A 135487-nucleotide genomic window follows, 5' to 3' on the forward strand; every position below is an offset into this window, starting at 1 on the left:
TTTTGCAAGTTCCAGTCTTTATTTAAACAATTAGAGACTCTACCACCATCCAGTGTGTTCGCCACAAGGTCCGGAGTCCAATTGACCTAGTACACAGTACTGCCACCAGAGGGCGCAGTCCTCTGTTCCGTGACATAATCCAAGATGGCGGTCATGACGTCAGCTGATGATGCAAGTACCGTTATCAAAGATGGAGGGAAACAGTGTGTTTGCCACAACGTCTGGGCCTAGTACATAGTACCACCATCAGAGAGCAATGTCGTCCATTCCGTGATGTAGTCCAAGACGGTGGGGGAAAATGGTGAGAAACTGTGTGGTCAGCACAAGGTATGAACCTAGTACACGCTACTATCACCAGAGGGCACTGTCATCCATTAGATGACATAACCCAAGACGACTGTCTGGAGGGGAAAATGACTCAGCCTGTGCTGGCCTGCTGGAGAGAGGAAGCAGTGTACTTTATTTATTTTGGAACAATTTATATAGGGATGGATTTGAGATAGTATATTTATCACACTGATTCAAAACACACACACAGACATGCTTGGGGTCACGCCACACAGCCCGCAGACATGTAAACTACTCCTAAGCAACATTCTGCAGACACGCAAACAGCTCCTAAATTACCGAAAAAATTTCAGTACAGACATGCAAACTGCTCCTAAATAATGCAGTGCACTGATGTGCAGACACGAAATCAACTCGTGAACTGTCCAAACAACGCATCGCACAGACTATGACCTGCTCGCAAAATAATGCAACAGACACTCGCAGACAACGCGTGCCACTCCTGTCCACTGGACCGCACAGGAGGCTAGTGACAGCCCCCGTGAAGTGACGTGACGTCAGCTGTCAAGCCACCCACAGGTGCCCGTTCGGGTCCCTCAAGCATGAGGCGGCGGCATCCCTTTCATACTTGACACCTGAGAAATTCCTATCCAAATACTTGATCACATAGGCGCCATTGCTGACGTGACCTCACACGAGTGAAGATCCATTTGCAGAGTGCAGACACTCCAAGGGCGTGTGTGCGTTGACTCCATCTGGAAGGCTCCCCAAACACGCTTGCTAATTGTCAACTTTCGAAATCATGCATTGCACACCCAGTCACAAAATAATACAACAAACACCAAAACAACGACTAAATCCTCAAACCATATTGCATGTCTAACGTTCACAGTGCTTAAACAGCAGGGAAAAAATCCAGTGCACAAACACTCAGCGCATGTAAAAAACGCTTCCGAACTATCATCAACTGCAGCTATCAGAGCGAGCCACCTCGAGCCAGTGCAGATGTTACATGTCTGTCTATCTAATATGCACCAAGTGATCCTTGGTACTGCACGCACATGTGAACCTCCTCTCTACCTGCGGTCCAGGGAAAACCTAATTGCCTAGCGACTGCCCCTTGCAGACACTGCAGAAATCTGTACCAGAATATCACAGGGTCATTTGTTCCTCATGTTTCTAATGGAACATGTGAGCTGTGTCTAGCCATGCATGCATACCCAGCATGACTCACGCTTCACAGTGGAATGTTCCTCCTGGTGTCAATGTATCACTCAGAAACGTTAAACGTTCACACAGCTAAAAGCCTGTGCACGCTTGCGAAAATATCCTTAATCATAAAAGCATTCTCCTTGTTTAGAAATAGATCACTGTCTAAGTATATAAAGGGGCGATTCAGAACAATTACACAAACAGAATTCGAAGCACTGTCATACAGAAGAGAAAAACGTCATGAATTTTCGACATCCTACAGCTACAGGTGTGGAGATGTCCTAATGCAGCAGTGGCGGATGAGGGCGTCATCCCCGCCGAAGATGGATAGTATGCTTCAACATGAATTTGAACACTTGCTTTCTCCGAACGTTCCGCACATACCTTGCCTTCATCTTGTTCAAATCAGTTTACAGACGCTCCTACGTCCCAGCATAAAGGATGTCTTGTGAATGAATCTAGCATTATGATTGGCTCTTACCGAATTTAGCCACAGAATTACTGATGCCGCCGGTGTGGAAGCACCGTCCGCCTTGTTTCTTCCTTCTGCAGACGAGACTTTCAGTGGCAAAAAAACTATTTTACACAGATTGCCTCGACAGTTAAATCTTGCTTGATAGACTATCATATCAGTTTCGCGGTACTTCTCGATATCAAACACATATCAATATCGCTTGCATAGCAGTACTGCTCGCGCAGTATAATTCCGAAGATATAGACTGGAAATTATTTCTCTAGAAACCCGAAACTTCAGCTAGGTGGAGCATGCTGTAAACCACTGACTAACTAGAAACTTGTCACGTCTGTGAAGACATTTACTCGGAAACTCGGAAAGAAATAGAGAAACTGATATTTCCACTCATGAATACCGATGTTGGTGATGTAGCCGATCCCAAATCACGCCAATAATTTACAAAGTCAACTAAGGTGTTTCTCAGGTCTAGAGAATCGGCAAACGTTCCAGCGCAAACGCACCTTCATATTCAAACTACTCAAATTTCCACGCGATTACGAAAGGTATTGTAACACCCCAAGAAACCCGAAAACCCAAATAAGAATGTCATGATAATTTAAAGTAGGGAACAGTGTTATACTGACAGGTACAATAACTTTGACAATAATATAACACTTCAAAGTTTTGATGAACACCAATTTCATTAATTACTGAGTATGTCATGATATAAAGGTAGAAAGAAAGAAAGGTTATTTTTAATTAGCTATCAAACATCTCAGTAATAACTGCAAATCAGTAAGACAAAGTTAAGTCCAAACTAATATGTCGGTCAGAGATAACATTTATTGTGAAAAAGAAATGTAAACACGGCGAAAAGGAAATTCAATTGGTCTACAATGCTCCATCATGGAAATGTTAGTCTCTTGCTAGCTTGCTTGCTATCAAGTCGTGACTGAGCACCGTTTGTTATAGTACTACAAACGGAACGCTACGAGATTGTTTCTATTAAAAAAAAGTACTATTGCGTGAGAGAGATGCGCGGACTTTGTTCTGAGTTATTCTGACTTGAGAACTTGAGCTGAAGTGATAATCTGATAGTGTACACGAGTTAATGAACTTTAATTATTGGAGATATTATTGTTGGACTCAACCTTCATCAAAGTGAACAGTTGCAACGAAGAATGGACACAGTATCGAAGACTGCAATACCTGATTAACCTTGAGCAGGAAACATTAATACGACCACACGAAGATAATACAAATACGTCGATCGTAAAAGTTGTCGTAATTGTCACGATCACCGAACTGAAAAGAATCGTAATTGATCTGATCCAGCCGGCCGGTGTGGCCAAGCGGTTCTAGGCGTGTCAGTTTGGAACCGCGAGACCGCTACGGTCGCAGGTTCGAATCCTGTCTCGGGCATGGATGTGTGTGATGTCCTTAGGTTAGTTAGGTTTAAGTAGTTCTAAGTTCTAGGGGACTGATGACCTCAGATGTTAAGTCCCATAGTGCTCAGAGCCATTTGAACCATTTTTGATCTGATCCATCGGTGTGTGTGTGTGGTGTGATGATTATAAACTAACTGCTAAGTAGGAACAATAAAAATTGTTCGTCAGTAATGGAAATCTTACATGCTGGCTCCATCATTAATTGAAGTGTGTGATAGTTGATGATCAAAATGAATTAACTGTGAATATTTTAATTGAAAGAGTGACTTGATGAACATTGAGCATTGAAAGGAGTGTTTTGCCGAAATATTACGACGCACGAAAGCAAGATAGCATTGTAGATTATCTCTGGATTTGCGTCGTGCCGTAGTGAACAATACTGCGTAGCAGCGTAATAACAGCTACTGATACTGAACCCCCAATGAATTTTTCCTCGGTTCAGTGGTGTGAAACGACGCCGGTGATGAATGAGTCACTCAATACTGCAATAACTAACTAACCAGGCATAGCAAAACATCATAAAAGCATAACAACCAATGAAGATCAACAGTTCGCATCGCTGAAAAGACTGTGCGGACTCGCAAACGAACTTTCATACATTACGCGAGGAACAATTTTCCTTAGAGATTTTCAGGTTCGCCGGCCGGTGTGGCCGTGCGGTTCTAGGTGCTTCAGTCTGGAACCGCGTGACCGCTACGGTCGCAGGTTCGAATCCTGCCTCGGGCATGGATGTGTGTGATGTCCTTAGGTTAGTTAGGTTTAAGCAGTTCTACGTTCTAGGGGACTGATGACCACAGATGTTAAGTCCCATAGTGCTCAGTGCCATTTGAACCAACCATTTTCAGGTTTCACGTTATCCGATGGGGACAACCATCACTGCGCATCTACATTCCACTGACTGAGCTGTAGCAGTAGTGGCTCAATATCAACAGCGACAGCAAAAGGGGGGAGGGGACGTCACACTATCCAACACATACTAAGTTTTAGTTCCCTATTCGATCGTCTAGAGGAGAACAGGGTTAACTCATCTACATTCCTGCACTCCAACAGACCTCTCCAGTCTGACAGCTCCTACCGTTAATGTGAAATGTGAATCTTCCCCCACAGGTCAACTACGCAGCGGGCTGAGCAAGCACAGGTAGAATCATCACCCAAAGAATTTGGACACATATATATTTTATCCATGTAATTACAACTAAATGTTACCATCGCGATCTCAGTTGAATGACATTCGACAATGAGCGAAGTATCGGAAATTCATCCTCCTGATGGTTATGGCTCTGGAAATAAAAATATCAGTACCATTCTTATGACTTGACATACTCTTTCCTTTGCTATCACGGTACTCGACGTCCAAGCCATACCTTTCTTTGCACATGTCTGAACATAAATACATACTTTATAAGCCTGATGCTCAAGGCGAACCTATCACACACCCCCTACTACTAAGTATAATACTTCGTCAATAACTGATCACTGGCGATACGAAATAATACTGACCGAAAATCAACGATGGGTGGACATGTCTCATAAGTTTTTCCTGCGAGTGCTACCACAGTGTCTTAGAAAGAGAGGTTTAATCGTCTTACAAACTGCCAGATGTTAAAAAACCCGATCACAACAATTACTGTATGTTACTGTCACAAACGGCCGTGGTTCTACATGTGCACACAAGCATCAATGTTAAAAGCAATACTGGCTTTATAAATCGAGGTATGGCATTACCTCCGAACGAATGGGTTTTTCCAGACAAATACTGAGACGGTGATCATACGAGCGTACAGTATCATATCAACACCTCGCCGATGGTGCAACCTCATAATAAAATTACCGCATTTTGAAAGCGATTCAGCTAAGGAGCATAGTATGAAACCGGTATTTGCAACTCCCTCACGCCGCTAGATATTTCTCCAGTGTTTGTAATGCATTCTGTCTTGATGCAATGTCAGAAGGTCGGTGATATATCCACTGGGCTATAGGAAATGGTTGATTGAAAAGGATCACAAACAGTAGTAGATGGTGTGATGATTGAGGTCGTAAGAAATGTATACAAGCTTTTCAGATCTCTAAAGCCACGCTATCCACTAGAAATGATGTCAGGGATTTGGAATCAAGTCTTTCCATTCAAGCACATGCCTGTGTTGGATCCTATGGAGAAGTCCATTAATGATTACAGCCACTAGTGAATCATATTTCTAGCACTCACATATCTCGAAATGAGTCACGTTTTTCGAACCTATCTGCTACAGTAAAACTACCGCCTCGTTTTAGGTAGCCCCTTGCATCCTGCAACTGCCCCCGCAGACTCTACGCTACCCTCCCTGCAGCTTTGCGCACGTTATCGTTCCAGTGTAAGTCAGAACTGAGTATGGAGCAGAGGAAACTATATCTACAACCTCCTGCAATCTGTGTAGAAACAGACGAAGCTTAGTTACTGCGATAGAACTGTGTTTTGACCATTTGACGGAAACTAAGCCTGCTCCTGCAACACGAAGTAGTATAAAAGACAGTACGCGAACTGGGGGAAGGTTGTGGATTTTGCTACTGCATCGTGGTGCTTCTCCAAACTACATACAAATATTACAGATCCATGTCCATTCACATCTATCTCCCCATCATGCTATAGACAGACGTGACATCCTGCAGTGGCTCACGGTGTCGGGCCCTGATAGCTGCAGTTGATGATAGTTTGTAAGCGTTTTTTACATGCACTGAGTGTTTGTGCACTGGATTTTTTCCCTGCTGTTTAAGCACTGTGAACGTTAGACATGCAATATGGTTTGAAGATTTAGTCGTTGTTTTGGTGTTTGTTGTATTATTTTGTGACTGGGTGTGCAATGCATGATTTCGAAAGTTGACAATTAGCAAGCGTGTTTGGGGAGCGTTTTAGATGGAGTCAACGCACACACGCCTTTGGAGTGTCTGCGCTCTGCAAATGGATCTTCACTCGTGTGAGGTCACGTCAGCAATGGCGCCTAGGTGATCAAGTATTTGGAGAGGAATTTCTCAGGTGTCAAGTATGAAAGGGATGCCACCGCCTCATGCTTGAGGGACCCGAACGGGCACCTGTGGGTGGCTTGACAGCTGACGTCACGCCACTTCACGGGGGCTGTCACTAGCCTCCTGTGCAGTCCAGTGGACAGGAATGGCAGGCGTTGTCTGCGTGTGTCTGTTGCATTATTTTGCGAGCAGGTCTGTAGTCTGTGCGATGCGTTGTTTGGACAGTTTACGAGTTGATTTCGTGTCTGCACATCAGTGCACTGCATTATTTAGGAGCAGTTTGCATGTCTGTACTGAAATTTTTTCGGTAATTTAGGAGCTGTTTGCGTGTCTGCAGAATGTTGCTTAGGAGTAGTTTACATGTCTGCGGGCTGTGTGGCGTGACCCCAAGCATGTCAGAGTGTGTGTTTTGTATCAGTGTGATAAATATACTATCTCAAATCCATCCCTATGTAAATTGTTCCAAAATAAACAAAGTACACTCCTTCCTCTCTCCAGCAGGCCAGCACAGGCTGAGTCATTTTCCCCTCCAGATAGTTGTCTTGGGTTATGTCAGCTAATGGACGACAGTGCCCTCTGGTGATAGTAGTGTGTACTAGGTTCATACTTTGTGCTGATCATACTGTTTCCCGCCATTTTCCCCCACCACATTGCACTACATCACGGAATGGACGACATTGCTCTCTGATGGTGGTACTGTGTACAAGGCCCAGACGTTGTGGCAAACACACTGTTTCCCTCCATCTTTGATAACAGTACTTGCATCATCAGCTGACGTCATGACCGCCATCATGGATTATGTCACGGAACAGAGGACAGCGCCCTCTGGTGGCAGTACTGTGCACTAGGTCAGTTGGACTCCGGACCTCGTGGCGAACACACTGGATGGTGGTAGAGTCTCTAATTGTTTAAATAAAGACTGGCGCTTGCAAAATGATAAAGACTTATGTCCAGCACACGTCCACTCCTTTTCCCAGTATTTCCTAGGATAAGGTGGTGGTCAGGTGACTTAAGTTAGTGGAGGTAGCCCAAGTGCCATTTGTTACCCGCTATTTTCTAGGTTAGTAGATATAGCTCAATTGACCTATCTTCACTGCTACGGTCGCAGGTTCGAATCCTGCCTCGGGCATGGATGTGTGTGATGTCCTTAGGTTAGTTAGGTTTAAGTAGTTCTAAGTTCTAGGGGACTGATGACCACAGATGTTAAGTCCCATAGTGCTCAGAGCCATTTGAACCATTTTGACCTATCTTCCCACCAAAATTTAAACTTTGTGCCAGCTCCTATAATGAGGTGGCAGTTGGATGACTTAGGTTAGTGGAGGTAACCCCCCATTGTCTTAGGTTAGTAGAGGTTGCATTGTCCAGATGGAATTTGAACTTCTTGCCAGGGGGGGGGGGCATGGCAGGGGGCCATGGCACTTTCCTACCATCTTAGCTAATGGTACTTGCGTCATCAGCTGATGTCACGGCCGCCATCTTGGATGACGTTATGGACGCCATCTTGAATGATGTCAGCAACTGCCATCTTGGCTAACGGTACATTGGACCAGAATGCAGGTTGCCCCAATACTCATGTATATCTCAAAAAAGTAATTTAAGCTTGCATATGATTCTTGTCAGTCATTTACATACACAGTACTTGGTTTTTACCTAGGGACTTTGGAATCATCCTCACATGTCTCATGATAGAGGCTTGCATTAAGCCAGGTCCATTGATGTCACAATCCATGAAGCCAGGACCATTGACTCCAAGGGCATAAACATCACATAAGTCACTGTAAATAGATGTAACTTTTTCCAGCATGTATACGGATTGGTACTTCCTGAAGCACTAATTGTTGCTTAGTAGTATCAGTTCAACAATCTTCATGCATTCTCCAGCCCCTGGAGCCAGTATCGGTGCAATTAACAATGCCAGAGCAGCAGCATCCATGAGCAGTGACATCTTGGTATACATGTATCATGATCTGTAATGTCAATAAAATCATTTGATCATGACTGTAAACAACCACAGAGACACACACAAACACCTATAAAATGTTTTCGCTATTTAAATGAAATTTCAGTGCAGCAGAATTGAGATGAGGACGGCTATGACTGCTATCGTCTTCATTACCATCTCCAGAGCTATTACAAGAATGTTTCATCTTTAAACTCTGATGAACAGTGACAAGGATCTAGCCTTTGAATCCCACTCTTATATAATTGTGTAGTGTGGAGTAGAGGTCAGGGGATAGGTACACACATGCACACAATGGCCTTACAGGATCTCAGCCATCATTTTAACTCTGGACAGGTTGTGACTTTGAGAACCATTACTGCCATCTTGGATCCACCATCTTGGATTGCCCACCATAGGCAGGTGGGATAAATTCACCATCTTCGACCTTCCATCTTGGTTAGCCATGTGAGGGTGCTATAGTTTCCTGGCCATCACTTAATTCAGACAAGTCTGCAGCTAGTGAGTGTGCATTGAATGTCACCTCTCCATACTGTGAGTGCTTGCCTAAAATTCTAGCATTACTTTATTCTAACATATCTCTAGGTAACACAATTAATTCTACTGTCAATCTAAAATTCCCAGATGCGGTCGGCATGTGTGGTCTTACAGATTTAACTTCAGATTCAACTGCTGAGGTGCATCGAATTTCCCTGCTCCCCCACCATGAGACTCCCCCTGCAGCTGAGGCGTGCCGCCGGCTGTCAGTGAAGTGAGTGGGGTCAGGATATTGTAGAACCAATATGACAGGATGCACGAATGTGAGGGTGGCTCGATTGCGTGCCACATCTCGTAGGGTGACACACATAATGTCCCTGGCAATGGCTCTTGCCGCATGCATGCCAATTCTTCCAGTGGCCTGCATGGTCGAGCAGAGACAGTATGTCCACTATACCACGGCTAACGCTCGTCTATATAAGATGTGGTTCTGAGTGGTGGGCACAGTGTGGATTGAAATGTTTACAATAAAAGCGCTGTAATCGTTTAGAAATAACACCATAGCTTACTACTACTCCTGGCAGAGCAGCATGATCACATAAAAGCGCTGAAAATTTCCCCTACGACTACGGCCATAATTAAAGAACTCCTCCAGGTTACAATCAATGCTGCTGTTGTCCAGTAGTGTTACCTTGTCTTTAAACTTGTGGGTGAAATCTGGCAAGCATACTCCCAGGTCCACCATCTTGGATTGTGATGTCATAAAGGCTCTCACCTTGGATTTACCACCATGTGCAAGAGAGCTAGCTCCGCTATCTTATACTCTCCAGTGATTTGGCGAACATGGATATTGCACTTGTATCCTCCAGCAATAGGTCAACTGCTCATCCTGGATTTTGAATTTCCTGCCATTTTACATGTAAGACAGTTTGTCGAGAGGGGTAGGTAGAGGGGAAGATGTAGGGGTGGGGAGGAGTATGGGGTGAAGGAGATTTGACAACAATACATGCTAGACTCGTTCTGTCAATTTCCCCTTACTCGTGCTTGCCATTTGCAGATTACTACACGGTGCAACACGATTAAAGGGTCGGTTTTTTTAAACCCCGTAATTATCTCCCATCGCGACGCAAATGTCTGAAATTTTAACTACAACCTTCATCTGTAACTGTGCAAAAGTGTGGCGCTCTGCATTTCACCCCTCTTCTGATGCCTCTGCGATGGAGGTCAAAACTGCAACACCCAGCGCTGAAATCACCCCGTTTTCTTATGGTTGACCGAGGAAAACATTCTAGACACACTCCTGCTGAGAATCGACAGCAAAAGTCCTCAGGAGGCGCCATACAGGGCTTCAATGAAACCATCTCTTCCCCTGGGGTGGTTGATTCCCACAAATTCTGCAATCGAAAACGACAACTCGCAGTAAGATGAACAATAGAATGACATTCTTGACAACGTTTGTCTATGTTGACAGCCCTTCCCCCCCCCCTCCTCCCCCTCCAGGACGATTGAATCCGTCTTTGAATACCTCATGAGGCTGGAGCCCTATTAACCCTTTTGGAGTAGAGTGCGACCGCAGTTCGGGTATACAGGGTGGAATCACGCGGGATCGTTAAAAATCGTTAGACGAAATTTGAGCTCTATCCGAAGCAATAAAGGGTGTTTACGCTATTTTAACCCTCTTGTTTCCATCTCCCTGTGGCTTGACCAAAGGGAGGGGGGAGGGGGAGGGTTGCAGCATTGACACATGTGAATAAAACGGCAAACGGTATCTCTAAAACTCCCGCTTCGGTAACACCCTTGCTGCTGCACGTTCACCATTGCTGAGCACTTTAAAAATGTACCAAGATTGAGATTTCGATACCCATTCAGTTGAATGGTGCACTGCTGCTGCTTTAGTAGCTGCCTGCAAGCATGCAGAATCCAATGTATCGAAGGGGTTACCTGTCCTCTGGTGCTAGAGCAGAAGCGGAGCGCCACTCAGTTGAACTGGTGTCGAAATCTCTGTACTGGTACACTTTTAAAGTGCTCAACAAAGGTGGGCTGGTGGCACCTACTGTGCTGCCGAACTAAGAGGGCCTTGGAGTGACCCTGCGCTGTTTTATTCGCGCATGTGTCAATGTTACACTCCCCGCCCCCGTGATCACGCTACAAGAGGGTACGAAACAGGAGGGCTGAATGAGTATAAACATCTTTTTCTGCTTCGGATCACGTCCAAATTTCGTCTAATGATTTTGGACGGTCCGGGTTGGTTCCATCCTGAATATCAGAGCAAAAATTGCGGTCGCGCTACGCTCCAGAAGGGCAGATCACGTTTAATGGGACTACATTCCCACGATATCGTTAGAGAAGGGTTGAACTGTCCCGGGGGTTTCAGCAGTGTCGAACGTTGCCAAGAATATCATCCTGTTGTTCATCACACAGCGCATTGTGTTTGACCACGAAATGTGTGGTAAGCAACGCTCCAAGGGTAGGAGTGGTTTCATTGACGCCCTTTAAACCCTCTGAGGCTTTTCCGTGTCGATTCGGAGCAATGGTGTGTCTGAAACGTTTTCCTCGGCCACCCATAAGAAAATCGCATGATTTCAACGCTGGGCGGCGCCGTTCTGACCTTCGTTACAAAGGCGTCTAAAGAAGGGGTGAAATGTGGGTAAGAGGGAGTGTGACGACCTTCCCATCGTCTGATACGTCCGCGGTGGCGTTGGGCGGAATTGTGGTGAAATTTGGTACCAATGTGACATAATTAACCCACCTAACACCTCACATAAACTTCTAAGCTCTGACCTTTTTTTCACACTTTTGTCACTGAGTAGGGCGCTATGCTTTTGCTCCATTACGGAGAAAGGCTCTGAGCCAAATTTCAAACTTACTCGTCGCAGTGAGAGACGTTTACGGGGTCTCAATAAAGTGACCCATTAATTGCGTTGCACAGTGTAAATAGCACAGTAGACTGAATTTAATAAAAATGTACGCATTAGTCTTTTAGATGGTTGGTTTAAAGAGTAAAGGGACCAAACTGCACAGGTCATCGGTCAGTCTTTTAGACTACCCATGTTAGAAGTAAAACATATTTCAATTAAACTGCTAGTTTTAACTTAAAAATTGTGTATATAGTAGAATGAGTTGTCCAGATGGAATGTTTCCAGTTTATATTTAAAATTAACTTTGCTAAATTTTATGTATTTTATACTGGTCTGCTTATAAGTGAAAATTTTTGTAACTACGAATTGTACACTGGCCAAAGGCACTGACAACTCTAGTGATGTTTAATGGAGGTTATTTTGGTTTGCTCTGGACATTACTATACTTTTGTGATAGTCATGGATTACTTATGAGGAATTTCTTTAGCGAATATGTGTCTCTGCTCGCTGTTGATGGCAAACTGCTGAATCTTACCTTCCGGACTGAGTGGTTTGTTAAGGCGTTCACTACGTGTCAAGTCACTCTAACGTAAAAAAGCGGCACTTGTCAGCTTAGTAGTGGTACAGCGAGCTCAGAAGGTCACGCGCTTGCATCAAGTATTTCCGCAAACTGGCTTGTAACGATGTCGCAAGCGTGAGCTCGGGGTCCTACACTCCAGCCGTTTCACAAGACTTTGCAACCAACTTTTCCGCTCGAGCGCACTCGCTTTACGCTCTAGCAACCCGTATTCACACGAATACCAGCGAAAGCAGATCTACTCGGCCAGCTCCACTAGGTTTCTCTGTTGAGAACCCATTGCAGGAACAGTCCGATCAATGTAGTACCCACAGATTCTCGATTGAATTTTAATCCGGGGTGTTCGGTGGTCAGGGGTGTACACTAAAATCATCCTGGTGCTCTTCGAACAACGCGCATACACTGCAAGCTGTGAGAGTGTTGCATTGTCCTGCTGATAGATGTCATCGTGCTGAGGGAAAACGCACTGCACACAGCGGTGAACATGGACCTCGAGGATAGATACCTAGGTGTGTTGATCCATTGTGCCGTCCAAAATGACGAGTTCACCCAGAGTGAACCACGAAAACATTCCCCAGACCGTAACGCTCACTCCTCCGGTCTGGGCCGGCCGGAGTGGCCGAGCGGTTCTATGCGCTTCAGTCTGGAACCGCGCGTCCGCTACGTTCGCAGGTTCGAATCCTGTCTCGGGCATGGATGCGTGTGTTGTCCTTAGGTTAGTTAGGTTTAAGTAGTTCTAAGTTCTAGGGGACTGATGACCTCAGATGTTAAGTGCTCAGAGCCATTTGAACCTCCGGTCTGGATCCTTTCGACGATTGTTGCAGAGTGTTTGGCATAAAACGTGATTCATCTGAAAAGGCCATCTGCCGCCAATCAGTGGATGTCCGGTTGCAGTACTGGGTGCAAATTCCAGCCTTCGTCGCGGATGAGCAGCAGTGCGTGAACTAGACTCCTGCTGTGGGGCCCCAGTCGCAGCAGCAGTCATTGAGGAGCTATTGGTCGCCCCTTGGCTCATCTGGGCGGTCGGTTGATCGATTGTTGAACGTCTATTCGCCCGTACACATCTCCGCAACCGTTGTGTTGTTCAACCCCTGTCGTCTATGGCCCGTGGTGCGCCACAGTTGCCTCGGCGCTGGTTTTGGGTAGCGCCATTGTACCATGCGCGGTATGCTTTAACCATGGCTGCAAGCGAATGGCTTACAAACGTAGCAATTTCTGAAATGCTTCCACCCTTGGCCTGAAAGCCAACAATCATGCGCTTTTGGATGTCAGATAAATCGTTCCGTCTCCACATTATGACTACGACTGAATGTTTTTCCGCCCCCCCAAATCCCCCGAATCGTTTTATATACCCTCCACTGCTACTGCTGCCACCTGCTGTCGGTGAGTGGTCTTTGTACTTTGACGTAGAACATAGCCGATAGTCACATTAACGTGGCTGTACAATGTATTTCCCAGCAACATGAAATAACTGGAAGGAAATACAGAAGAGAGCAGATACTTTAGCTACCTGTTTAGAGAAAAAAAATGTACCATACGAATTTAACATGGTTGGCTGTCCCTAGAATTTTATTGCTTCGATTTAACTTAAATGGCCGAAGACGCGTCTCTGTTTCATAGTAAACGAAAGTTTCTCTTATCTTTATTTGACCTTCGGCGCTGTCTCACCTTAAAATTAACAAAAGTATCCTTTTCGCGTTTGAAGCCATTAGTCATCCGTTAGACTATTCTGTGTGTAAATAAAGTACAATCTTCTGTGATGCATATCCATTTTGTTCTTGTATGTTTTCTAATGTCGTTCACTCCCCTCCCGAGAGGTCGTTTTAGGCATTTCATGTATTTTGTATCCATTTTCAATCTATTCGCCTGGCTACATGTCCTTCTCATCTCAGCTGCGTTTTCATTCGTCATAATTACGCATTACTGTCCTGCCTGTGCCCCAATCCATTCTTACTGTCTCTATTGGCCATTTGCGCCTTACAAATTCGCATGTCTTATATTGGCGCTTTGAAGGAGGCCCAAGGGAAAACTGCAGAGTTGTCATTTTAAAATATCAAGCCAAGAGTATTGAAAACGGACGTTAAAGATAGTTGCGACGTTATGCTCCGGCAAAGTGACGTAGTCAACCAGTGACTTTCAGAGTCTGTATGACATGCAAGTCATTGCGTGCAAGATAAGTGACGCTGCAACTTTTAGTATCTGTGGTGAGAGCGGATATAAGTTGGGTACATCGCTGATCTGCGACAGAGTTTTGTTTTGGGGGGAAGTGAGTAGCATGTGCGCGATATCGCGGCGGTGCTTTTAATGTAAAGGTTATGGAGTATGAAAATATTTAGTGTGTTATTCAAGCAGATAACTACCACTATGGAGAAATTATCTGGTGAAAGTTTAGTAGACTACATTATTAATAGTAATAAAGTCACAATTTTCAGCAAGACAACATGCCCTTTCTGCAAGCAGGTGGGTACGACATTAATTAAACATTGTTATTCTCCATGTAGAATGTATGAGATTGTATGACCTGTAATTATTCTGTAAAATATAGAGAGACCATTCTTTGAAAACAAGTAACTATGCATCCTTTTACCCAGAAATTAAGAGCTGTAGGGCCTACTGACAGTGAAATGCTTTAATTAACGTTGTAAATGGATTGCGTTGTACAAAGTTGCTGTCACTTTGTTATGTGTTACATTACGTTAAAAACATAAGAAATTTAACTACCATGCACCAGGTTGTTCATTCTACGGAACACGAGTAACAGAAAATGAGATGTAAAAAAGTGTTGTCTTTTCTAAACAATTTGCCGTAAATATTGTTGTAGTTGAGAGGTAGCTTTTTTTCATCTCCATGTGGCAGCTTTACAAGTTTTTATTTTAGTCTAGCAATATTTATAATGCAGGGTATGGATACCAAACTCTAGCGACGTGAAAGTACAAGATATGATTGAGGATATTCATGTAGAGATTACCTTCGGTGTAGAGTCTGCAGTATATCGTGCATAATCACAAGTGTGTAACAGACTGATAATGCAATAATCCTAAGAAAAAAAGTACTTTTTCAAGATTTCTGAAGATAGAAATGCCCTTGTTTCATGAACAATAATTAGAATTTTGCGATTTAGGCCATGGACATGTAGAGGAAATTCAAATGAATGGTTGATCAAGCTTAGAACAATATGTAGTCTACACAATAGTTGAAGATTCTAGAAATCCTGCTTGGTATACAAACAGTGTAATAAAACTTTTTTATGATACAGTGTGTGCTGCAGATAAATCAAAGTATAAAACATATTGACAGAGGTTAAATGGAATGTCTTGGTCCACAAGAAAGATAATGCACAATACTGTTGCACTCCCTTTTAAAAAACCCTCCAAGATGTTCTGATGAGGTATTGGCACAAACTTTTGTGTCCAAATGCTTGTAGCTGAAACAGTGCTTGAAAGTAGTAGTGGGAAAACGGTACTTGGAATGCAAAAATCTGTCTTTGGATATTTTTTCATGTAGACAATGCCATTATCCAGTTGCTGTACCATTGCAAAGGCTGCTGATATAGCAGTTAATACTAATAGCGTTGAAAAAGTGTATGGAATTTCAAAAACTTAAGCAGCGCCCATCCCACAGCACATTTGGAGGGTTTGTCATGTTCTATTCAGAATTTGTAATGTAATTAACTCCATTCATAACCACTGTTTACTGCAGATTGCTTGAACCATTTTTTGTTTCCAGCAATTGGAGAAGATAGGCCATCCATAAAAAGATGAGGTGGGGGCACAGTATTGATCCACCAATTGCTACTTCTATATCAATCACCTGCATTTGTCACACAGTATAAGTCTAGACATAACTAGCAGTTCTCATACTTCCCCAATGATGACTTCAAACATTGAAAATGTTTAGTGCAGTACAAAATAGTGCTCAGTCCCTCCAGTGGATCTATTTAAAGCAAAAATATTGAGTGATGTAAAAGAACTCCCAGTATACTCATTTGTAGTAGTAAAGCAATGACTACCTGACTGGCAACTGAGTGCTATCACACTTGCAACAAAACTGATATTTTATTATAGCGTCTGCTGTGCAGGATTAGCCAAGCGGTCTAAGGCGCTGCAGTCATGGACTGTGCGGCGGGTCCTGGCAGAGGTTAGAGTCCTCCCTCAGGCATGGGTGTGTGTGTTTGTCCTTAGGATACTTTAGGTTAAGTAGTGAGTAAGCTTAGTGACTGATGACCCTAGCAGTTAAGTCCCATCAGATTTCACACACTTTTGAACATTTTTTTTTTTTTTTTTTTTTTTTTATTGTAGTGTCCATTTTACTGTTTTATTATTGTAGATTAATGCAGTTCTAACACAGACCATCCAGAAGTAGCTACTCATTGGTAGAGTATTGGTAATACAGCCATAGAGTACCCATGCTCCTTGGACACAATTATCTAGCCGAACAGTACCAACATGACACAATCATTTTGGAACAGCTTGCTAGAAATGAAACATGATATTTTAAGTCATGATAGAGATCAAAGTGTAGCTACATTTGTAGTGGTAACCAAAGTTCCTTGATTAAGGCTAGGACTGTGTGTGTATGTTTTAGAACTGATAGAAAGTTACTTCCTACTCATGACAGACTGCAAAGTTTTAGTTTTACGAAACTGGAGGAGTTGTAATCTGGTACGAAATGACAAACTCCAGATGAATGTGTACAAAAGCAGTTATTTAGTTGCTAAAAATCACCCTTGTTTATGTTGTAGAATGTTGCAAAACCATGTTGCATCTTTCATGTTATAAAAGATAATATTGGGAAGCGGGGTTAAGACAGCTTAGTGGGAAGTTGTGGATCATTTAGGTCTGTCAGAGCCTAGCAAATGATCTAGCAAAAACTCATAGCTCTATACCATGCAAAGTCAGTGACATGATCCATTCCCTCATCTTTCATGAATAAACAACATGTCAACAGAAGCGTCCGATCCCACTCGTCAGCTTTGACCCGTGACGTAAGGGTGTTGTCGTGTGTGACGTCATGACGGCGCGGTTTGTGAGTGTGGCATGTTTGTAGATGTCATCATGTTGTGGTTTGTTGTGCTCTCTGGTGGTATGTTCAGGGTTTTCGTTTGTGTGGTGTAATGGGCTCAGTTTGCTTCTGCTCATTATCCAGGATTGTTAGTGTGTTGGCTGTGTTTGTAGTGGAATTCGTTTCAGTGAGTTAACGATTTTGTGTGAAGGTTAATTTAGTGCTGTTCGCTGTACATCGTGCGGTAATTTTAGTAAAATTAATCGGTTCTTGTTTTTGTTCAGGAATGGATATGACTGATAAAATTAACAGTGCGCAGGTCAAGGGAAGTGTTCGATCCCAATGTGTGGCTGTGTCTGTTGATATTGGTATGGGGAGATGTTTTTGGGCTATATAGGCCAAAGGAAGTGTTTGATCCTAATTTTTGGGATCGGGAGCTGCTGTTGAGCTATATAGGTCAAGGGAAGTGTCCGATTCCAGATGATATTGTGTTTAGTGGTATTTGGGGAGTTCTGTGAAGTCGGTTTTTTTTCGTCGTTTTGTGTGTTTTGAATGGGGGTGAGTGTCTAAATTTGTTTATATTTAGTTTGCCCCCACCCAAAAACACCCCATTTCCCACACTTGTCCCGTTAGTGTCATTAGGCTTTTTGTGGAAAGTGTGTGTGTTTGTTTTTCGATGTATTTTCGTCCTCATAATGTGTACGTACCGTACCGACTTTATATGCGCCATATTGGAATCGTGGTCTATGGTCGTTTCTGCCATATTTGTGACCTCATAGGTCAAAACAGACGGGCGGGATCGGACGCTTCCGTATTTCCAAACTGAGAACAGTAAACTGCAAAAATATTGTATTCAGGATGTAAAAATTCATTCAGGTAGGAGGATCCTATTAATGTAACACCACAGTCGCTCACAAATGAGATATTAAAAGGTGGTGGTGCATATACAGTAATTTTCCTTCAACCATGCACTGTACAGTATACATGTGTGTGCTGAGAATACCCTAAGAGTCCACAGTAGACCCTACAAGGTGGATTGAATAATTTTGAAAAGCTGATTATTAGATACCACCCAGAATCTATCAGAACTGTGTTGGGACATACAGACTTTCACTAGAACTGAAAACTCCTTGAAAGATGAATGTAGCATTTTATTGAACACTTATCCACATGTACAGATATACCCCAAGTAAGTTTTATAGGGCCATTGTTGATCATGTTGTGTATTAATGACTCGAGTAGGGATCATCATCATTCAGTTGAAATATACTGCTGGATTAAGGCTGCTTCTTGACATTTCCACCCATTACAGTCTTTTGTGATACACGTTCAATTTGCTATTGCATGCTTTCTAATGTCCTCTAACCAATTTCCATTAATCATCTTCCTGGTCTTTCTGATCTCATGAATCCAATGAATAACTTTTTTGGTCCATCTATTGTCCATTGCCTGTCTACACCTCACACACATCTCCATTTTATTTTCATTATGGTCATAATTATGTCCTCCGCTCCAGTCTGTTTCCTGATCTATTAATTTTGTTCTCCTATCTCTCCTTTGATTATTGAGCAATCGTCCATTTTTGAGTTGCTTGCACAGCCCAAACTGGCAGTAAACACTATATAACCTAAGGTTCCAATTTCAAACACATTAGAGACATTCATGTACCATAAATTTAGTTTACCAAAATCTATACAGTCCATTTTTACTCTTCTGTTTATTTGTTTTGGAGTCCATCCAATTATTGTCTTACAGTATCCTGAAAAGAAAAACTCGACTGCCTCTATGCCCTTTGTTCTTAATTCAAACAACATTATTTTCATCCATTTTTAAGGCAACATTCAAAGATAAGTTTATTCATCAGGGATTCATGTTCATCCACAGTAGTGGCAAAACTCTACAATGTCATCGCCCATTTGTAGGTGGTCAGATATGTTTCATTCAGTGTTTTCCCAGTTTAAGAGTGTGAAAACTTCCTGTGAGGTCACTGAAAACAAATTTGGTGGTACAGGTTTCACTAGCCTGACCATTATTCCAATTCTGAATTTCCCACTAGCCTGATGATGTCTGACAGAAGCTGTAGTAGTAATGTATACTTTTTTTTTTTTTAAGTGTGCTAATATTTTTGAATCGGTACTTTACTTGTCAAGGACTGCATGTACTGTTGTGTTGAAACTGAATCAAAAACTTCCTCAGTATCTGTGAATCCTAGTCAGAATGGTAATTCATACCCATTGCTTCATTCTGAATCCACTTCATAAGCCAGCTTCCACTTTCCTTACTTAACGTCTTTTTTTTTCTGTATGTCGGGGAAGGCACAGAGCATGAATTGAATTGATGCGGTTGGTCCATAATAATGTTCACGCAATTTGCAACAATCATAATTCCTTTGATCTACCACAGGTCATATGGAATCCCAACTGAACATCCTCCATAGCATAATACTGCCCCAGCCAGCCCGTGTTCATGTCTTAGTGCAGGTTTCGAGCAGCCATTTTATTGCATGACAATATATCTGGACATGAGTGTTGACAGTGTGATAAGAAATGTGATTCTTCTGGACAGGTGACATATTTCCATTGCTTCACAGTCTGACCTCGATGATCCAGTGTCCACTGCACCACAGCTATCAGAACTGTCTGCTTTGTTCAATCAACATGTAATTACAAAGAGGTAGTCTGGTTATCACTGTTAGCATTCAACCGCGATTCTTATACATATATTTTAACAACGCGTTTCAAGAGACAATGCTCCCATCGTCAGGTTGTAAAATCTGTGTCATGAAATTAAACGGACTAAAAAGACAAAATACCATCACAAATAGTTGGGAAGTCCATAGAATAAAACAGAATTAAAAGTATATTGGACTGTGGGTCCTCGTCTTACATTGAAGTTGTTGACACAAGTCGATGGCCGGTCCCATAGCTACCAAATATGCTGTTGCACTGTGCCAGCTCGGGAGCTGTTGTGGACTGACGTGCCTAGGTGTTGTGGCGTGGTTACAGCCATGTGCTTGATGATAACGCTATGCTATTGTGCGCCTGATTTCCTTATTGCATTGGTCTGCTATTGTTAGCTTCTCACCACTCCGTCAGTGACATGCCACAAGTTTAAAGTCGCATACCTACCCTAAAATAATTCTAAAAACCCGCTAAAAAATCTCATTTCTTTAAAATTATCTTGTGCATTTAGAATATTGCTTTGTTTCTTTTCATGGATAGCTATCTCGAATTCCTCTAGTAAATCAAGTTTCCTCCCTTTCTTTTCTACATGCAATATTTCTACGTTGTCTTCTATGCTCTTGGGGGGATGGCCTGTTTCATATATATGGTTCGCAACAGCTGATTCGTCATAATTTCCTAACCTGAGCGCATCTTTATGTTCTTTATACCAGATCGCAAATGATCTTCCTGTCTGCCCTATATATTTTGCATCACAAGTTCTGCACTGAATCTTATAAACTCCCGATCTTTCAAACTTATTTCTCTTCTCGCCAATATCGTGCTTAAGGCTATACCTCACTAGGTTATTAGTCTGAAAAGCTATTTTAACATCGTATGGCTTAAAAATATTTGCTATCTTTTGTGAGACTGTTCCATAGTATGGCATCGTGATAATTTTCACTTTCTCTCCATCAGGTTTATTCTTTTTGCGCTTATTACTTTTCCATAAGAGTTTTTTAACCATATCTATTCTGTAACCGTTACTCATCGCTATTCTCTTAACGGTATTAATTTCAGTCTCCCTATCTTTTTCGCTCATAGGTACATTGACTGCCCTATGCACGAGACTATGGAAAGCAGCTTCTTTATAAGCCTGCGGGTAGCATGAATCATTCGGAATCACGGCATCAGTCGTAGTCCGTTTTCTATAAACGGTGAACTTTTTTACTATTTCCTCAATGTCCTCGCGGGAACCATCGACAAGTAACTGTTACTTGTCGATGGTTCCCGCAAGGACATTGAGAAAATAGTAAAAAAGTTAAACGGCGCACATAATAAAATAGAATTTACTGTGGAGTATGAAACTGACAATTGTTTACAGTTCTTGGACCTGAATATAAAAAAGCAGGACAACAAACATGCGTGCTCCGTTTATAGAAAACAAACCACGACTGCCGTGATCCCGAATGATTCATGCCATCCGCAGGCTTATAAAGAAGCTGCTTTCCGTAGTCTCGTGCATAGGGCAGTCAATATACCTATGAGCGAAAAAGATAGGGAGACTGAAATTAATACCGTTAAGAGAATAGCGATGAGTAACGGTTACAGAATAGATATGGTTAAAAAACTCTTATGGAAAAGTAATAAGCGCAAAAAGAATAAACCTGATGGAGAGAAAGTGAAAATTATCACGATGCCATACTATGGAACAGTCTCACAAAAGATAGCAAATATTTTTTAAGCCATACAATGTTAAAATAGCTTTTCAGACTAATAACCTAGTGAGGTATAGCCTTAAGCACGATATTGGCGAGAAGAGAAATAAGTTTGAAAGATCGGGAGTTTATAAGATTCAGTGCAGAACTTGTGATGCAAAATATATAGGGCAGACAGGAAGATCATTTGCGATCTGGTATAAAGAACATAAAGATGCGCTCAGGTTAGGAAATTATGACGAATCAGCTGTTGCGAACCATATATATGAAACAGGCCATCCCCCCAAGAGCATAGAAGACAACGTAGAAATATTGCATGTAGAAAAGAAAGGGAGGAAACTTGATTTACTAGAGGAATTCGAGATAGCTATCCATGAAAAGATACAAAGCAATATTCTAAATGCACAAGATAATTTTAAAGAAATGAGATTTTTTAGCGGGTTTTTAGAATTATTTTAGGGTAGGTGTGCGACTTTAAACTTGTAGCATGTCACTGATGGAGTGGTGAGAAGCTAACAATTGCATAGTGTTACCGTCAAGCACACGGCTGTAACCACGCCACAACACCTAGGCACGTCAGTCCACAACAGCTCCCGAGCCGGCACAGTGTGACAGCATATTTGGTAGCTATGGGACGGCCATCGACTTGTGTCAACAACTTCAATGTAAGACGAGGACCCACAGTCCAATATACTTTTAATTCCGGTCATGGTTAAATAAAATACATCTACATAAAAGGCGACTGGTTGCAGTAATTTCTGAAAACCTTTTCACACCACAGTCGCAGTGTTCCGCATCCACAATGGATAAAAGTCTTACTTTTAATTCTGTTTTATTCTATGGACTTCCCAGCTACTTGTGATGGTATTTTGTCTTTTTAGTCCGTTTAATTTCGTGACATAGATTTTACAACCTGATGATGGGAGCATTGTCTTTTGAAACGCATTGTTAAAATATATGTATAAGAATCGCGGTTGAATGCTAACAGTGATAACCAGGATAACGACAGCTGCTACCTCAACTCCATAATGGATTACATTAAAGAGGTAGTCTGTTGCAGAGCCCCATGTTCAAAAATATGTACTGAACGATGTGGTCAGAAACATTAATGCCTGTACCACCATTGTACTATTTCAGCAGATCTGCCACAGATTGCCTCTTAGCTTTCTTTACAGAACAAGGGATCTTCTGGCCACTTTCTCTGCCAAGGCACAGATGTCAAACATCTGGTTCCTACTCCTAGTGTAACTGTCCTTCAACTACATTCCCTAGGTAAAATAGTAGCATATGAACAGCTGAGCAACTTTCCCTTTCTGATATGCTTATTCCTAGGCTCCAGCCCATAACAATCTGCCATTTGTCAAAGTCACTTATATCGGCAGATATCCCCATTTGCAGACTGTATCATTGCTAGAATGATTCCCTTTTCATCTCTATTCTGCTTACAAACTTTTCTTACTATGTCATTTGGCTGCAATGCCACCAGAAGCCATTCATTCCCACAGAGGACAATGTTCATAATGTTTTCGCTTACCAATGTGTGTCAGCAGCAAGTTTTAGAAAATAGTTCATAATTTATATATGAAACAAATAAAATTGCTGGTTTATTGCAGAGGTAATTTGGACTTCCACCCCAAAGGAGTTCCTGGAGGTCACCTTTGCTGCTGGTATTTCTCTTGGACAGTGTTGTGTGCTATATTTTTACGCTCATTCTATGAGCAGTTTTTATAGTAAAGCAGTTGTGACTTCACTAGTAAATCTTCTCGTCATGGGCTTCTTCTGTTGATGAGACTGGCAATACTGTTTCTAACAATGACATTGCAAGGTGAAGATGCTATAGACGTAATCAAAGTTAATGATGTAATTGTACTGCAACTAACAAATTATCTTTTATGACAGGTGAAATCATTGATGGAATCCTTAAGTGAACCTTACTTTGCATTTGAACTGGATCAAACCCAAGGTGAGTTTCAAGAATGGATATATTCTGACCTTATTTTCATTGCTGTTGTTGTTAAAATTACTGGATGTTGTGTTAGAGTGTGTAGTTGTTAACATTAAAAATTGTTTGCACTGTTTTGGAAAGGATTTATTTATGTGCAGCCTTTCAACTGAATAATAATACTTTATGCTGTGTGCATTTAATTGTTGTTTTCTACATTAATCTGAAGTTAGTGCACAATGCTATTATTATTACACTTTTTAATATCAACATTGTTTCTAGCTTCAAAATTCGTCAGGTACCTGTTTCTTGTAAACAGCTTGGTGATGTACCTGTTACTGTAACACTTTGTAAGACCTACAACACGATACAGGGATTAATTTTTCACTGCGACTTAACAATGCAGTCTGATAAAGCACTGTGTGAGCACTTCGAGAGGCAAGGGATCCACTGTGTACAACATGTCAAGGCCCCACTGCCAAAAAGGTAGACACCAGTGCAGTCAGCCATGTTTTTGAGGAAGAATTGCTACCAGGAAAGATAAAAAATTACGAGGCGCATTTTTTAAGTAAGTACCGTTTTGAAATTTAAAAAAGACGTGCTAAGATATCTCGATTTTTATTTTTACATGGAAGCCTGTACCTTAATCTATGCACTGATGCCATTACAGTCTGATTCTTCCTTTTTACGATGGGTACTGAGTGTTTAAGATAATCGTGAATCCCGCCGACTGTGAAGTACGGGCTGTTATAAGATTTCTTAGTGCTAAAGGCCTAAAAGCGATCGATATTCATTGTGAAATCTGTGCAGTTTACGGAGAAAACATTATGAATGATGGCATGGTAAGAAAGTGGGTGAGAGCATTTAAAGATGGCTGCACAAATGTGCATGATGAACAACGGAATGGGCGACCTTCTGTCGTTAAAGTTTTGTGTAGGAAGTGGACAATAAGGTGAGAGAAAACAGACTCTTTACGATTTCCTCCTTGTGGGATGACTATCCTAATGTTTCTTGTAGTGTTTTGTATGGCATTGTGACTGAGCACTTGAATTACCGAAAATTGTGCGCACATTGGGATCCGAAAATGTTGACGGATGTGCACAAAACCAAATGTTTAGACAGTGCATTGACTTTCCTTGAGCAATACCACAATGACGGTGATGATTTATTAAGCCAAACTGTTATGGAAGATGAAATGTGGGTGGCCTATGTCACACCAGAATCAAAGTAACAGTCAATGGAAGTTGAGCAAGGGCATCGTTTTGCTGCAAGACAATGCCCGTCCACATGTGGTGAATCAGACCAAAGATCTCATCACAACTTTTCGATGGGAAACTCTAGATCATCCTCCATACAGTCCCAATCTTGCGCCCAGTGATTACCATCTGTTCCTGCGCTTGAAGAAATACCTGGGCGGCCAGCATCTTCGAGACAATGACAGTCAAAACTGTGGTTATGCAGTGGTTAACAAGACAGGCGGCAGACTTCTACGAGGAGGGTATTCAAAAACTGGTACAACATTATGACAAGTGCCTCAATATTGACAAAAATTATGTAGAAAAGTAGATTAAGGTACAGGGTTTCATGTAAAAATAAAATTGAGGTATCTTAGCATGTCTTGTCTTTTTTTTTAAATTTCAGAACGGTACTTACTTAAACACGCCTCGTATGTTGCTACTGCAATGTGGTGCTAATTTCTCCACTCTCAATGAGGCACTTTGAATGCCAGTGTTTCTGGCATATGTCTTCTTGCTGTACATACACCCTAATTTATGGAGACTGTGGCCAGGCACTTTACAAAACTTCGCTATGTGCACTATCACCTGTCTGTGTCGCCATCCCTGATCGTTGAAATGTGCTAACCTACTCGATGAATGCAAAATCCAGGAGCTTATGGTCATAGATTTCCTCTTGTTTGGAAGTCTCAGTGATATCTATGTCTGTCACTAATGTGGGCAGGTCATTAGCAGTACATCTTGTACTACTTCCTCACTATCAACGCCCGGTAGTTGGACAAATAAACTTGACCCGGTGGCATATAGGCCCTCCTCTCTAGCAGTTGCTGTTAACACTGTCTTTAGCAACCACTTCCTCATGTTTACTGGTGACAAGGCTCCTGCTCAGGAACCCTCTTCCTGGAAATCCACAAAAGAGAGACCTGACACCAGCCAGTGGTTCAAGGATCCATGGGCAGTGAGTCTCAGGGCTGCTGCTCTTCTTCCATTCTTACACCCACAGCAGACAAGCTCTGCCAATAATTTTGGCCACTAAAAGAAGTGAAAGAGGAGAAGGCTACTCTGGTGACCCCAGAGTTGCCAGATCATGCTACACCATCAGACTCCGAACCCTTGTTTGTTGATGTTTTTCGTCCTCAACCTAGTAGATAGTGTCGGAAGTTCCATGCGGCTTTTCGCGGATGATGCTGTAGTATACAGAGAAGTTGCAGCATTAGAAAATTGTAGCGAAATGCAGGAAGATCTGCAGTGGATAGGCACTTGGTGCAGGGAGTGGCAACTGTCCCTTAACATAAACAAATGTAATGTATTGCGAATACATAGAAAGAAGGATCCTTTATTGTATGATTATATGATAGCGGAACAAACACTGGTAGCAGTTACTTCTGTAAAATATCTGGGAGTATGCGTGCGGAACGATTTGGAGTGGAATGATCATATAAAATTAATTGTTGGTAAGGCGGGTACCAGGTTGAGATTCATTGGGAGAGTGCTTAGAAAATGTAGTCCATCAACAAAGGAGGTGGCTTACAAAACACTCGTCCGACCTATACTTGAGTATTGCTCATCAGTGTGGGATCCGTACCAGATTGGTTTGACAGAGGAGATAGAGAAGATCCAAAGAAGAGTGGCGCGTTTCATCAAAGGGTTATTTGGTAACCGTGATAGCGTTACGGAGATGTTTAATAAACTCAAGTGGCAGACTCTGCAAGAGGGGCGCTCTGCATCGCGGTGTAGATTGCTCGCCAGGTTTCGAGAGGGTGCGTTTCTGGATGCGGTATCGAATATATTGCTTCCCCCTACTTATACCTCCCGAGGAGATCACGAATGTAAAATTAGAGAGATTAGAGCGCGCACGGAGGCTTTCAGACAGTCGTTCTTCCCGTGAACCATACGCGACTGGAACAGGAAAGGGAGGTAATGACAGTGGCACGTAAAGGGCCATCGCCACACACCGTTGGGTGGCTTGCCTGGCCCCATGCACCTCCTGATGTGATCATTTCTCTCACCTTATTTTATTATTGTCAGTTAACATGATGTCCATTACATTTTTAGCCTTCTTGCTTTTAGTATTATGAATCTCCAAAATAGAAGGCATTCTTTATCTCTGTTTTCATCCTTAACCGGGTTGGTGGGGCCAGTTGCAGGTGGAGGTTCTCTCACCACATACCCTGATAATGAAGTTTTACTTTGTTTAGTTATTTCTCAGCTCTGTTATCATCATTGCTTCCAAGGCCTGTTTTACCACTCCTTCATACTTTTATAGTATAATAAAATTTCTGGCTGATGCCACTAACTCAAGGTGAAATCTCTCATGACCTAGCTGTTTTAGTCTCTTAAGCTGCAACCAATCAGCCTTCTATGTATGGGCAGAAACTGAGCTAAACGATTCCTTGATGTTTTGTGTTACACACACACACACACACACACCAGTGACTCTTAATTATGTACGGTTGATTTTCTAAATTTTGCTCATGATGAGCAAGGAGGGGGGGGGGGGGGGTTGGGTAAGTAATCACTGCTATTATGTTTTGTTTTGTTTTTTTGAACTCTTACACAGGAATTTTGAACTTATACGTGACATCTGTTAATTCTGGAGTCAACTATTGATAGTCATATAATAGTGTTCGTAAAGTATGTATGAAAGCTTAGTGGGCTTCTTGAATGTGATGAATCAGTGACGTTAAAATTTTTGCCTTGCTTGATTTGTCATTCTCTCCATATGTGACACAAGTGTTCTGAGCCACCTACGCGGCCTTTGATTTTCTCTTAGACTGGAAAACAAGAATGCTTTAGGGGAACCATCATGCTGCTCCACATGACATACTGTATTCTTTGGTCCACAGATAGCACAAGCTTTCATTAAAGCTGCTGAATTGAAGGCATATTTATGAGCATGACACTCCAAATGGAGTTCAGTTGGGGAGGGGTCTCTTAAAATTGCAAGGAGACAGATTGTCTGATCTGTACTTGACTACGAAGAGAAATTCCTAATACTACCAATCTCCATGACTACCTGGGAGGAGCCCTCCGCCAGTTATGACTCCTCCACCTATAATCTCTACCAGAGTGATCCCATTCCAGAAGTCCAGCACCAACTCCAGTCCTTGTGCTTTCACTGAAAGAATTTCAGCCCTCATTGACCAACACCTCCATCTAATTGCCCCCCCCCCCCCCCCAGGGGGTCCACAACTAATTTGTGGATATGTGCGTGGCGAGCACAGGGCCCCGAGCTATTGCAGTCTTCTTTCTCTCCAGGGCTGCATTTCCTTCTCTTTCCCCTCCTTGCTCCTTTCCCGTTGCCCTCTCCTCTCCCTCTCTTGGTGTCCTTGCTTATGTTGGCCCCCGCTATCTTCCTGGTTCTATAGGTTTTACAATCCAGCTTTGTTGCGTAATCATCTCCTCCTTTTGGCATTCCTGGGTCCCCCTCTGGGGTTTGACCTCCATTACAAAATTTCTCCTCCGTAGTGTGAGCCATTTGGGGAAGAGCACTTTACCTAGTGTCTCCGACGTGTGCCCTCGTAGTACATTCCACCTTTTCTTTCACGTCGTTGTCTGATGCTAGGGTGCATAGCCAGCCCGTGTGGTGGGGTCGCTATGTACCCTTTTGGTTAAGCCCCCTGAACACACAGGGATCACACTTCTGATACCTGAGCTGTGACCATCTCATGCATGCCTTGGAGTGGTTGCTCGTCATGCTGGAGCATCGGAACTCCTGGCAATGGCCGCCGTGCCAGACGGCCCTTGCTGTGGCTGGGTGGCGCCCGTGAGGAGAGCCCCTGATCGGAGTGGGTGGTATCAGGGCAGACGCTATGCAAATGAAACGCATACGGGTCCAGAACTCTGGCCGTTCTTCTGCGGCTGTCTCTCTGCGTGTAACTGATTCTTCAAGTGCTTCTTCTCTTGCCACTTCGGCCTTCCCTTCCGTGGCTACCCCCTGGGAAGAGGGTCAGGCCCATCGGCTAGGGGCGAAACCTTTCCCCTGTTATGTAGTTTGCACCAGGACTGATGGAGATACTTTCACCAATACCAAACCTTTATTCTTTGTGGAACACATTGAAGACAAGTTTGGCGAAGTGGACTCCCTGAGCAAGATGAGGTCGGGTTTGTTGCTGATCAAAACTGCTTCAGCTGCCCAATCTGCGGCCCTTCGTGCCTGTACCCATCTTGACACAATTCCTGTGTCCATTACCCCCCACCAGTCTTTAAATATGGTATAAGGTGTGATTTTTCATCCTTCAAACTGATGAGGAACTTCGGGACAATCTCGGACAGCGGGGTGTTCACTTTGTTCGGCGTGTCCAGAACGGTCTTAAAGACAATCGCACTGATACTGGTGCCTTTATCCTGACCTTTGTAGGGGATACCCTCCCTGAGAAAGTTAAGATTATGGTTTATCGATGTGATATGAAGCCGTACAGCCCATCTCCTATGAGGTGTTTTAAGTGCTTGCGTTTTGGACACGTCTTCCCGCTGTTCACAGGCCCCTCTCTGTGGTGACTGTGGACGTCCACTCCATGAGGGGAGTCCCTGTGTTCCCCCTCCTGTGTGTGTAAATTGTCATGGTAGTCATTCTCCACATTCACCAGATTGCCCAGTATATAAGAAGGAAAAGAAGATACAGGAGTATAAGTCCCTCGATCGTTTAACCTACACAGAGGCCCGTTCCCCCTGCGGGTCCGGGGTAAGAATAGGCCCGAGGTATTCCTGCCTGTCGTAAGAGGCGACTAAAAGGAGTTTCAACCGTTTCGGCCTTCCATGTGATGGTCCCCCTTGGGGGTTTGACCTCCATTTTTCAAAATTCTACAGAAGTACGAGCCTTTTGGGGAAGGACACCTTACGTGGTGTACCACTGGTCCTAAGTGCACTAAGACCTTGGCACTCAGCATTGTACCGGCGTTGTACCCATGCCCGCTATTCCTCAAATTGGGCCTAAACGCCTGATGGGTTGTACAAGTTACGCCCATAGTGCATCCCCATCTGCACCAGCGATCATGATGGACTTTCCATGGCACCAGAAATCCAGCACGGTAGCCAGCCCGTTGTGGTGGGGTCGTCATGTACCCTCTAGGTTGTAGCCCCCTGACAACACAGGGATCGTACTGTCGATACCTGAGCTGCACCCTCCCCACGTCGGCCAAGGAGTAGATGCCCGTCTCCTTGGGGCATCAGGACTCCCGGCAACAGTCATTCTGCCAGGTGGCCCTTGCTGAGGCTGGGTGGCGCCCGTGGGGAGAGCCCCTGGTCGGAGTGGGTGGTATCGGGGCGGACGTTTCGCAGATGAAACGTCAACACGTATCAGGTCGCTCTGCGGCAGAGTCTTTCAAAAGAAAAGGTACCGTTTCTAGTTTTGGTTCTCCTGCCCTTTCCCTCTTGGCCACTCCCTGGGAGGAGGGACAGGCCCGCCGGCTTGGGGCGAAGTACGTCCCCCGCTATTTGGTCTGTTCTCGAACCGATGGGGGGGACATTCGCCACCTCCAAGCCCATGTTCTTTGTTCAGCACATTGAGGACATCTTCGGGGAAATTGAGGCTCTCAGCAAGATGCGTTCAGGGTCCGTTCTTATCAAGACCACCTCCGCCACACAGTCGGCAGCGCTCCAGGTGTGCGACCGCCTAGGGGACATCCCAGTGTCCATTGTCCCGCATCTGGCGCTAAATCGGACGCAGGGGGTTATTTTTCATCGTGACCTCCTGCTACAATCTGATGAGGAGCTCAGGGCCAACCTGGAGCGCCGAGGCGTGCATTTCGTCCGGCGAGTCCAGCGCGGCCCCAAAGACCGTCGCATCGACACCGGGGCCTTTATCCTCGCCTTCGAGGGGGACGTTCTCCCGGAGAAGGTAAAGGTGATGTGCTACCGGTGCGACGCCTCCCAAATCCCTCCTTTCCAAATCCTCCTCCCCCGTGGCCCCCGCCCCCTCTGCCCCAGGGGCCACCCTTCCTCCTCCTCCTCCTCCTCTCCCCCCGCCACCTGAGAAGCGATCCTCTTCTCAGGCGTCCATCAGGGAAACGTTCCGGACCCCAGCTTCCGAGGTCCGGCGTTCCAAACCGGACCCCGCGTGTGAGGACCTTCTTCGGGTCCAGCCCACCATCCCTGTGCCTCCTCGGCCTTCCAAGAAGGCCTCAAAGAAGTAGTCTCTATCCCCCTCTCCACCCCGGCGCGTTTCGTCTGACGCTCCATCCGTGAGTCGCTGCTCCTGGCCGTCCTCAGTTTCGCCGGGATGCTCTGCTGCCAGGCGCTCAGCTGGCCTCTCGTCGGCAAATGATGCTGCCCCTCCTACACAGCCAGGGACAGCGGCCGCAGCTGGCGATGAGTCGATGGAACCAGATCTGCCTCCCGTCAGTTGTAGCGTTGTTCCCTCACAACCTGGCCCTCCGCGGCCGTCGAGGTGACCAGCTCTTCCCCGTCTCGTTCCCCCAACTTTTTGACTAGCGATGGCGTTGTTTCATTGGAACATAAGAGGTATTCGATCTAATCGGGAGGAATTAAAACTGCTCCTCCGCCTGCACTGTCCATTCGTCCTTGGTCTCCAGGAAACCAAGTTGCGCCCGACTGACCGTTTTTGCCTTTACCCACTATACCTCGGAGCGGTATGACCTCACCCCTGTGGACGGTATCCCAGCTCATGGTGGGGTCATGTTGCTCGTTCGGGATGATGTCTATTACCATCCTATCCCATTGACCACCCCACTCCAAGCAATAGCTGTCCGCATTACTCTTTTTGCTTTTACTTTTTCAGTTTGTACCATCTACACTCCACCGTCATCTGCTGTTAGTCGGGCTGACATGATGCACCTGATCGTTCAGCTTCCCCCGTCGTTTTTATTGTTTGGCGACTTCAATGCCCATCATCCCCTTTGGGGCACTCCTGCATCCTGTCAACGAGGCTCACTCTTGGCAGATGTCTTCAACCATCTCCATCTTGTCCGCCTCAATACCGGCGCCCCGACTTTCCTCTCGGACTCTGCTCATACCTACTCCCACTTGGACCTCTCGATCTGTTCCACCACTCTTGCCCGTCGGTTCGAGTGGTATGTCCTTTCTGACACCTATTCGAGCGACCACTTCCCCTGTGTCATTCGTCTCCTGCACCACACCCCATCCCCACGTCCTTCGAGCTGGAACATACCGAAAGCTGACTGGGGACTTTACTCCTCCCTGGCAACCTTTCTGCACCACGATTTTACCAGTTGTGACAGTCAGGTCGAATACCTCACGGCTGTTATCATCAATGCTGCCGAACGTTCCATTCCTCGTACTACCTCTTCTTCACGTCGCATTTCCGTCCCCTGGTGGAACGAGGCTTGTAGGGACGCTATCCGTGCTCGACGACGTGCTTTACGCACCTTTCGCCGCCATCCTACGTTGGCGAATTGTATTGAATACAAAAGACTCCGAGCACAATGCCATAGAGTCATCAAAGAACGCAAAAAAAGCTTGTTGGGCCTCTTTCACCAGCTCCTTTAACAGTTTTACTCCCTCTTCCGTCGTTTGGGGTGGCCTGCGCCGGCTGTCGGGCATTAAGGCCCACTCCTCGGTACCTGGCCTGACCTCAGGTAATGAGGTCCTTGTTGATCCTGTGGCTGTCTCCAACGCCTTTGGCCGCTTTTTCGCGGAGGTTTCAAGCTCCGCCCATTACCACCCTGCCTTCCTTCCCAGGAAAGAGGCAGAAGAGGCTCGGCGACCTTCCTTCCACTCGCTGAATCTGGAAACTTATAATGCCCCCTTTACTATGCGGGAACTCAAACGTGCGCTTGCACTGTCCCGGTCCTCTGCTCCGGGGCCAGATGCCATTCACGTTCAGATGCTGGCACACCTTTCTCCGGCGGGCAAAAGCTTCCTTCTTCGTACCTACAATCGCGTCTGGACCGAAGGTCAGGTCCCCATGTGTTGGCGTGATGCCATCGTTGTTCCTATACCCAAACCCGGGAAGGATAGACACCTTCCTTCTAGCTACCGCCCCATTTCTCTTACAAGCTGTGTCTGTAAGCTGATGGAGCGCATGGTTAATGCTCGGTTAGTCTGGATTCTTGAATCTCGACGGCTACTTACTAATGTCCAATGCGGCTTTCGTCGCCGCCGCTCCGCTGTTGACCACCTTGTGACCTTGTCGACATTAATCATGAACAACTTTTTGCGAAGGCGCCAAACGGTAGCCGTGTTCTTCGACTTGGAGAAGGCTTATGATGCCTGTTGGAGAGGAGGTATCCTCCGCACTATGCACGGGTGGGGCCTACGCGGTCGCCTGCCCCTTTTTATTGATTCCTTTTTAACGGATCGAAAGTTTAGGGTACGTGTGAGTTCCGTATTGTCCGACGTCTTCCTCCAGGAGAATGGAGTGCCTCAGGGCTCTGTCTTGAGCGTAGCCCTTTTTGCCATCGCGATCAATTCAATTATGGATTGCATTCCACCTAATGTCTCAGGCTCTCTCTTTGTTGATGACTTCGCGATCTACTGCAGTGCCCAGAGAACATGCCTCCTGGAGCGCTGCCTTCAGCGTTGTCTAGACAGCCTCTACTCATGGAGCGTGGCAAATGGCGTCCGGTTCTCTGAAGAGAAGACGGTTTGTATCAACTTTTGGCGATATAAAGCATTCCTTCCGCCATCCTTACATCTCGGTCCCGTTGTTCTCCCATTCGTGGAAACAACTAAGTTTCTAGGGCTCACGTTGGTCTCCACATGTCTCTTATTTGGTGGCCCGTTGTACACGTTCCCTTAATGTCCTCAGAGTTCTTAGCGGTTCATCTTGGGGAGCGGATCGCACTGTCCTGCTTCGCTTGTATCGGTCCATTGTCTGATCGAAGCTGGATTATGGGAGCTTCGTCTACTCGTCCGGTCGGCCATCCCTCTTACGCCGGCTCAACTCCATCCACCATCGGGGGATACGTCTTGCGACTGGAGCCTTCTACACTAGTCCTGTCGAGAGTCTTTATGCTGAAGCTGCCGAGTTACCACTGACCTACCGGCGCGACGTACTGCTGTGTCAGTATGCCTGCCGGTTGTTGTCTATGCCCGACCACCCCGCTTACCAGCCCTTCTTCGCCGATTCTCTCGACCGTCAGTATGGGTTGTATGTCTCTGCCCTGCTGGCCCCCGGAGTCTGCCTGCTTCGACAATTGGATTTTGCCCTCCCTACCACCTTCAGAGAGGGTGAGAGCCCGACACCACCTTGGCTCCAGGCTCCGCTTCATATTTATCTTGACCTCAGCTCACTCCCGAAGGAGGGAACTCCGGCTGCAGTGTATTGCTCACGGTTTGTCGAACTTCGTGCTCGACTTGCCGGTCACACCTTTATTTACACCGATGGCTCCAAAACTGACGATGGTGTCGGCTGTGCCTTTGTCGTCGGGGCGCCACCTTTAAATACCGGCTCCTTGACCAATGTTCGAGCTTTACGGCCGAGCTTTTTGCTCTCCATCAGGCCGTTCAGTATGCCCGCTGCCACTGCCATTCATCGTACGTACTCTGCTCTGACTCACTCAGTGCTCTTCAGAGCCTTGGAGCTCCCTATCCGGTCCATCCCTTGATTCAACGGATACAGCAGTCCCTCCATTCTTTCGCTGCTAATGGTTCTCCTGTCAGCTTTCTGTGGGTTCCCGGACATGTAGGAGTGCCTGGGAATGAGGCTGCGGATGCTGCAGCCAAGGCTGCAGTCCTCCTGCCTCGGCCAGCCTCCCATTGTGTCCCGTCATCTGACGTTCGTGGGGATGTGTGTAAGAGGCTTGTGTCGTTGTGGTGGGATGCTTGGTCATCCCTCCAAGGAAACAAGCTCCGGGCAGTCAAACCGCTCCCAACTGCTTGGACAACCTCCTCCCGACCATCCCGGTGAGAGGAGGTCCTTCTGACCAGGTTGCGGATTGGGCATTGCCGGTTTAGCCACCGCTACCTGCTCTCCGGTGACCCAGCCCCGCAGTGCCCTTGTGGTCAGGCATTAACAGTGTGGCATGTTTTATTGTCGTGTCCCCGTTTTAGTCAATTTCGTGTTGTCCTGTCCCTGCCATCTACTTTACCAGATGTTTTAGCTGATGACGCTCGAGCAGCTGCTCGTATTCTGCGTTTTATAACTTTAACTGGCTTGTCCAAAGACATTTAACCTTTTTACTTATTTTATCTGCATCTTTGTCAGGTCCTTCTGGTGTCCCCCCCTTCCCCTTGAGTTTTACTAGATTCCATGTGCTCTAACAACAGTGACTGGGCGCTAATGACCTGAGCAGTTGAGCGCCCTTAAACCCCCCCCCCCCCCCCCCCAAAAAAAAAAAAAATTTCACCCTGTGTCCATGACATCTAGTTACGGCTTGGTTACATCTTCACCCTTTCCTGCCCCTTCCTTACCCCCATCCCAGATCCCTCTCCTCCCCCCCTTTCTTGCGGCTCCCACACCTTCTCCTCTGGGCACTGCTCCCCCTCCCCAGCCGGAGAAGTGTCCCACTCCTTCGGTGTCTGCCGGTCAAGGGCGCCTCTCCTGGGATGCCCCTTTCCGGCACCTTCCAGGCCAAAGGTCTGCTGCCGCACGACGACCGCGAGAGCCACGGTCTGTCGGCCCCCAGGTCGCCCGGTTTCTTTCTGTTCCTGATCTTGCTGCAGCTGGCTCCTTTATGCCACACAGCCCTCCTCGATCTCAGCCTGAAAAGTAGAAGAAACATAAGTCCCGGGACAAGGAGCCTCTGGTGTCACCAGATGTCCCTTCCCCGACTTCACAACCGGATTCTGACCTGTCGTTCATGGGTGTCGCCCCCTCCTTGTCGGTGACGGGTGGGGACCCGGCGGTATGACTGGCTTTAGCGTGTTCAGCCCCCATTTAAATCATCGTTCTGTGGTTCTGCAATGGAATTGTAATGGATATATCGTCACCTTCCGAAATTGAAATCCCTTCTTTCGTCTTACTCTGCAGCTTGTGTGGTTCTCCAGGAATCTCATTTTACTGATTCTCACTCACCGGCCCTCCATGGGTTCCGTGTTTTCTGTCGAAATCAGGTCGAACCCCTGCGGGCTTCTGGTGGTGTTTGTACGTTGGTCCGTACAGACATTGCTAGCATGTGGATTCCTCTTCAAACTACATTGGAAGCGGTTGCTGTTATGGTCCACCTAGACTCTGCGGTCACAGTTTTCAATCTTTATCTCCCTCCTGGCAGGACTCTTACACCTGGTGCCTTAACTGCCCTTCTTCAGCAACTTCCTCCTCCCTTCCTCCTCCTTGGGGATTTTAATGCTCGTCACCCCTTGTGGGGCAGTGCCTTTCCATCTAGACGAGGTCTTCTTATAGACCAATTTATTGCAGACCACGACTTGTGCCGTCTTAATGATGGCTCCCCTACTCATTTCAGTGCCGGTCATGGTACCTTTTCTGCCATTGACCTCTCTCTTTCTTCTCCCTCTCTCCTCCCTTCATTACACTGGTTGCCACACGACGAGCTTTGTGATAGTGATCATTTCCTGTTGATTATCTCGCTCCCTTCCTGCTCCCCGATGGACAGGTTACCTCGTTGGTCTTCCCAACGTGCCGATTGGCCTCTATACACTGCACAGGTCATGTTTTCTCTCTCTTTGTCGGGTTGTATTGATGACGTCCTATGTGACGTGTCTGACGCGATTGTTCGCGCTGCTAACCTTGCTGTCCCGCGCTCATCTGGACCATTTTGTCGCCGGCAAGTCCCATGGTGGAGTACGGCCATTGCCATTGCCATCCGTGATTGCCGTCGAGCTTTGCAACACTTTAAGAGGCACCCATCCGTAGCCAGCCTTACTACCTTTAAACGCCTCCCTGCTAAAGCCCGTTATTTAATCAAACAGAGCAAGCGGATATGTTGGGAACGATTCGTTTCTTCCCTTGGTTCTACTGTCCCTCTTTCACGGGTATGGGCTACACTTCGCTCTCTCCAAGGTTGCCATCGGCAGTCCACCCTCCCAGGCCTTCACCTCCCAGATGGCCTTTGTGCGGACCCATTAGTTCTTGCAGAACATCTTGTGACCCATTTTGCAGTGGCCTCAGCATCAGCCTCCTATCCAGCTGCTTTCCTTCACCTGAAACAGCGGGCTGAAGCTTCCACCTTATGTTTTACCCCTTGTGAGTCAGAATCTTACAACGAACCTTTTAATGAATGGGAATTTCTTTCTGCACTTTCTTCTTCTCATGATACAGCCCCCGGCCCAGATTCCATTCATAACCAACTGCTTCACCATCTCAGTGCTCCACAACAGCAACATCTTCTTCAGGTGTTTAACCGTATCTGGCTCCAGGGTGACTTCCCTTCTCAGTGGAGGGATAGCATCGTGGTTCCTGTCCTTAAGCCTGGTAAGAACCCCCTATCTGTTGACAGCTATCGGCCAATTAGTTTGACCAATGTTGTTTGTAAGTTACTTGAATGGATGGTAGCCCGTCGGCTCAATTGGGTCCTCGAATCTTGGGATCTATTGTCCCCTTACCAGTGTGGCTTTCGAGAGGGACGGTCTCCAATCGATCATTTACTTCGCTTGGAATCCGCAGTTAGGCAGGCTTTTTCCCAGGGCCGCCATTTGGTAGCAGTGTTTTTTGACCTTCGCAAGGCCTATGACGCGGCCTGGCGCCATCACATCTCACTTAACCTTCATCAGTGGGGTATTCGGGGCCCACTCCCGATTTTTTATCCGCCAGTTCCTGTTCCATCGGTCATTCAGAGTTCGAGTTGGTACTGTTTTTAGTTCTCCACAGGCCCAGGACACGGGCATCCCACAGAGTTCTGTCTTTAGTGTCCTTTTCCTCATTGCTATCGATGGACTTGTCGCCTCTGTCGGTCCTTTGGTTGCCCCTGCCCTGTATGTGGATGATTTCTGCATTTGGGTTAGTTCCTCTTCGATGGCATCTGCAGAGCGGCAGCTCCAGGGAGCTATACGGCATGCCTCTGCATGGAACCTCTCACATGGGTTCCAATTTTTCTCCTCTAAAATCGCGGGTGGTCCACTTCTGTCGCCGTACTACAATCCACCCTGATCCAGAGATCTATCTCGATGCCCACCAATTGCCTGTGGTCCCACAGTTTCATTTCCTGGGTCTTCTTTTTGACAACAAGCTCACTTGGCTGCCCCATATCGTACATCTGAAGGTAGGATGTTTCCGTAAACTCAATGTCCTTCGCTTCCTTGCCCTCTCCTCTTGGGGTGCGGACCGTTCCCTCCTTCTCCGTCTTTATCGTGCTCTAGTTCTGTCTCGCTTGGACTATGGTTGTCAAGTTTATGGTTCAGCTGCTCCTTCCACACTGCACATGCTGGATCCAGTCCACCATCGTGGTATCCGTTTGGCCACCGGTGCCTTCCCTACTAGCCCTGTTGATAGTCTCCTGGTTGAAGCTGGGATCCCCCCTTTTCTGTTCGGCGGTCCCAGCTTCTGGTGTCTTATGCGCTCACTATCCGTTCCTCTCCCACTCATCCTTCCTATTCTATCCTGTTCCCAGACCATGGACGTCGCCCACCCGACTCCCGCTCTCGGGCGGGTTTACCGGTTGGGCTCCGCCTTGCGTCTCTTTGCCGTGATTTTCAGCTTCCTTCTTTGTCCTGCCTTCCTCGCTCCCTCCCTTCCATCCCCCCTTGGTTAGTTCGTCGGCCTCGAATTCGGATGGATCTCCACCGAGGTCCAAAAGATTCCATCCCCCCGGTGGTGTTCCCTTCCTTTTTCCGCCAAATTTTATGGGACTTTCGGGATGCTGTTGTTTTTTTACACTGATGACTCTAAATCTGCTGATCATGTGGGGTATGCCTTCACATCCTCTGTCGGAACGGAAAATCGTCTGCTGCCACCTACATGTGGGGTGTTTACTGCGGAATTGATGGCAATTTCCCAGGCCCTTACCTTTATTAAACAGTCCCAACACAACTGCGTTTTGTTATGTACGGACTCAATGAGTGGCCTTCTTGCTATTGACCAGTGTTTTCGGCGCCATCCTTTGGTCTCTGCCGTCCATGACCATCTCGCTGATATTCACCGTGCTGCTTGTTCCATTGACTTCCTTTGGGTCCCTGGCCATGTGGGTATCCCGGGTAATGAGCTCGCCGATTGTTTGTGTGGGGGAGCAGTCACTTACCCCCCCCCCCCCCCCCCCCCCCCCCCCCCCCCCCCCGTTTTCTGTAACCCCTCCTGCAGCGGATTTACGGCTTCACATCAAATCCCACTTCGCACAGTCATGGGCCAATTCTTGGGAGGCTACTCCCCTGTCTAATAAACTTCGTGCGATTAAGGTGACACCAGGCCCGTGGCATTCTTCCTTTCGCCTCTCCCGAAAGGACTCGACCACACTGTGTCGTCTCCGCATTGGCCATAGCAGGCTGACCCATGGTTTTCTTTTGCGTGATGTGCCACCCCCACTTTGTGGTTGTGGAGCCTTCCAGTCGCTAGCCCACATTTTGGTTGAATGCCCCCTTCTTTTGGCTCTGCATGCTAAGTACAGACTCCCCCACACTTTACGTTTGATGTTGGCTGACGATTCCCGGATGGTCTCTCTGGGTCTCGGTTTCCTCCGGGAAATTGGTTTTTATTCTCAGTTTTAAGGTTTTTAATCTCTCCCTGGTATTGGGGCAGGGCGGTGAGTGTTTAGGTGTCTCCCACTGTAAGCAGTGTTCGGAGATTCCCGATTCACCTCCCTGACCGAAATCCTCTTTTCTTCCCCTTTTACTCTGTTTTTACCCTTTTTCTTTTTAAGGCTTGGTTAGTCTCCTATTCCCATACGTACTTTCTACATTCTAGCGGTTGTACCTTTTAAGTCACAGGTGGCCCTGCCTATGCTGCTTCAGCATAGCGTTGGGTTCGTTCTCTTGCTGACTTCCCTCATTTTGTTTTTACCATTGACAACATGACTGCCCCTTTACGTTTTTAGCCTTTTCCTTTTTATTGTTCTGACTTTCCTGAGATGTCACATTAGCGGAATGGACCACATTTGAAACAAGGGACTGATGACCTTGCTGTTTGGTCCCTTAAACCTCAAACAACCAACCAACCATCCATCTAATTGCCTGTAATCTAGTCTCCCACATCAAAGACACCACCCAGTTTCTTCAGACTCTACACCATCTCCAGCCCTTTACCTTCTGGATCCCTACTTGTCACTGTTGACGTCACCTACCTATACACAAACGTCCCTCATGCCCATGGTCTTACCGCTGTTGAACATTACCTTTCCCAATGTCCTTCAGACACCACACCCACTGCTTCATTCCTCATACACCTTACTAATTTTATCCTAACTCACAACTACTTCTCATTTGAAGGGAAGGTATATAAACAAATCTGCAGTACTGCCATCGGCACCTACATGACACCCTTCTATGCCACCGAGCGAGGTGGTGCATGGTTAGACACTGGACTCGCATTCGGGAGGACGATGGTTCAATCCCGTGTCCGGCCATCCTGATTTAGGTTTCCTGTGATTTCCCTAAATCGCTTCAGGCAAATGCCAGGATGGTTCCTTTGAAAGGGCACGGCTGACTCCCTTCCCCATCCTTCCCTAATCTGATGAGACCGATAATCTCGCTGTCTGGTCTCCTTCCCCAAAACAACCCAACCCAACAACCCTTCTATGCCAACCTTTATCTGCCATCTAGAGAAGACCTTCCTAGCCTCCCAAAACACCAAACCCTGTCATCGTTTCTTCACGATCTTAACACCCTCTCTTCCGTCCGCATCACGTGGTCCTCCTCAACCCAGTGTGCCACCCTTCTAGATGTTGACCACCTCCTTTCTGAAGGCTCCATCCGCACCTCATGAGGGGCATCCTACCTGAGATACCTCCCACCCCTCCTAAAGTGGTGTTCCATTGCCCACCCAACCTCCACAACATCCTAGGCCACTCTAGATTCCAACCCCTTGCCACAAGGATCATATCCCTGTGGAAGATCCAGGTGCAAAAACTGCCCAATCCATGCACCCAGCACTTCCTGTTCCAGTCCTGTCGCAAGTTTATCCTACCCCATCAGGGGCCAGAGCACTTGTGAAAGCAGCCATGTCATTTACAAGCTCTGCTGCAATCATTGCACAGCTTTTTATGTTGGTATGACTACCAACTAACTGTCCATCAGGAGGGATGGCCACCGCCAAACTGTGGCCAAGATCAAAGTAAACCACCCTGTGGCACAACATGCAGCTGAATGTAACACACTTGATTTCAATGGCTGTTCCACTACCTGAGCCATCTGGATCCTTCCCTCCACCACCAGCTTTTTTGATCTGCGCAGAAGGGAGTTATCCTTACAACATATTCTTCGCTCCCGTAGTTATCCCGGCCTCAACCTATGGCAACATACTGTACACGCACCATCCACCCAAGTTTCCAACTTCCTGTCCTATCATCTCCTCCCCGTTCTCCTCTTCCACACTGTTTAGTTGCAGCTCTCTGCAAGAGCATCTGCCTGTTTCTCCCCGCTGCTCTCCGTTTTTGCTCCTTTTTTTCCCCATCACCCTGCCCCATAACCTCCCGACACTGCACCTGTTGGCAGTCTAGTCCCTGCACACTCCACCAGATGGGTTTCATCCTCTCCGCATCCCCAACCCCCTTTCCCTTCCCCTTCCCCACCCGTTTGGTCCCTTCAACCCCAATCAATCAACCAACCAACCCTTCACCACTCCGTCCAGATTTCTGCTTGAATACCATGGATAGTTGCATTCCAGCCAGAGTTGCTGGAGCTGTCAGTCATGTGTACTTCCTAGTGTGTGTGAGTCTCTCTTTTTTACTGATGACGGCTGTGGTTGAAAGCTTTAGGGAAGTGTCTTTTAGTTGTGCCTCTCTGCAACTTGACGTGTCTTCTTTATGGTATGTAGCAATATGTCTTTTCCTCCATTGTTGATATTCCTACTTAGTTTCTAGTGTTTGATTTAATACTACCAATAGACATACTTGATTAGAAAGTACTAATCCTAGGTTTTGGAATGTGTATGTTACTTGTTCAGTGAGGAAAAGAGGACTGTTTAGGGATGGGAGGCCACAGGGGCAGGCCACTCAGACCCTAGGTGGAAATGGAACCACCTGTTGTGAGGACAAGGGGAGACAATCTGTATTGTAGAGAAGGTTATTGATGATGCTTTTCTGGAGGTGAGAAATCTACAGTACATGTAGTGGGTGCAAACTTTGGAGCTTTACATAATAAGGTTTGTAGTATACAGCAGCATATGAAGTTGCAGTCGCATGTGCTGAGCTCAACTGGAGCGGTAGTAGCAAGCCACTGTGGCACATCAGTTGTGCTTCAGATTTGGAGTGAGTAAGCTGTGGTACAGAAGTAAATGTTATGTGAATAGTTTACATTTCTTTCATGATTTTTATTTTTCTCAGAGTTACTAATATATTTTATCCTCTGTTATATTTAAAAATTGTGTGTATAATGTCAGAAGGTTCTTAGAATGTTTCAGAGCAGAAAGAACTGAGGAAGAACCGGTGGCTTTGTGGACATGGATATGTGAATTTTTTGCTATTTTGTATATTAAAGTTGTGTGGCTTTCGTTACATTAACTTTGTGTCGATTTTTATATGCATTGACAATTCTGAATCTGCTTCTGATCCCTCCGTTAGGATTAGTCACTATCTGACACTGAAATGATCGATGCTCTTGGGTATACAATGACACAGGCAAAAAGCAAGTTGTCCCAGAGCTTTGTTGTAATATGTGATGAATTGTAGGCTGTGAAGCACTTGTCTGTCTCACATTGAGTGCTCCGTCACAACTTTCCCTTTTGTAAAAGTTCAGGGTTAATCTCACAGATATTGATTTTCCAAGCAAAAGTCAGGAAAACTACATGGAATTCTCAGAGATTTGATGAGATTCTGCTTCAAATGATAAGTTTTTAATTTGCTACACAAGGGAAGGTAAAGTAGTGTGTTGTGTTGTATAATCTGTTGATCATTTGCAGCTGGTAATGTCCCCTTGCTGACCTTAGGCACCTTCAGTATTGCTGAGGGGTTCTTGGGCTGCTATGCCCATTTCCCATTGCTTAATTGCAAGTCCACCCTGAATGTCAGAATTGGTTTCAAAACTATGATGGCATTGTTCTCACTTAAAGATGGGTTTATTAATTAAATTCCATCTTTTTTATAAATATAGCTCTATTTGAATACTTGTTCATCAGTTTCATGTTTTTACTGCTTATAGTAAAAACTTGCATTTTAACACTTCAGAGACCAAGCCCGAGCATAGCTCGGGCCACAACTTTGTGGTAAAAAATCTGTCAAAGTATAAGTAGGGCCACAATTTTCTTGACACACAAGCCACCTATCACTCGAAAACAGGACTAGTTTCATATGAGAACAATGTATGGACATCTTGCTAGCTGTCCCTTGACTGGTTCTTCGATTATTAATTTGTAGAATTATTTCAAAAGAAACATAAGCATCTCTTAACAGCTACTGTCACAAATGACTAAGCCAATATGATCACATTGAAGTAATTTTGTGTGTGTTTTCATTATATTTCACAGTTTGCTGTAACTCTGCTACAAATACATCATGTTTTTGCTGTGTGAACAAGACATTTTGTAAGCTCAAGAGAGAGAAATTGCTAAATAACTCGCCTCAGACTTTTTTCTTGGGAGGAATATTGTACTTCCCCTCATCATTATTTTAAAATCTGTAATCTGTCGAAGAACTAAAGTAAATATGAAAAATAAATTGTGAAGCATGCTCCTTTTTTTAGCATGTGTTACTCTTGAAGATGTATCAATTCCATGAGTATGTGGTGTGTGTTCTTTCGTTCATGTCCGGAAGAACAGACAGCATCTTTGATCCTGCAGCCTTATATGATTATGATCCAAAGGAAATAGAGACATTAGGTGTTAGTGTGCATTGAAATACATCAATGAGGAAAGTTGAAAACTTGTGCCGGACTGGGACTCGAATCCGCATTTTTCTGTTTCTTGCAAATGGTTGCCCTTGATTGCCTCGGTCATTCAGACATTGTCTCTGACCAAATCAAATTTCCGACTTATCCGCACACAACTGACACGGTGCCCCTGTCCATTATTCTCATTATTGGCAGCGATGCGCTGATTCCTGTAAGAGTTAGAGCTTGCTTGTGCATCTGCACTGAAGGGGTTGTTGGGCTGTTTCACACTAACTATATATATGTGGTGTCTGAGGATAATGGTCATGGGCACTATGTGCTTAATGTGTGGATAAGCTTGAAATTTGAGCGAGTCAGGAGCCATGTCCGAATGGCTGATGCGGTCGAAGCGACTATTTGGGAGAAACTGAAAAATCCAGGTTTGAGTCCCAGTCCAACACAAGTTTCAACTTTCCTCATTGATGTATTTCAGTGCCCACTAGCAAGCAGTATCATTATTTGTTTTGGATCGTAATCACAGTAATTGATGTATCGTCAGAAGTAATACATACCAAAAAAAGGATCAAGCTTCAGGATTTATTTTTCATATGTACATAAGAGAAAATTAGTACCTCGAACAACTGTTTTGGATTTGCAGATTCTTATTTATCTGCAGTATTTGATAAACAGATTCAGAAACGCAATAAATTCTCTTGAGGATGAAAATTAATCATCTCTAGCAGTGATCATTAATGAATAAAATGCATTTCATGTTGAGAGAATAATTGAAGAGAGCTGTAGCATATTTAGGAATAGTATCAAAAATCATTGAAACTCTTACGTGGTTCTTAATTTTGAACCTGACAGGCCAGAATAGTTATTAAACGTAACTACTAATGAAATTTAGTGATAACACTTTAATCTAGGTACAAGGTAGCAGTCTTGCAATTTATTTTGCCTGACAATGATGACATTTTTAACAACAACAACAACAAAAGGAAAAGATGACTCAAAGTAAAAAAATCCCGTCAATGGCATTTTCATGGAGATAGTTTTTTCTGTGCACAAATGTTTCCTATTGGAAAAATCACATAAACATGCGCCTAAAGGGATTTAGGGAAACAATGGGAAAGCTCAGTCTTGATTATTGGTCAGAGCTTAGAACTTTGCTCCTCAAGTACTAGTGCAGTGTCAACTGCTAAACCACTTCACTTGGTTTTTGCCAGAAGTAAGTCAAGAACCAATTTCCTTAAGATAGATTCCACAGCTGTTATGAACTGGTTAAGATAATTATGGTTTCGACAGGACTGAGAACATTATGTCAAAAAAATTAAATTTTTTCGTCTCTTAATGTAGTTTTGACCTTGAGACCATTTTTAAGTGATACATATACATCAAAACCCATTCTGCACACAGAGTTTTTAAAATTGCCATACATGTACACTGATGAACAACTTGATATGCCAAGAAGGTACCAAATACATCAGCTACCGTACTTACACTAAATAGAACAAAGAATGTAACTTTAACTTGTATTGAAGCACACGAAGTCATTTCTTTCTGTACATCAGTATGTTTTGATTCATGCTTTGTTCTGTTTAATATGGTTAATTGTAGCTGATTCATTTGACAGCTTCTTGGTTTATAAACTTATTTGTCGATTTATACATTTGGCGGATTTAAAGGCTGTTTGTGTACAGAAAAGCTTTGAGGTATGTGTTTTCAAGTGTGTGTATTTCACTTGAAAATGGCTTCTGATGTTGAAAATCACCAGTTGTGATGCCTCAGTTACTTTTAATTTTTGACTTCGCTTACTCATCTGTAGAGGCATCCGTCCAGAATATTTTGGCTGAGAAAACACAACAGAGAACGGTTCCAAATTAGGTTGCCAGAGGTTTTGGAGTGTGCAGTGATGTTCTAGCAGCACATGTGAAAATTGCGAGAATGACTGGTAGTAATTGGATGTGGATTAAGTGACTTCTCTGCTGAAACATAGTTTGAACATTTAATTATGTATGAGAGCAAGGATTGTGGGCACAAACGGTATGAAATTTCTTTGCAGTAAGTGAACCAGTCACTTAAAAGAAGGGCAGCAGCATAAATGAATCCACTAGAAAAGTGAGCCAGTATGAAACTTCGTTCCACAATAACAATTTTCCTACTGGCAACATACTGAAACATAAATACTACATGTGGAATTTAAGAAAACAATTCTGCTGATTTTTTTTTTTATCTCTCACATTTGGCTCTGTCTTACCTCTTATTGCTTCCAAAAGACAGAGATACCTCTTGTAGAGGCATAATTTTAAGTTGCTACATCTGGTGACCTCATATTCCTAGTAGGTAGCTGACAGTGTTTGATCAACAACAAATGGCTGTGAATTTCTTGTATGTGTTCTTAAGTTAGAAATCTTAAAATCATTGAACACATTTTTCACAAAGAAAGTCTCACTTTATCTACATGTATTTTTCTGCAGATGGACCAGCCCTTCAGAATATTTTGGCTGAGAAAACGCAGCAGAGAACAGTCCCAAATGTATTTATAAGAGGAATGCATGTTGGAGGGTGCAGCGATGTTCTAACTGCATACAGAACTGGGGCTTTGAGAGAGATGCTTGATGGCACCTATGAAAAGTGCGAATATGACTTGGTGGTAATTGGAGGTGGATCAGGTGGCATCGCTGCAGCCAAGGTTTGTCAAAACTCATTTATCTTAATGCATTTTATCAGTACATTTATTTCAGACTTTTTATACAACATTAAACAATTGAAAAAGTTTTTGTGTTGAGATCTTTGTGTTATAGCAAGAAAATCTTATGAATGTGTAATAAATTTTTTTCGCCAGCTCTAATACCTTGCACACTCTCGGTGTCAGTGTGCGTGTGCATGCGCACGCACCACGCGTCCTCAAGGGTTGGGGTAAAAGTCATTGCTGAACAACATGCATACATCAAAATAGCCATTCTCCAAGGGGGAAATATGAGAGGATTTTTCACAGTGAATTGGTAGAAGCCCTTGGGGAATAATGCCCTCCAATGCTGTACAGTAGCATCGTGGGTAGGAATGTTTCAGCAAGTATATGTGGCAATGGTGATCAGCAGTGCTCGGCTTGACCTGTGAGGGTGCGGACTGACATGGCATGTGCAGTCATTGAACAGCTCCTGGAAAAAGGCATATGACGAATGCTACTGGAGTTAGAGGGGCAAGATGCATTGAGAAACAAATCATCCACAGGGTATTGCAGGCAAAGCTGCAACTGCACAAAATCGCATCTCGGTGGGCACTGCGTGAACTGATGGACATTCAGTGGTGGATGTAATATGCTCTGACCATCTAGTATGCCGGTAATAGGATAGCAGCCACTTCCTGTCATAAAAAGTTTCCATGTGTAAATTTTGGATCAAGGTGTACGAACCAGGACTCAAATGCCATTCCGTGGAAAGGCCAGATGCTGGATGACTAAGGCGGCAGAAATTCTGTCATAATACTACCCTGTGAAATTGATGGTGATTATTGTGTCTGATGTCAGGGGTGTTATTGTATGCCAATTCATTCTATATGGCAGAACAGTAAGTGCAGACTGCTTCAGGGACTATCTGATGTGACAGTATGACTTGGCATTCAGGAGGAACATCCGGATAGTGGGCAGTGCACTCCTGTTGCACGACAACAAAAAACCACATAAGGCAGAGTGTGTATGGTGGCAACTGCGCTGCTGGGGATGAGAAGAATTGGAGCACCAGCCATACTAGTCTAACCTTTTGATCAATGACTTCGATCTCATACGAAAGTTAGAGCAGCCTATAAGTACTAACAAGGGAACCTCCCCATCGCACCCCCCTCAGATTTAGTTATAAGTTGGCACAGTGGATAGGCCTTGAAAAACTGAACACAGATCAGTTGAGAAAACAGGAAGAAGTTGTGTGGAACTGTGAAAAAATAAGCAAAATGTACAAACTGAGTAGTTCAAGGGAAGATAGGCAACATTAAGGACGATAGGAACGCAGGAGCGCCGTGGTCTCGTGGTAACGTGAGCAACTGCGGAACGAAAGGTCCTAGGTTCAAATCTTCTATCGAGTGAAAAGTTTTTTATTTTCAGTTTATGTGACAAACTCTTATGTTTTCATCACTTTTTTGGGAGTGATTATCACATCCACAAGAAAACCTAAATCGGGCAAGGTAGAAGAATCTTTTTACCCATTCGCCAAGTGTTCAAGTTAGGTGGGTCGACAATATATTCCTGTCGTGTGACGCACATGCTGTCACCAGTGTCGTATAGAATATATCAGATGTGTTTTCCTGTGGAGGAATCGGTTGACCTATGACCTTGCGACAAATGTTTTCTGTTCCCATTGGAGAGGCACGTCCTTTCGTCTACTAATCGCACGGTTTTGCGATGCGATCGCAAAACACAGACACTAAACTTATTACTGTGAACAGAGATGTCAATGAACGAACGGACAGATAATAACTATGCAAAAATAAAGAAAGTAAAATTTTCAGTCGAGGGATGACTTGAACCAAGGACCTCTTGTTTTCCAGCTGCTCACGCTACCACGGGACCACGGCGCTCCTAATCTCTCATAGTCCATTATGGTGCTTATGTGGGCCATTGACTACTCAGTTTGTATATTTTGTTTATTTTTTCACAGTTCCACATAACTTCTTCCTGTTTTCTCAATTGATCTGTGTTCAGTTTATCAAGGCCTATCCACTGTGCCAACTTATAACTAAATCTGAGGGGGGGTGCGATGGGGAGGTTCCCTTGTAAGCAGTTTGTGACCCTATCACTCTTGTAAATACGTAGCATCTAGTTTTGTTTTTATGGTATGCTATCTCACCATTTCCTCCTAAATAACCACACACAATTTATTTGTGTAAATAAATTGCTTTTATTTCCAAAAGTAGGAGATTCAGTGACATTAGATAAAACCAAACTTAAACATTAATGAATGAGAGTGTCTGCAACATGACAAAGATAACAACACAATATATGTCTCTGTGTTCACATGCTACTTTTGTGCCCAAGTACACAAAGATGTATCACTGCCATGCAGGCTGCCACTTGACGAAAGCAGTCTTCTTGACATGGTAATATGTGTGTATGGCAGTGGCTCTTGATGATAGTATAAGAGGCATTCGAATGAATCCTTGGTCACTAGTGTAAAGTAATGGTAATGATTTTGTAAACTTAAAAATGTAGTTACACACTGTAGACATACTCAAAAAAAGTCTCCAAAACTGTAGGCACATTTATCCCATTGCGACACTAGCCAGTCGATTTCATCCTTGAAGAAGCTAGTAGGCTACTGTCTGATCCAGGCCTGTACCCAGTCACACACTTCGACGTCCATTGTGAATCGATGTCCACGAATAGCTTGTTTTAGAGGTCCAAACACATGAGTCACACAGTGAAAGGTCAGGACTGTACGGTAGATGTTCCAGCAGTTTCCCACTGAAACTGCTGCAATGTCGTTTTCACCACATTGGCCATGTGTGGGTGGGAATTATCATGCAAGAGGATAATGCCACAACACTTAAACGACTCAATCTGTACTCACCATACACAGCCTTCATCTGTCAATACGTTTCACGGCCTCCAACTCCCTCTGACACCAAAAATCGTATCACTCCTCATTGTTCCTGCTTACTCTCCTGCATGTTCGGTAGTGGACAAATACTTGTGTATTACAAATGTAATGTATTGCGAATACATAGAAAGAAGGATCCTTTATTGTATGATTATATGATAGCGGAACAAACACTGGTAGCAGTTACTTCTGTAAAATATCTGGGAGTATGCGTACGGAACGATTTGAAGTGGAATGATCATATAAAACTAATTGTTGGTAAGGCGGGTACCAGGTTGAGATTCATTGGGAGAGTGCTTAGAAAATGTAGTCCATCAACAAAGGAGGTGGCTTACAAAACACTCGTTCGACCTATACTTGAGTATTGCTCATCAGTGTGGGATCCGTACCAGGTCGGGTTGACGGAGGAGATAGAGAAGATCCAAAGAAGAGCGGCGCGTTTCGTCACTGGGTTATTTGGTAACCGTGATAGCGTTACGGAGATGTTTAATAAACTCAAGTGGCAGACTCTGCAAGAGAGGCGCTCTGCATCGCGGTGTAGCTTGCTCGCCAGGTTTCGAGAGGGTGCGTTTCTGGATGAGTTATCGAATATATTGCTTCCCCCTACTTATACTTCCCGAGGAGATCACGAATGTAAAATTAGAGAGATTAGAGCGCGCACGGAGGCTTTCAGACAGTCGTTCTTCCCGCGAACCATACGCGACTGGAACAGGAAAGGGAGGTAATGACAGTGGCACGTAAAGTGCCCTCCGCCACACACCGTTGGGTGGCTTGCGGAGTATCAATGTAGATGTAGATGTAGACCACCTTTCCTTCAGTGTGAAACCACACTGGCGCTATGCAACATCAAATGGTGCGCACGTGTCCATCTCTCTACCAATAGATGGTGCCACCATACCCGCGGGTACGTGGTACCACCTTATGTGTAAGGCAAAGGTAGACACACTGACCAGGTTTCATTTGAATGAACCTCATATATAGATACTGCATTTTTATTCCAGATACTCTGATCATCTGAGTAACTGCACAGTGCTTACACTTTGCAGAATATCGGCCGAAACCCTTATGATATCAGTATACCTCTAGAGTGTCTTTTCGCTGTTGCAGTTCACGTAGTGGTGATGTTATATTGAACTGATTGTGGTTTTGACTATTGGCATCTTATCATCATTACTTTGTGTGCAACTGCTTTGTCAGCAATTCCGCTGTGGCTCCTAAATCTCAAATTTTGTCAGAAATACTCAATGGATGTTGTGGCATGACTGCCACGCAATGTGGAGTTGTGGCCTCGGGTGATTTTGGCCAGCAGCAGTCAGTTTCATCTGGTAGGTCTCACAATGTCATGACAATTGTTGCGGGCAGTTTGACTGTTACGCAGACTCTGTCTGTAGCCCACAGTAATTCGGTGGGTGCTCTATCATCGTATACTGCCAATGCCATCCGTACTTGTTGGTAGTGTTGCTGACAAACATGTAGCAACAAATTTTCACACGCTACAGAGCTGCCTACTGGCGGCTGCAATGTTGTTGTTTGTTGGTGCATACTGCATATTGTCAAGGTGAAGTACTCATGGTCATTAATCACCTTTTGCTGCTGGAGTATGTTCTCCATTACTGCAGATAATGTTTGCCATTGGAAAGGCTTAAATGGAGGTGCTCATAATGGCTCCACTAGAGAATCCTTTGTTACACTTGGCTGCCACATTGGAAGATTTATCTGAGCTTACAGATTCGTTAAGTCTGGACAAAAGTATCCAGTGTACTGTGATGTGTGGGTGTTAACAAGAGATATTGCAAGCTCCAAAGCCTTTGTCATTCTGAAGTTTGTTAATTTCATCAGTGACCTCATGAAACCGCTTACTGTTTTGCCCATTTTCCGCACGTGTCTTGAACTGCTTGCCACCTATGCCGAAAGATATGAACGTTTTTAAGTGGGATCACCAAGTATGTCACCTTGTAATTTCCACATGAATAATTGTATGTAGTTCTGGTATATACAGAAGTTACTTTTATAAATGAAAGTAGAACACACAGTGATATTAGATAACTTAAACCCTCAAGCCTGAGAACTTCTATAATGCAGCAAAGATAACACAAAACATATTGAGAGAGTTCACATGTACATCTCCTACTCTTCCTATGTGCAAGTACACAAAAACATATCACTGCCACAGGTAATTCATACATTCTTTGGATATAAGGAACAAGGAGTATGTCTATCTATTTATTTATCATAGTATTGGCAAATCCTACCAACATATAGATGTACATAATTATGAGTGAGAACAGGAAATTCTGCTAGTGCCTTGCAACTGGTGTGATGCACATAGGTGTAAGGTTCTGACATGATGGAGCTCCGGCTCACTTTGCACATTTCTCACAAACAATGCAATCATTCCCTAAAAAAGATAGGAATTAAAGATTTCTTTTTTTTACTTTTTGAGGACACTGCCAATCTTGCATCTGTTTTTGAGCTGATTATGAGACCATTTGCCATTTCAGCTGAAAGTGTCCCTTGCGTTAAAACTGTCCACGAGTTCTATTTGGTTTTTTTTTCTTACTCGGGAAGAGTTTCCTTGTCCTGATAATGAGGTTACAAATATGAAATCAATGTTTTGGTCAACATATGTGTGTGAAAAGCTTTTTCCGATTATGAAACTAAATAACTCACGATTATGAGGCAACCTGAGTGATGAGAGTCTGTGAAATTGTTTGCATCTGCCAACAGTTAGTACCAGATAAAAAATTTTATTAAGTCTTCAGCATGCCAAAAATAATTAATTAATACAGAAAATTTGTTTTTCTTGTGACATATGTTGCTGAGAAATGTGAAATAGGAAACATGAAACAAAGCTGCTTGCAAGCCATGAAGTGTTCCTTACATAAGTGCACTTTCATCTAAATGTAGCACGTTTGCAGTTTCCCGTCCTCCACTTCCCCCTCCCCCTCCACTGGTCAGAGAGTGTTGAATGGTAGTGGAGCTAGTGTGCAGCCAGGTAACAGAGCTCCACAAGCTTGCAAAAGCACAGCACAAGTGCAGAATTCTTGGGAGTCCCTAATTTAAAAAAATATATAGTTGCAAAATTTCTCTTGACATGTCATCTGTTACCCAGTAGTTTAGTTCAGTAACACTGTGTTGAGGATGCTGCGTGCACAAACAGATCCACAGATGCCAAAACCAGTAATTCACATTTTAAATGGTATGTAGTCTTGCTAGACAGTAAATCATTTTTAATAACACAATTTACCATAAAGTCTGGCGCAGTAAGATCTGTGATTTAATTTGAAAGGAGCACAGGTATTTCAAATATTTAATAAGTGTCAAGAGTGCCCGTGCTGAATTCTCCAAGCCTATATAATTTCCATTAATTTATTGTAGAATTTAAAAATGGTTGTGTGGACCCATATGATATCTTTTTAATTTACAATAATCAAAACTATATTAAAAAAAAGTATTGTTACAGTGACCACTGAAGATGGTGTAAAATAAAACAAAATGTGTCTGGTCATTATAAGACTTTTATTACAGTTGCTAAAGACAGCAATTGAGCTATATAGCTTGTACAATAACTCATTTATTGAAACTGGCCCCAATTGTTTTATGCCACATGTTGTACAAGACACAGCTTGCTCTTTACCTTTAGGAGATATTGAAGTAATTAATGTCATGTGATTTGGGCTAAAGACGTATTAGCTACACAACTCTGTACTTTGTCCTGAATAAGGAGACATAGTCAGGAATAGTAGTGTAAGTTGTACTAAAAGAAAGTGTGATATTACCATTTTAGCCACACTAATATAAAGATGAAACACATTGGATACCCTAAGTCATTTTAAATGGTTCTGGGTATTGAAACAAAATTTATAATCAATGATACTGCACAGAGGGGCAGTACTGATAACCCTTATCTTTTGTGACTGCTTGAAATACAATCGAATCAAATAAGACTGATTCTTTCAAGCAATATTTGCTGTCATTCTTTGCATGAATTGTATGTGTAGATTTTGTAGGAATCCCTTAGCAGTGCAAACTATTGCTATTCTGTAAATCAAAAGCAGAAATTTAATATCTCACTGTCTTTATATTTTTGTTCTCAGTTGGGTTAAGCTTATGTGAATTAGGGGTTTGTTTTGTTGATCGTTATATATATATATATATATATATATATATATATATATATAAAAAAATAGAGGGAAACATTTCACGCCGATCACCTGCCGCCCTACCTAAAACCTCTTTCCTCATTACCTTAGCCAGCTTCATCCTGACCCACAACTTCTTCACTTTTGAAGGCCAGACATACCAACAATTAAAGGGAACAGCCATGGGTACCAGGATGGCCCCCTCGTATGCCAACCTATTCATGGGTCGCTTAGAGGAAGCCTTCCTGGTTACCCAGGCCTGCCAACCCGAAGTTTGGTACAGATTTATTGATGACATTTTCGTGATCTGGACTCACAGTGAAGAAGAACTCCAGAATTTCCTCTCCAACCTCAACTCCTTTGGTTCCATCAGATTCACCTGGTCCTACTCCAAATCCCATGCCACTTTCCTTGACGTTGACCTCCACCTGTCCAATGGCCAGCTTCACACGTCCGTCCACATTAAACCCACCAACAAGCAACAGTACCTCCATATGACAGCTGCCACCCATTCCACATCAAACGGTCCCTTCCCTACAGCCTAGGTCTTCGTGGCAAACGAATCTGCTCCAGTCCGGAATCCTTGAACCATTACACCAACAACCTGAAAACAGCTTTTGCATCCCGTAACTACCCTCCCGACCTGGTACAGAAGCAAATAACCAGAGCCACATCCTCATCTCCTCAAACCCGGAACCTTCCACAGAAGAACCCCAAAAGTGCCCCACTTGTGACAGGATACTTTCCGGGACTGGATCAGATTCTGAATGTGGCTCTCCAGCAGGGATACGACTTCCTCAAATCCTGCCCTGAAATGAGATCCATCCTTCATGAAATCCTCCCCACTCCACCAAGAGTGTCTTTCCGCCGTCCACCTAACCTTCGCAACCTCTTAGTTCATCCCTATGAAATCCCCAAACCACCTTCCCTACCCTCTGGCTCCTACCCCTGTAACCGCCCCCGGTGTAAAACCTGTCCCATGCACCCTCCCACCACCACCTATTCCAGTCCTGTAACCCGGAAGGTGTACACGATCAAAGGCAGAGCCACGTGTGAAAGCACCCACGTGATTTACCAACTGACCTGCCTACACTGTGAAGCGTTCTATGTGGGAATGACCAGCAACAAACTGTCCATTCGCATGAATGGACACAGGCAGACAGTGTTTGTTGGTAATGAGGATCACCCTGTGGCTAAACATGCCTTGGTGCACGGCCAGCACATCTTGGCACAGTGTTACACCGTCCGGGTTATCTGGATACTTCCCACTAACACCAACCTGTCAGAACTCCGGAGATGGGAACTTGCCCTTCAGCATATCCTTTCTTCTCGCTATCCGCCAGGCCTCAATCTCCGCTAATTTCTAATTTCAATTTGCCGCCGCTCATACCTCACCTGTCTTTCAACTTCATCTTTGCCTCTGTACATCCGCCCCGACTGACATCTCTGCCCAAAAAATGCCCAAACTCTTTGCCTTTACAAATGTCTGCTTGTGTCTGTGTATGTGTGGATGGATATGTGTGTGTGTGCGAGTGTATACCTGTCCTTTTTTCCCCCTAAGGTAAGTCTTTCCGCTCCCGGGATTGGAATGACTCCTTACCCTCTCCCTTAAAACCCATATCCTTTTGTCTTTCCTTCTCCTTCCCTCTTTCCTGACGAGGCAACCATTGGTTGCGAAAGCTAGAATTTTGTGTGTATGTTTGTGTTTGTTTGTGTGTCTATCGACCTGCCAGCGCTTTTGTTTGGTAAGTTTCATCATCTTTCTTTTTTTATATATATATATATATATATATATATATATATATATATATATATATATATATATATATATGAGCAGTCACAAGTGTTCAGTTAATAACATATGTATTAAAAAAATTATCTATCGTTCAAAATCAAAGGTTTCCTCAAAATATGAAGTCACAAAAAGGCTGGGTATCAAATGAAAGTATCTCACACAGGAGAAATCTGTCTGTTTCTTACACAGAAGGTACTGGAGAAGCTTCAGAACTATTTAATCTTTCAAGGAGACCACATGTGAACCAGATTTTTGTAATGTTATTACTTATGGAATTCATAACTCAAATGAGTTCATAACTCAAATATCAGTCTTCCAGAAAAGTTTTATATGACTCGCAGAAATTATTCAGAAAATTATCTTGATGTTTTCTGAGTGCATTTAACTTACTAAATACAGAACAGATTTTTTGATGGGCCACATGGCTCTGGTAGAGTGTTACCCTGGCATGTGAGTGGCCCTGCTTCAATTCTCAACCAATGGAAAGTTTTAAACAAAAGTACATGTTCTATGAGCATTTCCATGAAGTGTAAAATACGTGAAGATGACAAAAATTAATTATTAATTTTTTTTATTTACAAAATCTTTATTCGTATTCTTTTATAAATGATCATTAATTAAGGTTTTATATTTGCAATGAAAATTGGAATATTGTGAACGGTATGTGATTAGAAAGAAGAGTACATGCATTTCTTATAAAACATGACAATTAGGTGTATGACAATTGGCATATATTTGAAGAATCTTTTACTTAAATCATGTAGGTACTCGAACTTAACTGAAGGGGGGGGGGGGGGGGGGGAGACCGAAACGAGTCTCAAACTGGTGATCCAGCGATTACCGGTCTCATGTGCTCAGGTTTTTTTTTTTTACATTTCACAGAAATGGTCATAGAACATGCACCTTTGATTAATAATTTGCATTGGCTAGGAATGGAATCCAGGTAGCTCATGTGTCAGGCGAGTATTCTACCACAGTGCCATGTGGCCCATCAAGAAATCAATCTGCCTTTAATGAATTAAAGGCACTCGAAATACTTAAGTCAATTTTCTTGATTTTTTTTTTTTTTTTTTTTTTTTTTTTCTTTTTTTGGGTGGGGGGGTGGGGGGGATTGGTGTTTGGGTTCTGAACTTCACTTTCCATAAATACAGTAGGACCTTGATAATCAAGGAGGCTTGGGGATCTGTCAATGCTGGATTATGAAATTTTCTGGATCATCAAGGCCATTTTTAAAAACCTGCTTTAAGAAAAATAGTTTTAACATACAAAAACAAGTAACTGTTATTTATGGAACACAACAGGAGAGATTACAATGCAGAAATTATTACTTCTTTGTAAGAGCAAAATTTAATTAAGTCGAATACTGGACTGAACTATTAAATCAGTTTAGTGCTCATAGTTTTAGAAAAGTTCAGTTTAAGTAAATGATTTATGTAGCCAGCTACAAAATAAAATAAGAATCATTGATTTGAAAAGATCAATGAGCTTATTAATAAAAACTATTACCAAGAATTTGGTGCAGTGTAATTGGAATCAGTGTCTCTAGGAGTAGCACACATATCTGACATTGTCAAGGGCATGAAATATATCTGGTTGGTAGCTAAGACTGATGATTTAACAGAAATTTTGTTCTGAGCCCTCTGGAACATTGCAGAATGCTAACTTGTTTTTTAGATTGAGCTATTTTCTGACTAAAATTATTTTTTGTGATGTGCAGATTCATAACTACAGAAGTGTTGTGTTGTTGGTCACTGTCAGCAAATTACACAAAAATGCTTTAGGCTTCTGAAGCCTCGGCCCAAGAGATGGGAACTGTGGGTGTTGGTACTTCGTCACTCCAGTTTCTGGTGCCATTTGTGGGTTGAAAACACTTTGTAATACCTCATCATCAGTCCGCTCTTCTTTGATAGCTAAATCTTTCAATTTTGATTCACTTACCAACTTCTGCTGAAACTGCACTCACTTCATTAGTGGATGCTGAATTCAGCCCTCGTACAATTTCGGAGCGATTGCTTATCAATTTGTTATTTACATCGTTTTCCATCTCGGCTGTTTCGACCAATTATGCCAAAGTTTCCACCTGGCCTAACAATGCAACTTCTTATCTTGGTATGAATGTAATTGCTCAGTGAGGCAGAAACTTTTTACAGACCAGGCACCGCTCCGAATAGTTCCAATGTTTGTTGAAGGTGTCTGACTGTACTACCAACACCACTAAGCTAAAATTACAGGAAAATTTAAGATGTGTGCCAGACTATCAGGTATGCTGCATTTTCAAAAGCTGAATTATTGCAGTCTTACTGCATACAAAATTACAAAAATTCAATTGTTGTGTGGTCTGCTTGTTAGTATTAAACTTCACAGAGAGGGTGTGGTGGTGGTGGTGGTGGTGGTGGTGGTTGTGGTGGTACATCATGAATGGAAAGCTGGGTTAACACGTAACACTAGGTGCTTTTTTCGCAATCGAGGTGGGTTTTTAGTTTTTTAATATATTAACCAATGATTGCTGATGCGCTGCAATGTTGAAGGTTCTTGAATGGAAATCCATTATGTGCAATTTATCTGGTAGGTGGTGGGTACAGAATATTATAAATTGTAAACATATTATTGGTAGTGTGTTTTACAATCTTCATCTCTTAGGTAAAAGTAGTTGTATGGAATGAAATAACTTCATCCACTTACGTTTAGAAACAAATAAAATCAGAAAGACTGAAAAGTTCTCGTTACTGGTTGTGATTTGATGTTAATGTAATCAAACTGTGCAGATGACTATCCAGTGGCTACCAGAAGAATGGTTGTTGAAATAATAAAATACAGTACATCCTAGGTCAGTGAAAATAGGCAACTCCTGTGCATTTCTAAATCACACAAAACTTTAGAGCATTGTGGTGCAGTGGTAAGACACAGTGGGTTTCCTAAATCACTTTAGGCAAATGCAGGGATGGTCCCTTTTACAAAAGGACACAATCAGTTTTCTTCCCTATCCTTCCTTAATCTGTCTTTGTGTTCAGTCTCTAATGACCCCAAGATTGTTCAACCCTAATTCTCCATTTTTCAAAGAAAATTGAAACATGTCTAGTTTAACCATTTGTGAGTTAAGTATATTAACTGCATATCCTTTACTAATAAAAGTGATAATACACTCAAATTCAGAGTAATTTCATATACAAACTGTTTTTGTCACAAAAATTTTACTACTAGACAACCTGTGATTCCACGTGTTTAGTTGCAAAATAAAATGACAGTTTTCTTCACACAAATACTATCTGTCCTATCTATATCACAAAAAACACGAAAAAACACCTCTAAACCCCTGCAGTATCTTGAAAGAGAATGTGAACCTTGCTTTTTTTAAAGGTTACATAGTGAAGACACAGAATGTTTAGGAAGACATGGGTGAGAGAGTAATGAGGAGATGACTCAGTGAAATGTTTGTATGAAAGTTGATATTTGCTTAAAATATTTTTCATAGTAAGAGCTCCTCTGACTCTTGATTGTGAATTACCTATTCTTTGGCTTGATACATTCCCACTGATTGAAATTTTATATCTGTAATAAGTGATTTCATTGCTCCATATTATGTACCACAATTTTAGAATGTTTTGTGTCAACAGGAGGCTGCAGCGCTTGGACGGAAAGTAGCAGTATGTGATTTTGTTAAACCTTCACCCATGGGAACAACATGGGGTCTTGGAGGTACATGTGTTAATGTGGGTTGTATCCCCAAAAAACTTATGCATAGAGCAGCCCTTCTTGGACATGACATAAAAGAAGGCCCAGCATTTGGTTGGAGAGTGTCTACAGACAGTGAGTTGGTTATTTTATACCATTTTTCTTCATTTGAAATACATGTTGCATGGAGCATTCTGGAGGTGGCCATTATCCTGTAATGGATATCAAGTGGGTGGTGGTGGTGGTGGTGGTGGTGGTGGTGGTGGTTTTTTTATTTTTATTTAATTGTAGTAAGGAAATTGAGATCTGAACTGTTGTCTATCAATTGCTACATAACTAGTGTCATGCTGTTGATTCTCTCTGTAATAAAGGGGAGTTTAATGGTGATAGCGAGAGGAGGCAATGGTAGAGGTGTGAAGCAGACATTTTTTGTGCCAATGGGGAAAGGGGAGGTGTCAGCATCACAAAAAATGTGTATTAGATCGTAAAGAAAATGTTTGATAAGGTGCATAAAGTATTGAGTCAAGCATTGCTTCACATTTCAGTGTGCTGATAATTTCACAGTGCAACACCTGTTGAAACTGAAGCATTTAGTTAACAAAATCAATTGATACATTTTCACAGATTACACATTTTACCCCAAAACCACATACAATCTTTCTCAATGTGTTCCTTCAGCTCACCAGTGGTCAGATTCATGCTTAAGTATATGTTAATTCTATGAAGGAACAATAGTACTCCCTGCTAGTAGCCATACTTATTCTGAAAAAATCTTCCTCTCCAGCAAACTTGTCATTTGTGATAAACATGCCCGAGTGCTTAGTCACTTCAGCACACAGTCAGCTTTGCCACTGAAATTATCCAAGCATCATGTTTCACAAGCATATTTCCTGTGCTTTCTAAGACACCTCCAGAACTTCTGGTTAATTGCAGAAGGTGTAAAAAGTTTTGTCGCAGAAATGCATTTTGGCCCGTAGTGTATCAACCAAGTTCTGCGCTGCCTCCCATAGAAAACTTGCCGTAAAAATTGTTCTGCCACTACATACACAATCTGCTTATCAGTAAACTGCATTGTCTCAGAAGCTCCTGTTTAATTACCTCTGCCTTATTTGTCACATGTCAAAGAAACAAGATTTCATCTTGGTGCATTGTCAGCTCATATGGAAACTTGTTCCGCAGACTCTGTAATCAGAGAAGTGCCAGTAAGATCTGGCTCATTCTCATACCACAGTGTGAGTGTGTGGCTAGCTAGTTGTGTGCTAGTAATCCCTTTTAGAGAGAAAGTAAAGGACTAAAGCTACTGATGGTAATCGGCTCTCACCAAGTCAAATTTTATAACCCACTGTAATAATGTGGATGTTTATGCATCTTGTTGGCTCTCACCAATTTTTTTTTTTTTAATTTACAAAGAATCCTTTATTGATGGAAAAACTGCAATGAAAGTAAGCATCCAAATACATGTACCTTGCATATAATTTTCTATAGCAGATTAGAGTAAGCAAATAATGCTTTCAAATGAAGTTCCCACTATATTTAATATGTATTTCATGTTTAAATTATTTACATATTATACACAAGAAACTAGTTCATTCATGATAGTACTTTTTCCATTTAAAAGAAGTTACATTATCGGTACTGAGTACTAATGATTCAAAGACTTGCCTTTGGATTGAACTGTGTAAGCTTATCAGTGTGGAATTAATGTCCTTCATTCTGGGAAAAAAGTTCCTCCAACAGTTAAACTGACCCTAACATAAACATAATTGTGGATGCAGCTTTGTGAAGTCAATGAAATTTGGACCAAGGAAAATCATTATTGGAACCTGTAATAATGTTGTTACACTTATTGTGCAACTGTTTGTTTCTGTATAGCTCTTAGTTCTAACTGCAGTTGTTTCCATGCCAACGACAAAGGGAAGTGAATATATATTTAACATTACATGTATTTTGTGAAAGCCGTGGAAATGGCATCTTGAAATATGACTAGATTGTTTTAACGTTTCTGTACCTTTCATAACATAGATCTGCTCATATTGTTAAAGATGATGACTGGGAGCAAATAATGCTCTGGACATAAGCACATTTTGCTGTTTAGAATATACACTAAGAATAAAATCTTTGTAGCAAGTTAAAATAATGTGCTGAAGAGCATCCACAATCTGATTTCCATTTGATATACAGTTTCAACTTGTCTCACAAATGTTAAGAAAATGTTTTTATTTAAAACTGGTCTACTCCACAAAAGGAGATGACTGTTGTTCGAAATTGAAATATTTTTAACTGTGGCACCAGATTCAAAATATCAAGTGTTCCATAGTATCAGTGGTACAGGCCACACATGAAAGCCATTGATTTTTCAGTTTTGTTACCATTAATGTCCGTTGATAAATCTCTCTCTTTAAAATTCAGAGATACCTTTCAGATCATTCCTTGGCTAGGACAGTGTATTTAACAGTAATATGGTAAATCTTCATAACAGCTTTGCAGGCATTTCTGAAAGGCTTTTTCTGGAAACGTTTCAGTCCATATCTACAAATAAATCTTGTTTCAGGAGCTACTGTACTCATTGCTTCTCCCACACTGACACTCGTTTCATATAAATTCTGTTGATGGGGAATGTAGTGTGCTGCAAAGATTTCTTGTGGAATATCTCTTGCTAAAAAAAAAACAACAATGTCTTATCTATTCACAGTAGTCGCTCTGTCCCTAGAAAAGAGGGCTTTTAGTTGTAGACCCCACATATTCCATACTATTACACAGAAAGAATATCTGCCCCTGTTTACAAAACTCTTTGCATTTCTTTTGATAAGCTCGGGTACCTTTGGTTGTGTATGGCTCGCACCAGTGACACACACACACACACACACTCTCTCTCTCTCTCTCTCTCTCTCTCTCTCTCTCTCTCTCTCTGCAGCACCCCACACATAACACACTTTTAACGGTGTATTTGCTCTCTTCTTATTGTAACAGTTTTACTTATAGATCTTTTTTATTTTATGTGACTCTGTGAAATTATTGCATATTGTTTTATTTACATGTGATTGGAAACAGTCTGAAAAAGGTTGTAGGTGTGTTGCAGGGTAGGTTGTGCTGAGAAATAATTGTTGAGGTAAAAATTTCATATGTTGCGCTGTTTTTGAACTCGATTAGCATTGAAGGTAGTGAATCAGGTTGTTGCATATGCACTTTAAAGTGGCTTGCCAGGTACAGCTAGTGTCAGTTGGTCTCACAGTGTAGATGTCAGTGCACGAGAAAGCTCAGCCTTCAGCTCAGGTTTGATCCTTACTATCATCTGATGTCCAAGTTTTGAATCACTCTCTTGTTTGTTTTTTAGGAAACCAAAGAAAGAACAAATTTGGCAACATCATTTCTGGTGGGCCACTTGAATTTTTGTATGTAACGGTGTGATAGCTTAACTTCAGTGCTAATTAACTCTGAAATGATGCAAAGTATAGAATTTTTTTCTTAACAATTATTTCTCAGCACAACGTACCCTGTAACACCCTTACAAGCTTTTACTGTTTGTGACCACCCACTATTCATTACAACACTTACTTGTAACTGTTTCAAATGCCAGGGTGCTTCTCACTTGAATAAACAAATAAGAACAAATCTTTGTAGTTATGTGGTAGCCCCATAGCAGCATTTGAGGCTCTTAAATTTCTCTGAAATAAGTAGGGTTTGTGTCCCCACAACACCATTTTTTATGTTTTATTGTTTGTTGATGTGTTGCAAGCATAACATGAAATAGCAAAGGTATGCTGAACATAAAACATTTTGCCACTGACAGATTTATGACAAACAATCATTTACTGCCAAGATGTTTCAGAATATGCTGTTAATGAGAGCATGTTGCTTTCAGTGCACATGAAGGGGCAGCCAGGTGCAATGTTCAGCTCACTGTACCCAGAAGTGGCACAAGCGGTGGCATACTACGTGGGTAAATGGCTGGCTTTAAGGGTTGTGCTCAGGAAAGGTGTCAACACCTCAGCAAAACAGCCTGTATTAGGTGACACCTGTGTGAAACATCGATTTTTGAACACTGTCCACCTCAAGAATGACCAATTTCTGTGGAAGCTGTTACAGAGACCTTCTCTTAGGATCAGACTGTATAGGCTTGCCTTTGCTAAAGTGAAGTGAATGATATCAGATGGGACAGAGATACTTAATTTGTGGTCATCTCGGTACAGATCAGTATGTGCAGATCCTGAAAATATTATGGTGCCAAGTGTGAGGATCCTCCATCCCAGTGGAGTAATCCAGTTCCAGAACTACTACTCACTGGTTCACACAAGTCGAATCATTCGGCAATGATTTTCATGTCAGGCTGCCATCGACCCGATTGGCTGGCGTTTTAGAGCACTGGACTTAACTCCAATTGAAAATTTGTTGGCGCAAATGAAGCACCACGAGAACTTAAGAGTGGCCACATGCACACCTGACCAACTGTGGGACCTAGTGTTGGATACATGGGAGAGTCTTGTGGATGATATGATGTATTTCCAGAGGCTGGCCACCTCTGTGCCTCATTGGATGAGATAGATAATTGATGCCAATGGTGTGTGGACCTCATCCCTGATGTGAAACTTCCCTTGTCTCACATTACTCCACTCCGTATTACACATTTGATATAATTGTACATTTGTTAACTGGAAATCCACATTAAGTCATTGCCTTTTATATTTTATTCATTGATTTTCTGCTGCTTAACACTTAATGACTGTAAATTTTACACAAAGTGCAAGCAAGTCATTTGGAATCAAAATAGAAATTATGCCTAATATAAGAAAGTCAGAGAAAACACTTAATATCAACTAATATAGAAACAGGTAAACCCTAAAATAATAATATTCTCTTCCTTTCTGCATCTGCAACATTTTCTGCATTTGTTATGTAAAAGAAGTGCCAGCATGGCATACAAAAGCTCGTTCAAGTTAACATTCTTCTGTAGTCCAAGGATAGCATTCCAATCACTGTTCCCATTTCTCTCTGTTAATGTTCAGAATATGCATTCAGTATATCCTCCTTCAGACTGCACATTTGAAGCATTGGCCTCAACTGAACATGTATCAGACTGTGAATGACTGAAAGATTGTTTTCTGTGTTTGTCTTGTTCCATTTCTTTGAATTGTTTCAAATGTTCCCTGCATGGAGACGATGTTAGCGACTTAAGTGATTCAGAACATGCTGATTTTACTATATCAGGTGGCTCATGATGTGGATTGTATGGCTGGATACCATTTGGACTCACATTTACTCTGTTGTTTCAGTCTTGTATGTCAAACTCTTGGTGTATTACAAAGGCATTCTCTCTAAGTATATGCCTGTTACATGGTAAGAGTCCCATTTTCCAGAGGCTGTTCATAGCATTTTCCATTGTTGTTGCTCTCAAGTAGGCTGTAATCAATGAAGAGGCTACTATTTAACCTGGGTTATTTGCCAACCAACTTCCTATTTCTTGGGGATAGTGCATTTTAAACAGTCCCATGTGTTCCATGCAAGAGGCCGCATTTTATGCGTGAAGTGGTGTGATAAACACATGATATGGACACAGTTTTCTCTTGTTACGTCTAAGACGCAGGTTGATATTATGCCCATCAGCTATTAGCACAACAGCATCACCACCAGGTGGCTTCACAAACTCCATAGAAATTTTAAACTACGTACAAGTAAACCTACCCAAGAGATACACTGTGAATTTGATCACTTTTGAATATGTTTTAGTTGTAAGGTACCTCTTATTTGCATGTAAGAGTGCATTTTACTTTATTTCCAGTTTTGTTATTTCACATAAGTCAAGTGAATGTATCAGTGTGCACAGAGTAAGGAGCGAGTGGTAGGTTCCCACACTGGCTAGCAGAGGCAATTGGCAATCTGGCACTTTCAGAGCCAGTGGATGAGGTGCTGATGCAGAACCTGCTCATGATATCAGCAAAGAGATTTATAGGGAAAGTACATTTATTCTGGCACAAATCAAGTAGTTATTAATGAATATTTGTTAACAAAACTTGTCTTTTACTACTTAGACATTAGGAGGGGTCTAAGGTTCATAAATACCGTATTTCAGTAATTTTACGAAGCCAGGAAACATTGATATTAATAAGTAAATGAATAACTTTGGCATAGCCAAAGATGTAGGATCTTATACCGACTATACTGACTGTACCCTTAAGTTACAGACTGTGCGCAGTAGGATGCCTTTCAATCTAGTCATGCAGTAGACCATACTGTCGTACTGTTAATAGTTAGCTTATAATCGGTGTGAAAAACTTAATTTTACCATGTTTCTTAAATACATGCATCATAATGGCATCCCATGTACAAATTATTTGCTCCCCTGCCCCCCCCCCCCCCCCAAAAAAAAAAAAAAAAAAAAAAAAAAAAAAAACCCCTTCATTCCAGTTCATTACGTAAAACATGTTGCACTTTCAGAATACGACAGTGCTACAATGTCTCTGCAAGGGAACATAAAACTAAGAGAATATCTCCACATAACTGTTGGGAAGAATTCGTATGCAGCGGCTCACTAAGTCAATTCAAGGATGGACTGCCTTAATTATCGCAAAACTCGGGTGGGAAAGCATGGCCAGTTATACTGTATGCCACTTATACCACCACCCAAGGACCAAGTGAGGTGGTGCAGTGGTTAGCACACTGGACTCGCATTCGGGAGGACGATGGTTCAATCCCGCGTATGGCCATCCTGATTTAGGTTTTCCGTGATTTCCCTAAATCGCTCCAGGCAAATGCCGGGATGGTTCCTTTGAAAGGGCACGGCAGACTTTGTTCCCCGTCCTTCCCTAATCCAATGAGACTGATGACCTCGCTGTCTGGTCTCCTCCCACAAACAACCCAACCCCCCCTCCCCCTACCCCCCCACACCACCACCACCACCACCTCCTAAGGACTCACCAGCTAAACGGAGACATTTCTGGAGGTGGGGGGATTCTTGTATAGTGTAGAGCAAACTAAGACTCGTTACTTTATATACACCCATTCAGACATTTATGGGGTGAAACACCACCTTAAAAAAGTTTAGTTTAATATTTCTGAATGGATATTGTTGAACCAGTAACAGACATTTTTAAAAAATTCAAGTAAAAGTTCTGTTGTTTTAATGTTTGTTACAGTGGTGCACCCAAAGTTGCCATAAAAGTCTTCCCTCTTTTTTTCCCCCGAAATCCTCTCCCTTTCCCTATTTCGTTTCTTGTTTTGACATTTGACTAGTAGCAAAACATATAGCATGATTAATACCAAAATCAGTCATATATGATGAAGTATTTCAAAGATGAATTTGTCAGAAATAAGCTAAAAATCTCTATCACTATATGAACATGTGATGAGTGTGCTTCAGTGCCAGTTGTCATTTAATGTTGTTTAATAAGTCTCTCCCATGTGAATAGATTCTAAATGCATATTCTGCGTATATTGTTCTATATACATATTTTCTTCTAATTTTATGAAATATAAAATATCTTGTGTTGTTTTCTTTTGCATGCAGTGTAATATATATTTTTATGCAGCCTTTTCAGATTTAATTATGTCATTTATTTGTGTGAAGTGCATCTTTGGAATACCACTTCATTATTTATGATTGAACTTGGGATTAATGATGCTATACGTCTTGCTATTTGAGAAACGTTGAAATGAAAACAAAGTAGTGGGTGGAGGGTGAGATTTTGAAAAAAAAAAGAAAATACTTTTTGGAAATATGTGGTAAGGTCTTATGGGACCAAACTGCAGAGATCATTGGTGCCTAAGCCTACACATTACTTAATGTAATTAAACTAACTTACGCTATGGACAAAAAACACAAACACACACACACACACACACACACACTCTCTCTCTCTCTCTCTCTCTCTCTCTCTCTCTCTCTCTCTCTCTCTTTTAAAGTTACTCGCTCTCATCAGTCCATACATGTAGGCTAATCTCAGGAACTGTTGTAGGGATTTCGATCCAGTTTTGACTAATACATACTTTGAAAAAGATGCTATTTTCACCTAGTGAATTGTTGGTTTAGTGATACAGCAGGTGGCTGGGAACCAAAATGTTATGGGATCAAATCCCACGTATATCACTTTTTTTCACTTTGCCGTTTAACTTGGCATTCATCTCTGTGATGTGGGGATAAAATACAATGACAATTTCAAGCTACCAATTTCCAGTCCCTCAGATCAGCAGTCGCAATTCACACACTTAATTTACTGCAAATTCTTCGAACAACAGGCACTGTGTTACGGAACTTTGAAGTATCTGTGATGTGAGACTTACAATTTGAAATAATCAAATATGTTTAAACAATAGTTTCCTTTGCATCATTAGACAAAAATGTAGTATTCTATTTTTTTATACTTCATGTAAAATGTTTTCCAATAAACTACTTCAGCAACTTTGCTTCATTTACACACAGTACATTCTTTCAGCAGTGCAGATGATGACTCAGCTTTCTGCCTCCCTTGAACTGAACCTGGAGGTGGACACAATTCTTTGTGTGGGAGGGTGAAGAAGTCCGCCATTAAGACGTCATAATAAAGAATTAAGACAATGAGTCTCAACAATGCATCAAAGTGCGTACTAAGCATCACGAGAGGAGTGCTGTAACATGAGCTAAACATGTACATCTTGCATGGTTGTTCTTATTTTTTCTTTTATTGGTGCCATCTTGGCCAACCTCCTAATACATATTGAATCACTCACACCCACATATGCCCACGATTCACATTCAGTATATACATTGGTTGTAAGCTTATTACTTACATTATGATATGCTCCCATCATTGTCATGAGATGTCATTCCAAATGCAAATTCAATATGGAACTCTTAACATTTATACCTCCAAACAACTTTCCTGCCATGCGCCGCTTACATCGTGTAAGTTATATGAAAGTGATGATGGTATTCACTGAAATTTATTCGTAACTCTGCACAATGGCATGCAGACAAAATATGCTATACCACGCAACTCGTCTGGCCATACATACTTAGGGCTACCCATACAAAGCCAGGTCAGGTCACTATTATAGCTATATTTAGTCATTTGAACCAGTATGAAATCCCAACATGTAGGGAACCACTTGATCTGTATCATTGCAAACTAAAATAAGTAATGTTTCTAGTTAAAATAAGTAACTGGCCCATGTGCCAGTGACTTTTGAAATATCACGTGCATCCCAAGCAGGAAGATTGAGTTTTGTCTCCAGTATGAATTTTGTAGCATTGTGCTGAGCAAACCCATAGTACCTCGTTAGTGGTGTGTTGCCCACAAATTATCATTTACATGTGCAACTGTTAGGAACTCGATATTTCCAGGTTGATCATTACTTCCGTAAAGTTGTAGACACCAACAGAACCCCTGCTCCCATGAGCTCACAACTCTCCTGTGAGCATGTGATTGTTGAATGCTAGACTCTTGTCTTTAGCTGTACCGTTTCCCTTTTCATGTTGCAGATTTAATCTCATGATGTTGTGTATATTGCCCCAGCCAGAAATGACTGGGTACAGACGTGGTGAATCTGGGAACTCTGAGCAGAGAACAGATAAACATTACCAGTGCACTGGAACCACAGAATCTGGGTACTCTTCAGCAACCATTATTAGCAGTGGTGGTGGAACACTGTGTGTCACAGGGAGTGGGCATCTTGGCTTGATTGTCCAGTTCACAAGGAAGATATAAATCTCTTTAAAAAAATCTCAACCTCTAGGTGGGCTGGTTGCTGGGGACTGAATGGCCCCATCAGTCTCTAAGAAATTCGGACAGATATGACCCTAAATCATTGCCCTCCCTAGGAACATCTTGGGGTAAATGTAGGGCTTCACAATGACAGGATCCATATTCGCCACATTACTTAGTGGGCAGCAGAACTGATGGGTACTACTCTCTGGAAACAAAGCCTCTGTTTTTTGTTGAACACCTCAAGGATAAGTTTGGAGACGTGACAGCGCTGTCCAAAATGCGCAATGGGATGGTTTTGATTCAGGCGGCATCCCCAAACCAATCCCGGGTGTTGCACGCCTGTGACAAGCTGGGTGATATTCCTGTTTCGTTCACTCCCCATAAAAGCCTCAATGTGGTCCGGGGAATTAGTTTTCATCGCGACCTCCTGCTGCAGTCAAATGATGAGCTTCGTGCCAATTTAGAATGGTTTCATCCAGCACGTTTACAGGGGACCCAAAGACAATAGGGTTGCTACCAGTGCCTTCATCTTGGCCTTTGAGGGTGATTCATTACCTGAAAAGGTCAAGGTGATGGTGTACCGATGTGATGTCAAACCCTATGTCCCTCCCCCAATGCAGTGCTTTTTAAGTGCTGGAAATTCGGGCAAATGTCGTCCCGGTGCAATTCCAGCACCACATGTAGAGACTGCAGACGTTCACTGCATCCGAATACTCCATGTGCGCCTCCTCCCACCTGTGTGAACTGTGGAAAGCATCACTCCCCTGCTTGCTGGACTGCCCCATACTCCAAAAGGAGCGGAAAATTATGGAGTAAAAGACCTTGGAAAGGCTGCTTACCGCAAGGCTAAACTCAAATATGAAAGACTGAACACTGTTCCCATGCTATCTTCTTATGCTGCTGCCACAATAGCGTCGCCATTGATGAAGCCATTACGCTCGTCATCTAAGGTTACTCCAGTGGGCCCCCAGGGCTGCCCATCTTCCTCCCCCCTCCAGTTGGCTGGGGGCAAGTCTTTTTCTGTTGTTCCCAAAGCTTCTACTTTGGGAGCACTGCCGCCCCCCCCCCCCCCAAAAAAAAATATCTGGGACATTGCTCCTCCTCCTCCCCCCCCCCCCCCCCCCCAGCCAGAGAAGCAGCAGCCTCCTCCGGCTCCAGAAGGGGTCCCTTGGGACTCTACTTTCCATGGTCTCCTCTCCCCCACTGGACCATTGGACACCAGCAAGTGGGTGAAAGTCACCGGCTGCTGGCTGAAGGGCTTCAAGGGCTTCCTCTGTCACCCCTCCCAGCAAGCCCCTAAGGAGCGGCAAGATGGAAAAACTTCAAAGAAGTAGTCCTATAAGAAAATAAAGCATCCAGTGTCCTCCGCAGCAGCACTCCCCCATGGCTCTGCATCCAAAAATGAGGTGGAGATTCTGGTGTCCCCTGTGGACCTAGATCTCACTGACACCTCGGATGCAATGTTACTAGATGCCAACACTTAACAAGTGGCGACAGGTGATGCTGAGGCCTAATTTGCCTCCTTGGTCACTCCATGCCTCCCCAGTGGACTGCGGCATTTTTTTTTTCCATCTGGCTGAGTTATGTCAACTTTTAAGCAGTACACTTGCTTCCTGTATTGTCCTTCAGGAGACCGCCCTTCATCGCTATCGGGGGTACCACAAAAACCATCCTGACTGGGACAGGCCGTCAGGTTGAGTATGCATCTTCGTCCTTACCTCTGTCTGTAGTGAACCTGTGCCCCGTCAAACACCTTTAGAAGTTGTGGCAGTCAGGGTGAGGACAATGCAGGAAATTACCGTCTGCAACATCTACCTCCCTCCAGATGGTGACGCACAGCCCCATGTTTTGCTTGCACTCATTTTGCAACTCCCCCCACCTTTTCTCCTTTTGGGTGATTTTAATGCCCATAACCCTTTGTGGGATGGAGCCAAGGTTCCTGGCTGTGGCAAAGATGTTGAGGACCTGCTAACTCACCCTGACCTTTGCCTTGTAAATACAGGTGGCCCCACACATTTCAGTGTGGCCCTTGACGCATATTCGGCCATTGATCTCTCAGTTTGCAGTCCTGGCCTTCTCCCATCTATCCACTGGAGAGCATATGATGACTTGTGTGGTAGTGACCACTTTCCACTCTTCCTGTCCCTACCCCAGTGTCCCTCATCTCGACACTTGCCCAGGTGGGTTCTTCCCAAGGCTGACTGGGACACCGTCAGATCCACTACCAACATTGAGTATCCGCTGAATGCCACCATCGATGAAGTGATCCATATCATCACTAATACCATTGTTGCCACAGCTGAATCGGTAATCCCTTGTTCCTCCAGTTTGCTCTGGCGGAAGTCAGTGCCTTGGTGGTCGCCGGCAATCACTGCAGCAATTAGAGACTGTAGATGGGCCCTCCTACATCATAAGCATCACCCCTCCCTGGAGAACCTTATTGCCTTCAAACAGCTCTGTACCCAGGTTCGCCTCCTAATCAAATGAAGGAAGTAGTAGTGTTCCCAACACTCCGTCTCCACCATTGGAACACGAACTACTTCTCCCAGGTTTGGACCAAGCTCCACTGACTTTACAGCTGTCAGAACTCAGCAGGTGTACCTGGAATTTCCAAAAATGGAGCTGTATCTGCCGATCCAGACGTAATTCCAGAACATCTTGCTGAACATTATGCTCGCATCTCTGCGAATTACCACCCCCACCTTTCGTCTCCTCAAACAGAGGGTGGAGTGACAAACACCTCGCTTTTACTCCACACCACCCTGAGCCTTATAATGCTCCCTTCAGTAAGTGGGAATTTCTCAGTGCCTGTGACAACTGTCCTGACATATCCCGACCCAGATCGCATCCTTTTGCAAATGCTGCAACATCAGTCAGCGGATTCCCAATGCCACCTCCTTGCTACCTTCAACCGTATTTGGAGTTAGGGTGAATTCCCATCACAATGGTGAGAAAGTATCATCGTTCCAGTGCTAAAGCCCAGGAAGAACCCACTAGATGTTGACAGCTATTGTCCCATCAGCCTCACCAATGTTCTGTGCCAGCTGCTTGAACATATGGTGAGCCGGTGGTTGTGTTGGCACCTTGAGTCTCGGGACATTCTGGCTCTGTCCCACAGCGGTTTTTGACAAGGACGCTTTACGATTGACAACTTGGTGTATCTGGAGTTTGCCATTAATCAGACTTTTCCTGCCGGCAACGCCTTACAAAGACCTATGACACCACTTGGGGACACCACATCCTCGCTACTCTGCACGAGTGAACTCTCCAGGGTCCACTCCCGATTTTTATACAGAACTTTTTGTTGCACCGCACTTTCAGATTTCGCCTCGGTGCTTCCCACAGTGCACCCAATATACAAGAGAGTGGGGTCCCGCAGGGCTCTGTCCTGAGTGTCCCACTCTTTTTAATTGCCGTCAATGGTCTTGCATTAGCAGTAGGATAGTCAGTCTCTCCCCTCCTATACACTGACAATTTTTGTGTTTTGTTCTGCTCCTCTTCTACTGTTGCATCTGAACGCCGGCCATAGGAAAGTGCAATCCACCCCCATCCACAACTTTAGCTCGATGACCAACTACCAGATATAGTGGAGACTTACTGCTTTTTGGGACTGGTCTTAGACGCCCACTTAACTTGGTTTCCCCATCTTCGTCAGCTTAAGGATAAGTGTTGGTGGCACCTTAATCTTATTTGATGCCTGAACCACACTGACTGGGGTGCTGATCGTCCTACACTATTGAAGTTGTACCAAGTCCTCGTACAGTCCGGTATTGATTATGGAAGCATGGTGTATGGTTCAGCGTCGCCCTCTGCACTGGGTCTGCTGGACCCTATCCACCACAGTGGAGTTTGCCTCATGATGGGAGCCTTCCGATCGTGCCCCATGAACAGCCTCCTTGTGCAAGCTGGTGTTCCTCCATTATGGGTCCAGCGGCAACTATTGCTCACAAATTATGCCGCCCACATACATAGTTCACCTCGCTATCCAAATTGCCGTCTCCTTTTCGTGAACATGGCAATCCATCTCCCACAATGGGGGTCCAGAATTGGGAATCCCTTCGCCGTCTGTGTCTGATCACTTCTTAATGAATTAGACATTTTCCCCTTACCACCTTTCCTGCAGGCCCACTTCCATACACCTCCATGGTCTATACCTTGGCCACAGCTTCGGCTAGACCTATTGCAAGGCCCCAAAGGCTCAGTTCCACCTGAGGCCATCCGCCGGCAATTTCTCTCTCTTCTTGGCAAGTTTGAGGGCTCGGAAATAATCTACACAGATGGATCAGTGGTACACAGTCTTGTTGGCTTTGCTTACACTCACGTTGGCCATACTGAACAGCGCTCCTTGCCGGATGACTGCAGCGTTTCCACTGCAGAGTTGGTTGCCATCTATCGCACTTTTGATCATATCCGCTCCTGCTCCATTGAGTCCTTCATCATTTGTAGTGACTCCTTAAGCAGCCTACAATCTCTTGACCAGTGCTTCCTTCAACATCCTTTAGTACTGTTAATCAAAGAGTCTATGCCCTCTGCAACAGTGGATGCTCAGTGACCTTCATTTGGACCCCAGGACATGTCAGGTTACTGGGCAATGAACTTGCTGACTGCCTGGCCAAACAGGCCACCAGTAAACCATCTGTGGAGATTATCATGCCGGAGTCTGACTTGCGATCGGTCTTCTGCCGCAAAGTTTTCGTGATGCGGGATACTGAATGGCGCACCGTGAGTACACCAGATAAACTTCGTGCTATCAAGGAGACAACGAATGTGTGGCGGTCATCCATGCGAGCCACTCACAGGGAATCTGTTGTCCGTTGCCAGTTCCGCATTGGCCATACATGGCTACCTCCGCCGTCACGAGGACCCACTTTGGTGTCGCTGTGGCTCCCACATGACTGTCATCCACACCTTGGTGGACTGGCCAATTTTAGCCACTCTGTGGCAGACTTTCAGCCTTCTCAGCACCCTACCTTCAGTGTTGGGAGACGCCGCCTCAACAGCAGATTTAGTTTTACGTTTTATATCATCTAATGGTGGGCGTTTGGCTGCGTCTCCAAGGCCTCCACCCTCCTTCCATTTTAACTCTCACCCTTTCTTTGCATTTGTTTGTCCTGGTGTTCATCTTTTCCTTACATGTATTCATCTCGCCTTGTCTCTTTGGGGTGGACATTTTAGTGTGTTGGAGAGTGGCTGACTCATCGTCTTTTATTCTTGTGATCAGCCAGCCCAGACCATCTGCTCTATGGTTTTAATATACCTTTTTCTATTTTTCCTTGTGGTGTATGTTTTCCCCCTTTTTTGTTCATTCCAGTCGTTTTCTTTTTAGGTGTGGTTCCCCATTTCTTCTTCCTCTTTTGCTTTCCCACATGTAATTTGGTTGTTTTACCTTCAGCCCTGTTTGGATCAGGAAAAAGGGAGTGATGACACTGAAGTCTTGTCCCTTTACACCCCAAACCATCCATCCATCCATCAAGGTGAGCTTGAGGTGTGTGATTTTAAAAGGGGAAGGGGGGGGGGCTGTGGGACATCTGTTGCACCAGTTGTACCTGTTGTTGTAGACTTGACAAGGTATACAGAACTCTGCCTGAGTGTGCATGTATTTGACTTTTTCTACTCAGAGACCGTGATATGTAAAATCAAAATTAAATACATCTACATGATTACTCTGCAATTCATATTTAAGTGCTTGGCAGAGGGTTCATCGAACCACAATCATATTATCTCTCTACCATTCCACTCCCGAACAGCGCGCGGGAAAAACGAACACCTAAACCTTTCTGTTCGAGCTCTGATTTCTCTTATTTTATTTTGTTGATCATTCCTATGTATGTAGGTTGGGCTCAACAAAATATTTTCGCATTCGGAAGAGAAAGTTGGTGACTGAAATTTCATAAATAGATCTCGCCGTGATGAAAAACTTCTTTGCTTTAATGACTTCCATCCCAACTCGCGTATCATATCTGCCACACTCTCTCCCCTATTATGTGATAATACAAAACGAGCTGCCCTTTTTTTGCTCTGTTTCGATGTCCTCCGTCAATCCCACCTGGTAAGGATATTCTAACAGAGGAAGAACGAGTGTAGTGTAAGCTCTCTCTTTAGTGGACTTGTTGCATCTTCTAAGTGTCCTGCCAATGAAACGCAACCTTTGGCTCGCCTTCCCCACAATATTATCTATGTGGACCACAGACTCATTTACTACAGCAAGACAGGATTGTTATCAAGAGCAAACTTTTTGAAAGGTCTTGAGAACCATAACAGGATACTAATGGTCTGGAATGCTCTTAAAGATAGATAATGCATCATTTGTAAAAATGTCCCAATTTTAGATCTAGAGAAGTTTTGAGGGGCCTACTGGGAATTTGTTATCTGAAGGCACTGAAATAGAATGATGTCTCAGTGGGCTATCACCTGCCTTAAAAATAACATACAAAGGGAATATTTCAATTTTAGCATAGGTGTTGTAACATGAAAAAGATTTTGTGTATGTCCCAACATAAGAATTGGAGGGGGAGTGAGAATGAAAATGAGTATCAGATGTAAACATCGCCATGAAAATGGAAAAAAAATTGAGAATTGAAAAACGGCAGGTGGTGGTCTTACTTTTCACAAGTCTGTTATACATTAAAGGGTGATTAATATGTCTTAAGATAGACTCTACATCCTGAGCCCCATTCATTGTTAAAATTGTAAAAAAAATTTGACACACAATTGAATTTGAAGGCAAAGCAACCCATGAAAAATTTGGATGAGATGAAGACGCCATACACATCCCCTCCCATTTTGCCACAGTTACTCTCATTACCATCCATTGTGGATGTGCTTGCCTCTCAATGTCGCCCAAGTAGGACTTCCTTCTATATCATTATTTTCTGTGAATAAACTGTTTCCATATTAAGTTTGAGCAGATATTCTGATAGAGCTACTAAAATTGCTGCCATTTAAAGCCATGTATCAACTGCACAGAACTGCTGCTGTTTTGAGTATACAGGAAACCGCATTTGCGACTCGACAGCTGTGCAGTCACAATTCACTTTCAGTACACAATTAAGCCAGTAGCAGCACTCATAGCAAGCAGTCATTGCACTAACAGTATCTTGATTTGCACACCCATAAAGCGTTTGACTTCATGGGACTCGGGCAAGGGAAATTTGCTCATGTAAAGCAGTGTAGTCCCCAGTGTTTACCATATTGTTTTTATCTTGAAGTTGACTGTTACAAAGGTAAAATTTCCACAAATGTTACTTGTGCCTACACATCTATCTTCAAAGCAATGCCCACAGTTGCCAGTGAGGTATTTAGGAGACCTTCCCTAATGAAGCAAATAGTAACATCATGTGAAATGGTTCAAATGGCTCTGAGCACTATGGGACTTAACATCAGAGGTCATCAGTCACCTAGAACTTAGAACTACTTAAACCTAACTAACCTAAGGACATCACACACATCCATGCTTGAGGCAGGATTCGAACCTGCGACCATAGAGGTCGTGCAGTTCCAGACTGAAGCGCCTAGAACCACTCGGCCATGTCGACTGGCTAACATCATGTGAAGAAAAATCATCTGGTGCAGAATCACATCAAATAACAACAGTGTGTCCAGTGTCCATCTCAATCCATACCCCCTTCTCAGATACAAGAAATCCTTGTAGGTAGAGGAAATCATGCACTGGGCAGACAAGACTCAAAAACAATAAAGAGAAATTTCTTGCATTGGACGGGTATAATTCTTAAATGGAGCTCAACGTGCATACCAGAGAATCAGAAAGATGGATGTAAATAGCTCTGCTTAGGAAGACCGTTACGTGGTGATCGTGTTAGCTATTAATTAGCTCCGCTGCTCTGCCCACAGACGGGCCATTCAAAAAGACCAACTGCCTTGGCCAATGGTGTCATTTGGATGTGGTACAGGGGCAGGGTGGTCCACACACCACTCTCATGGTTGTTGTTGGTGTTACAGACCCTTGAGCTGCTCCTTCTCATTTAAGTAGCTCCTCATTTGGCATCATGAGACTGGGTGGACCCCGATGGAGTCTTCCCACCGAGGAAAAACTTCTGACATTACCGGGAATTGAATCCAGGTCCTTTGAATGACAGTCATCTGCACTGACTACTTGGCTATAGAAAAGGACTTACACAGTACATAAACATTTTCTGTGGCAAGTTAAAACATTAATTCAATTTTACATGAACTTAAGGGCTATAAACAGAACACAAGTGTTGCCTGTCAGGATACTAGACAAAGACTAGGTCTAACAATTTCCAAAGGCTGAATTAAAGTTTGTTGATTTGTATAGTAGAAAATATCCATTTGTTGTCCGTACATGATGTTTGCATGGAAGCTATTCATGAACTGTCTTTTTACAAATGTTTCCGAAGGCAAGTTTGTACTTCAGTTCACCTTTTACAATCTGAAGTAATCACTCGTAGCATGAACGTGCTGCTCGTGTCAAGACTAGCTGTAGACTGTCTCATGAGCTGTGCCAACTATTTTGCACCTCCCTGCTCAGGGTACTCCTGTGGTTTGTAGATCTATTTCACCAGTCATTTATAACATTAAATAGAATCTCTAATTAAGCTTTCCATATGAATTTAGAGTGACTGAAATTATTAGAAAGCTGTGAATGTGGATAAGGTTCTCAGTGTGGTTAAAAAAAAAAAAACTTGTAAAACATTTATTAATCATTCAGTGCAGATAATCAGTTACGTGCCTTGGAACCAAGCCTAGTATGTGAATTGCTGCTCCAGCATGACCTGGCTTGGATTTCACGCTACCAGATCATCTATTATTGATGATGACGTGGTAGACTATTCTTGCATTCTCACTAACTTATAGCAATGTGAGCCTTCGTATAATGTACGACAAAACTGGACAGAAATGTGCCATAAGTGCCACCCACTCTGTGCCATAACAACGGTACAATAAAGGTATCCAACAGAAAAAAGTTACTCAGAACATCCAAGACACTATTCAACAGATAAAAAACCAAGGCAAAGTGGTATTACTCTACTGGGTACCAGGATACAGGGGAGCAACACAGTCAATGACTAGGCCAAGGATACTTCTGTGAAGAAGTAAGACCACACACTGTAACATTCCCGAGCATGCTGTAACCTGGCTGGTGAGTAGGAGGATTATGTATCATTTAAAAAAGATAAAAGAAGCTGCTGAAGTTAAATTGACAACCTGACCGTGTTGAAGCTCTTGCCAACTACACTACTGGAAGGAAGTGGATCCTAGGTCAAGGATAGGACAGTGCCCACGGACACACAGTTTTCTCCACTGAAATGATCGTATCTTGTGTGAAAGTTGTGAAGTATCGTGTTCTGTGCAACATACTTCAACTATGTGTTTTGTCTGATTACGAGAGGGAACCCTCTGTTTCTGGGTTTGCCCTGTATGTTAGATGATAAATGGACAAGTGTAGCACCTGTTTTAAAATTTTGGGAAGCATCAGGCCTAGGCTTCCATATAGTGTTAAGATTAAGACTGCGATTTTTAATGTGCTTTAGAATTATCTGACTTTTTGCTATGATTTATTTATTTTATTACTCACTGTCCAGCACATCTAGCTGGTATTACATTCATGCAGCTAATGCTTCTTTCATTAAGTGTAATTTTATGTCAAGACTGTTTTATTTTTATGAAACAGAGGAGAGATGGGCTTTAGTAATCCAGTTGTTATGTTCACTAATTATGTATCCAACTACTCACCTATTTTGGTAACAATGAGGTGGATATTTTAAGTGTAGTACAGTTTACACCTCCCCAAAAGACTGGACAATTTTCATTTTACTAGCATAAGTAGGTTGGTCAATTAAATTTTTTTTGCTAGGGACTATCCACATACACCAATGTCAGAATTTTGTTATTGCACATTACTCTTTCCCTTTCGTAAAGGATTGCCTATCATTACTCATAGCATCTTTTCTTCCTCACTGTTGGCTTCCCAACAGGGGATGGGAATGCTGTGGAATGACTCCAACATCTTTGACTCCAGCAGGAAGGGAGTAGTAGTGGGGCTATTCTCCATGCAGCTCTGGCCCAAAGTTACTGCCCTCTGCGTCCTTATTGGCATTGATTTTGCCACACAGTCTCGAAATAATAATAATAATAATAATAATAATAATAATAATAATAATAAACCCCGTGGAGGCCCGGGAAAAGAATAGGCCTTCAGTATGTTCTGCCAGTCATAAAAGGTGACGAAAAGAACAAACCACCAATAGGGCTAACCCCCCCCCCCCTTTTTAGTGTGATTAGTTGGTTCAGGACAGAACTAATGAAGCCTCGGACAACTGCTGTCATGGTCAGGGACAACGCTTGAACCCTATGCCCGTCCACAATGGTAATGACACTGCTAGCCACATGGAAAATGATTTAAATCCAAATAGAGGTGTTTTGCAGAATATGCTTCCTGCAACCACTCTAGAAGGAAAACAGACAGAGGATGAGATGGTCAGATGAAGTTAACAGACACCTCATGTTCTGTTATTACCAAGCAACAAACTTAGGAACCAACACAACTGGATACAGATCACAAGTATACACAAAATTTATTACCAGATACCGAGAATTGAAATTTTTAACAGAACGACGACTAGCTGATCAGATCCGTGTAATAATAAAAAATAACAGGATACCCCAGTCAGAATTAGAAAACATCAAACAATAAGTATGACAAATACTGAAACAAAATAACGTGCAATCAGAAGAAGAAGAAGAAGAAGAAGAAAATACAGTAATGGACTCAAACATCCCAGAGCAAACAAACAAAGAACACCACGCATCAATTAAACAATCAGAGGAAAACGAAATCTTAAGACAGCCACCAGAACAAGCACAAGTAGAACATGAAGTGACACACATGTTAGGAAGAAAAATTTCAGCTAGCATATATAGAATACAAAGACACAAATACAGACATTAGACCATTCTTGCATAGACCACCAAATAACCCACAAGTCGAAACAACAACAACAACAACAACAACAACAACAACAACTATCAACACAATTATACACAAGAAAATAAATGAAAATACAACTATGGAAGAGTTAAAACTACTGGTTTATATAGGAGCACTCACTACACTGAATATACACACTAGGCAGAGATCAGAACAAACCAACACACAGAAGAAACCCACAAAACCAGCATGGCAACACAGGCTACAGATCAGAATAGAAAAACTGAGAAAAGGCATCGGACAGCTAACATAATTTATAAGAAATGAAATATCAGACAAAAACGAAAAAGGTTAGGTAAAATCTCGCAACAAGCGATAGAGCAATTAGATGAAAAGAAGCAGACATTACAAGCATTGGCCAAGTGACTTAGAAGATGCAAAAAAAAGTGAAAATAGAAGGAAACAAAACCAAACATTCAACACAAACCAAAAGAAATTGTATTAGACAATAGGTAACACACACATTAAAATAGACAACCCACCAAACATAACAGACATGGAACACTTCTGGAGCAACATATGGTCAAACCCGGTACAACATACTAGGCATGCACGGTGGATACAAGCAGAAACAGACACATACAAGATGATACCACAAATGCCTGAAGTGATAATTTTGCAACATGAAGTCACCTGAGCAATTAATTCTACGCGCAATTGGAAAGCCCCTGGAAAAGATAAAATAGCAAATTTCTGGCTAAAGAAGTTCACCTCAACACATTCACATCTAACTAAATTATTTAACAGTTACATTGCAGACCCGTACACATTCCCTGATACGCTTACACATGGAATAACTTATCTGAAACCTAAAGATCAAGCAGACACAGCAAACCCAGCAAAATATCGCCCCATAACATGCCTACCAACAATATACAAAATTATAAATGAAAAACAAAAAGGCTGTTGCAAAGTAGCACGAGGATGTAAAGAGCAGCTGATAATAGATGCAGAGGTGACATATCAAGCTAAAACTAAACAAAGGTCGCTACACTACGCATACATTGATTACCGAAATGCTTTTGATAGTGTACCCCACACATGGTTACTACAAATATTGGAAATATACAAAGTAGATCCTAAATTGATACAGTTCCTAAACATAGTAATGAAAAATTGGAAAACCACACTTAATATCCTAACAAATTCAAATAATATCACATCACAGCCAATACAGATTAAGCGTGGAATATACCAAGGAGACTCATTAAGTCCTTTCTGGTTCTGCCTTGCTCTGAACCCACTATCCAACTTGCTAAATAATACAAATTATGGATACAATATTACTGGAACATACCAACACAAAATCGCACATTTGGTATACATGGATGATCTAAAACTACTGGCAGCAACAAATCAACAACTCAACCAATTACTAAGGATAACAGAAGTATTCAGCAATGATATAAATATGGCTTTTGGAACAGACAAACGTAAGAAAAATAGCATAGTCAAGGGAAAACACACTAAACAAGAAGATTACATATTCGATAACCACAGTGACTGCATAGAAGCGATGGAAAAAACAGATCCCCGACAACTAAATTTATATGGTTCTTCTGTTCCTTGTTATTTCGATGTTGCATATCAATATTTAACAAAGTTGACTGGATCAAGTAGCATACCAATAATACAGTATTTTATCATCTTATGGGCACTGTAGTTCAAAAGGTCAGTGCTAAACCCAATGATGATTTAGGCCTCCTTTTGTATCCAGATAAGAAGTCACCTTTCCTAGACTCATCTGTTTGCCTGGTGGCACGAAGTAAATAGTTACGGTATAGGATTGGTGTTGTCATAAACTTATTGTGGTCAGCAATGCCTCATAAATCGTACAAGCATCTCTTTACTGGATTTCCTGATTTACAGTCTGTTGTGCCTAAATTAACATTAGCTTCGCAAAATATGTTGGGATGTTTGTTGTTGTTGTTTTAGGCTGAAATCAAAGTTGTGTAGTTATGTTGCTATTTCTTTTGTCCAGTAGTATGTGTCCTAGAATGGTCTTTATGTGTAGGGACTTCAGAAAGTAAGTTACACATGTCGTCTCGCACCAAGGCCATTGCACAACAAGAGTGGCACGTTTCCAGAAGAGAGTACATGTTCCAGGTTTCCTGCAGACAGTTCTGCTGTGGTACAGATAAACTGATGCATCTCAGTGTGCGAGTGAAATAGCATTGCAAATGGAAATGTGCTCCAAAGTATGTGGAACAGTAAAATTCTTGTGGGCAAAACATCTAAATTGCATGCTGATTCACTGAAAAATTCTGGCAGTGTATGAACCATATGCAATGTCAAGTACAGCAGTGGTGAAGGGGTGTCAACAATTTGTTCATGACAGCAGAGATGTGGGTAATGTTGATCAGAAGGTCTAAACTTGCACCATGTGATTTCCATATTTCTGGTGATTTCCATCTTTCTGGCAAACTGAAAGAAGATTTGATGGAAAGAAATTTTCCAATGATGAGAACAATGAGACAACAGCTCTCGAGTGGCTTAGTGACAAAGAAGTGGGCTTCTATTGTGGAGGAAATGAATGATTGGCAGAATGTTCTAAGCATTTTTTATGGAGATTTGGTGAATAGGTTGAAAAATAATGTTGTGTATCTGTGTCACTTTGAAGTGAAGTGCAGCATTCAGTAAAAGTTACTTGGCCTGTCATAATAATGTGTAAATTACTTTTTGAAGTCCCTCACAATTGCACTGAGTGTCTTGTGACAGCAATGTAAGTAACCTAATAGTGGTGGTGGTGACGGAAAATTATCTGGCTATGCTTTAACAATTATGCTGTTCAGTAATCTATTCCCTCCGCCTCCCCCACTCTTAATCCATAAAATTGAACAGGCTGGAGGCTATACCAGAATATTGTGCTGTTGATGGTCACGAATGAAAAAAAAAAAAAAAAAACCACAATTCCAGCTGTCTGAAAATTTTATACCAGTTGCGCCACAAGCCTGTAGGCCTGTGAGGTTTCTGTTTTAAAATAGTTTCGAACATCTGTGGTTTTTTCCCCTTGTAAAAATGTTTTGCAATAAAATGTATTAGGTATAAGGTTTCTAAGGAAATGGAGACATTAAGAAACTTGACTTATGTTTATGTTCTTAATTATATCTCGATTTTGAAACTTAGACTGTGGTCTTTGTCATAATTTTGTGACTATACTCCGGAGCAGCAATAATTTGTGGCTAGGAGAATCAGATTAGTTCTCCTACCACTCGTCTTCCCTTTGTTCCAAGTGCCAAAGTGAAGCCTTTGTTGTAGTGTGGCTTGGTTTGTGATAGGTGCACGCTGTTGTCAGTCCCATTTCCACAACAGATGCCATCCAAGAATCATTGTAGAAAGTAAAGACTACCAAATGAACCCCTATTGTTAACAGTGTTAATGTGGCAACACTGTGCTGGGTTCAAGCTGCTGACAGCATGGCTGGGCAATAGTTTGCCAGGGTCAACTCAATGAGCACGGTCCAAGGGCTTCCAGCATGTGACAACTGAAGTGTGAAATGAGAACACTAGTGGGGGAAGTCTGAAAAAAAGGTAGAGAGGGTTACTTCTATACTTGCCCCTCCAGCTGCCAGTTGTGCTGTTCTTCAGTATAGTGTTAACCATCTACAACAGGAGACATTGTCAGAATTTATGAAGGCAGGTATTTACTCTGATGTAGATGGGCCTGAAAAATGGAAATTTGGACCATGGAGAATATTTGAACTGTTGTGCCTAAACAAATGTACATTTCAGCTATTTGTTTCATTTTTAACTGCAAATTTTTTTAAAGCAGTAAACATCAGATTGAATATTCAACCCACTAGCCTGTGATGATACATCCAACCCACTAGCCCAGGCTGTTCCAACTGAGCTCCAGGGAGCCGGAGCACTCACTGCGGCAGCTCGGAGCCCACATGGAGGGGGGAAAGCGAACTCACTGCCCCCTGGCCGCATGCAGCCGCAACTGACGCAATAATCCATGTTCAATTACAGCTATGACTAGCCACGGGAGCCTTGTACCTCTATTGGAGGATACCTTTCTATTCATTGAGAGGGATGGTCGTCCGCAGTGACTTACTTCTGCGAAGAGGTGCAATATAGATCTACATTATACACGTCTTCACGCAGCGCACTACGTTCGGGTAGAAGGCGTTGGACGCAGAGAACTGGTAGCTAGGCTTAGGAACGACGTACCAAGAGACATAAGTTTAAAAACCGTTTCGTAATACGGAGGGTATCAAAATGTGCATCATAGTTGGTGTTCTGTAATGCGTTTATAATTTTCAGGTGAATGAGAGCGGAGAAAACACTACTGAATCTGCAGTTTGAGCAAGCTACAGGGTAGCTCACATCATTGCGACGAGTAGCAAGCCATTTTCGGTGGGACCACTCCTAAAATCGTGCTTGGTAGCAGTTGCAGAATGTTTGTTTCCAAGGGAGGTGCAGGCAATTGAAGGGGTTTGCGTTTTGAAGCAAACAATGCCTCGTCAAATCCTGGACATGGCAGCGGATTTAGAGACAGAGCTCAGGAAAAAGGCGGAGAGCTTTGTAGCATTTTCGCTAGCGCTTGACGAAACCACCGACATATCAGACTGCTCAGCTTGCAGTCTTTGTGCGTGGTGTCGACATGGAGCTGCAAGTAACTGAAGAACTCTTGGATTTGGTACCACTCGATTACACCGCAACAGGACGTGACATTTTTGAAGCTGTTTGTGAATCAGTGGACAATATGAATTTGCCGTGGGACAGGCTCCATTCTATAGTGACAGATGGTGCACCACAAATGATTGGGCGTCACCGAGGTTTTGCTTCTCGTTTGAAAAATAAACTCAGGGACGAGTTCGGGAAAGACATTTTGACTCTTCATTGTTTATTCACCAAGAGGCACTGTGTGCTGAAACAGTAGAGCTAGGTGGCGTAATGAAAGATGTCGTGAAGTGTGTGAATTTTGTGCGGCGTCATGATATGAATCTTCGCCAATTCAAAGGATTCCTGAAAGATATGGAAGTGGAGTATGGGGATATACCTTACCACAGTACAGTTCGTTGGCTGAGTCGGGGAAAAGTTCTTGATGTTTTCCTTGCCATTTGTGAGGAAATATCCCTTTTTCTCGAAATGAAAGGGGAAGAAATGTGTTGTCTCAAAGGTATAAAATGGATATCAGACCTGGCGTTCCTAGCTGACATAACTATGCATCTGAATAATTTAAATCTGTAATTGCAGGGCAAAGGGCAGCTAATCGTTGACATGCACTACCAGATCAAAGCATTCATGGAAAAGTTACGTTTATTTGAGAGGCAGATAAGTAATGGACATTTAACGTTCTTCAATCATCTTGCTTCTTTAAATCTACCTGAAGGTACTACTTTTGGCGATTACCGAGCAAAGTTAAAGCTGCTCATCACGTCGTTTGAAAGATGATTCAGAGACCTCACTAATTTGGAAACGGAACTCCTTTTTCAGTTTCCCCCGATCACTTGTCATCCTCACTTCAATTGGAGATTATTGATTTGCAAAGTTCAACTTTGTTGAAAGACAGGTACTACAACACGTTGGATTTGTCACGATGGTATCGTTAATTACAGCAAAAAACATTTCCCAAGCTTCACAACAATGCCGCTCAGATAGTGTGCATGTTTGGATCTATGCATTGTTGTGAGCAGCTTTTCTCAACAATGAAGAGAGTAAAAAGTAAGGAACGATCGTTTCTTCAGGATGCAACAATGAAGGCCATCCTCAGCATTAACGCTGCAAACACTTTGATGCCTGATATTTCCGATCTTGTAATGAAAAGAAAATGTCAAGCTACAGAGGCCCAATAAATTTAGTATCCAATTTCTTGTAAAACAGTTGTTTCTTATTTATTTCCTGAACATCATATTTCCTGGTGTAGCATGTCACCACGTCTTAGCAGCTAAGAGTATGAGGTTGTCGATCTTGTAAGATGCAGCTGGCACATCAAAACGCTCGCCTTGCCGCCTGCTTCAGCCAGCCGTGCCATGTGCCGGCCCACTTGAATGGTCACAGCGAGCGACACGGTTCCCTGGAGCAGGGAGCGCTCCGCGGCTCACAACGGAGCCGACGAGCTGGAACAGCCTGCACTAGCCTACATCCCACTAAAAGAGATGAAGCATTCATTAATCAGAAAATGATGCCGTAGACCAGGGTCTAGTCTGAAAGTACGAATAGCATGAAAATAATTACAGCTATAAAAGCCTGCATTGTATCAGTTTGCATTGTGGCTATAGTGTATTAAGGTTCTTAACACCCAATGTTAAAACACATTAGTCTCTAATGGAAATCATTTAAAACTTTTCTATGGCCAGGAGAAAGTGCATTCATTTACAATGTTGTTGAACTCTGAAATTTTACAAATGAGGTTTATTAGTTATTAAGTGTGGCCCAGGATATGGAAACATGTTTTATCTCATCAAAACAGCTGTTAATCAATCACATTTCCTTTGAGTAAGAACTATTTTCATGAACTAGTAGAAGAAATATATCATTACAGAGGCTCTAATTACTTTTAAAATTTTATGACTTCAGTGGTATGTGTTGTTTTTGCAGTAACCCACGATTGGGGAAAACTCGTGGAAGAAGTCCAGAACTACATCAAGTCTCTGAATTTTAACTATCGAAAAGAATTAAGAACTAATAAAATCACATACCATAATGCATATGCTGAATTTGAGGATGCTCATCGTATCAAGGTAAAATTGCTTATTTTCACTTTGCATCTTATCTCCTGTACTTCATGAATCTACCTTAATATTGTTGTGAAACTTTGTATGTAGAAAGAAACGTATCCAGAATTTTATATAAGTCACTGATCCATATAGCTTAGTATCTTCATATCTTTTGTGTAAGGTTCACTCTGAAAGTTGAGAAACTGTTATGTGACTGTTCATCTTTAGAAACTGTATGTGAAAAAAACCTCACCCTGGTGTTCTAAATGCTATTCCATCCATTAAAACCAATTGATGTAGGCTTTGTGGTTGGCTGCTTTTGGGAGACCCTTTTAGTAGACATCATAAACAAATAACGTCTTTCACTGTTGAGGCAGGAAGGAATTGCATGCACCCAAATAATGTGTTTGGAATGTTAGAAAAAGTGTCTTGACCTGAGGCTCCTCAAACAGGAACTTCATTTACAGCATGTGGTGCACTAGTGTGCTGTCCTGGTGGAGAAGAATCTCGTGCATACCTGATTTTGGAAGTTTCTCCTTAACATATTTGAAGAACTTCTACAGACCAACTTCAAAATACCAATAAGAATCACTCTCTTCCTTAAAGACTTAAATGAAAAAAGGGCCATCTTCACTCATACAGACTTAAACCTCGTGGATGTGCACTTTCTTAATGGTTTTTGAAGGTATATTAAGTGCCGATGCCTGACATGACTGTGTTATCTGTGAACAAAGCCAGTGGTGTCGCAAGTGGAGCACTGTATAAACATCAAGAACATAAGCCAGAAAGTTAGTGCCCAAAGCAGCTAGGTGAGATTTAACTGAGCTCTTGTGACATAATATACTGTACTGGGTGTGACCGTTCACCTAGAACCAAGCTTTGCTAGCAGAGCCCCGGTAGTCACATGTCTGGTGGCACCTGACTGTCTCAAACTGTAATGCCTCCACTATCATTCTTGACCACTAGTGGGGATATTAAACCCCTCCCTCTGAAATAGGAACATAGGGTCGGTGAGTCAGGAAAGTCGAGAGATAGCACTGTCTATAAGTGGATTTGAGACTATTGACTAAAGGCTTATCCTGGCAAAAGGCCTGGTAAAGGGCTGTGGCGGCAGTGGAGGTGTCAACATGTCCACTGCATGAGTGTTCCTTTGCCAACAGGGAGCATTTCCATCACCTTGATTTCTGAACTATAAACCCTCACCCACTTGTGTGTGAGTAAGGATTCAGACGTGCAGGTAATCCCTCAGTGCAGGAGGCGCAGTTCTTTTTGGAGGTAACTTCGTTGTTTGGTCTGGGGGTCTGAGCCAGAGGCAAGGGCACAGGTGCCGATTGCAACTGGCTGTAGTCAAAGCTGATTGCGGTGTTGGGTCAGACAAATGTGCATGGCCCTCGACGTCAAACAGCTTGCAGTCTCTGTGGCATACGATTACCTCTTCAGTCCACCCTGGACACTGGCTGAATGTGCACTACTGGTCATTAAAGTTGCTACACCAAGAAGAAATGCAGATGATAAACGGGTATTCATTGGACAAATATATTATACTAGAACTAACATGTGATTCCATTTTCACGCAATTTGGGTGCATAGATCCTGACAAATCAGTACCCAGAACAACCACCTCTGGCCGTAATAACGGCCTTGATACGCCTGGGCATTGAGTTACGTGTACAAGTACAGCTGCCCATGCAGCTTCAACACGATACCACAGTTCATCAAGAGTAGTGACTGGCGTATTGTGACGAGCCTGTTGCTCGGCCACCATTGACCAGACATTTTCAATTGGTGAGAGATCTGGAGAATGTGCTGGCCAGGGCAGCGGTCGAACATTTTCTGTATCCAGAAAGGCCCGTACAGGACCTGCAACATGCGGTCGTGCATTATCCTGCTGAAATATAGGGTTTCGCAGGGATCAAATGAAGGGTAGAGCCAAGGGGCGTAACACATCTGAAATGTAACGTCCACTGTTCAAAGTGCTGTCAATGCGAACAAGGGGTGACCGAGACATGTAACCAATGGCACCCCATACCATCACGCCGGGTGATACGCCAGTATGGCGATGACGAATATACGCTTCCAATGTGCGTTCACCGCAATGTCGCGAAACACGGATGTGACCATCATGATGCTGTAAACAGAACCTGGATTCATCCGAAAAAATGTTGTTTTGCCATTCGTGCACCCAGGTTCATCATTGAGTACACCATCGCAGGCACTCCTGTCTGCGATGCAGCATCAAGGGTAACGGCAGCCATGGTCTCCAAGCTGATAGTTCATGCTGCTGCAAACGTCGTCCAACTGTTCGTGCAGATGGTTGTTGTCTTGCAACGTCCCCATCTGTTGACTCGGGGATCGAGACGTGGCTGCACGATCCGTTACAGCCATGCGGATAAGATGCCTGTCATCTCAACTGCTAGTGATACGAGACTGTTGGGATCCGGCACGGCGTTCCGCATTACCCTCCTGAACCCACAGATTCCATAGTCTGCTAACAGTTATTGGATCTTGACCAAAGCGAGCAGCAATGTCGCGATACGATAAACCGCAATCGCGGTAGGCTACAATCCGACCTTTATCAAAGTCGGAAACGTGATGGTATGCATTTCTCCTCCTTAAACGAGGCATCACAACAATGTTTCACCAGGCAATGCTGGTCAACTGCTGTTTGTGTATGAGAAATCGGTTGGAAACTTTCCTCATGCCAGCACGTTGTAGGTGTCGCCACCGGCGCCAACCTTGTGTGAATGCTCTGAAAAGCTAATCATTTGTATATAACAGCATCTTCTTCCTGTCAGTTAAATTTCACGTCTGTAGCATTGTCATCTTCGTGGTATAGCAATTTTAATGGCCAGTAGTGTATAAAACCAGACACATGCCTATGTGGGGGCACACTGCAAGGGGCACAGGAAGTGTAACGGCATGCGATGTCTGTGTCCATGCAGGATTTAGCTGGATTGGCCCTGTTAACAGTGGTGGACCTACATTTCACGAGGAAGCTGTTCATGTCATCCTATGTCGACGACATTTGCAAGGCCTTCTGCATCTGTGTTATGAGGGTACAGACTGTCCACTCAGCCTATGCCTTTGAGGTGGAGTGATAGAGGCGGTGATCAAATGGTTGACACTGTTGCGTTGACAAAAGGCCTTGAACTGAATCGATGTAGATTAGGACCCATTGTCAGGCACCAGGCACTAGATGCCCACTCAATAGCAAAAATCCTCTCAAGGGCATGATTGTACAGTGGTGTTGGTGAAAGGCATGCACACCACAAATGAGAAGTCACAGAGTGTGTCCACCACTATCAGCCACATAGTGCCCTGAAATGGCCTCACTAAATAGACATAGACTCTCTCCCAAAGGTGGTAAGGGTAGAACCACAGTGAAAAATGTTCAAGTGGGGATGCTTGATTGAGGGAGCAGGCATGATGGGAGTGAATGCGCATTTAATATCAGCATCAATGCTGGGCTAGTAAATGTTGGATGTGCCCCACCTCAACAACCTCCCCCCCCCCCACCTCCCCCCTTCCCTCCACCGTCATGCACGTCATCCCCCAGTGTGATGCATGAAGGAGCTGGGGAGGATGCAGGGGCGCTCCGGTGGTGGAATGATGACTCAGCATTCAGTCTTACGTGGCCAGTGTTAAGACAACCTGCATGATGTTGAGCTGATAGTACAGAGTGAAATCATTGTGAAAACCAGGGTCCACATGGCAAGAAACATGCTTTGACCACTTCTGGACCACTGACAAACCCTTGTGCAGGACTGGGTCATAAGATGACACTATGCTTAATTTTTGCATCATCAATGAGAATTCATCCAAGGTTGTTGCAGCAGTTGGTACAATGCAAAACAAACTGTTTTCTGGCAGTTGAATTCCGTTTTGTGGCCAAGAGGAAGGCAGTACATGGCGTCTGCATTGGCATGTTGGACAGTAGAGCAGCAATGGGTTTCCTAATGATACCTCCTTGAAAACAATGCCCAGCACTGCAGATTGTACCATCTTATCCAGGAGCTTAGACCAATGCCCAAGGGTGGTCAGTCAACAGGTCATATTTCCTGCCGTACAAATATACATAAAACTTCTTGTCTCCATAAATGATCTCTAAAGCCGCCTCCTCAGTTTGGTAGTAGGTGAGCTGATAGCATTTAACATTTAGAGGTAAATGCAGCTGGGCGACAACCACTGCAGTACCGTACTTGGACACAGTCAAGTGGAGCTAATGGCATAACTGCCATATTTAAAACTAGCAACTGACGGGAAGCATAAGCAAGAGGCAGTTGAAGATACTTATCCTTTAAATCTGTCTTCAAATAATGCTGACTGCTTGCCAATTTAGGCAGTAACTCTTCTGTGTGAGGCAGGGATGGACTTAATAATAGACTTAAAATCACCACAAATACATTATGACCAGTTCGGTTTTTAATGGCCGCCATAGACATTGCTCTCTCACTGGTGAAGACCAGAGTAATGTGCCTTGGTCCTGGAGCCGTGCGATTTCTGCCTGAACAGCCTTATGAACTGCAAAAAGAAATGGATGACCTTGGCAATATTTAGGCTTTGCAGAAGGCTTCAGAGAGATGTGAGCCATTGAAGTACGTGCGCACCCAAGTGATAATTAAAAAATCTCCCTATACATCGTACACAGTGCGTCAAGATCAGAAAAAGGGACCGTGGTTGACACTAGGTTAACGTTGTTCCTTTACTGTCGACCCAAAACTGGTAAAGGCATATAAGCCGAAAATGTTAGTAGTGCACCACTAAGTGGGTTAGTATATGTTCAATGTTTTTGTAGTTAGCCACCAGTGACAGTTATTCAGTGGTCCTGTGGCAGTAAGAGAGTATGTGGCACTGAGCCCATTACAGTGTGGAGGCAAACTGAGCCGGCTGTGTGTGTCCTCGATTAAAAACACGGCAGTGCTGGTGTCCAGCTGGAATTCGATGGACTGACAAATTAGTGTTATGTCCAATGTGATCTTCCATGGCAGCATTGAAACTGATGGCTCCGCAGCCATTGTGCCACTCGTTGACACAGGACAGCCAGGTGACCACTTCTGCTGCAGCCCCAGCAGTCCATCACACGATCCAGACATCAACTTCATGTAAGCCTGTTACTGCAGTCAGGACCGGACTGAAACTTCTTTGACTTGTGCAATATACATATCAGTGTCAAGGAGGGCAGGCAAATCTGCCCATTTAAGATTACAAAAAAGGTCAACCACCATTGAGGAGGGAGCAGAAGAATCGATGTACTTAAGTCTCTCGAGATGCTGTTAATCTGGGTGCCCTCAAACTTAGGTGAGACTTGGAGGCAGAATTAGAAGAAGATGAGACAGAATCATCAAATGACACTGTTTGCAATGCGACTAACAATTTGGGAAACCTGAATTTCATTCGTAAGTCTGCTGAGCTGCTGCAGCGACCCCAAAAGATGTATCAATTTTAAGCACTTTACCAATACTAGGATTGGACTTGGCCAAAGCTTTAGCTGTGACCTTCCTGTCAGGGATAACACACACACTGACATCTCAAATCAATGATTCCATGTACAAAGCTTTACATTCTGGCATCTGAAATTGCACTTGGATGGGAGGCCCCGCAACTCAGCAGCCCAAGCTGCGTAAGACTTTGTGTTTTGTCACACTGATTAAACTGGAACCTAGCAGCAAGGCACATCTGATTTGGATAACAGAGCAGAGAGGTCACTGGAAGACAGTTCACTAGGCTCTGAGAGTGGTTGCAGTTTCTAAATAATTACGTATAAACAAATACAGGAAGACGAAAGCAAAGCACTGTGCTAGCTACTAGAAATGCTATAAGCAAATTAATACAGTTCAGAATGGTGGAGGTAGACGTCCCAGCTCTCTGCAGACTTGTATAACGCTGCGAACAGTGGTGGTGATCTAGTTACGGCCTGTCGATTAATGTGGGAGTTGTAGCTGACAAACAAGCTGCAGGAGAACGACCTGCTGTTCTTTGTGCTGTTGCCCTTGACACACAACTGTTGCTGTTGGAGTGACAGCTGTTGCTGCAAAAGTTTTATAAACTCGAGATCCATAACATAAGAGCTGGAAGTGAACACATTGCCATAGACACAATAGGCTAAGAATTTGTTGCCATTAAAGTGTCCACGTGTAATACAAACTTGTGATCCCGTGAACAAAGCCAAGGTTATTGTGAGCATAGCACTGTATAAACAAGAAGAATGTAAACCAGGAATCCACATCCAAAGCAAGGTCAAAATACGAATAGCAGCTGGGTGAGATTTAACCCAGCTCATGCTGTGTCCTACACTACACTAGACTGGGCTGTGGCCACTCACATGGAACTGAGCTGCTATTGGCCAAGACCATGTGACCTGATGGTCGCGCCTCTGATGGCACCTGACTGGGTCTAACTGCAGTGCCTCCACTCCACCATTGATAACGTCCACTGCCAGGGATATTAAAATGTGTACCTTTTATCTGCTGCTTTTTTAAAATATTCGTGTTGAGAAACATGAATGATTGATTTTGAAATTTATGGTCAGTACCACCATAAAAATTAATGATAGTGTATACATTTACTTCACACAGTCTCAATCTGTCCAATGTGTCGAACACATGTCTGTACAGTTTTAATTCACTTTTACTGATGTTCTGCATGTGCATTGACAACCAATCACCAGTGTTGGACAGCAAAACTTTGCTGATAAACTATCAGTCACATTTGTAACAGTTTTCAGTAAATGTCTTGTCACATAATTTTGATACTGAAGGGATGTTTACAGTGAAATAGTTAGTGCCGAAGTTTGTCAATTGCTTCTTGATTTCGTACTTTTCATAATTGTAGCCATCCTGTGTCAGCAACGAGATTGAGAAAGAAATGTATAAATTATTTCTTGCTGATGGTATAAAAGACTAATAATTTCTCACTAAAAAATGTACATTCAAAATTTGTACCATATAAGTTCTTAATCTTTCATGTATCGGTGGTTTTAGTTATGTAATTGGGATTGGAATAATGAAAGTACTTCTTGATGAATATTTTACTCTGTTTTAAAACATCGTACTAGATTAAAACTGTTTGTCAGACTGGGACTCAAACCCAGTATCTCACCTTTCGAGGACAATTCTCTTACTGAGCTATCGAGGCATGGCTCATGACTTATCCTCAGAACTTTACTTCTGCTAGTACCTGTCTCCTGCTTTCCGCACTCTTGAGAAGCAATGAGGAAGAGTGTTAGAGGTGAAGCTGTAAAGACAGGTCTTGAGTTGTGACTATGTACACAGCTGGTAAGTATGTAGCCCATGAAAATACAAGGTTTTGGGTTTGAGTCCTGATCCGTCCACAATTTTAATCTGCCAGGAAGTAATTGAAAGTATTGTTATTAATTGTGTCTAGTTTTCTACTATACTAAGATGTTACTAGAAAATGAAGTAATGATTTAATTTGATATTTATCATTTGTGGTGTAAAGAAGCATTGGAATTAATATTGCTGGTTCTAAAAAGTGATATTAATGGACACCTATTTGTGTAAAAATTGTTATAATCAAAACAGCTTTATTTTATGAACAGTGGAATGAATAAATATATCTGCTCATCATGAAGGGGATATATTATTCAACACACAAGGTACAAAGACAACATGAGATGTGTGCATGCAGAGTAAAAGGAAGAAGAGTGAAAGTTTATAAGCAGTGTTATCATGTTCCATTTATTGTTTATTTGCCTCTTTCCTGCTAAACATCTACTATGCAGTAATAGTAGCCTGTATTCATTCCACTGTTTTGTATTACACCTAGGCTTTCTCAGGATCGTTAAAACAAGGTGGTGGTAAATTTGATTTCAGATGCGAAATATTAAAAACGAAGTCTCAACTCTCACGGCTCAAAATTTTGTAATAGCTGTTGGTGGCCGTCCACATTATCCTAATATTCCTGGTGTGAAGGAGTATGCTATAACATCTGATGATGTTTTCTCTTTGAATTACAATCCTGGAAAGACAGTAATAGTTGGTGCCTCGTACATCGCACTTGAGTGTGCTGGCTTCTTAGCTGGATTTGGTCTGGATGTAACTGTATTGGTGAGAATACATAATTCCTTTTCTACTAGAAACCCATTTAGTAACAACTAGTAAGTTACTTTTAACTATGTAAAAACTTAAAATTTCAAAGTATATTTTCTATTGTGTGAGCTTCTTTTATATGCAGGTATTTGAGTGATGAAAAAGTAAATTAAGGGTTAACTTCAGCATTGTTTCAGAAATATCCAAAACAGCTCATTTTCACACACAGGTTCGATCCATACTGCTGAGAGGCTTCGATCAACAAATGGCTGAAATGATTGGGAGCCACATGGAATCCCAAGGAGTAAAATTTATCAGGGGGTGTGTCCCTACTGGCATTGAAAAGATTGAAGACGGTGCTCCACCAGTTTTAAAGGTATCACAGTGTTCCACACTTGCTTGATCTTTTATAAGGTAGTGTCATCAGGAAATAGCATTTTATTGACTTTGTAAGTGGTTCTTCCTTAGTGTGTGTAAAAGAGCAAGGTGGGATCATCCTACTTATTCTTGTACCAAAGATGAGGTGAAATTTTCGGTAGTGGTGCATGTATATATTTAGTTATTTTATGTAATTTCTTATTCTCACTGCACATTGCATTGTGCCTCATTCAACATTTTCAGTTGAAGCTGTGAAGCCCTCCCAGATCAAGTTCAGCAACGGCTCAACAAGTACAACTGCCATTAAAAATATATCTTGTGTCCCTTTTTCTCCTCTCCATGCCCCCCCCCCCCTCCTCTCCCTCCTTTCCCATCTGTTTTGCCCAGCATTAGTGCTTTGTGTATTATATAGAAAAGCATTTGAGTGGAAACAGTCTTATTTACTAAAAACTGGTAGAGTAATTATTGTCATGGGGGCAGTTGGAAGTAAGGAGACCAATTTACAGATAGTTAAAGAACTATGACTAGTGGAGATGGAGGCTGAGAAACTTGTAAGAATAACAGAAGTTGGAGATTCCCAGAACAGAACAAATAGGAAGATAGGTATTTGTTCAAGGGAGTGGAAACAGATAAAAGAATCACATAATTGATATGATATGAAAGTGCACAGGTTCCATTTTTGTCTGCTTTTCATTAATGTCATCACATTCCAAAATTATTTCCATCTTTGGATCAGCAATGCCTAATTGGAATGTACTACTTCCAAAGAATTAATTTCTCTCTGTTCACTAGCTGCACTGTAACTTATTGTCTGGTATATGGAAGATGATATTTATTTCACCACACATTTGTGCTTCTCCATGTACAAATCATTATTCTTTACAGGTTCATGCAGTAAAAGGTGAAAAACAAGAATCAGTTGAGATAGTGTGTAATACTGTTCTGTTTGCAACTGGACGGAATGCATGCACTAGCAACATGGGCTTAGATAAGATTGGAATAGCACTGAATAAGTCGTGAGTATTTATAGCAATTTCCATAACAGATAATACCAAACTTTCAGCAGTAATAGCTAGAGAAGATATGCCAAGTTCCCTCTTGTTGTCTGAGCTTTGATTTTGACAAGATTTTTGAAGAGGTGACTTACCGAACGAAAGTGCTGTGTTTGTTTGTGTGTCTATCGACCTGCCAGTGCTTTTGTTCGGTAAGTCACCTCATCTTTGTTTTTATATATAATTTTTCCCTCGTGGAATGTTTCCCTATATATATATATATATATATATATATATATATATATATATATATATATATATATATATATATATAATTTTGTATTCTGGCATAACATGTTTAGTGTATATTTTGCAGGAATGGAAAAATTTTAGTTGATGAGTATGAACGCACATCAGTCAACAATATATTTGCAATTGGAGATGTAATTGATGGAAAACCAGAGCTAACACCAGTTGCCATTCAAGCTGGGAAGTTATTGAGTAAGGTATGTTTGTTGTACTTGACAGCTCAGGAGCGAACAAACAGTGTAATTATAGGTCATTATGGTGTAAAGTACTTTTTTTAAGTCGTCAGTCTTCTGCCTGGTTTGATGCGACCTGCCACAAATTTCTCTCCTGTACCAACCTCTTCATCTCAGAGTAGCACTTGCTGGATACATTCCAATCTCTGTCTTCCTTTACAGTTCCCCTTTACAGTCTCCCCCCGCCCCCCTCTCTCTACAGCTCGTTCTAGTACCATGGAAGCTATTCCCTGATGTCTTAACATATGTCCTATCATCCTATCCCTTCTCCTTGTCAGTGTTTCCCACCTATTCCTTTCCTCCCCAACTCTGCAGACACACTCCTCATTCCTTACCTTATCAGTCCACCTGATTTTCAGCATTCATCTGTAGCACCACCTCTCAAACACTTTGATTCTCTTTTGTTCTGGTTTTCCCACAGTCCATGTTTCATATCCATACAATGCTGTTCTCCAAATATACATTCTCAGAAATTTCTTCCTTAAATCAAGGCCTATGTTTGATGTTAGTAGACTTCTCTTGGCCAGGAATGTCCTTTTTGCCCATGTTAGTCTGCTTTTGATGTCCTCCTTGCTCTATCTGTCATTGATTATTTTGCTGCCTGGTTGGCAGAATTCCTTAACTTCGTCTACTTCCTGACCACTAATCCTGATGTTAAGCTTCAAGCTGTTATCATTTCTGTTACTTCTCATTACTTTCATCTTTCTTCGATTTACTCTCAAACCTTATTCTGTTCTCACTAGACTGTTCATTCCATTCAGCAGGTCCTGTAATTCTTCTTCACCTTCACTCAGGAGGTCAACAGTGAATCATATCATTGATATCATTTCACCTTGAATTTTGATTCCACTCCTGAACGTCCCTTTTATTGCCATCATTGCTTCTTCAGCCTACAGATTGAACAGTAGGGGCAAAAGACTACTCCCTGTCTCTCACCCTTTTCAAACCGAGCACTTCATTCTTGGTCATCCACTCTTATTATTCCCTTTTGGCTCTTGTACATACTGTATATTACTCGTCTCTTCCCATAGCTTACCCCTATTTTTCTCAGAATTTTGAACTTCTTGCACAATTTTACGTTATTGAACGCTTTTTCCATGTTGACAAATCCTGTGAACATGTCTTGATTTTCCTTTTGTCATGCTTTCATTATCAACCACATCATCAGAATTGCTTCTCTTCTGTCTGTACCTTTCCTAAAGCCAAGCTAATCGTCTTAGACACGCTCAATTTTCTTTTCCATTCTTTTGTATATTATTCTTTTAAGCAACTTGGATGCTTGCGTTGTTAAGCTGATTGTGCGATAATTTTCACACTTGTCAACTCTTGCAGTCTTCGGAACTGTGTGGATGATATTTTTCCAGAAGTCAGATGGTGTGTTGTCAGAGTCATACATTCTACACACCAACTGGAATAGTCGTTTTGTTGCCACTTTCCCCAATGATTTTAAGAATTCTGATGGAATGCTAGTTTTCCCTTCTGGCTTATTTGATATTAAGTTCTCTAGAGCTCTCTTAAATTCTGATTCTAATACTGGATCCCCCATCTCTTCTAACTCAACTCCTGTTTCTTCTTCTTCTGTCACATTAAACAAACATGGATGTGTTCACTGTATTCTTTCCATATAACTGCTCTCTCCTCTGCATTTAACAGTGGAATTCCCATTGCACTTTAATGGTACCACTCTTGCTTTTAATTTCACTGAAGGTTGTTTAGACTTTCCTACATGTTGAGTCAGTCCTTCCGACAATCATTTCTTTTTCGATTTCTTCACATTTTTCATGAAGTCGTTTCATCTTAGCTTCCCTGCACGTCCTATTTATTTAATTCCTCAGTGACTTAATTCTGTATTCCTTAATTTAGCTGAACATTTTTGTACTTCCTTCTTTCCTCCCTCATCTGAAGTATTTCTTCTGTTGCTGTGGTTTCTTTGTAGTTACCTTCTATGTATCTATGTTTTCCTTTCCAGCTTCTGTGATTGCCCTTTTTAGAGATGTCCAGTCCTCTTCAACTGTACTGCCTACCAAGCTATTCCTCATCGTTTATAGCCTTAGAGAACTTAAAGCGTATCTTGTCATTCCTTAGCACTTCCATGTCCAACTACGTTGTATATTGATTCTTCCTGACTAATCTCTTAAACTTAAGCCTACTCTTCATCACTACTACCTACTCTTCTTCACTGCTACATTGTGATCTGAGTCTGAATCTGCTCCTGGGTACGCCTTGCAATCCAGTATCTGATTTTGGAATCTCTGCCTGACCATGATGTAATCTAACTGAAATCTTCCCATATAACCCAGCCTTTTCCAAGTATATCTCCTCTCCTTGTGATTATTGAAGTACCGTATTACTGCCCTAATGTTGCAATCACATTGCTATGCATTGACATTTGTTGTAGTGTAGTAAGAAAATGTCTTATCTGATGAAGATGATGTGTTAAATTACATTGGTCAACTCCAGTGAAGTAAACCTATTTCTGTCAAGTGTTAGGGCATGTAAGTTTCAGATCTTTAGAAAACAGTGGTAGGTAAGTTACATGCAGTTATGCAGGTGCTAATGTTCAAATGAAAATTTGAGAACGAGCATTGTGTGGCCATTTTACAATCAGTATTTGACATACAGGAACTAATTAACTGGGTGTTAGGCTTAGTATGACAAGTGGTGCAGTATAAAGGTCCAAAATATTTTGTCATTTACGCTGATGTCACTATTTGGTAGACTAGAAATATTTTGATTTGAACTGTGTATGATTCTGTGAACATTTGCTTAGTCAGCACAGCTTTTAAGACATTTGTTTCATAGCTTTTGTGTACTGGAGATCAAACATTTTCCACTTTTTGGTTCAACTGTCTCCATGTGCACTTTGCAGACATTAATCATTAAAAAAGGAAAAAAAAGGTACTACCATTAAAATTCTCTTACTGCTGTAACTACATCTACACAAAGTGTACCGAAAGGAACAGGGTTCATATCCCTGTTGGGCCATCCTGAAGTAAGTTTTCCGTGCTTGTCCAAAGCCAACACACATCAGCTGATTCGATTATCTAGGTGTCAGCCATTACCAACCCCCATCCAACAGAGCAAGTTTTTAATTTCTAATCACCATATTGGAGAAGCATTCACTTCAGACAGTCCATTCTACTCAAAGACATTACAAAGAGATTATTTTTTTAACCGTTTCCAGCTTCTGTCAAAACATTTATAAAGGAAGCATTCCGTGCATTATGACATATTACTTTCTGTATGGAGGTTTGAGACCTGCAGAAGCTAAACATCAAATTCTTCAGTTATGAATTGCAGTTATGGATCTTTATGGCACTGGAAAACTGGTAGAATTTAAATTATTTAGTGACAAATGTAACCACTCACCGAATACTGGAGATGAAGAATTGTAGACAGGTAGACAAACAAGACTGAAAAAGATTACAGTGTATCCCCTATGTTACGTTTTTGTGCAGTCCAGACTTAAAAAACACAAAATTGACAAAAATGCAGAATCGAGGAAAATGTTAAAATCCCACAGAATACAAGCAAAAACACATGTAATTAGCATATATGATTAAAAATCACAATCCTCTCCAATACTTTGTATAAAGTCTGTCTGAGTGAAGGAAATTAAATGTACAATACAACATTTATACAATGATTTGTGGAAATATATTTCATCAGTTATTAAAAAATCAGATATATAACAGCAAGTACAACTTGTCAAAAAATTGAAATTCATATCTGGGTATGAGGTAAATGAGCATATTTTCCAAAATGCTACAATCACAAATTATATTTTGCAAAAACAGACATAGTGTCTGATGGTATAACTGCAATCAGTGGTTTTACAATGTTACTTATAATCCATCTTGATTGCATAAAATGTTTATTCACATGACCAGTTTAGAGACCTCTAAACCATCTTCAGATCTGTAATTTCAGTTACAGGAGTAACCCGTCCGCACACAGCAACCTTCACATACTGCGTCACATGTGCTTAAATACCTACACACAGTGCTTCTCTGTCAAGCCTCGGGGAGGGATTGCTGGCAAGAGATAGTTTTTCCTTCAAAATATGTGTGATGTTTTATGAACAGCTACAGTCAGTTTGTCACCCTTGCACCAATGCTACATCTGAGCAAGCACATCATTCATCTTTTCCCCAAGTCTTGCCCTGGAGTCCGCAGTCACAACTACTAGGATGTCGTCTGCATATGCAACAGCATCTTCCAGTAGCATGTGCCCTGTTTAACAGTTGTATTAGGTGTTCAGTCGTAAGATCCCAGAACAATGGACTGCTTATGGAGCCTTGAGGAAAGCCCTTGGTAACCTTTTTGAGTATCTTGCTCTGCTGTGCAATCTGCTAGATACTACATCTGCTACACTGATCTACAAAGCTCTCATACAGACATTTGGGGACATCGAGATCTTGGAGGTGTGTAAATATCCCAGGCCACCAAAGATTATTGAATGTGTCTGCAATGTGAATCATGAGCGTGATTGCGTACTTGGCTGTTGAATTTTCTAAACTATGAAGAGCTCTGTTACCTGCATCATATGTACAGTTCCCTTGTCTGGATCCATATTGACACTCATGTAGACCAAAGAGCCCCCTGTGCAGTTGCAACTGGTCACAGAGCAGATGCTCCCAAACTTTGGCCAAGACATGTAACAAGAAATAGGTCTATAGCTTTTTGGTGATGCCAGGTCTTTATCCTTTCCCTTTTTAATCCTGATGTGCTAGCTGCCTTCCTTATCACCAGACTCCTACCTATTCGTGACACTTCATTTAGTAATGCTGTCAAATATGGCACTGTCAGTGGACCTACTATCCGCATGACCTTGGGGTAAATGCCATCCGGGCCAGGTACTTTTGCAGTTTCGAACTTGGAAATTGTGATAGCACTTTCTTCTTGAGCAAAAGGTGTCACCCAACATCTGATTGTCATATTTATTATCTAGTCCACTTGTTGTGCATCTGCACTATCACGACACTTCGCAAGATGATGAGTACTTCAACAATGACAACCGGCTTTAAACCAGAGAGCTTTTCATCAGTACAATATTCTTGTTGAACTCGTGATGGTATTTTTCCTGTCTCATATTCCACCTTACCAGGTGGAACAGTTTTGTCATACACCTTTATTTGTTGAATTATTATATTTGCCATTGACTGTATTGTTTATTACAATATCCATAATTGCCATTTTGACCTTAGGCCATTTTAAAGTGGTTACAGGTGCTGAAAACACAGCTGTAATTATTATTAATAAAAATGTGAGAACATGGCTCATATCAACCTTGAACACGCACTTGTTATGCCGACTATTGCTGCTTTTTTTGGCATCTGTAATTGCTTGAAAATAATCTAAGGTTGAAATTGCAATACTGGGTAATGTAATAAACAGTTGTGTATATGAAATCATTTAAAAAAGTTTTGTCGCTGTATGTTCCCTCAAGGATCTAAATAAATTTGAGGGAATGTAGTCTACTCCAGGTGCCTTGTTTCAACTTCAGTCTTCCAGTGGTCTGTCAAATTCTTCTTGCAGTATTAGATCTCCCATGTCCGCCCTCTTCCCTTTCCATAATATTGGCTTAAAGTTCATTTCATTTGTGTAACCCTTCTATCTATTCCTTCTATCAATCAGGCTTCCTTTCTTTGCTTAGTATTTGCTTGGCACCTTCCCATAGTCACCCATGTTTGTACATTATTTGCATTTCTCCTTCAACCATTCCTGCTTCATCATTTTACAGTTTCTGTCAATCTAATTATTTACACATCTGTGTTCCCTTTTACCTGCTTTACTCACTTTGTTCTTTTAATATATTTTCTCCTTTTGTTATCCAGTGATTTCTAATACGCATTTCCTTTTTGTCTGTTTGATCATCTGTTGCCTCCACAATTTCATCTCTCAGGGCCATCCATTTGTCTTCTGTTGTACTCCTATCCCCCCATTTCAGTTATTAATTACATAAAGCTCTCTTTGACCCTCTAAATAACCTGTGGTTCATTTAATTTATGTTTATCCTTTGTTCTCAGTTTTCCACCTTCATGGAATTTTTGTAATTTTTATCCACAGTTAATTACTACTTAATTATGGCCAGAGTCCACATCTGCCCCTAGAAATGTTTTGTGGTTTAAAATGTGGTTTATAAATCTGTCCTATCATTACATAATTCATCTGAAACCTTCCAGTACTCAGTTTCCTCCACATATGACCTTTCATGATTCTGAATCCAGTGTTGCAGAGAGTTAAATTATGTTCTGTGCAAAATTCTGCCAGGCGGCTTACCCTTTCATGCACCCCCCCCCCCCCCCTCCAGCTTATGTTGCAATTTTCTTTCTTTTCCTTTCACTACTATTGACTTCCAATCACCCATCACAACTAAATTTTCACTTCCCTTAACTATCTGAATAATTTCTTTTATCTCGTAGTACATTATTTCAATCTCATCATAGCAAGCATATAAACCTGCGCTGCTGTGATGATTGATTCATTTCTATAAGGGCTATAATAATGTGTTCACTATAGTGTTCATAAGAGCTTACTTATTAATTTCTTATTTATTATAAGACATACTCCTGCACTACCCACCTCTGATTTTGTTTCGGTAACCCAGTATTAACCTGTCCAGAAACCCTTTTCTTCATGCCACTTACTTCACTAATTCCCACGTTAAAATACTTTTCTCTTTTTTAATTCTGTAACTTTTGTATTTTATTAATGTAGAACACCAAACTTGTTTTTCCTGATGACAACAACTTCGAGTAGTCCATGCCAGGATAACCAAATGAAGGGACTGTTCTAAATATGGAATCTTTTACCCATGGAAATGCCATCACCATTAAGCCGTACAGTAGAGCTCTGCATGCCTTCAGGGTATATAATTGCTCTAGTTTTCCCTTGCTTTCAGGTGTTCACAGTACGAACATAGCAAGTCCACATCAGCTTGTGTGAAAAGGCCAGATTATTCAATCAATGAGGCTATAGCCACTGCAGCTACTAAGAAGGCTGCTGCTGTATTTAGAAACTATGTTAGTCTGCCACTTGTAGATATTCGTGCAATGGATGTTGCAGCTACTCTACAGCTATTTATATCTAGGAGGCATGCAAGCTGCCGTATTGTGACAGTGTCTAGGTTTTTTGAGGAGATCACTGTCAGTGAGGTTAAAAAATATCCCTCAGAGCTCTGAATCAGGTTTCTCTCTATTCCCAGAAATCTCATCACTCAAACACATGAATAAATCTTGCACATAAATGGCCTGTTTCTTCCCGATATTGACAATATTGAGGTTAATTTCAGCATCCCAACTAAGATGACACACACACACACACACACACACACACACACACACACACACACACATTTCTATTTTTATGCATGGTTGGGTTTGTGGAAGGGCCTGCCATGAGACAGGTAACCAGAAAAGCTGGTATGAATATAGTAATAAGAACCAGTATCATCACTACCTTTTTTTCTTATCATTGGTGAGTTTCTTGACATACTGTACTAGTGGTAGTTGTGCCAAAAAAAAAAAAAAAGCAGGTCCTTTTTGAGCACCATACTGCCTTGTTATTTATCATTTCTTCAGAGAAAACTGAGAATCTAATAAACAAACATTGTTTTGTTATTTTCAGAGATTGTTCAGTGGAGAAATGACAAAGATGGACTACACATTTGTCCCAACAACAGTATTTACTCCACTGGAATATGGTTGTGTGGGTTTCTCAGAAGAACATGCTATTGATGAATATGACAAAGAAAATATTGAAGTGTATCACACTCACTTCAATGCAGTAGAAAATGCCCTATCAAATAGGGATGAAGGCAAACCATACATTAAAATAATATGCTTGAAGAGTGATGAGGTAATTTTACAGTTTAGTTTCTGTATTTAAAGTTTTTAGTTCCACTGCAAGAAAATTCATTTGAGAAACAGACACACACATTTAAAAGTGGAAAAACTGTTCCTAGCCTTTGACACTATTAACTTCGTCGTCATGGAGAAAAGGAGGATAGATTGTATTGGGTTAGAAAGAATAGCCAGGTTACTTTCACCTCAGGAGAAAAGTAACCGTAGTGACCTGTTCCTACTTCCTTATCATTCCGTCTCAAGGAAAGATTTGATACTTCTGGAAGAAAGGAATATTTTTTTATTTGTTAAATATGTCTATCAAAAGTACTGAACTGAATTTATGCCTACTGGAGCAAAGTAATGGTCAGCCATTCTCTCTCTTTGTAAATTTTAAAGTTACTAGTACATTCATAGTAATTAATGTGAATATCTCACCATGTTTATTTAGTCACAATAGCCTGTGATTTGATGCAAAGATACCTATCTGGAATAAAATGTTCAAAAAAAAAATCTTTAAAAGTTGAAGGAGTCATTCAAATACATACTGGACAGTTTTCCGTAGTACAAAGTACCTAAGCAGATGCGTTCATTGTTTACAGTCTATATCTAATATATTTAATACTTCTACTAAGATTTACATAAAATAATGGAAAGGCAACCACTTACCTGGTGCATAGTGCACAGAAACATGTAATAGGAAACAGTTAACACTAGCTATCAAGCTTTTGCTCTTTTTCTAGTAAGAGTACACACATATACAGCCCCAAACACTTACATGCTCACAGTAGCAGCAAGACTGATTATTACTGTTGCTTATCAAAAGCAGGTGCCTTGGTTGATGGTGTGGGGAGGGAGTAGGGAAGGATGCACGAGGCAAGTAGGGATTAGCAGGGTAGCATGAGGCAGGTTTATAGCCAGATGACTCAGTGGCTGCACAACAAGACAAAAGGAGTTCAGAGGGTAGAGCAAGTAAGTGAAAGGGAAAGGGGGAGGGGGGATGTAGGAAAGGAGGGGAATGGTGATGGTGATGAGAGAATCAGGGAGGGTTGGGTGTTTTGGGGAGGGGGGGAAGACAGAGGCAATATGTGATCTGGATGGGGAAGGAGTGATGTGGACAAAAGAGAGAAGGATAAGATAAGTTGAGGCAATGGGGAAAAAGTTGTGGAGATTTAGGCCAAGGGAACTGAGATAGTGCAGGAAATGCTGGAGAGACAAGTCCCACCTACATAGTTCAGAGAAACTTTTGGTGGATTGGAGTACCCAGATGGCCTGTCTAGTGAAGTGGCTGTTGTAGTTATACCTTGGTTTTGTGCTGTGCAGCATGTTTGACAACTGGATGGTCAAGTTTGCAGTTTGACACAGTTTGATGGTGCCCATTCATTTCATAGGAGTGAAAAGTTGTTGCACCCACTTAAAATGCTGTACAGTAATTGCAGCATAACTGGTATATAACATGGCTGCTTTCACACATGGCCTTGCCTTTTATTGAGTAGGAGATGTCTGTGACTGGACTGTGGTAGGAGGTGGTGGATGGATGTGTGGGACAGGTCTTGCATTTGGTATGATCATGAGGAAGTGACTCTTGGGGGTGCAGAATTAGGAGCAGGATTTTAGTAGGGAAGAACAAAGACACTGTAGGTTGGGTGGGTGACAGAACAGCACTTTGGGTTATGTGGGTAAGATACCCGTCATCTTGGGTCACGATGAGTCATGAAAGCCCTGATGAAGGATGTGGTTGAGCTTTCCAAGGCGAGGGTGATAATGGGTGATTAGAGGGGTGCGAGTTGGTGGCTGGTTAACAGGATTACTGGTGCCATATGAGAAGATGGCATAGGAGATCTGTTTATGGATGAGCAGGATAGGATATTGTCTGCCAATACAGGCTCTGGTAACGTTATCAGCATATTTTGACAACTTCTGCTTTCCACTGCAGATGCAGCGTCTATCTGTGGTTAGGCTGTTTGGAAGAGATTTTCTGCTGGGAACAGGTGACAGCTATCAGGGTACTGTTGATGTTTGGTGCACTTGATATGAATAGACGTATTTATAGAACCATCTGAGAGGTGGAGATAAACATATAGTAAGGTGGCTCGTTGATTTGAGAAGGACGAGGTGAAGCGGATTTGGAAGTCAGTGTTAATGTTATGGAGGAAGGAGCAAAGGTTGTCCCTGCCACAAGTCCATATCACAAAAATTTAATCATTGAATCTGAACCAGACAATAGGTTTTAGGTGTTGACTGGAAAGGAAGGTTTCCTCCAGGTGGCCCATAAATAAGTTGGCGTAGGATGGAGTCGTCTGAGTGCCCATGGCAGCACCACAGATTTGTTTACAGATTTGACTTTGAAAGTGAAATAATTGTGGGCCAGGATGTAGTTGGCTAGGAGTATTAGGAAAGATGTTGTGGGTTTGGCAACAGGAGGACTTGGGGAAAGATAGTGTTCCAGGGCAGCAAGACAGTGGGCATTCAGGAATGTTGGTGTATAAGAACATCGCATCCAAAGTGACCAACAAGGAGTCTGATGATAATGGGGCAGAAACTACGGAAATGTGGTGTAAGAAGTGAAGAGTATCTTGAATGTTGAATGGGAAGTTAAAGCGAGTGGCTTGTAGGTGTTGGTCAACAAAGGCAGAGGTTCATTCAGTGGAAGCATTGCACCCAGTTGCAATGGGACAACCAGTGGGAAGACCTGTGTTGTTGGATTTGAGGAGTTTGGGGAGTAGGTATAAGGTAGGAGTGTGGGGGGGGGGGGGGGGGGGGGGGTGAGGAGGGAGATGGATTCAGGTGCCAGGTTTTGGGATGGACTTACAGCTTTGAAAAGCTGCTGGAGATCTTTTTGGACTTCTGGGATGGGATCATGGTTGTAAGGTGTGTATGCAAAGGTTTCAGAAAGCTGACTGAGACCCTCCGCCACATAGGCTCCAGCACTGTGGTCACTAATTGTAGTGACTTTCTCTGTAGGAAGTATGATAAGGTCTCGGTTGGTTTTCAGCTTATGGACAGCTGTGTCTTCCACATGAGTGATGTTGAACTCACTGAGAAGGGATGTAGAAAAGAAAGGTGAGACACGGTTAGAAGTGAGGAATTCTTGAAAGATGAGGGAATGAGTGGGTGAAAAGGAGGAGGATCATGGTTGCAGGGAGGTTGGAACTTTTTTAAACAGTTTTGATTGGCTGTTGTCAGTGGGATGTGGGACGAAGAAATGTTTCCACTGCAGAGAAGGGATAAAGGAAAGAAGTTCTTTTACATGTCCAGCATGGGTAAATTCAAGTTTTTGGCTGAAGGTGAGTCCTTTAGAAAGTACTGAGACTTCCGTAGGGTCAGAGTTTTGGCAGAAAGATTGACAACAGTGTTACAGGATGTGTGTTAAGGAGTTGTCTGTTGGATGGAGGAAATTTGTGATATGAAAGATGAAGTAAGTCAGCAAGGAATGGTTGGGGAGCTTTTAGGTGTTTGGGGGGGGGGGGGGAGGAGGATTGGATCAGTGTGTGCTTCGCTGTATCAGCGCCCTAGTCATTTACAGTACCCTTAACATGTAGCAAACTTGATGACCTTTTCTAATACCTTCTCACTGTTCTTACTTATCCATCTATGACCTTAATGTGATCGGCACACTAAAGGCTGTTCTGGATGGGAAACAACTAAAGAATAGTAGGCCACATCAATAAACAATTGTGCATATCTGTGTTTATTTTTTATTTTGAGAAAACTAATTAGGAAAATAACATACTCTTTTGATATTACCAGCCAACAATACAACAGAGAAAATGTTTATATTGAATGACCGATGTATTTCAAAATGATTGTTCTTGGTTATACCTGCTTGTAATGGAATATTTTTTTAATGTTTTTTTGTTTGTATTTGCAGAATCGAATTATTGGCTTCCACATATTGGGACCAAATGCTGGTGAAATTACTCAGGGCTTCGGACTTGGTTTGAAACTTGGTGCAAAGCTGAAAGATTTACATAATCTTGTGGGGATTCATCCAACCTGCGCTGAAGTAAATTTTTATTTTTACTTTACATTAACTTTGCAATTCAGATATAGTTGTGTAGTGTTGGATAGCAGCTGAAAGAGTTTCATGGCTCTTAAATGGTATGCAGTAGTTCACACAGATGTGTACTAAGACAGCATTGCTCGATATTGTGATTGCTTGGTGGTACACAAAAAGAAAGCCAAATGTAAATAATGAATGTTAAAATGAAATAGTAGAATGAAGAAAAGCTGACAAACGTTTACCTGTAGACTTCCACTAATGAAGGTGCATCACATGACTGAGGTTCTACAGTTAAAGTAAGCAATGACTATGATCTGTTAAATTGTGGGAGATGTATGAAGAGAGAAAATAAGTGAAAGCTATAGTAGAGGGGTGACTAATGTACTACACAGTGCAAAGTGTGAGAGGGAATACTAGTAAAGCAACATCTGAAATTAAATACCCAGTTGAATGAAAATGTAATGAAATCATACTGCTGTCAGTGCCTTCGACCTCCTGTTCTACTCATAGTTGTCAATTGCTCAAAGTTCCCAAATTCAGCAACAGGCTAAAAACCATTTTTGCCAGGCTTTTGCTGTCCTTTCAGTAAACTGATTGATTTCAGCAGTACCAAAATTGTGTAATTTTCTGCGCTACTAACACATTTGCTCTATTGCTTGGATTTTTTTCATGAATTTTTTCTGCTCTTAAACAGACAAATCATTACCACCCACAAACTGAAGATTGTTCATATAAGATCTGTACATGCCTTTATATGTTTCAGTTAAGTGATTTAAGAACTGCTTCTAAGGCCGCAGGAAATTGCCTCAGTGTGATGGAGTCAACTAGTTGCACTCCTCCTCATCCCCCCACCTCCACCCCAATACTAAAATATCTATGCCCTTGGCATAATCTAAACTTCTATACAAAAGTTAGAATAGTGGCGAAAGCGGAAAGGATCGAAAAATACTGTGACACCAACAGTTTGCTTGCAAATAGAAATTATGTTTTATTTATAAGAAAGAAATATTTCTTCTTCAGTTGGGCACATTATTTAAAGATGATGATAAATCAGTGGATTAGAAGTGTTATGCTTGTCATGTTTGCACTTTTATTTCCTTGAAATATAATGCCACCAACAGCATTTTTATCCTGTATCACATTGTAGAATCCTCCAATACCTTGAAACACATTCTCAGCACCATAGCACGTTTCACAAGAGTGGAATGTCATAATTTTGTGAACTGTCAATAGATGCAGGCAGGTACAAATGGAGGTTAAAATACCATTTCTTGCCAAGAACATATTGTCAAGCAACTAAATCCTACTATCATCAGCCACTAAAAAGTTCATTCAAAAATAACCACTTCACAGCAGAACTAACATCATGCCTTATCTGCATGATGTTCAGTGGTGTCTGCAAGATATTTGGCTGCAGAGCTTACAACTGCATTTGTTCTTATAGTTTCCTCATAAACTGTGTATCAAAAGTCCAGTGCCATTTATGTGTATGCAAGACAGTCAATAATGTGTCCCTGTTCACAGAAGTTAAGAGATGGCGGGTCTATTTTTATGGGATAAGCAGCTTAGAAATTTGGCCTTGAATAAGTTGAGTGCTGTGCTCTTAACTGGATAATGTTGCTTCAGTCTGCACAATACTTTTCTTCATTCATCTGGAAGAGAAGGCGGTATTCAATGCAGTTTTAAGAAATTTATGCAAAGAGACCAGTCTTGTAATAGAGTGGTCCTGAAATGGGGCGGCATTAAGTTTTATAGGTGTATGGAGCATCACATCTTCATTCTTGGTTGCAAGCATTCTGTAACAGCCACAGCTATATGGGTGAGGTTCTACAACTTGCATGTGACTTCCTAGAAGTGCTAGTAGTCCATATTTAACATTTTGTGGCCAATAATTCCTGTCCACTGAGGAAGAAACTAATTGCAGTAAGTCAGATGCCAGCACAAAATCTTTCTGACCTTCACATAATTCTTTCGTATGAGTGTAGTTGATTGTCATCAGTTCAACAACAATATAAAATAGTATGTGCAACATCATTGCCAAGCATGTGTGGCAGCTAACAGTAACCATATACCCCCCCCCCCTTTTTTTTCCAGAAGAATTATCCAGTTTTGTTAATTGTTTGAAATTTGTGACTTTGTTCACAAAACTTCCCCGAGTATATGTTTTGGACACTAGTGTATGCGCTCATAGGTATCAAATTGCGCCTAGTACACATCCACTGCGGCGCTCGGGTCCACAGCACAGTTGCAACACCTGAGGATGGGCTTATGAGAGCCCGAAACCAGTCGTGATAATAAAACAAGTTTACAACTGAAGTAGTATTTTCAACCTCTAGTCTTCCGATTAAGCTTTACTTTGTTCTGTAACTTTTACACCATCTCGGTCAGGAACTAAATCCTCATTGCTAATCATGCTTAACTTTGGACACAGCTGTAATTCAAGCTGTAGTCTTAGATATTCCTCAAGAATGCATAAATGTAGTTATAATTTTTTGTTTCTACAGTGTACTTCATGACAAATTCATGAAAAGGAGTCAGTAACTGTCACAATGTACGTAAATCTAGCTAGTAACTTTGAACTGATTTCATCATTTTGTAGCTTATTCTGCAGCTTACATGTGGTTCTTGTTGCAGTACCCAATTTTAAATCCAGCTGGTTCCCTAATGAGGTCATTTTGTAGATAATTGCGGAAGCTACGCAACGAGCACATCTCTCCCTATTAAAAAGAAATGTTTTCTGTCATTTTCAGATGGTGCTTATGCAAGTGTTGGATGCTTTACCTACTACTTTTGGCAATATTTGATGAATGTATTTATTCTTGCAGTATAGTACGGTCCTTTATATTTTGTTATACAAACTGTGCTAAGAAGGATTTGAAGGCCATGAATGTGATCTTCCTGTTGCTCGTAATGGTGTTCTGATTGACAAGATGCAACTCCTATGTAGTACAAATTCTTTTGCGTATAAAATGGAAAATTTGGCTGAAAAATTACTAAGATACGAAAAGTTCTGCAGGTTCGCAGGAGAGCTTCTGTAAAGTTTGGAAGGGAGGAGACGAGGTACTGGCAGAAATGGAGCTGTGAGGACTGGGCATGAGTAGTGATTGGGTAGCTCAGATAGTAGAGCACTTGCCTGCAAAAAGCAAAGGTCCAGAGTTCGAGTCCCGGTCCGGCACATAGTTTTAATCTGCCAGGAAGTTTCAGATAAGCACACACTCTGCTGCAGAGTGAAAATCTCATTATATGAAAAGGTTGTCTACGCAGGTTACATTGAGTGACCTGCCCTTCCTTTTTAACCTTCCCCATTCTCCTCTCTGAAGAACGAACTATTTGTTCTGAAAGCTAGGATAGTGTCCCTTATTTTTGTATGTGCCTGTCAGCAGTGCTGATACTACGTCTCATGAAAGTCGGTCCTGGTGAGTGATTCTTTCATGATTTTATACATTTCGTAATACTGCAGGTAGATTGGAGATGGAACCACTTAGTAGCTGCAACCAATAAATACACCGCCTATCCACCTATTCCCTTTTCATACTTTGAGTGTTTACATGGTTTTGATTGTTCAGCAAATTCAATCAGCATCATTATCTTCTTTATTTTGTTTTGTGTGAAAATTTACTGTATGTCATCCTCTAGATTCCTGCAATCCCTTCAGTGATTTCCACTAAAAGAATAAATATATCATTTCTCGTATTAAAATCTTAAGTTTCTTCATCCTCCAACACTTAAGATACTTTTTTGTTCTATTTGATTCTGTTTCAATTCTACGGGTCATTTAATTTGAATGTGTATTACAGACTACTTTTTTCAACAATGTGTGTAGTTCTTATTTTTATGCCTTGCTGTTCTGTTTTTAGTAAATATTTTGAACTGATTGAAAACTAAGCTATCTTGCATAATCTTTTATTTTATTATGTCTACCTTGTTTAATTAAAAACCAAAGTTAGTCTCTACAATCTCTAGTTCCTGCTCAGTATGATGGCATTAGTATAAGCATAAATATGAGAAATGGACACCCCCCCCCCCCCCAATTGAAACATGAGGTGGAAAAATAATATTAAAAATGTGTGATGTTGATGAAATCAAGTGGAGATAAATGCCATGACAGGAGAGACAGTGCAGAGTCCAATTGTTTACCAGTCATTCGATGCCAACTGTGAGCAAACATTACCTAAGCCAGTGATAAGTAAATGTGAAAGAACAATTGTGTGAAGAACTCTTGGAAACTATCCAGAGTATAAAACAAATGATGATATGTGTACAATTAGCAGTAGGCTTACATTGACTATGTTTTCTGGGCCAAGAAATAGTGGATTACTAGAAAATATTTCTGACTTTATAGTGACCTGCATACACTAGAGATCTGAAGCTTTTTTTATTGTAGTTTCGATAATGAGTTTCTAGCTTTCAGGTACAAGGACTGTCCATTTCATTACCCAGAAATACAATAAAATGTGTTTTCATAAAACCTTGGTATGGAACCTAAATCAGTGACAGTCTCAATGCATGAAATATATTGATAAAGAATGATTTAAAATAGTTCTAAAACTAAGTGGTTCTTTAAGACAGTATTAAAATTTGCATAAGAAAATGAGCAAATGCAGTAGCAGGATGATATTTATAAAGCAAAAAATTGGTTTATACTGAGCCTGTAAAATCAGCTGGGAGGAGAGGATGGATTGACAAGAAGATTTTGATAAAATTGTTGTTTTTCATTTAAATTTAGGTGATAGTTGTGACAGTTTTTTTAATAGTTTGTTGCAAGACCATCTGGAGGTGGTGTTTACTGCATTACGCAATTGAAAAGTGCATTTGTGCATTCTTATTACTAAAAGAATGAAAAAGAAATAATTGTTGGATTTTTAATAATTAGTTGAATGTTATTGTAAATTTACTTAGTTTTCATTTTTAAAGCCTGATAAAAACCTAAGTTGACTATCATTTTTCCTCTCCACTAGTTTCCTTAAAAAAATTAAAATGATATGTTCAGGTATAAATGATAATATAGGTTTGTGACTGAAATATGACAATATTGGCAGAATTTTTGAATTGTTATGATTGTGAAACCTTTACCACTAAATCATTATATGTCACTCTTTTTAATAATTTGTGCAGTATTGTCACTTTCTAATTTTTCTTTTACTTTCTTTCTCCCAGGTTGCTACAACGCTGTCAATCACCAAATCATCTGGTAAGAGTGTCGACAAGACATCATGCTGAAGTTAAAGATGCTGCCACATAGTAATGTGGCTGTTAAATACAGTCGCTTAACCTTGTGGCAGCATTTTCTCTGAAGAATTTCCCGTGGGCTAAATGATGAGAATGATGGCATTGTCATAAACCTCACTGGTGGACATTGCTTGATGAATATCATTAAGGGAACCCACAGGATGTTCTTCTAGAAGACAATATAATAAAGTATTAAATATGGTTCAGTGGTCATAATGAAAGCTTGTATAATTTCTTGAAATTACTTGTTAAAAAAGTTTATTAAATTGTGCCTTGACATTTTTTGCACTTTCGGTAAAAAGACAGTACAAATAGGAAGTATGAAATGCAGAGACCTCATGGCTGTGAAAATAATAGGATTAACACAAACTGATGCAAAAATTTGTGGAACTTCCATTTAAATCATAGGTATAGATTAGAATTGGCACTTTAAAGATTGTTACCTAATGTAATTTCTCATTTTGCTGTGACTATTTTAATTTTGATGTGTTAGATTGAATACTTTACTTAAACATTGTTAAACTTTCATATGTTCAGATGAAATAAAAAGTTCTGAGACTATAATTGATGACACGATCATTTTTATATATATGGTGACTTTCCAATGGGTATGGAAATGTTACATGCAGAAAGATAAACTACAGACAAAATTCTTCTTTGAGTCAGTACCACAACTGTGCTTAGTCACAAAAGTACAGTTGTATGGAGTATCAAACAATACTTGTGATTGTACATACTTCAGCAGTAAAGGGGACCACTCAGCAAAAAGAAGTGTGGAGTCGTCAACAGGGACACACAAAAACGAAAGAAAGACACCTAGTTTCTAGAATAAATCTTTATCTGGGCTGGATGGAGAGTCGCATGATCTATAATACCCTTGTACACACACCACACAGTCTGCAACCGGAATAGCAGCCTCTGATGTGTAGTGCACACCTTACCCATTTGAAGGGCCTTACACATCTCAACACTTATGGGACAAGTCCAGAAACTCGCAGCCTAGTTTGTCACTGAATCTCAGAAGTCTCTGATTCAAGCCTTCCCCTTGATTCAGAGCCAAGGGGCCACAACCTGTTCTGGGGACAACGGTGCACATTGTGAGCTTCGTTGAAACTCTGTGAGCAAGGCTGGTGTTCTGAACCTTCTCTGCCAGTCACTAGACAGAACCAAGTATAACTTTGGAGCCCAGATGACAGCCATGGTGTGTCCCAACATGCACCACAGTCCGCAGTTGGTTACACCCTGTTCCCTCACTGACTGATAGAAATATGTGTTTAGTTACTTCTTGTCAGAACAGGTGACCAAAAACATCAGAAGTAAAATTACTGTTGTGTAAAATGCCCATGAAAAGCATGTACATTGCCTTATTTCTACCAGTAAAGCAAAATCTCAAACTAGCAATGGTGTGTGTGTGTGTGTGTGTGTGTGTGTGTGTGTGTGTGTGTGTGTCACTTTTTATAGTATGCATGGATTCTTTGACTTCGACTCATGAACACTCTGTATGATATTTGATAGCTCTTCTCTGTTTGGACTGAACCTGCAAGGGTAAACATTCAGCAAGTGTTCTGCACTGTCAGTGACAGCTTGTTGGTGGTGGAGCGTTCTCCCCCCCCCCAACCCTAAAGAAAGAAATTTCAAAGCTAGTTGTCAGAAGCAGTTCATCAGTGAGAGACAAAGATGGTAATCTGTTGGAGTCTTGTTACAGAAACAACAATTACACACCAAAAAAATTTCCTGTGAGAACTCAAAAATTCACAGCTTTATTCTAGAGATTAAAAAGTTGAATTACACAGTTCCAGTGGTTAATGACATACAGGTATTAAAAGTAGCACAATAACTGTTTATTTTGGATAATTTCATTCACCACTGCACAACAGAATGATGATCTAGGCAAATGTAGCTGCAACCAGTAAACTCTGATATGGACACCACATATACTCGAGAAGCTTTTTGGAGGGCTTAAAATTCTTAGATTGGATTTGCAGTGCATTTTCCCTTTAATTATTAACTTCATGTGAACTGCAATTTTCACACTCCTAATAAAAGGCACAAAAATAATTCATATGTAGACTTCATTAACTTGTGTTAATATCAGGGTGAGGCTCCTATATTTTTGTGAAATTTTATTCAACAATTAGTGAAAGAAGACAAAGTCAATCTAAAGATAAATGAAAACATTAGCCACTTTTTTGAAGTATCTGATTAAATAGTTTTGAGGATTGGGATCCTCTCTTAGGAACCTAAGAAAGAATGCTAAGTGTAAAGAGGTTTCCATTCCCAAAACTGCACACAGTTTTTGCAATTTGATAATTACCAATGCAGGTAGTGCTACCTTTTATTCATCTCTTAATTGTTCGTCTTGCAGCGTGCAAAGCAGATTGAAGAGAACAAAACCTAAAGAGATGCATTAGAACATAGAAATGCACAAATGGCAGCAAGAAAGAAACGAAGACCGAGCCGAGATTGATTACTGCCTCTTCTACGGGCAAAATCTGTCTATTTTTCCTAACTGAGAGTGATTCCCAGTAGGCGTACAATAGCTTCTTAATTGTCCTTCTGAAACAAAAAAAAAAACTGTTCATCACAGTTTATAATTACAAATTAACTCTGGCTTCTGCAGTTCCAATGCGACTCGCTATTATAGCTGTCCGTGTGTTGCAGCTGGTGCCCCTGGGCCCCAAAGCACTGTAGACACTAAACATACAAACAGGAAGAAATTGCAGACTTGAACCTACTATCAAATTCTGGGTGTATCTTGATGTCTTCAATCAGTACTTTGTTAGGATAGTGAAAAATACTGTAAGTGAAATTCCAGACTCAGGCTTAGATCTTACTGCTCATACAAAAAATTTAAGCTGTTGCACCATTAAAAATGGGAAGTAAGTACACACTAAGGACATTGTGAAAATAGTGAATTCATATAAGTGATCAGAATACACGTATCTGTGGCATGTCCTCCACAATCCTAAAGAAAATTATTCTGCCACAGTAATCAACAAATGTTTTTCCTTCAGTGTCTTCCCAGAATCCCTGAAACTGCCATGGACAGTATTGGTCTATAAAAAAGGTGACCCGTGTGAAGAATCCAGTTTTAGACAAATTTCAATAAACACCATTTTAGCTTAAGTTATGGAGTCTGTAATGGAACAGTAGATATTAAGTTACTTTGAAGACAATAATCTCATCCAGGATACACAGCATTTGTTTCGCAAAGGAAAGGCAACAGTTACAGCAGGACTGGAATTAATTGCAAAGATAAGGCAGTGGTTTGAAGAAAAAGAAAGTGTGGCAAAGACATTCTGTGACATCAGCAAAGCATTTGACTGCATCTTGTACAAAATAGTGTCTAGTATACTAAAATGTCATGGTATTGAAGGTGGTTTCTGGCAACTTTTCAATCTTATCTTGAAAACCACAGGCAGGTAGTGTCAGTTAGTGGATCACTCTCCCAGGAACGAAAGTTAGAGCATGGTTTACCCCAAGAATCTGTCATAGAACCTCTCCTGTTCCTGATAGGTATATGTCAATGATAGAAATTGTAATAATCACAGCTTGCAGTATGTCAGTGATAGAAGTTGTAATAATCACAGCTTGCAGTCTGCAAACCTTTTTGCCAAAGGAAAAACTGCTGCACAAGCTCTACTAGCAATAGAGGGTGTGTGTGTGTGTGTGTGTGTGTGTGTGTGTGTGTGTGTGTGTGTGTGTGTGTGTGTTTTTTTTATTTATATATATATATATATATATATATATATATATATATAATTTTTTTTTTTTTTTTTTTTTTTTTTTTTTTTTTTTTTTTTTAAACTTTCCCAGCATACATACTGTTCTACAAAACTTAGGGAGAACTGAAGGACGTTTGTAACTTCCTCCCACAATACTTTGGCACAGAGTCTACTGGCCATCTTCAGGTGATACTGGCGAAAACACATTGAGCTATGGTATTTAGGGCCCCACCGGCAAATACATGGTGGATTCACTTGGCATTGTGCGTGCGCTGCTTGAGCGCATTCGATTCTGCTGCACCGTGTGCCCTCTGTAGTGAAAACTCACCGCATCAATATCAATTCGATTGTCTTCCCACCATTCCATCACAGAACTATGCTGGCTATGGAGGACATGAAGTTTTTCAATGACTGGATTTCATGCTGAATTCAATAGAAAACTGCCGTCTTGATTAATAAGAGATTCACTGTCAGACAGTCGTATTTCCAAGGATTCATTAATAGTAGAACTCCGAAAGTTTGATGTATGGGCCACAATTTTTGTCTCACTGTAAAATTCATTATGACTGGTAGAAATAAAGTGTTTGGTGAGGGCAGACTGAAGGAGGTCAGTATTTTGCTGATGTTCTACAATGCGATACTGCACAGTACGCTTCGTTTGCCCTATATAAGATTTGCTGCATTCGTATGGAATCCTGTAAATACCTGCCTTGCACAGCTCTAGGTCATCTTTGACAGATCCCAACAGCGATGAAATTTTTGCAGGAGGGCGAAAGATTGCTTTCACTTTATATTTTCCTAGTATTCTGCATGTTTGTGCTGAAATATTACCAATATATGGTAAATAGGCAGTCATTATAAGGCCTCTACCTCTTCTTTGCCCTGTCGTTTACAGGTCTGCAGTGCTCTCTCCACTTTCTGGGACAAATACCTATTCTTCAGAAATACAGTCTGCAGGTGCTCCAGTTCTGTTTGCAAAATATCGGTGTCAGAGATGAAGCGGGCTCGGTGATTCAATGTCTTAAAAACACCCATCGTTTGTGCTGGATGGTGGCAACTAGCGGCTTGCAAGTAAAGGTCTGTGAGCGTGGGCTTTCTGTATACTGAATGACCAAGTGTGTCATCACACTTAGGTCACACCAAGACATCTAAAATGTGAAAGGATTCGTTTCAGTGGGCGTGTCAAAGGACATGTATTATCTTCATTTAGAATTGGCAGCAAGACTGTCTATGTTGTCTTGGGACTGGGTGGATGGTGTGACGGCAAAGCAAATTGGAGCCATGTCAAGGCTACGACGAGGCAAATGCCCAAGTTCGACCGACTTTTGCCTCAGATGCTGGACGAAGTTCCTACTCAACGATCCGTTATTAACTTGACAGGGAAACCTATAGATGACGCGACCATGACTGCATTAGCAAGAGGTCTCAATTTTGCTCCTACGCCGTTTCACCACCAGTAGTGGGCTTTGTCAGTTCCATCGAAGAAGCTGTGCACCATCTTGCTATGCATGAAGCTGAGGAAGTGCGCCAGGAGTCTTGTGTGTTGACAAGAGCTACACTGCTGAAGAGCAACATCTCGCCCATGGAGAGGGCAGCCCTCTGGAACTTGCGAGCAGACCCGGATACAGTGATACTTAAATTGGACAAAGGTAATACTGTTGTTTTAATGCTATGGGAGGACTATATTAAAAAGATCAATGTTTTACTAAGCAACTCAACATGTCACAAAATTGATTAGGATCCTACTGCCCAAGTGGCGCAGAAAACAGCAGAACTTCTGACTAACAGTTCCTTACCAAAGGAGGTAAATAAGAAATTGACACCAAATAGTTCAGTTCCACATAGGCTGTATGAATTGCCTAAGATCCACAAGGATAACATGTCATTATGTCCAGTTGTGGGTAGTATTGGAGCCGCCATCTATGACCTAGCAAAGTACTTGGTGTTTTTGCTCAAACCAATGGTAGGAAAATGTCCACATTACATAAATAATTCCAATGATTTTATCAGCAGACTTAAGGGGCTCCGGAAAGGCTCAAAATCATGAAAAGTTCAATTTTTACTTTTTTGCGTTTTCTGAATCTGCAGACTATTACCTTTTAATAGATATATAATTTATTCAATTCTGAAGACTACAACTATTTTTAAATTTTTTTTGAAATGTGTTCTACATGGGCGTGACCTACTGTGGCGCTGTTAAACTGCTGTCAAATGGTGTTATTATTAACACCCGTGTTCATCAGGTACATTTTAGTGATGTGAGATAAAGTATGTGTTGTGGCTAACCTGTGATGGTTCAATATATATCGCTGGTGTGATTGTCGATTGTTTCATGTTTATTTACTCTTTCGTTATCTCGAAAATATTGGTAATTAATTCTGTTTCTTGAGTCTCTGTTTTGTTGAAGTATAATAATGAATAAAAGTAAAGTTATTAGAAATCCTCTGAAGGCTTTTAAGAAAAGGAGAAATGTTGGAAACCCAAAGGTATGTGTTATTACTGTAAACAATAAAGACGATAACCAAGTGAGTGAACCTAACCTCTCAAGTACACCTGCCCATAGCAGTCAAAGTGGGAAAGAAAATACTTCACAGAAGAAGCTTGGTTCAATGAGTGAAAACTATGAATGTTTTATGGGCGAATCGGATGTGAATGAAATATTTGATATGTTGGTTCTCAAAGGAATTTTTTCAAAGTGTGTAAGATGTATTCATTGTAGTGAAGTTGGTCTGGAACTCTCCATAATAAAGCACGTAGGACTTGCTAGTGAAATACAACTGAAATGTGATAAGTGTTCATACATGACCACCTTTTGGAACAGTGTTGCAGTAACTGCAACTGAAGAAAATGGTAGCAAAATCTACGAACACAACAATGAGCGATGCTTGCTTTAGACAAGGAACGCCTTCGGGCTGCAGACAGGGCTGTAAAGAGTCTAGAAATACAAGCAAGAGTATACAGGAGGAGGAACAAGAGGAAGCTGGAGGAGGAGTTTGCATAGGATGAAGATAATCCATCCTATGGACCTGGAATGCACTAAAAAGTTAATCCAATCTTTGTCGCTCGATTCCCAAAACTTTTATTTTCTCATACTAATTACATGTTTTCTAAGGATCTTCCAAACATATTTGTTTCAAACTTTCAGTAAATGTTACACAGTACCTTCTGCATAATTTAACACAGCCTTTTTCCAAAAAACTGTATATTTTTGAATATATATATAAAAAATTGCAAAAAAATGTTGTGAATTTTCATTACAATTGAAAAAAAAATCATCTTTAATAACTGAACTAAAATTTTGTAAAATCTCTGTGTTAAGTTGTAGCCCATATTCCAATAAATAATCTGTAAAAAGTTCAACTTCCTACCTCAAATACTTTGTGAGGAAAGATGTAATTTATAAGCGTTATTTTAACATTGCAAGTATAGGGCGTTCTGGAGCCCCTTAAGTTATTGCAGCTGCAAAGAAATGACTTGGTCATTTTTGATGTAGTTTCACTTTTTACATATATCACCTCTTTTGAACTCACTGAATCTCATTGGCAATAGGTTTAGAGGTGACATTACAGTGCTGTTTGAGCACACCCTCTCCTCTACATATTTTTTTATTTAACAATGAGTTTTATGAGCAATCAGACAGTGTTGCCGTGGGGAGTCCTTTGTCTCACCTGGTGGACAATCTTTTGAGGAATGAGCACTCACCTCAGCCACTTTTAAACCAGCAGTATTTTGGTGATATGTTGACGATACTTTCGTAGTTTGGCCTCATGGTTTGGATCGCCTGCGAGAGTTCCTACATCTGAACCCCACACATAAAAACATAAAATTTACTATGGAGTCGGAGAAGGAGGGTTGCCTGCCATTTTTAGATGCTTTAGTGCGACACAAGAGTGATGACACACTTGGTCATTCAGTATATAGAAAGCCCACTCACTCAGACCTTTACCTGCAAACCGCTGCCGGCCGGAGTGGCCGTGCCGTTCTAGGCGCTACAGTCTGGAACCGGGCGACCGCTGCAGTCGCAGGTTCGAATCCTGCCTCGGGCATGGATGTGTGTGATGTCCTTAGGTTAGTTAGGTTTAATTAGTTCTAAGTTCTAGGCGACTGATGACCTCAGAAGTTAAGTCGCATAGTGGTCAGAGCCATTTGAACCATTTGCAAACCGCTAGTTGCCACCATCAGGCGCAAAAAATGAGTGTTTCGAAGACTTTGATTCACCGAGCATACTTCATCTCTGACACTGATAGTTTGCAAACGGAACTGGATCACCTGCAGACTGTATTTCTGTAGAATGGGTATTTGTACCAGCAAGCGGAGAGAGCCCTTCAGACTTGTAAACGACAAAGCAAAGAAGAAGAAGAAGAAGAAGAGGCCTTATAACGAATGCCTATTTACCATATATTGGCAATATTTCAGCGCAAATAGTGAAAATACTAAAAAAATGTAAACTGAAAGCAATCTTACACCCTCCTGCAAAAATTTTGTCATTGTTGGGATCTGTCAAAGATGACTAGAACCGTGCAAGGCAGGTGTTTACAGGATTCCATGGGAATGCGGCAAATCTTATTTAGGGGAAATGATGCGTATTGTGCAGGATCACATTATAGAACATCAGCAGCATACTTGCCTCCTTCAGCCTTGTAAGTCAGCCATTAACGAACACTGTATTTCCACTGGCCATGTAATGAATTGCAGTGACACAAAAATTGTGGCCCATACGTTTAACTTTTGTAGTTATATTATGAGTCCATGGAAACATGACTGTCTGACAGTGAGTCTCTTATTAATCGAGACGGTGGTTTTCAATTGATTTCAGCATGGAACCCAGTCATTGAAAAACTTCGTGTCCTCTGTAGTTCTTTAGTGTTTACAGGATTCAGTGCGAATGCACCAGGTCTTATTTAGGGCAAACGACGTGTACTGTGCAGGATCTCATTGTAGAACATCAGCAGCATACTTGCCTCCTTCAGCCTTGTAATTCTGCCATTGCCGAAAACTGTATTTCCACTGATCATGTAATGAATTACAGTGAGACAAAAATTATGGCCCGTACGTCTAACTTTTGTAGTTATATTATGAATCCGTGGAAGTACAACTGTCTGACAGTCAGTTTCTTATGAATCGAGATAGCGGTTTCCAGTTGAATTCAGTATGGAATCCACACATCAGTTATGGGGTTTAGGAATGATGGCCATTTTTAGTCAGTATGTGTTTTTATGCATCATCTGGGCGAAAGGAAGTCAAGGGTCTTTCAGCATGAGACAATAAATACATGACACCCACAACAGAACACATGTAGAAGTATCAAGCTGTCAACTGTCTGGAACACAAGAAAGTTTCCAAAGCTGCCCAAAAATTTTCAACAAATTGCCTTTTGAGTGCAATGTCTGCCACCAGGAATATTCAGAAGGAAAGTTTCACAGGATTTGAAACGGTACCCATTATACTCTGTTGGGGAATTCTGCAGTAGTGATTGAAGTGACTGGGCAAAGTAATATTGTTTTTTGTTTTTTGTATATTCTTGGTATAAATAATTTCTTTTATGTTATGTGATAAAAATTGTTATAAATGACTTCTTTGTATGTAATATGATAAAGAATGAAATTCTCAAATGGTCTGTCTAGTCACAACTGGTAAATGACACAGATCTAGTAATAAAATAATTAGTATTATCCCTGATATCATATCTCTGAAGTAGCCATGACCTCAGAAGTGTTCATACACTTACCACATCATGTTGCTCCAGGTAATCAATATAGGTTATCTTGGAAATATGAGTACACAGGCTTATGGTTTACTGAATGGGAACTCCATAATAGTAGGTGATGTATTCACATGAGAACCAGTAACCTGTGTGTTGATGCATTAGCCATTTTGACTTAGACTACCACAATATCTAGTTTTTGAAACCCATTTGATATCTGAAGATGTGGCTCCCACTGTTTTATAAATACACTAGCTCAGTACCCAGCATTACCTGTGTATGTATTTATTCCATTCTTCTATTACTCCATCTCCTCTTTTTCCCCCTTTCTCTGTCCATATCCTCGAACCCCTGTCCATATGCTCCTTCTCCCCTATCAATCTCCTTCCCCTCCCCCTCTCTTTGTCCATCTCCTCCACTCCCCTCTCTCTGTCCATCTCCTCCACCCCCTTCTCTCTGTCCATCTCCTCCTCTCCCCTTTCTCTGACCATCTTCTCCTCTTCTATTTTTGTGCCCATTTGTCCTCTTCCCTTTCTCTGCCCATCTCCTTGTTTTCCGTACTTGTATCCATGGCCTCCTCCCACCTCACTGTCTGTCCATCTCCTCCACCTCCCCTCACTCTCCACATTATCAGCCCACCCCAGTAGAAGGATGGTGGTAATTACCCCTACAATGTGTCTTTCTAGAGTGTAACAAACATGTGCACCAAATTTGGTTGGAATCAGTCCAGGGGCCTTAGGATGAGCTTCTTACCCCTATCTTTGCCATGTACAAACATATCAAATATATTTCATATATATTTAACTTGTCTCCCACATATTTGTATGCATGTTTCACCTGTATCTCTTGCAAATTTCACCCTGTAGTGTCATTCAGCTTCATGTTTATGATGTTATAATTCTGGAACTATGTGTCATACAAAGATACAATTTTGCTGGTACAGTCAGTGCTATATGTGAATACCGTCTGCAAAATTTATTGCGAATACATTTACAAGTACAGAGTTCGCAGCTCATAGTCTTGCGGTTGCGTTCGCGCTACCCGCACACCTGATCCTGGGCTCGATTCCCGGTGGGGTCAGGGACTTTTTCCTGCCTCTAGATGACTGGGTGTTGTTGTGTCGTCTTCATCCTCATCATTCATTCCCATTATGGTCAGAGGAAGGCAATGGCAAACCACCTCCACTAGGACCTTGCCTAGTACAGCGGTGCGGGTCTCCCACATCTCCCCCTACTCTCCTCACAGTATGAGACCACATCATCATTACAAGTACAGAAATAATAAATTAAAGTGTCATGCTTCATGTGAGAGTTTTATTGCATGAACAGCGACAATGTAGTAAGCATTAAACTTTTTTACTTTCATCATTGTGTGAGATTTGTTAGTGAGAAAAAATTTCATTAAGGTTTGAAATTATGTGTAAAATTTGTTGCAACAGTAAGTACTCTCATTCTCAATAATGGGTGACTTAAAGTATGGGCATCAGTGTGTCATAGGCTATACTGTTTTCTCTGTCCCATCCCTTTAATAGGTTGATGGTTCTTAACCCCACAATGATTCTTCCTAGACAGTAAGTGATATGTGTACCAAGTTTGGTTGAAATTGTCCAATGGTTTAGAAGGAGATTTGGAGCATACCTATATTTTTATACTTATAATATGTATGGATGCAGAGAGCAGCCATGAAGTTGATAATTGATTATTGCAACATGCTCTTTTATCTTGATTCTGTGGATCTGAATACAGTGTTGGATAGTGTGACTGACAGTCTCTACTGTCAACAGCCAGCTCAGACTGTACTGCCTATATTCTGTTCATGGCACAACCTTGCTCTTTTTCGGAGAGGGTTGATGCTGTCATATTCCACCAGTATCAGTTACTTACCTGTGTTGACCTGATGTTCAACCAGACGAAGTGAGCAACTACCCATGAGCACAACTGTATTGTCGTTGTGCCACATTTTGTACCACAGTTGTGCTGTCGTTGGGCCTCATTCTGTTGCCTCAGCAGCTGCTACTGAACATTGAGAAATTGTTGTCAAGTGCTACTCCGTTCCACGTATGTCATAACCTTCTGATAGACGCTATCCTTCACTGTTTTGAAGGAAAGCAGACACTCGAATGAGCTTAGCTGCAGGATATTGGACTAGGCCACTGAGCAGAGGGACCACCAATCTCCAGTCTCACTCCCCTTGAATATTGGTACATCAAAGTACAACAGGAAGGTCAAAGACGTTAAAGACTAGGCACCACTCCACTGTATCCAGGAGCTTGAGTGCACCCACACAGAAGTACAACATATCAAAGCTGCTGTAAAGACAAGAGAAAATAAATCTTTGAAGGTACATAGTTCCTGCTGTGGTTTGATATACATGGACAATGATCTTCAGTTACATCTAGGCTCGAATGGTCACATGCACAATTTTGAGAACTATAGGCTGAGATACTTGATGGTACAACCTAAGTGCAGAGGTATTTCAGCCATATATCTAACTTGTGATGATACATACACTTGTGTGAAAAGAGAGACTAGCTATCACCACGTTTATTGATATCATAAAGAGGACAAGAAATAGAAGATGCTCCTTCTCAAAACCAGTAGAGAAAAGGCCATTCCCAGTTCCTCGTTTTCCATCAAGTCAGGTAATTTTTTTTGATCCAATGACTGGTAGAACTGTCTCACATGGGTAATTGCAAGATCAAGGAGGATGCTGTTTTCCAGCATCCTCTCCTAGGAGATCAGAACTCACTGATGCTTGTCCAAATCACTGAGTCACATAGAGCATCCCAAAAACACCTAGTAACAGGTGTAGACTCGGACCAAGTAGACTATGTCTGAGTGAAAGCCTGTGGGATGTGCCAGATCTGCTGTCATGAGGATCAGGATGGTTCCCACTTTTGTGTGATTATTTGGGAGCTTGTGAAGAATCAGGAAGACACTCAGTGGCTTCAGAAGAACAACCTTGGGTAGGTAGCACAGCCAAGATGCTTTTAGCCTATTTGGGCCTAGTGGTGGAGACCTTAGTTGAAAGGCAGCTGTGTCTTCTTCATCAGCGATGGGCTTCCTTAGTGCTTGTAAAGTGAGGGTGTCAAACTCAAAAGCTACCATGAACCATATAAACAGCTTCAAATTTGGTCTTAATAGCAATGTAAATTTAATTAGAAAAATATAGTACAAAACACAGGTAATTAATATAACCCCAGTGGGTCAGGAATAGGTTCATCACTAATTGCTTTATTAATTAATATTATTTACCCATTCACCAAGCAGCTACAATAGCTTAACTGTTTGAACACTGCTGCTGGCACCAATGGAAAACATCATGATGTCATAGTCACAAAGACTACTGACTTGTATCAATATGTATCAAGCAGACATAGGAAATAAACTGACACAGCTACAATGACAAAGATTTTGGTCAATATTGAACTATTGTTTGTGCCTGAACCCACAGCAGGCTTTTTCAGTTTTCCAAAACAAACACTGTTGCTCCACAGTCTGACTGCAGTGTGTTCTGAAGCGAGGAGTCTGCAGAACACCTGAGTGGGATCTTCTTTTATATTTGTAGTGTTGTCAGGTGCCCAGTGGATGCATTCATTTCAATAACACAATATATCAATAGAGTACCTCGGCATCATCTTCAGGTGATACGTGAAGAATGAGCATCTTTGCTACATATTGCCTCCTTTATGGTCTTATCGGTCTTCACCCCTTCCTCCATCGCCAACCTCACGCCCCAACAGGTGGAGAAGTGGGGGCCACGCCGCCACCGGAAGCTGGGTGTGAACTCTGGACTCTTAGTACTCCTGTCTATGTTGGGCGCAGAAAGTCTCTCTTGCTGACACTGTGATTTTAGTTGGCTGTGTGCTGGGACCCAAGCTTTGTTGAGAGTGAATGCAATTTCCATTTGATCAGCCTGTCAACCACTCATATCTCAATTGCTTCATTCAGAACACCGTCCAAGAACTACCTAAGTCTGTCTTAGCACTTACGTATCTGTATGCTTCGTGGAGTCCCTTGTAGCCTTGCAGTGTTCTGCAACTGCAGATTTTGTTGGTTTCTCGAATTCAGTGCATCTTCTGTGTTCGTGCATCTTTCTTCAATTGTTCATACAGCCTTCCCGATTTATGCCTTACCACATTTACATGGAATATGGACAGTAAACACCTGGTTTATGGCACCCCAAGTAATCTTTTACTGTACCTAACCATCTAGCCAGGATTCTGCTGATTTTGTTTGATACTCTGCCAGTGTATGGCAGATACGCCTTTTTCTTTTTCTCCTTGTTTCATGTCTGCTTGGCTTGTACTTTCTGCCTGAAAGCACGTCGGATTTGTCTCTTGTCTTATCCATTCTTCTTGAAAATGTGCTTAAGGTGGTTAAGCTTCCTTGGTAAACTTTCTTCCTCTGATATTGGACGGGCCCTTTGTATCTGTGTACATAGCACACCTTCACCTGTGAAGGATGGTGGCAGATGGCAGTGTGGAGATACTAATCAGTATGGGTGGCTTTCCTGTACACACTGTGTCCTATAGTGTCATTCATTCTCCTCTTTACTAAGATGTCGAAAGGAGAGTTCGCCATACTCTTCCACTTCCATGGTGAATTTGATACTGGACTGCAGGGAGTTCAGATATTGACGAACTCCTCAAATCTTTCACTCCCATGTGGCCATATAACAAATACGTCATCAACATATCTGAAAAAAGCATGTACGTGACAGTGAAGCTGTTTCCAGAGATTTCTCTTCAAAGCCTTCCATAAACAAATTTGCCACAACTGATACCAGATGATACCCCATGTTGATGGCATCCATTTGTCATTAATAGACACCCACTGAAGAGAAATAATGTTGATATGAGGACAAAGGGAAAGAGATCAGTTATTGTTGGGTTGAAATTCTTCTTGATCAAATTGAGGGAATCAACAAGTGACACTCTGGTGAAGAGGGATAAGACATCAAAAGTCGCTATAAGGTCCTGATCGTGCAGGCATAGTTCTTGCACCTGTTGAATGAAATGTACAGAGTTCCTAATGTGATGCTGTCATTTACTGACGTTGGGGCTTAATACTGCTGTTAGATGTTTAGCCAGTTGGTACATCCATGTGCCTGTGTTGTTCACAGTAGGACATAGACGGACATCCCATTTGTGAACCTTTGGTATCATCTAGGCTCTAGCCTTCGTGGTGCAGCAGCTCGTGGCCAAAGCTTCTTGACAATTTCCTTCAGCAGGTACTGACACAGGAGCTCAATAGTCTTCTTCTTCACTCTGTTGGTCGGATCTCCCTTCAATTTTCTGTAGAGCGAATCCTCGAGAAGGTCATACATTTTGCAGTTGTACTCTGACAGTGGTAGTAGTACAGAGGCATTTTCTCTGTTCTCAGGTAGACTGACTGTTTCAGTATCGTTCTATAGTTCTTGAATGACAGCTCTTTCCACTTTTGTGATGTTTGTCTTCAGTGGTATGGTTCTAGTGATTGCATGGAACATTTCCCAGCATATCTCTTTCACATTGTCGCTAGGGAAGGTGGAAATTACTTGTTCTACATGACTGATGAAATCTGCCACAGGTATAGCAAGCAGTGTTGGTGCAAAGTTAAGTCCCTTTTCCAGAACTGATTTTGCTGCAGGGTCAATGTCTTTCCACATGATGTTGATTACTGTTTGTCATTGTAGTTCAACTGGCAGCTGTTGTTCTCTTGGTGCCACATGTTCAAACTCGGAGACTTGTTTGGTAGTGGCACTGTGTCGAGATCAGTCCAAATGAGCCCAAGAAACAGCGTCAGCGCACTCCCAGGAAGCAACATGTGTAGCGGATCCTTTCCTTTACAAGTGTCAGACTAGCTCTTCTTGTGGTCCTGTGGGTGGTCGCGGTTTTTTTATAGTGGGCAATCCTTGTGAATGTTGTTATTATGCCGTGACCACCACAGCTCATCGGCAAGGTGAGAGAAACTGAGTAGACACGAAGTTTATCTTACTTTTTAAGTCTTTGATGCATCTGTGTGTGACCTTAGGCTTTCCAGGCGAATCAACTGTTGTCGGGTTTACTGCCGTGTGCAGTTGTTTTCATAAAACGATATTTTGGCAGCGTACTTACTCATTATTTTCAGGTGATACCTGTAGAATGAGCGTCTTTGCTACATCCTACCTCCTTTATACTCTTATTGCCCGCCACCCCTTCCACTATTGCCAGCCACATGCCGTGATGGGTGGAATGGCGGTGAGGGGGAGGGGGGGGGGGGGGGAGACGCCTCCGGCAGCTAGGCCTCAACCTCTGATCTCTCAGTACTCCTGTGGCCTGCATCAGGGAGCTGAAGTCCCTCTCAGCCGACACTGTGATTTGAATTGGCTGAGTGCTGGATCCAAAGATTTGCTGAGAGTGAGCTCGGTGTCTCTGTTGATCAGCCCATCAGCGACTCATATATCAATTGCCTCCTTTGGAACACAGTTCCAAAATGACGAGGTCTGTCTTAGCATTTCCGATTCTTCATGCTTCATGGAGTTCCCTGCAGCCATGCAGTCTTCTGCAACTGCAGATTTTGTTGGTTGTTCGAATCTGGTTTGTCTCCTGTGTTCCTTGCATCTTTCTTTGACTGTTGATACAGTCTCAGTGATACAAGCCTTACCACATTTGCATGGAATGCAGACCATAAACGCCTGATTTATGGAGTCCCAAGTCATCTTTCACTGTACATAATAGGGCACACACTTTTGAAGATGGACGGAAAATGCATTTAATGTTTCGACGAGCCAGGATTCTGCCAATTTTGTTCGATACTTGCCAGCGTACAGCAGATACGCCACTGTCTTCTCCTCCTCGTCGTTATCTGGCTGCTGGACTTGTACTTTCTGACTGAAAGCACGTCAGCTTTGTCTCTTGTTGCATCCATTCTTCTTGAAAACGTGCTTAAGGTGGTAGGCTTTCTTCATCTGATATTGTACTGGCCCTGTGTACCAGTGTATGTAGCTCACCCTCACACTGTAATATCACATTACCAAAACGACTACACACTGCTGGACGCCCGACAACAGTACAAACAGTTGATTCACGAGGAAAGCCTAAGATCAAACATCAGTTTCCTCTATGGGGAGGAAATGCATCAGAGACTAAAGAAGATGGATAAACTTCACGACAGGAGAGACCGTCTGCTCACTTTGAGATATGTGGACCAATCTCGATGCAGTACTGCTACCAAACAAGTCTCCAAGTCTGACATCTGGCAGCAAGAGAACAACCGCCGCAAGATGAGCAACAATTATGAAACATAATCAACCTCATGGGGAAATACATTGATGATGCGGCAAAATCAGTTCTGAAAAAAGGACTCAACTACACACTAACACCGACTGCTATACATGTTGCAGATTTCATCAATGGTATAGAAAAAGTAATTTCCGCACTCCCTAGTGACAATGTGAAAGAGGTAAGTCTGAAAACGTTCCGCGCGCTCACTAGAGTCACAGTCTAATATATATAGTCGCGACACTCTCGCTGATTTTTGTTTTACACCGCGACAACAGTGCCCCAAGCGGTGGAGAAGCTACGCTGCTGAATACGGCATTCAGTAAATGTAAACAGTATCGTTTATATTAATTTTTAACATGGTTTTTACAAAAGGCAGCGTATGTAGTGCAATCAGTTGCAGTAATAATAGGAAGAAGACACCACATTTGTCATTCTTCAGGTTTCCTAAGGACCCTGAGAGGTATGAAACATCACATTAGAGCGCTCTTTGTTTACGATTTTTATCAAAACTGTATTGAATTACTGAATTTGTTTTTCTTTTTTAGGAGCAAGAAATGGTTAATAAATAGTAGAAGACAGGACCTGCTGCAAAAAGATGTCCTTTATTTGCACAATAAAGTGAAGTTTTCTGCATTACATTTCGAGTCAAACAAGTTCATGAGCGCGGAAAAGAAGACATTGGTATGGAATGCAGTTCCTACGCTATTTGACGTGCCGAATAAGCCACAACTAGTGACGATGAAGAGAAAGTTGCCATACAAACCTGAAAGTGTTACTGCAAAAACAATAAGACTGTCTCCTGACACAAAAGAAGCAGCTAGCACAAGTGTCCCTACACGAGAGACACATAAAATCACTAACAACGGAATCCGCAACACAGACATTTTTTGAAGGTGAAATGCTTAGATTACGTGAAATTATTCGCGTGCTGGGAAATCGTGTGAAATGTAAAAACGTGCAAATCATTAGACTTTGTACAAAATAACTACGTGGCAAGGAAAGTGCCCATCGTAAGAATAAACTGCAACCACAACGTCACAGGACACAAGTACAAAAGGACAAGCTCATTTTAAAAAGTATCGGTTCCAAGTACTTGAAAAAAGATGCTCTCGATTTAGTGATAAGCCAAATCAGTATACCACTGAATGGAAAACGTGGTGGTAGATGGAAAGATGAAACTAAATTATTTGCACTTAATTTGTTGTATTATAGTACTCAGGCATACAGTTCTTTATCACACTGTTTTAGCCTTCCATCAGTACGTACCTTACAAAGGTATGTGGAAGGTATACAATTAAATTGTGGGATAAATAATAACATATTTCATCTGTTAAAGCAGAAAGTGCAGCAGTTACCAGAAACTGATATAATTGTTAATTTGTCTATGGATGAGATGTCACAAATGGAAAATTTGATGTATGACAGCTATAGGGATTGTGTTATTGGATTTGAAGACATGGGTTTCATATGTACATATGTGGTCGCCAATACTGCATTAGTTATAATGATTAACGGCATATTCTCAAATTTTAAACAGCCATTAGTATATTATTTCTCCAAACGACCAGTAGGAGCCACCCATCTGACGTGCCTATTCTTTGAAGTTGTCAAAAGACTCAGAGAGATTGGTTTGGTTGTAAAAACGTGTGACTGACCAAGGCTCGAATTTTCTGGAGTGGAGGCACAGACTGGGTATCACACCAGTTAATCCATGCTTAGTACACGAAGGGAGTAAGATCTATTTTTTATGACACCCCGCACTTGATAAAAAGCATATGTAATAATTTATTCAGGTATAACATTATCCACACAACAGATGAAGGATGGATTGGCACTGCTTCATGGACGGACATTTGTCAGTTGTACTCAAGTGATTGTGAAAGGAAGTACAAGTTGACCCCCAAGCTCACTAAAAGAGCTGTCCAACTGCCAGCATTTTCAAAAATGAAGGTAAGCACTGCAGTTTGTGTGTTGTCATACAGTAGCAACAGGCTTTGAGACACTCGTTACTTGTGGCACCATATCATCATCTGCTACTGCTACTGCAGAATTTTGCCAAAAAGTAAACGATATTTGGACATATTTAATGTATATAGTGATAAAGGGCCTGTATCCTTAAGGAACTGCATTACAAGTGCCTCAAGACATTTGGAAATATTAAAGACACTGAAGCCATGGATACAGTCATGGAAATTTGTAGATATTGATGGGAAAGATTTTTCATCTAGGATTAAGTGTGTTAAAGGACTTCTGTGTAACATAAGCGCTATGAACATGTTTGTTGACGATGATTTGGACGGAACCAAGTTATATTTATTAACACACAAAATTAATCAAGATCCACTGGAAAATGTTTTCTCAGTGATAAGGCATAAAGGTGGTTTTTGTAGCAACCCATCACGACGACAGTTTTGTGCTGCATTCAATAATTGTGCTTTAAGCAAATTAATGAACACACACAGTGTAGCTACCTCCAATTGTGAGGGGATCAACTGGGGTCACACAATAGTGGATATGAAAGCAGCGCCCAAATTACTTGTTTCACCACTGTTGGACATCAGTGACACGAGTTCAGTGATCAGGGTACCAAATGTGGAAGTCCACACAGGCCTCGGAGATGGAAACAGCATGAGATACGTGTTTGGTTATGTAGTAAAGAAACTGCTTACAATACATGACTGTTATAAATGTAGGACAGTGCTTGTAGATGGCAGTCAAGACTTAGACGCAAATGACAAAGTTTATTGTCATTTTAAACGTTATGAAGGCAACTTTGGAAGCCTATTTATTTGTACAGAAGATGTCAAAGAATTTTTAACTCATTGTGAGACTAAGATGTCTTCTACCTTTGATAAGTAATTGTGGAGCTTTCTTTTTCCACCTGGGTGCTGTGCTGAAACCAAGCTGCTGTTAATAAGACTGTTTGTGAAAGTAAGGCTCTTTTACATTATTAAATTCAGGAATCAAGACTTAGTCTGTAGGAGCAAGAGAAGAAATAAAAAAGTGATGAAGCTGGCTCATTTGGGTTGCTAAATTGTTAGGACTGACGCATTCATTTAATTTCATTTTCGGTAAATGTATCAATGGGATACAATAAAGTTTTAAAACAGTCATGCTTTTTATTGAGAAAACCTGATACCACAAAGAATAAGATGGAAATTGTATTTTTGGAAGCAGGCGTCCTGCAAAACAGAACGTAATGAAAAATGTGATATGTCGCTTCATTTTTACACAAGGAAGAGCATCTATATACTTCATATGTAGGATATACAGTGTGTATTCTCTTACTTTCAGTGGAATAAGTGCGACTGTATGCTACTTCTTAATTATTTATTTAAAAAAATGTTGCAGCTTATGTCACTTTATTCAATAGTTTGTGCTGTGTTTACTTATATTTCACGCCCATTTATGTCTCCCGCTGTTCTCCTAACACTTGTGACGCAAAAATATACTAACTATTTTGTAAATTGCGTACAAAACGAATTAAAAACAAACATTATTTTTGCGTCGCATCTGCCATCAGAGGAAGACGGGCTTTCTGGCCGCTAGGGGCGCTAGTGTCACTTGAACTGTCAAATGGTAACAACTTTCACAGCAGTGAGTGTCGCGACTGTATATATTAGACTGTACTATAGTCGTCCCACCAAAGACGATAGTTACGAAAGTGGAGAAAGATGGCATTCGAGAACTGTGGAACGATCCCAAAATAGTCATTCTGCCTGCGGACAAAGGAAATGCCGCTGTACTACTGCCACTGTCAGAGTACAGTCGGAAAATGTATGACTTTCTCAAGAACGCAGCATACAGAAAATTGAAGGGAGACACAACCAACAGAGTGAAGAAGACTACTGGAGCTTCTGTGCCAGTCCTGACGAAGGAAACCATCAAGAAGCTTCGGCTACGAGCTGCTGCACACCAATGCTCTATGACACACCAAAGGTTTACAAATGAGATATTCTCCTACATCCTGTTGAAGCAACACAGACACACCTGTGCACAGGCTGGCTAAACATGTAATGGCAGTATAAAGCCCCCTACATTGGTAAATGTCAGAACCACATCAGAAACTCTGAACATGTCATTCAACAGGTGCAAGAACTACGCCTCTGTGACCAGGACCTTATAGTGAGCTTTGATGTGGTATCCCTCTTCGCCAGTGTGCCACTTACTGATTCCCTCAAGGTGACGGAGCATAATATCAACTCGACAATGTCTAATCTCTTCAAATTTGTCCTCACATCAACATTCTTTCTCTTTAGTTGCGACTATTATGACCAAACGAATGGCGATGCCATGGGGTGCCCTCTGTCACTGATTGTGGCAAACTTGTTTATGGAAGACTTAGAAGAGAAAGTTCTGGAAGCTGCCTCACTGTCACGTACATGCTTTTTAGATATGTTGATGGCACGTTTGTGGTGTGGCCTCATGGGAGTGATAGCATTGAGGAGTTCCTCCAACATTTGAACTCTATGCAGCCTAGTATCAAATTCACCATGGAGATAGAAGAGAATGGCTGACTCCTCTCTTTGGACGTCTTAGTCAAGCGAGAACAAATGGCACTATAGGACACAGTGTGTACAGAAAAGCGAGCCTCACTGATTTGTATGTCCACTCTGCGAGCTACCATCATTCTTCACAGTTTGAGGATGTGCTACTGACACTGGTACACAGGTCCCGCACAATAGTGGACGAAGATAGCCTACTAAGGGAACTTAACCACCTTATGCATATTTTCAAGAAGAATGGATGCAACGAGAGACAAAGCCAACGTGTTATCAGGCAGAAAGTACGAGCCCAGCAGACAAATAATGATGAGGAGGAAAGGACAATGGCGATCTGCTGTACGTTGGCAAAATATCAAACAAAATCGGCAGAACCCTGGCTCAACATGGCATTAAATGTGTTTTCCATCCATCTCCGAAAATGCATGTCCTATTATGTATGGTGAAAAATGACTTGAGGCTCCATAAATCAGGCAATTACCGTCCGTATTCCACGTAAATGCAGTAAGGTTAATGTCAGGGGGACTGTATTGACAATCAAAGAAAGATGCAAGGAACACAGGAGACACGCCAAACTTGAGCAGCCATCAAACTCTGTGGTTGCAGAACACTGCATGGGTGCATGGGACTCCACGAAGTATGAAGAAACAGAAGCGCTAAGACAGACCTCGTCATTTTGGAACTGTGTTCTGAAGGAGGCAATTGAAATACGAGCCACTGAAGGGCTGATCAACAGAGACACGGAGTTCACTCTCAGCAAAGCTTGGAACCCACCATTCAGCCAATAGAATCACAGCGTTGCCGAGTGTTACTTCCGCACTCGACACAGGCCATAGGAGTACTAAGGGACCAGAGTTCACACGCGGCCTTCAGCGGGGTTGTCCCCCTCAGCACTCCACCTGGCGCAGTGTATGGCCAGCAATAGAGGAAGGGGTGGTTGGCGATAAGAGTATAAAGGAGATGGTGGCAAAGATGCTCTTTCTACAGGTGCCAGTAAAACCTAACATCTGTCATTTTTTATTCTTTGGGTCCCTTGTGTGGTAGTCGCTTGTCATAATATTCACTGCTAATTGAGGTTTGTATGCCTGCGTGTAAGGTGATGCAATATTAACATACCATTATACTAACACGATGGGTCACATAAATAATCTTTAAGGGCCATATACA

At 42.0% G+C, this 135487-nt stretch overlaps 1 protein-coding gene across 1 annotated transcript; it reads left to right on the plus strand.

Annotated features, from left to right (window-relative positions):
* The first annotated feature begins 14510 nt into the window (after positions 1 to 14510).
* Positions 14511 to 113711, plus strand: LOC124556491 (thioredoxin reductase 1, cytoplasmic-like). The gene is made up of 12 exons (XM_047130448.1): positions 14511 to 14734; positions 23553 to 23616; positions 46076 to 46290; positions 58741 to 58933; positions 85990 to 86132; positions 93941 to 94174; positions 94386 to 94532; positions 95420 to 95550; positions 95903 to 96032; positions 103697 to 103927; positions 107783 to 107917; positions 113072 to 113711. Exons 1-12 carry the CDS (start codon positions 14597 to 14599, stop codon positions 113132 to 113134), a joined length of 1824 nt encoding a protein of 607 aa, XP_046986404.1. The 5' UTR covers positions 14511 to 14596; the 3' UTR covers positions 113135 to 113711.
* Positions 113712 to 135487: the final 21776 nt, after the last annotated feature.

This window comes from Schistocerca americana, chromosome X (assembly GCF_021461395.2).
Source record: "Schistocerca americana isolate TAMUIC-IGC-003095 chromosome X, iqSchAmer2.1, whole genome shotgun sequence".
Lineage (NCBI taxonomy): Eukaryota > Metazoa > Arthropoda > Insecta > Orthoptera > Acrididae > Schistocerca > Schistocerca americana.

Bases quoted from the DNA above. Each gene is read 5' to 3' on its own strand.
- LOC124556491 (XM_047130448.1), top strand. From the start codon at position 14,597: ATGAAAATATTTAGTGTGTTATTCAAGCAGATAACTACCACTATGGAG. The intron at 14,735-23,552 runs GTGGGTACGACA...CTTTTATGACAG, and splicing joins CATGCCCTTTCTGCAAGCAG to GTGAAATCATTGATGGAATC. The intron at 94,175-94,385 runs GTGAGAATACAT...TTTCACACACAG, and splicing joins GTCTGGATGTAACTGTATTG to GTTCGATCCATACTGCTGAG.